Here is a 144,179-nt window from a genome sequence, read left to right on the forward strand (position 1 = left end):
AATGGTCAACAAAGATGGTTATGCTTATCACCTACATTTAATTCATTTTGTTGTGGGGTTGAGAAGCTCGGAAGGGGGTACTGTATTCATGCCTGGGGCAGCAACCCCGCCCCCCCCCTTTCCCTCACGTCTGTTATGATACAGTTAAAACGTTTAATTTAAGTAGTTTCTAGAAGGAAGTCAACATGGTACAACCTGGAGGAATTGGCGATTCATACACATCATAAATCATATATTAACTTTCTTTAACTCTGTAAAAATTTCTTTAAAATACAAATATTCCTGTTCAATTTTTTGGTTATATTTTTGAATCGGATGAAAGATATGAGCATCCAAACCTGCTTATTGATCTTCAAGGAAAATGATTAATCACAGTGTAGGAAGTCTGATCTCTGCTCTTTGTGCACATTTGTCTCAGTGACAAATAGTCTGTAAGCGAATTAGGAACAGGAAGAAAAACGCTCACGTTGAAAAGACAACAAATACAGAATGATAGAGTTGATTTTGAATGTCCACACTTCCTACATGGGAAAGAGAACATACAGTAATATTATGGATGAAACACTGCCACTACAAACTCCAGGGGTTCCATAATACACTAAAGTGCACTATACAAGTGAACACTTGTTAAATGTTAACACTATGGTACCTGCCAATATCATAACATTTGAAACTACATTTTCCCCAGGTCAATTTTGAGTTGTTCATAATTGGGAGAACTTGTATGTACACAATTACACTTCCTTTTAGGTTGAATAATCACTCTAGATATGGCAACTTATGATATTTGAGGTTTGCCTATGATGCTACTGGACAGGGGATCAACAACCCTCCACCACCCCCCCCCCCTCTCTCCCAATCAATAATAGGAGTGATGGGGGTGCTGTGGGTCCACAGCTGGTAACCTTTGAGATCACTTTGGTCTGACTCTTGAAACTCCCCCTCCCCAAATGCCGCAATTTGATATATATAGCCATATATACCCGGGGGGGGGGGGGCTAAACTAATACTGTGTAGGAAAAATTGTTAAGAACTCTTTCTGGTTGTCCCATGTACAAACAGGTCTTACCATGTTGGTGGTTGTAAAGGATATTTGGTTGTCCAAACATACAGTATGTGACAAAATAAGTTAGTATGATCAATATATACATTGTAGGAGAGATGTGCAAGTTTGGTGAATAGGACACCAGCTTTGGACCAGTAGTATTAGTATACAAGGAGTTAGCTTATTCCAAATTATTTTAGAGGGGATCAAAAGCTTAAAGGAATTGCGAAGTGTTTTTTTGAAACTTTTAGACATTTTTAAGCATATATACCATATGTTGGAGGTGGCATGTATGACCTAGCCACTAGCTGTAACACTTGACAAATATATACTTCACAATAGCGGCTTTGAGTTTAATTAATTAGATTTTAATCCTTCATATATAGTGATTAATAGATTGTGGTGCCTACAGTATATTGCCCTCTTTATCCTTTTAATTATCAATCAAGGAAAATTAGCTCATATTGTCTGCTCGGCTAGGTTTAATATTGCGGTACCATATAGTTTCCAGATGCTGTTAACCAGAAGTTTCAAACGTACTGGATAATGCCAACGATGGTCTCAATAATTTTACATAACTAAATTACGGTTTTGTCTACTTCCTCATCGTCTGTTCCATGATTAATTTTGTCTCTGTGTTTTACTTAATTAGCTAGCTGATCAGCCATCCTAGATACAAGGACATTTACTTTGTCATGGTAGGCCTGTGCATCAAGAATCCTAAGTCCCTGGATTGTACATTATTGCTTCCTGTCAGTAATGGTCACATGTACACATTCATCCTGTCAAATAAGATATATTATTGTTTTGAAGTATTTATTAATGCATTCTTGTAACAAGTTTGTTTTAGCGTGCCAACTAACATAGGCGTAGGAGGTCGGGGGCTGGGGGGCTCCAGCCTCCCCAACCAAAAGTGTTCGTGAAAATGCGGGCAATATGCTGAGAATTTTTCGGGCACCTACTGAAAGAAAAATAATTTGCAATGTGTTTTTCAATATTTAAACTGATATTATTATGATCATTATTATTGTAACGACTTCCCCAATAATTATGACCAATATGGAAGGGTAATAACACGGCAAATGATGGTATGTTATTGGCAAGCGATGTAATAACCCATGCATGCCTATATGATATGCACTTCAACATGCTGAACACGCGCGAAAAATTTTGGTTATATTTACAGCCCTCCAAATCAAATTGGGCTCTTACGCCTATGCCAACTAATATAGATAACCTTTAAATATGTAAATCACAATATCAATTTTAAATCTGAATGCAATTACCTATGAATACAGTACTAATTAAGGAGGTTGGGGTTGGAGGGGTGGGGGTGGGGGTCGGTGGTTGGGTGGGTCAGGAGTAATGTACTCTTATAATTCTCTTTGGAAAGGAAGACAATTTTTAGAACAATTAATGTTGGGCTTGAAAATTACTTCTAGAGAATAACTTGTAATTTCTGAAATGCTGCCCCCAAATCCCAACCGTCACCTCTTCCACTTTGCAAGCTCCTTACTCTCCTAAAACACCTGCTAGTAACAAAAACTGTTAACGTTTTGTAGCCCTGAAGGCCTCTATATACTGATTGTATGGATACAGTCACATTATCAGCAGTTTGTTATCATAATTACTAGTAGAAATAATGCTATAATACTGTAAAGAGAAATTTGACAGAATTATAAAGAGATAAAAAAAATGGTCTAAACCAAATATAACCCACGATCCATTTTCCCTGTTCAAGACTTGCGACAGGTGGGCTTGTGGGACATATCCTCCTTGAAATAAGTTGCTGAGTTGTCAGGAAAAAATCACTCAAACAGCTGGTAATATTCATTGGTATGGTATTAATAATTATCACAGATTATTTTGTTTTTGTGTGTTCAAAGTGATTATTTAACCTCTCTGAAACATTTGTCTTCAATTGTAAAACTCCACCGAAGTCTGGTGAATGGTGGTATCTCTCACAAACTTATCCTACGATTTAAGTGATAACATACACATGTCCAGGAAATCATCAATCCTGCTCTCTCCTAAATGCACTTTTTGGCAATTGTTTCCATATATAAGGATTCATTATTAATTTTTTTTAAATATATATTTGTTTTGTCCTCTCCTAAATCGTAGTGGTGTGGCGCTCTCTCAACTTATTTCACCTGTGTGAGGGGGGCGTATCTTACGACAGCTAAGGGGAAAACAGGTTCAGCTGCTGATATCAAAAGGTGAGCAATTTCATTTTGAAATTTAAATTTTGGGGTGTAAATTTTTTGTGGGTTCAGTAAATTATTAGTGCATGCACTCTTTCCGACTGCACATAGTGTTAAAGGCTTTGAAGACTCGCCCCAATACGTGTGTAGCCATCTGAAAAAGTTTACTTTCCGTTGCTTGCAAGTGACGTTTTGTTCGTGTCGCTTGACACAATGCAGACAGTAATGAAAAGTGATACCTTGTTATCTTTAGCCGGACCTGAGATGTCCATCGCTGTACCGTACGTTTGTTCACTGTGCTGTGGGTAATGACCACAGCTGTATGTACTGACTGTACACCAGTGTCTAATTACCGACGGTAGCAAGCTGTGTGTATTTTCTGGGATCCATGGTGGTGTCTAACACTTCTGTTACACCTCATTCGAAACTTATAGGTCAGATTACCGGCATTAGACGTTTCTTTTTGCGCGAGTCTTCACACCCTTTAACAATCTCAAGCTAGTCGCATTTTCCGTGGCACATTCAGCAGCACATATTGGCTGGAATGTTTGGCTGAATGTTTGGCCGGCTACAGATTGGTCAAATACAGTGTGTCGGTTTACCATAATTTGGATGCAAGAACAACAACTTGGTATAACACGAAATGCAACACCGTGGAGTGTAAGCTCAGTGGTTATCGCCGGTGCCTTCCAATCATAAGGTCCCCAGTTCGAGTCACTCCAAGATCTATATATGTCGTCCAGTTACAGAGTTGTTGACAATTAACAATTCATAATCATGGACGTTAAAATATGAATGTAAGAGACTGACTTCGGTCAGCTTGCGGCTTTGATAAGCCAACGAGGCTTCTTCGCGAGTTCCTGCTTGCAGGAGGATCTAAAATACATACAAACATACAATACATTATGCAGACTTTACATCTGCTGGATCTCAATTACCACGAGTAAAGGAAGCGTTTAATAAACAAAGGAGATCGTCTCGGGTGAAATAACTTCCTCTCGAGTCTATTTTGGAGCATCTTTAGGTTGTGGATACTTCCAGTATATATATATTAAACAAGATAGTAAAACAAACTATATCGCTATATTACAAACATTCAAAAATTTGAAACGCTTACTAATGCATGTGAGTCATTCCGATATATATTCGGCCCATGTTTATTTTGTCTCTGTTTTTTTTTAATTCGCAGACGGAGGTCAAAGGTCAAACCATGTCTACCCGTCTTAAAGTTAAAGGTAGGTACATGAAGGGGCGAAGCAAATTACCCCCAACCGTCATCTTTATATTCCTTTGTGATAGAAAAACACTCCTCCAAAGTTTTGACCTAATTTTCTCAAAACAAGAGGGAGAAAAAAAGAACCTAACGAGGCCAAAAGCATGGATGATACGCCAGGATTTTACCAAGTAACCTGGTAACTTATCTGACTTCGGCTCTTAGTTTTATTGTAAGCTAGGCGTAGGTGTAAGCCTCCTGTCGTGTCTGTAGTGTGGTTAACATCAGATCTGTCTCGTTAATGGGTAATGTAAGAAAACCGGAAGATGGCTGTTAAGATGAAGAGACATATTTTAAGTTGACATGTTGCAGTCATCTGCTCTGGATTTAAAGGGGAGGTACACAGTATAAACAGATAATCTAATAGATGGATGGCATTGGGTAGGGATCAGGGGGGGGGAGGGTTACAGCTGCTTCGAATACTCTGCCTCTTATCTCTGGAACAAGTTACCAGATCACATTCGTACTTACTCTAAACTTTCTACATTCAAAAGTCTTCTTAAGTCCCATCTTTTCACTTGTTCTTTTGTAAATTAATCTGCTTTCTCTGTATAGTGTCTTGAGCAGTGACTTTTGTCTACTGATTTGGCACTATATAAGTCTCATTTATTATTATTATTATTATTATTGTGGGGTTGTTCACAAATGTATATGTGCTGATAATGAATGAACATTTCTGAAAGAAATTACAGTTAAAAGGGTTTATACCCTAAATTTTGGTTCACCTTTTTGGCATTTTTTGGTATACTTGGGCCCATTGTATTTCTGAAACTGTGAATCATTACACCTCCCCCCCCACCCGTCCCTACATTGTGAAGGGGTGGGAGAAACAAGGCAGGTAGTATGGCCCTGCAGTAATTCCAATAGCATTGATTATTCTTGTTGATTTGGTCCCACTTACACGCTGTTAATTCAATACCAGTTATAAACATTGGTCTGACTCGTAACCGTTCCCGATCTCAAAGACATGTTGTAAGTTGACATGGATGTTGCATTCATCTTCACTGGACTTGAAGGGGACATATATACAGTAAGAGAAACTCTACCGATCTCAAAGACATGTTGTAAGTTAACATGGATGTTGCAGTCATGTTCACTGGACTTGAAGGGGACATATATACAGTAAGAGAAACTCTACCGATCTATAAGACATGTTGTAAGTTAACATGGATGTTGCAGTCATGTTCACTGGACTTGAAGGGGACATATATACAGTAAGAGAAACTCTACCGATCTCAAAGACATGTTGTAAGTGAACATGGATGTTGCAGTCATGTTCACTGGACTTGAAGGGGACATATATACAGTAAGAGAAACTCTACCGATCTCAAAGACATGTTGTAAGTGAACATGCATGTTGCATTCATCTTCACTGGACTTGAAGGGGACATATATACAGTAAGAGAAACTCTACCGATCTCAAAGACATGTTGTAAGTGAACATGCATGTTGCATTCATCTTCACTGGACTTGAAGGGGACATATATTCAGTAAGAGAAACTCTACCGATCTCAAAGACATGTTGTAAGTTAACATGGATGTTGCAGTCATGTTCACTGGACTTGAAGGGGACATATATTCAGTAAGAGAAACTCTACCGATCTCTAAGACATGTTGTAAGTTAACATGCATGTTGCAGTCATGTTCACTGGACTTGAAGGGGACATATATACAGTAAGAGAAACTCTACCGATCTCTAAGACATGTTGTAAGTTAACATGGATGTTGCAGTCATGTTCACTGGACTTGAAGGGGACATCTATACAGTAAGAGAAACTCTACCGATCTCAAAGACATGTTGTAATTGAACATGCATGTTGCATTCATCTTCACTGGACTTGAAGGGGACATAAATACAGTAAGAGAAACTCTACCGATCTCAAAGACATGTTGTAAGTTAACATGCATGTTGCAGTCATCTTCACTGGACTTGAAGGGGACATATATACAGTAAGAGAAACTCTACCGATTTCAAAGACATGTTGTAAGTTAACATGCATGTTGCAGTCATCTTCACTGGACCTGAAGGGGACATTGATACAGTAAGAGAAACTCTACCGATCTCAAAGACATATTGTAAGTTTCGTTTCGTTTCGTTTCGTTTATTTCACTTTTTTTCTTTTTTACAATTACATTTACAATAATGAATAATACCAATGTCAAAGAAAGAAAAAACGCATGGAAAATCTGAAAAAGCTACGCTTATACACTCATAGAGTGCAGATTCACCATGAAAAAATTAAATACAATACGCTAACTACACCCCCCCCCCTCCCCCACTTCCCAAACGGGAAGCACATATCTGGATAGTCTTTATATCAATGTATATCTGGTTTTATATGTCCATATGAAGGCGTGATATGGCCAGATTAAACCGGATATAAAGCCAGATCTGGGACTCAGGTAAGAGGCAAGCTAAATAGTGTGATTCTTGTGTTGTTGAGCTCAACACAATTATACTGCATCTGTTTAATAAAAACACAACTCTGTGTGTTAACTCTAGTCCAAAAAGTAAAAGTTTGTTTCACTAGATCTGCTATAAATAAAGTAGGGTATTCCTCATCATCTGTGTTGTGATTTGGTCACAGCAAAGTACCATGATGGTGGGACACTATAGCGTTCCACTTTCCCAGTGTCATAATGTACGCACTTCATAACTTCAAATCATTGTGACTGAGGATTTCAAATAAACTGTCTGGTTCATGGACAAATTATATGCAAATATATATATATATTTTTTTTAAAGTGTTTGGATTAGTTTCAGTATGAATACCCAGTCTCGTTTTCCCACTTCGTCACCATGGCGATACCCTTACCTGTGTGTCATTCCCATAATTAAGCTACATTCAATATTGCAACCATATGGTATATGAAATCATATAGGTCCTCCAAATTTAGTTAACTAGATGGTAGCAAAAACTATTTTACCAAAATATATATATATTTTTTTTAAATGCATTTGGGCTGAAGGTTCAACCAATTATTCATTGGGGAACCATAACTTGGAGATTAAACTTTCTCAGTGTTTGAAAATATCAAATTATATAGGTCGTGACCCCAATGAGTTGCAGGAGCTTTAATGGTGTGAAGTGAGTCTGTTGGAAGGGATAAAAAAAAGATCAAAAGAAAATTTCCTCCTTCACTTGTGTGAGGGAATGTGATTTTATCTTGGTAAGGTACCCCAAGTAACCGATCTGGGTGGGGATGGGGGGGGGGGCATATCAATGCAGGAGGATCGTCATCCTGGGCAGAGGTCTAAGGATAGGGGTGCCCCTTTGAGAAGTTGTGAAATTTTAGCTTATCTTCTGGGGGCTTAGATGCCACATGGTGCAATCTTTTCCATCTTTTTCCTTACATTTGTATTCCATTTGGCTGTTGTACACAACATTACCTTGTTTTGATCGAGCTGGAATTTAAAAAAAAAATATATATATATATATATATATATATATATTTTGGAGCTATGTCTCTGGTAGGCTAAGTTATTTCAATTATATTCAATTTCAGTTACAGTGTGAGACAGTGTAGATGTTTTATGATTTCTTTGGCTGTGGGAGGGGTGGTGGGGGTGGGGGATCAATCCCACAGCCTTGAGAATTCAGTCTCTCTTTGGAACTGATTTTCATTTTTATTATGAGACTAAGTAATTATAACCTCAGTAAATAAAATAATTTCATCAAGCCATGTTTAGGTTTTGCTTGCCTGTAGTTGCGTGGCAAGAAATCACACACAGTCTATATGCACAGACTTTGCGCACAGTGCTGTTAGAATGGGATTTGCTATTCAAAACTCGATCCCACTTGTAGCATTAAAAAATCTAACATTGGTTCATCAAGGAGCACTTAGAGAATATTTTTCCGGTGTCAAAATCCCAAAAAGCTGGATAACTGTCAAGACGTAAGACGCCCTAATTTTCTTTTATTTCGTTTAAATATACAACATATTTATATCGAGAATAAACTTTCGGTCTGCATTTAAAGTGACTGAAAAGCGAGACTAGCACGCATACCATTCACATGACAGACCTTTCAGAAGCACCATAGCGATTATCGATAGAAAAAAACACATTTGATCTGTTTATAGTGATCTAGAATAGGATCGTTTGACTACTCCTGGCTTATGAGTTTGTCAAGGACAAAATGGTGTGGAATTCCATCCAATGTTGTAGTTTCTGTTATTAGTGTGGAGGAAGAAGGAAAATGTTTTTGATAGATTTGCAGGAAATCAATAAAAAGATGTACTGTATTATTACATTAACTGCAGGATGAAATATATTGTGTGCGATTCATGCAATCAAAGATATTTCACATGATTGGGGAGTGGGGGGATAGGGGGGTACACTGTTCCTGGCTGGGGCCACAGGTGGCCCCGGAGGGTAAAGAGCCCTGGTGAGAATTCAGTTTGTGAAACCCCTAGGAATTAGCTGTGATATAAATATGACAAATACATGACAGGAAAAGAAGGGCACAAAATTAACTTTTCGATATGTTTGAAGCCTGTTACCACCGATATCAGTCAAGTGTGTATTTCTTCATACCCTAAACATTTCAATATTTTTTTTTGTGAACAACGATCTTTTAATTAAATCAGGGCCTCATCGAGAAGATCTAACTCAAAGCTCAGCAGAAAAATAAAATAAAATAAGACTTTTTAGCCACAAATAACATGTCTGACAAAGGTTGATCCAAATATGGATGGTGCATGCTTGAGGTTAAAAAATAATTTTTGAATTTGAATTCAAATAAAAAGTAGATTAATATTAAGAATATGTATTGAAGAGTCTTTTAATGGAGCACTTGAGAAATTTGTATATTTTACGAATCAGAACCTATTCAGAAAAAAACAAAAAATAAATAAATCAATGAAAAAAAAGTAATAATAATTAAAAAAAAAAATTAAAAAATATATTACGGCCACTCAGTTTTTTGATGACATATATATAATTAATATGTTGCCAAAGGTCATCATTCGAAAGTAAAATGTCGAGTCTGGGAATTAGTCGTAGGTCATATGATTGCATAAATTGACATCCTTATTGCATGAAGAAGATTGTCCAGGTATCTATATATTAAACTTACAGTGTAATAACAGGAAGTCGACAATAATCATGATAATATTTAGGGCGTCAATTGATGTAAGTTCATGATCTTCCCCCCACCCCCCATGTCAAGAATAAAAAAAAAGGAATAAAAAAAAACGTGTTGCGCATATTTGTGACTTGCGGTCGTCACTGCGGAGAAAGAAAACGAGTTAATTAGTGGGGGGATGTTTGAAACAGTATGCACCTCGATGCGAGTCTACTGGAATGGGAATTCCAGCCAGGAATGGTACCCCGCAGAGCCTGTTGAGAACCCTGAGGAAAGAGAACGATTCCGATAGCTGACAGCGTCGTCAGGCAAACTCCTAATGTCAGTATTACAGAGATCAGGTTTACATTCAAGTGTTATGATAGAGGGGGAGAGATCATGCAGGACAAGAAGCAAGAATGATCAGACGACACACAACTAGAAAACATCACATCCACGTCTCGCTTTTAACGCTCAGCAAGACGGAAGTCTTGCCTTTCTCTCTCGGTGGAGAGAAAAGAAGGAAAAGAAAGAAGTCATTTGGCAGTTTTACTTTACGGTGAATTAAATCAAAGTAGTAGTAGTAGTAAGTCGAGTCTGGTCTATCCTCCGACATGCTCAGTGATTAACCTCCGCCACGTATCACGATCTTGCGCAATATAGGTACCGAAAGATAGGTACCAAAAAATTAAAGAAGGAAAGATAAAACATAGGAAAGACGAGTTGTGTGTTTTATTTTGTCGTCGACGTCGTCGTGGAAACAAGATACATTATATCAGACAATGTGTAAAAAATTTGCATAATAATCTTCTGAAAATATTCATATTGGAAGTTTTGTAAAAGTAGAGCACATTTTGAGCTGTCTTGGATATTGTTACAGTAAGGACTATTTTCTCCTGTTGTTTTCAACCTTTCCTTCCCAAGATTTTTGGGGCTTTCTTTTGATACTACTTACTGTGCAAACTAAGTAAAATATGTGCTGCAATGTGCTTTGTATTAATTCTCAATTTTACTGTGTGTATGGATGGAGATCATTGCTGATCATTCCTGTTGGATCAAATGACAACAGAACGTTTTCCGTTGGACACATTTCCTTCTTCAAAGAAAATCTAACGATTGGAAATTAAATATCTCTGTATATATTGAATTTTCTGTTTCCAACTTTTTGGACAAGTATCTCTTACCTTGTTCTTTCCCTACTAATCATTCATGAAATTGCATTATGGGATAGCGCGGATTTGATTCCGATCTAATGAATCCATTTCTTTGACATCGCATCTTCTTCTATGGAATATCCATTTTGTGTAATCAATGGCTGCAATAATTCTCAAACCGAAAGTGAAGTCCACTGAGATTTTGTGAGCAATTTATTTGACCTTGCATGTGGGAAAACAAGCAAGCCATACTTGTGTCAGTGACATTGTATAGAGGAATGTATTGACCATGTTATATAGTATAAAGACTGCTGTGCACGGCATAGGATTAAGTAATATGTACATCAACTCATTCATTGGTTCAAGAATGGTATCGTGTGGTTTGTAACTAGAACACAGTCGGAACCTTCAGTTTCTAAATCAAATGTGGAGAAATTTTCAGATTTTTGCTGATAAAAAAAAAAAAAAAGTTTCGCTCTATATATACCCCACCTGGGCAGATATTTAAGGTATGTCCAATAAAAAGGAAAAAAGTACAAAACTGAATCAATATCTTGTCAGATTTACAATAACATCATAACAGATGAGATGACAATATTTAAATGTTATATACTTTACATTTGGACACCGGTCGTTGAGGGAATAGCCGAAAGTATAGCCATTTTCATGTATGCAGATCTGGCCTGTTTAACTGTCCAATAAGTACAATCACTTCACCGTTGGACTTCATATCTGCGATTATTCAATGCAGGACCTTTTTGCAAAGAAGTGCTAAATATGTAGAAAGTGTTTGTAATTTTTGCAAAGTTTGCCTGTCGTTGAGTAGTTTCAGTATAAACATTTGATTTAGTTTTCTCAGTGAATATTTAAGCAAAAGGAAAATGTTCTGACCATTAAATTTGCTTTCAAGAAAAAAATAACAGGATATGACTGAATAATGTCAAAGTGACCATGAATTTAACTGTCCCATTTTCAATCATGCAAACTACATTACTATTAATATGTAATTTACAAGTATAAACAGCACATCTGTCATAACGTTAAACCATCATATGCAAAAGCGAGACAAACTAAATAGTGTTTTTTTTTTCTTTCTTCCTTCTTTTATACCCCTCACTTACACTTTCATTTCATTTCATGAAGATGATGTTTGTCTTTTCTAAAAAACTGCAAAACATTTCTTCAACTTCGCTGAGTACATCGACATTTTTAAAGTCCACAGAGCCTACATATATTCTACTATAACAATTGACACTGTTTTTTTTTTTTTTTCTCTTTAATCTTTGTTAATAATCGACCGAAGGTTTCTAATTGATTCGGAACCTTTCAATTTAGTTCAGAGACGATCAAGCCCGGCTGTATTCAGTGCCTTTCTGGATGATTAAACTCTGTTGACACCTCGTCATTGATCAAACCGGACAAGCTCGAAGCAACACGTGTGAACAACTTTTGCTATTGCATTGTGATGACTGGGAATAGAGATAATACCTAATAGAGATTTCCATTCTTATTCACTATTTTTTTTTTTTTTTTTCAGTCTATGATTTTGTCATACAATGCAAAGTTTAGATTAGTCTTTGTACAGGAATAGTTATGGATATTAATGTCGTCAAAACTGTACAGAGTTGAGGATACGTGCATCGGTCTATACTGGAGAGAGAAAACTGGGAAAGTTTCTCAGACTGAACGACTAAGTTGTTTGCTCAATAAACATTGTTGGATTAAAATAAGTACTCGAGAGAGGTTTTTTGGATTGATTGTTTGTCTAAGTTTTGAAATGTGGAGATCGCTGCTGCATTGTTAATTAGCATTACATATGCATCATTCGTTTGTGGTAATTATTATTGCATTGTCTCTGTACATGCATAGAGTACAGTGTTATGTGTAAGAGAGCTATAATCCATGTCGTGGCATTTATAACACTCCGAACAGCAGTTTGCTTCACAATGGTGTGAAGAAACATTAGTTTTTTTTCCTTTGATGTTCTAGAGATATACCTCCGTAATGACAACGTTTTGGATTTCGATTTCATTTTTCGATTGGATGTGGATTTTATAGTTCACTCTGTGTCGCGTTCTTCATTTAAATCTCTTTGAGTTGTGTAATAATTGCAAAGATTAAAAGATTTAGTAAACATTCATTTCTCATAAATGTTTCAAAACAAAGTTTTGTAACAATTTATGCATAAGAGCAGAAAAAAAGATCATCATATATACTTGAAATAAGTTGTGACTTTGGGGGGTAGTTAAATCTTTGGTAAAACAGTGACACAGATTGAGTGCTCTGGTTTTTTTAACTTCCAAAAAGTGGTTTCCTCTTCGAAGGAATTGTCCACTGTTTTGCAAGCATAGGCTTAGCGTGGGGGGAGAATTGACTCGAAAACTCGACCCGAGAACTTGACACGTTACTGCGACAGTCAGCTTCGGCTCACGTCTGTACCGGTCGTGTCTTGACAGTTGTCAGACGATGACATCAATGTACGGCGAACATTTCTCCGGCGATTTGTATTCAAGCGTGACTATGGCCGAGCCAACCACACCGCAGAGAGCAAAAGGCTGTAAACAGAATGTTTCCCGACACGTGACGGTCAGACACACGATACAATATTCGACCATGGATTGGTTTGCTTCTACTCAAATTGGCAGTCTTTGTTTCTATTATCTAGGAAGAGTCCAAGACATGGGTCACTCGTTGACGGGCCGTCGTCCAGCAGTGTCCTTCCACTCTAGCCTCCTGCGTACGAGTTCCTTCGCTGGTTTCAGAAGCGATGAAACGCCACTGGTGGTGAGTTGTATATTTATTTCCATTTCTTTGATTTTTTATTTTTTTATATTTGAAATCTATTGAGAGGTGATATATGTGTGATTTGGAGGTGCATGGAAAACTTGCTTGAAAAAGAATACACATTTAGAATTGAAGGATAGGGGGAAAAAAATCATGATTTTGATCTCAAGTTTATTAGTATATATAGTACTGCAGATCTGCTGTGCAATAAGAAACAGACTACATTTTACCTGACCCCTGGTGTGGGGGGTGTGGAAGAAAGGGAAAGATTAGGAACGTGCCCAGAAAAAGGAGCACAGCGGACTTTATCGTTCCCCTTACAAACCTCCTCACCACTAGAAACTGATACGCTGCAAGTTGATGCAAATGAATAAAATGAAATTTAATGATTAAAAGAGTATATATACAGCGTTCAAATTACGGATCACACACCTCGGCCACATCTGGTTTAGTAAGCAGTAAAACATTATGTTGATCAATCTTGAAACTTCTGTAGACTCATAGCTTGGTTTCAGGTTCTTTAACTCGAGATCTACGAACTTATTGTTTTAAAATGTTTGACAGAAGAAAAAGATTGCGAATTGCAGTGCTGCCATTAATTTATGCCGTACCGTTATTATATTAAATTATGCGCATAACAAACAGCAACGGAACTTGAAGGTCATGTGTGGCGATCCCGGATCAAGCTGCAGGGTTGCGTTAACACCCAGCACACGGTACGACACTTCTTCCATTTTGGTCTATCGCTCTGCTCTGTCAAGGGTCTGATAATCCGCGTTCACCACACATCAGGACCCCAGTTTGGGAGTCACCATGCAGTGCACTTGTTCTCAAGTGTAAAGCAGGGGGCCTGTTACTGCGCATGCTGTAAAGGAAAGGTCTTTCCCCACACGTACACTACAGCTCTGCAGCACATCATTGTGTGTTGTTGACTCATGAGCTACAGGAAGTCTCAGTATACATTCTTAAAGGCATTGAAGACTCGCCCCAATCCGCGTGCGGCCATCTGAAAAAGCTAACTTTCCGTTGCTTGCAAGTGACGTTTTGTTCGTGTCGCTACAAAATGCAGACAGTAATGAAACGTGATACCTTGTTATCTTTAGTTGGACCTGAGATGTCCATCGCTGTATTGCTTGTATACTGTGCTGTGGGTATTGACCGCAGCTGTATATACTGTCTGTACACTAGTGTCTAATTACCGATGGTAGCAAGCTGTGGGTGTGAATTTTTCTGGGGATCGATGGTGGTGTCTAACACTTCTGTTACACCTCATTTGAAACTAGGTCAGATTAATACCGGCATTAGACGTTTCTTTTTGCGCGAGTCTTCACACCCTTTAATACTGTAGTTTGTATCACTAGTGGATGGTATCCTCTAAGATCAAGTAACCAGGGCTAACATTTGCACCCATCAATCACAATGGGCCCTGATGAGGGGGAAAGAACCTTCATTATCATACTTTGCTATGATATATATACTTCATATTTCAATGACAAGATACTGTATGGCACACATGATGATGTGCAATAATGTCAAATCGAGGCGATGTGCATGAATGTGATTCATAGCATCTTGTTACATCTACAAGCATCATTACCTGACTACTGATGTCAAATATTGTTAAGGCAGAAATTTGATCTTAAAAGGAGAAACTGCCTAAGTTGTCATTTTTATTCTAAATACATTAATATTGGAATGAGTGAGTCCTGAGCGACCCTCCCAAACGAAGTATTAAAGACGTTTATTTTTTACCGCACGGTTTTTGGGATGTAACAGGCGGTGCTGTGTATATTTTATGGATGTGCTTAATTGTTTCATATTCATGGGAAAATCCATCGGGTACTTTGGAAATTAATTTCTGATTGCTTCCTGTATTTAAACTGGGAATTGCTTTTATAATAGAATTATTTTTTTAAGGACATAAAGTTAAGTGCTTCTAGTCTACTCCACCCAACTTAAAAATGAAATTAAAATTACAAGGTTAATCAAAATAAACTCACCCAACTGGGGGCGTTGTGGTCAAGTGGTTAAGGCAGTGGGGTTGTGATCTAAGGATTACAGGTTCGAGTCCTGGCCAGATCATGAATGTGTCCTTGGGCAAGGCACTTTATCTCCATTGCCTCTCTTCACCCAGGTGCATAAATGGGGTAACTTGTAAATATAGTTACGTGCACCGGTATGGCTGCACCGTATGTCCCCCGGGGCACATGTGGTTGTGGTACACTGTGGTACCCCAGGAGAGATTGAATTGTGCACACTTTGGTGTGTAGGTTTGACAAGTTACCAATGACCAGGGCTAAGTTGTACATGCTATGGTACACTCTTTGGGGTGTGAATAGCATTCTAAATGCTGATTAATAATAATAATAACACCCACAGGTCTCTTAAAAGACTAGAGCTATATAGTCAGCAATGTGTTGTAAACCTGTATCATTCTGTTCAAGTCAGTTTGATCTCCCCCTCTCTATTTCTTTCCCCTTCCTTCTACCCCTCTTTCCCCTTCTACCCCACTCCTTCCTTGTACCCCACCCCCCCCCTGGACTCGCCCAAATTCTAGTAAAAGATCTAAGTTAAGATGACCATATTTTTTAAATAGGAATCTGTGGCTAAATGTTGAAGGTGGCCTGGGGAAGGGGTCTATGGCCCTCCCCTTTGAGAAAAACTTGCTAGCTAGTCTGGTAGAGCACAGACATGACATATTCATGAGCAGAAAGTTTATTCTTGGCCGATAAAATAGGAACAGTATTCTAAGCATCCTGGTGAAACGTCCAATGGATTTCTATTTAGCATGTTTTTTTTTTTTTAATTTTAAAATGTTTTGTACCATTATAAGTAAACTTGAAGCAAACAGGCGTGATGTCATAGCTGGGCCCGTAGCCATAGGGGAGGCATTCTGGGACAATTTATTCCCCCCCAAATTTTTTTTGTGGTTTATTCCCCCCCCCATGTTCTTTTTCTTCAAATTTATGGTTTCAGTAATGGACCCCTATGATGGATCCATGCAAATTCCCCCCCCCCCCCTTCCGCCCTTCAAACATAAAATTCTACCCCTTTCAAACAAACACTCTGCTCCTCAAATTGGACAAGCTGTCTACAGGCCTGTTCATAGCTGTACACTCCTATTCTTATTATAATTACCATGATGGTTATCCTTATTGTTTCTGCTATCAGTATCACTGTCATTAATATGTGGCATCACAAACTGCAGCATAGTTTTTAATAGCTTACACCTGTTTTGTACCTATCAATTCCCCCCCCCCCCCCCCTTTCGCTCTTTGTCAATCATTTAATTCATAAACAGTTATTTTGCTTAAACATTTACTCACTTTTTACAAAACACAAAAAAAAAAAAAATTTAAATAAAAAAATGAAATGAAAGTGAATCTTGGAGAATATGTCAGGTTTGACAACAAAATTTCTATTTTCAGATCAGCATGTGTTAGATCAGATATCGGTATAAGCCTAGACAAACAGACAAGTTAAAAAAGAAAAAAAAAAATCACCAAAAAAAAAAAAATCACCAAAAAACTTTCTATCACCTCTCCGCTGACTGACGGGCACCTCTCTCATTCCTCCTGACAGTTTGAAACCACATTTATTTTGTTACGTTAAAAAAAAAAAAAAAAAATCTACCCTTTAAGCAATTCAACTGAATAGCTGGATGCCATGCAAACAGCGAGCGTTCTGACGTAATCGGATACTAACATGACGGATTCGAAACCCATTGTCTAATGGATAAATAAGGGATGTCAGACTTGTGCCCCATACTGGGAAGAAATTGCGGTTAAGAGCAAAAACCAGAGTCCTACATCGGACCACAGATGATAAGTTTTCAAAGATTTTTTTTCTCTCCAGGCTGCTGTGGATTGCGCGGAATCCCGAACGTAGGGTGGACGAATTAGCCACAAATTACGGTGGCCCGCAGACCGAGCACTGCTCTGCCTTGTAAACATAATCGATGCTGGGTTAATAACATCATGTCAGTTATAATATGAAAATGAAATTACTTAAAATTGTTAACTATATTTATACATGTCTGGACATATCTTGAATTCCAGAAATTTTGTCGAAGATCCCGAGAATCCATTTTGTCCCATAGACAGTGCTTCCAAATGATTTCGTCAAACCTGGAAGAGAGAAAAGAGAAAAAATAAATATTACCTCATAGAGCTATTTCATATTTTTATTTCGACAAATTTAATGATTTTCAAATCAATATTCAATCTTTCTTTCCTAAAATTGCCATCTGATTTGATATTAAAAAAATTGTCTTTTTCCTCTTTACCTTCCAAACATCCTGTTACCAGGAACTCATGGATGAAAACAATTTCTCCTACTTTTAACATCCCCCTTCTACCCCCCTCCCTAACCCCCTCCCCATCCCCACACACTCACAAGGTGGTTCTAAAATGTCAAGTCCTATATGTCCTTCCTGTTTTTTCTTTATTTTTATCACTGTGAAAAACCTGTCCTTACAGTGTATACTGTGTACAAGAGACTTACATAATGTTAAAAAGCAACCATATTTCATTCAGTTACCTTTAACATGAAAAACACTTTTGATGTAAAAGAAAAAAATCACTTTCACTTCTTTTCAAGTGGCCAGTTTGCATACATCTTACAGAATAATTACAAAGAAAGCTTTTATGAGTTCACATTTTCATTTTTCATTTTCATTTAATTGTTTCCACATTCAAAATATATTACACAATAATAGAAGAAAATGTATGTGACAAGTGGAGGAGGTCTGAGAACGTAAGCCGAGGCTCTTACGAAGCAGACCCCCCCCCCCCCCGTACAAAGACATAATGATCTGTGATAACAAGAGTTCTAAGAAGTCTATTCATTGAGAGAATGAACAGTTCACAAGAGTACAGTTACAATTAATGAAGAAGATCTAATCAACTATAAACAAAAGCAGGAAATCACTGAAGTAAATGGTGATACAGTTTAACATACATTAAGGTGACCATATTGTCCTGACTGGAATCAGGGACATTTATTGCGTGACTGATATGGGGGAGGAAAAATTTTGAGAGCCTAAGGTGCTTAGATGTAAAATGGTGATACTTAGAAGCACTTTTTAAATCAATTTTATTTTCAAAAATGTAGCTTTTCCTTAGATGAAATGTACTTACTTTACGAAAGAGTGCTAGGCTAGATCGATGTAGCATATTTTAACAGTGTTTCACTTTCCACTTTACACTGGCCCACCTGAAATACTGGTTAGTTCCGTTCTGCGACTACACACTTGACTAAATTTTGTTTTTACAATTATTTTACTAATAATGTGGGATAATTTCGAAATTCCTGAACATTTTGACAAATCAGGGACATTTTCGGGGACACTTGTTCATCGGGGACAGCACACTATAATCGGGGACTGTCCCCGAAAATCGGGGACGTCTGGTCACCTTAACATACATGTCTTAATTCTATAGGATATTTTGGGGACAAGCTGAATTTGTATGTATATATTAGATCCTCCTGCAAGCAGGAACTCGCGAAGAAGCCTCGTTGGCTTATCAAAGCCACAAGCTGACCGAAGTCAGTCTCTTACATTCATATTTAACGTCCATGATTATGAATTGTTAATTGTCAACAACTCTGTAACTGGACGACATACATTAATCTGGGAGTGACTCGAACCGGGGACCTTATGATTGAAAGGCACCAGCGTTAACCACTGAGCTAACACTCCGGAATTTAAAAACCTTTCTATCTTAAATGGAAATAAATTTCACTCTGTTAACTGAAATACCCTGACTCAATATCTTGTGCCCCACTCTAGATATGGTCGACTGAATAAAACGCATTTTGACTGAATAAACTCTCCCTCACTAGAGAAAGTGGATCACAGTGGGTGGTCTATAATGTCATCAAGGTAACAGTTCATCAAGAGCATCAATTTTCTATGAGGATTGATCTGTATTTTGTTTTTAAAGATGTGGGAAAATTTCAAGCAATTCTGTTCAACAATCGATTTTGGCCAGAGACGTATCCTTTCAAGTTACTGACTGTGCCTTTAACATATGAATGCATACAACTTGACTAACAACACATTGTAACCTGCATATGGTCACTGTTCCACAGAGAATATATATGCTTGTTTTAAATGTTGCACACCTTTTAAACAGTAACAGCTCCCTCTATTTTGTGTTTAATTTGCTCTTTGCTTCCTCGAGTTGAAGGTCAATGACACTGCTTGTATCGATATTAATATAATGTATCGTCATAGTTAAGCCTATGATGAAGCATGTAGGAAGATGTGGTTGGCCACTTTGTCCACAGGAAGAATATCACTTACTTGATAAATAATGAATTTCCTAGAAATGGTTTACCTGTTTTCATAAATACAAATGTTGGCCCTAGGTTGCCTACTACATCCCCCAGCAGCTGGGGAAGGAATAGAAATCCACCCATAAGGAGGAGACTTAAATAAGAAGGATATATATATCCTTTGTGTGAGTAATTTGTTTCTAACTAATGAAAGAGGAACAATACATCATCAGTTACTTCCCAGTGAAATTTTCATGTTTTACCTACATTGCATTTTTCTAGATGTTGATTAAATCGAAATATTCACATGTTGTTGTATTTAAGTGAACTGGTATCAAACAGGTTTGATAACATTATAGTTATACTCTGATAGCAATAATGTTTTTGTTTTGCTTCCTGTTCAATATTGTCTTTGTTTGTTTTTGACCTTGGATTGGTTTCCTTTTGTTACATTAATGATGTGAACGACATTAATATCCCAATGCAAACACTCCCGCATCGACAGTGACCCGAGATATCTGGTGACCTCATTACGTCACATGCATTCTTGCGTGAAATTGCAGTCCTGGACGTATCATGCATATATGTGCTAATTCCTATGTAGATTGAGTGCAAGTGGGGCGTACATTGGGTAGCATTGTCACCCTAAGGCTGTACAAAATGACAACGGAACTTTCAGAGTATACGTATTACGTACTACGCGATCCGCGGCTGCGCATGACACATTTCCAATCCAATCCAACTTTTTTACCAATTTCGGATGAATATCGGGGTAGGATCAGAGTACGACTCAAGTGTAACTGCGCGCGGATCAATGCATAAGTTTACCCCATGGAGAGATGATCTTCTGATAACATCAGGGGATCTGAACTGGATCTAGTGTAAAAGCACCCTTAGATATATAGTGTAAAAGCACCCTTAAGATCTGGCCAGGACTCGAACTGTATGCAAACTTAAGATCACAAGTCCACTGCCTTTAATAACCACTTGATCACAACAATTCAACCATTAATTATGGGAAGTCATTAATATCCCAATGACTGAAACAAAGGGTATTCAATGTGCAGTTATGACATAACACCAGTTTGCTTCAAGTTCACTTTTGTAAAAAAGCTGTAAACTACAAATGTTGTTATCGCAGAAACAATAAGTAGGAATTTATTGGAAGCAAATTTCACCAACATCCATGGAATATTTTCCTTGTTTCAATCAAAATATAAATCTTCAACCAGACTATGTTTTTAAGGGTTAAACTGTTCACAAATTATTCCTTTCCTATAAGTCTTAATGCCACCATAGCTAGCTACTGAGATATCAAAAGTTAAGCAGACATATTGATGATGTCATAAATAGATTTTTAAATTTTTTATGCATTAGTTTTTATCCTATCTCATGTCCTCCCTCACAAGTAAAAGGATTAATAATATAAAAATACTGTAAATTCATCAAGAATATGATGACCGTAGACATTTTTAGCCAAAGAAATTCTTACACCAAATATAAATTAATTTATCAATTTCAGGAATATTTACTTCAGCACTTTGTAGCTACAGACTACATGTACATAAATTTACAGTAAACCTACACTTGTGAGTGAACTTGTTTGGTGTACATTATTTAATATTAGACAGTATATATATAATTGTGTTCTTTAAATGATATCCGGTAATGACCACAAATTTTATTTTGCTAAAAAACAAATTAAAAAAAAAAATTTGCTATTTTACATATGTAGTGATTTAATCCTTTCTTATTATTAGGTTTATCTCTGGCACCAAGGATTGTTAACTTTGAGAATACTAAACTAAATTCCTCACTCATTGACTAAATAACATACTTCTTATCTAGGTAGCTTCATTGACCATGATACACTAGTAGGTAAAGTTGCTGTGTACTTTTCCCTTTGAAGGTATACACAGAGTTCTGTGGTACAATATGACCTGAAGTATTGGCCATTGTCATTTGATCCCGGTATCTTACATACTACACTGCAGTTCAGTATTTGGTTGCTTACATTTACGTCATCACAAAGTTTTCACAACATATACATGTACCAGGAAATCTGTCAGGTGTGTGATATTGGGGAGGCTTGTAATTGCAGGAATCAAAACCAATGTTCAGTGACCATGTAGAAAGTGCCACCAATCGCAGCAGTGCAAATTTTGAAGAAGCATTAATAGTGCGGTTTTCCGAGACGGACCAAATTTCTGTTCGGACAACCAAGTTGTCCAGCGAACAAACAGTTGTTTGTTTCCGATTCAGATTGCATCGTTTGTGAATACCTCCAAGTTTTAAAAATGATAAATTGGTTTTGATATTCCCAAGGCTTGTGTGCTATTCACCAACATAGGCGTGGGAGGCGGGGGGGGGGGGGCTGGGGCCTGCAGTCCCCCAACCAAAACTTTTGGTGAAAATTTGGGCAGTATGCTGAGAATTTTTGGGCACCTACTGGAAGAAGAAAAATTTGCAATGTGTTTTGCAATAGTTAAACTGATATTATTATTATCGTTATTATTGTAACAACTTCCCCAATAATTATAACCAATATGGAATGGTAATAACACGGAAAATATAACCAAAATTTTTTGCGCGCTCCGCGTGTGTTCAACATCTTAATGTGCATATCATATAGTATTCATCGGTTAGTGGCATGTGATGTAATAACCGATGAATGCCTATATGATATGCACATTAACATGTTCAACCCGCGTGGAGTGCGCGAAAAATTTGGTTATATTTTTCGGGCAAGTCGTTACAGCCCCCCCAAACAAGTTAGTATCCTACGCCTATGTTCACCAACCTACACATCTCTCTCCAACAGTGAATACATATTGGTCATAGTTAACTTTTCGGACCACCAAATTTACTGTTCGTAACAACCAGAATGTATGGCTAGTTGCGTATTCCTCAGGGACAACCAGAAAATCCTTGAAAATTTGCCGTGGGTAGCATGTACCATGTCTGTATAAAAATCATTTATTTAGAATTGTATTGGGAGGGAGAGGGTGTCCTAGTTTCAACCCATCTCATAGTGCCAGTGTCCTGATATATTCACAATAACCTTCTATAAACATTTGTAACTGATTTATGACAATAATTTTCAGTGCATGTCAAACCTTCCCAGCTAAATACGATATGCCAGACAAAAAAAAAAATCTTTGATTTTTCAGCAAGAATATGATACATAATCGTCATTAGAGCTCAGCAATTGTGTACGGTACTTAAGTAATTGAAAGAAAACGATGGTTTTTCACTATCCAGCAAGATCAAGTAGGCTACTCACGACTCTTCACATTTCAAGAAGAGAATACCTTATGACTAATAAACGAAAGAATCTGCTCTTTTCAGCTAAAATATTACGGTACTTGAGTATTGTAATTAGCCAATGGGATTGGGTAATCAGCACGAGTAGAATATTAACTAACCTTTCCAAACGTTGACGCTCTAACATACGCTTATTTGTGAGTCATGCAGAAATCGAGATAATAGATGTACAGTACACAATTTGCTAGAGAGTCTCATAAATGGTCACACACATTCATATCTCAACAATTTACTTTAACTTAATTAGGACTTCTTGTTTCCATTAATGTTACGTTAATGATGTGAAGACATTAATATCCCAAACACTGAGCAAAGTTGAGACACATTCCAAATTTTTAAGTAGAATAGCTGAAAAACGATTTTCTTTAGCTCTCCGAGGCAATTACTTTCTAGGGTGAGATCGCTCAGTGTCTAATAAGATTTGGACTTCCAACCAAAAAAATGAAGTAGCCGAATTTTTAGAAATTTTAGTACAATTTTCAACGTGCCTAAATTTACTTGAATCGATGATTCAAACAAGACAGATATATATATGTCACATTGACAGTGGCAGTTTTGTGATATATATTGTATCATGTCTTAACTCAATAGTTAGGTCCTAAAATGGAAACATGTATTAAATTTGTGAATACCCCCAAGTTTTGAAATGATAAATTTGTATTGGTGTTCCCAAAGCTTATATGCTATTCACCAACCTACACATCTCTCTCCTACAGTGTATGTTACCTACCTATTGGTCATAGTTAACTTTTCGGACCACCAAATTAACAGTCAGTACAACCAGAATGTATGGCTAGCTGGTTGTCCCTGGGACAACCAGAATTAAATCCTTGAAAATTAGCCCTGGGTAGCATGTACCATGTCTGTATAAAAATCATTATTTAGAATTATATTGGGAGGGAGAGGGTGTCCTGGATTCAGCCCATCTCTTGGTACCAGTGTCCTCATATGTTCACAATAAATAACCTTCTATAAACTTTGGTTAAGTGATTTATGATAAGAATTTTCAGTGCATGTGGAATCTTCCCAGCTATATACGAATATGCCAGCCCCCCCCCTCCAAAAAAAATCTTTCATTTTCAGCAAGAATATGATATTTAATCGCCATTAGTGCTCAGCAATTTTGTACGATACTTAAGTAATTGAAAAAACAATGGTTTTTCACTTTCCAGCAAGATCATGTAGGTTATTAGTCTGGAACTAGTTAGCCTGTGTGTTACATAATCAATTCGCCAAGCCTAGCATAGCAAACGAGTGTGGAAAAGTCACTTCATCAGCTCAAATACCCCCCCCCCCCCGATCTACTGTGAGAGCCTATTAAAATGCCAGAGGCAGGTAAACTGTTTTGGCAGTGGTGCATTTTCAAATGAGACGTGTAAATTTTAGATACTCTGAAATTGTAAAATTATGAAGTCAAATTATGGAACTAAAAGGGCATGTAGGATAATGAACTGAGATTCACCCTCGAACATAACCGCAATAACGATACATGTGTGAATATAACTTGTAAAATTAAAAACAATTTTAGTGGTGAGGTGGATATATATGCTATAGTTATGAATGTTATTAAATATACAGGCCTGAAGGAGTACAATGCTTTATAGCATACATGTATGTTTAACCTAGCAGAGAGGCAGCCAAATCAAACATTCTCTTTTCAAGAAATATTTGCTCAGAGCAGGGAAAGTAATTAACACAAAGCACCCTCTCTCTACTGTAACTTAGTGCCAACGGAAAACAGTATACACTGTAGCTGATTAATATCTCGTTTGGTTTTCTTAATGAGAATATTGTACTACTGTAGAATTCAACACAATAGGTCATGGCTACCCTGTAACCATGTAGCATCATCATCGAGCAAAGTTCCCCGAATTAAGTTCTTAACTGTGATATTGTGTGTGGATTCGCAAGTTAAAACTGGGGAACAGAATAACAAAGATAAACACAGGAGAAATAATAGTCTCCAACTTGTATTATAGAGCACAGGCGTTGGGTCTCTGGCGAGGGGTATCTGGGGAGGGGTATCAGGCGAGGCGTATCTGGGGAGGGGTATCTGGGGAGGGGTATCTGGGGAGGGGTATCTGGGGAGGGGTATCAGGCGATGGGTATCTGGCGAGGGGTATCTGGGGAGGGGTATCTGGGGAGGGGTATCAGGCGAGGCGTATCAGGCGAGGGGTTTCTGGCGAGGGGTATGTGGTGAGGGGTATCAGGCGAGGGTGTACGGCGAGGGGTATCTGAAGAGGGGTATCAGGCGAGGGGTATCTGGCGAGGGGTTTCTGGCGAGGGGTATCTGGGGAGGGGTATCTGACTCCTGCGTAAAACAAAGTGAAGACGAAAAGGAATTGCGAAGATAACTGAGGATACTCTAATGAATAACTTTTTTACATAACAAAATAGAAAGAAATATTTACAGCTGTATCTGAGAATTCCTCTTACAAATTACATGGATGGGCGAACGATAAGGTTTAACATCAATTGGTAAAACACTGTATACTTAAAGTAAGTAGGATCTGACAAAATTGAAGGTACCTTTCACCTCACAATGCATTCCATGTGATCCACACGCACCTTTCATCCGCCCCCCCTCCTGCCCCCATCACCTCCCCCTCCCATTCCCCACCCTCCCTTCCCAATTTCAAAGTCTTGACATTACAGTTCTTAAAGCAATGAAACGCCTGATATTGGACTGGCCGATCCGATCATTTTTTGACGCGCAAGCTGCTTGCAATGGTCAAGCTGACCGTGTGTCATATATTACACAGAACTCGATTTAAGGTGAAATGTGTACTATTTTATTATTTTATTATTTTACCAAATTTATATAGCGCTCTTTTCATGCTTAAGCATGTTCAAGAGCGTTTACAATGACAACAAAATGACAAAACCCTTAAAATATGAATATGAAGAATAAAATTGACACAGCTTAAATGTTAATATATATATATATATATATATATAAACGAAGGAATAATTTTAAAAATAATATAGATTTACAGTGAAATTCCTAAAAAGAAAAAAGGGAGTTTTATGTAAATTTAAGTATGTATACATGTGTGTACATGTGTTTACATACTGTACCTAGCCTACTGTACATATATGTCAGGTCTTGCAATGGTTGCCGTTAGCTTACCACTATAGGCTAACTTTGTGATATATATACATTAACATAATTTGTTGCTTTAAATTGTATTTGTAGGTAATGATCAAAAATGAGATTACATGGTACGTATCAACAGAACAGATGTTCTTTTGGCTTTCATACTGTAGTTTAAATATATTGATACTATGCACTATTAATGTTTACTGTCATTACAAGAATCGTGGAACTTTGCTAATTATGGTTTCATATCGAAAATGCTACCAGATACTCTGAATGCCTTCTTCACACAAAACTCAAACATCCACGCTCACAATACTAGGCAAGGTGATTACCTGCACCCAAGACAATGTCACAACAATTTCTCTAAAAATAGCTTACATCATCGGGCCATCGCACTTTTAGAAAAAGGTTACAAAAGCACTTCATCAACATGTACTAGAACTGCGAAATGAAACTGAGGGGGGGGGGGGTGAAAGAAGGGAGAGGAAGGGGTGGTTCTGTTTGTTTTCTTCTTTTGGTTCTCTTTTCTATTTGAAAAGTTCTGTATTTTTTCAGGGAGTGTCACTACCCGACAAGCCCTATAGGGTTTTTTAGTACACTTAATTCCTTTCACAAGTTTTGTTTCTTATCTCCTTCTATGTCATATGTCATACTTATGTTGTGATAGAACGAAATAAATAAATGAAATGAAGTATACCATAAAGGTCAAGGAAGAGTGTGTTTTGTTCAAGAATGGGCCCAAAAATCGTAATGTTAGCCCAATCGTAGCAAATTCCTGAGTGCTCAGCAAAAACATTGGCCTTTAACCTGAACAAGATTTAGTTACCATTCTTGTCTGACAAATGACAAAGCTGTGCAACAATAGCCTGTAATTTAACAGAATAATGATACATACATGTGTAAAAACTAGTTTATATCATAAAATCTGCAGTATTTTCAGCTGTTTATATATATTTGATCGCTTGGGTTGAAGGGTGCAGTCAGGGTCCGGCGTCCGATCATTAACACATTCCATAACATCAATGCTTTTCTTGACCTATTGAATGGTCATCCCATTCAGAAGCAATCTCTATTGTCCTGCCCAATCACAACCCATTGATGCAATACTCACTTAATCCCATTGTGTCAATACCCTTGCTGAGGGGGGCAGAGGGGTCCACTATGGGCCACTGATAATGATTATCTCGTTGAACAATAGGAAGTTGGAGGTATCGCAAACAAGGTCTATAATTCACAGTTGTGTAGTAATGTTGGGACCACTGAAGGTAGGCTATTTGAGTTTCAAAAAGTGCACAGAAAAGAAGGGGGTGGGTGTATAGTAGGATGCACGAAGGCGTTAAGTTCTATATTGTCCTGTGCTGTGTTGTGTAAGCAAGGATTCCTACTGGGCTTGCTGGTTCACTGGTGGTAGTATGTCAATAGGTGAGGTGTAAGGACATCGTTTGGAATGTTAATGTAAATTATCTCTCTAATGTTTGTCATTTATTCATTGCCGAGAGGAAGAGTTATAATTCACACACACTCTTTTTTTGGATGCTTTTATGATCAGGTGATTTGCCGATGTCGACACCTGAGTTGGATTCTTTTGAATATATTCACACTGAAAATGAGACCTAATTCATGGGATCATATACTGTAAGTAGTCTATTAGGATGATGATTTTTTGATGGAAGTAGAATCTTAAATGCATGGACTATTGCTAGGAGTCGTACTCGGTAACCGTCGAACCAAGTCAAACCGTTTCTTGTCGTGAGATCTCAGTCGTGGGAAACATTAACAATTCATCTTTTTCTTTCATCGGGATGTGATGTTTCAAAATTTATTCAAGAATTTATTTTGAAACTCAGCGTTTGTTGGGGTTACAAGTATTTTAGTCTGGCTTGTTTTAAGGAATGTGAAAGACCAAACGTTGATAAATCTTTAGGGTTGGATTGAGCTTATTGCTGTGTTACCGAAACTGGATGGAAATTAACTCTCTCTCTCTCTCAAAAAATAAAATGGAATTATGAGAGATTTTGTTGACACAACTTCCGCAATTATCTTTGTTTTAAATTAATGATCTTTGGAAAATTATTGTTAAATTTAATGTACTTGCCACAAAAAGAGAGTATTTGATGGAGTCGTGTGAGCGGTCATACAGATATGAAATGAATACAGCCGGATGCTGTTTCTTTGGAAGGGTATAATTATTCAAACTCACTTTTGAGGTGAATTTATCTTTATCCAATGTGGCCTGGTTTATATACTGCGTAATATACTATACACACGGTGCACGTCATGCAACATGGATGTAATATCCAGAAAATGATTCTGATCGCTCGACTTAACGGAAGAAAAAAGAAATCGATTTCTCTCGGATGTGGACTGACGTGGCAGCCATTTTGATTAATAGGGTGAGTTATTGCATTTGATATTCTTTTTTCTTTTTCAATATTATTTTATATTTGTTGACCATGACCCTTCTGTTATTACAAGTGCTTCCCACTGATAAAAAAAAAATACAATACAAAACAATATTCATATATGCTAATCAATATTTGATAGAATGTAGAGTATATAGCTGTTATTTTGTGATAAGTTTTATTTTATCTTGTTTTTGTATCATCTTTTCATCGTTGGTAATTATCATTATTGTAACTATAGTAACTGTACATAACTAATATTGAGTGGTGAAGCCTAGTGACCACAACAAGTTTGAAAAAAAAAATCAAAATCATAATGCAATTTATGAAAAAAGGAACAATAAATTCACTATGAAATACCATTTAAAATCAGCAAAACTGACTCTATGAGTTGTGCTCTTGCTGATTTCAGTAAGGCGGCATTTCAGTGAGGTAACCCTATTTCTATGATTATATCGTAAATGTAATTCCCTAAGTTCTCAGTAAAGGTTTTAGTAAGGCATCAGTAAACCTGATACAGTAAGGTTTCAGTGAGGTAACCCTGTATTCATTATTATATATCATAAAATGTAATTCACTAAGGTCTCAGTAAAGGTTTTAGTAAGGCATCAGTAGACCTTAATTATAGTAAGGTTTCAGTGAGGTTACCCTATATTCATTATTAGATATCGTAAAATGTAATTCACTCAGTTCTCAGTTAGGGTTTTAGTAAGACATTAGTAAACCTGATACAGTAAGGTTTCAGTGAGGTACTATATTCATAATTAGATATCATAAAACGAAGACATTTAATAAGGTGTCAATGAACCTTATTTGGTGATAGTTGTTCAATGCAGCTATTACACAATTCTGTATCAAACACTCATACGCACCCACACACATACACACATACATTGAAAATAAAGGAAAGAATTCACAATGTATGAACACAATACAATATTTGTACAAAATATGACAAAAATGTGCAAAAAAATCATGAAAAAGAACCAAAAATCAAGCATAGGATATTCAAATTTAGCAGCATCATCAAGGTCTCCCCCCTCCCCCAGCCCCCAAAGGCATAGAAAAGTATGTTTGAATTTATGTTTCAGAATTTTCAGATCTATACCAAATTAAAGTGCACTTGATACTTCCATCATATGTGAGGGGGTATGTGTATAAGGACTGGCAAATACTTGTATTCAAACATTCATATTGATAAAATTTTATGAGATCAAATTCACAACAACATTAATCTTTTAAAGCTTTGCAGAACTTGCTCTGTTTTCTACCTGTGAAGCTGTACAATAATTGACCATATACACAGTATGAAATGATATCTTCCAAATAGCTGTCATAAAATATCATATACTCTCTAGTTGCTATGGTAATGACCCAAACTGTTATAGGGGTCAACTAGAGTCTATGGGGTTGTTTGTGGCGTCCATAGTGACTGGGTGAGTCCCAAGTATGCACTATAACATTAATTTATGTAAGCCTGTACACTGTGTTTTTCTAAGGCCTGGGACAATATTAATAACCACACTCTTTCCTTTGGTGCTCACTGCTTAAGTTATCGTAGTTAATAAAAAAATCTGGCACTTTTTACATGTTTGTCCTGGAAGAGTCTTTAAGAAGAATATGAGCGATTCAATATTATAATTTCTTTCAAGGTTTGAGCTGAGGGAAACGAGAATATAGAAATGGATATTTATTTCTGCTGGAAAGTTTATGGATATCGTTTTGATATATGACTAAGGTATATCATCCATTTGGATTCTGTACTGTCGAGGGTCTTATATGGCATATATATGTGTGATGTGTGGTGACGAACTGTTAAATATGTATGCATGGTCTTGAATTGTGTTATATATTTGCTGTTGTGGTTAAAAAAGTTGGCATATTGGACATATTTGTGATTTTTTTCTTCTTCTGGGAAATGGATAAATATTGAAGACACTTTCATGAGGATATAACGTAGTTATTGCTTGACATGATTTAATGGTAAATTTTTAAAAATCTGATGAATGATTCCTGGATAAAATCTCTTTGACAGAAGTTCTACTGTGCAGGTATTTTCCAATCTTAAACATATTTTTATGCAACAAACGTGCAATAAATATGCAATAGTATGTAGTGAACCTGCAATAAACGTGCAATAGTATCTATAGGAAACATGCAATGTCTGGTCCTGAGGTAAATTCAGCATGGTCTTTTATATGTGTTAGAAATTGTGGTTATAAATGTAAAAATCTGGTCATTTTGATAATTTTCTTTTTTTGTCTGTGGTTTTTTACGGAAGTTGACTCTTATTTTGAAACTTGGGAACAAGTTTGTGTTCACATTTTGTGTTGGCTGTTTCAGATGTTTGTGAATTTTAGATTTTCCTGGAATATTGAAAATATAGTACTATATATGACTCAAGAGTCGAACACTAACAGTGACTGCTTGAACATATTAGCTTAAAATTGTGTACCTGTTTGCCCATTTTGCATTTTGTAATTTTGGTAATCGATATCAGATAAATTATTCACTGTTCAAGATTTCATTCCATTTTACTAGTTGACGTTAGCATGAACTAATTTAAGCCGTTTCTCTATGGTAGAAGTTTTTTGTTTATATCCTCATAATTAACATGTCGAAAAGTTCAAGGAAGTGTAGGCTTGTAGTAGTTTTTACCTTCTTGTTTCTCGTTAGTTGGATTTAGACAAATGGATGGTACTAAATGTTTAGAAAAGCAACTTTTAAATTTGGTCTTGAGTTGCGATAAAATTTGAGTGAATTGTTACGGTCAGTTTTAATGTAACTTTCTTTGATGCATAATGCATGCTTGCGATTTTACTGTAGGGTAACAGCTCACTAAAACAATAGAGATATGACTTGATGTTATTAAGACAAAGATTTGTGTGGTGCTCCGAGAAAACTTTGTCAGTACAATAACCTTGGCGTAAACCTGTAACAATAAAGTGTCTATCTATGCCCTATACCCAGACATTATGAAATTAAATTTGACCTAGACAGTAATTTCTCCTATGTACGTCATATAGGCATTACAGCCTAAGGCTGTATCTTGATAAAGCTCCTACAGTTTGTTCCAGGTCAAATTTGCAAAGGGTCAAAAAGCAAGACAGAATTGCAACCACGAAAATAATGCAGACAGAAAGAAAAAGCTACTCTCGATTATCCTTCCTCACCCGTCCTTTAACCTCTTCGTTCTTTATTCTTTCCTATTCTTTTCCCCTTCTTTATTTGCCCTCCCCTCTCCTCTTGTCACCCCCCCATCCCATCCTTTCCTTACCCTTTCCCTTTTTCTCCTTTCTGTTTTCTCCCCTTATCCTTCTTCTTCTCCTCACATCTCCCCTGCAAAGGACAGAAGTGAAACATACTGTACAGTCCTGACAGCTTTGGAATAGAACCATTAGTTCTGTAGCTTGCTAGAACATGTTGACCCATTAACTGTCTGACGGGAGCTCCTCCCCTAACGTACCTCACCCATCCTTCCTTGTTCCTTTCTTTGTTCCTGAATTCACCCTCTTTCCCCCTTCTTCATATCCCCATTCCTTACCCTTTCCCTCCATTTTCATCTCATCCTTTCCTTCTCTTCCATGTTCCTCTCCTTCCCCTTTCTCCTATCCTTCTCCACCCCCCCCCCTCCCGTAAAAATGTGGTAATAGATCAGACATTATAGAGGACAGTGCTAGGGTACTACAGTTAGCATTCTATTAGTTCTGAAGCTCTCTACTATACAGACTCGTTTAAATAGTTAACCATCTGACCGAGAGCACATACCACTGCAGGGTCATGTCATGATCAAATTCATTACCTTAATAACTTAATCTCCTTACAATGTCATCTTTGCTTTAAATCACATGATGCAACTTTAAAGGGGAACTCTCTAGTGGCATGATCAACATTTATATAGATGATGAGTCCAGTTCCCATATCAAGTCTGTAGTAACCCAAGATTCCAGTGAGGAGAGAGGAGGGTGGGTGAGAGAGGGGGTTGGGGGGCGGGGTGAGAGTAAGGGAGTAAGGTAGAGAGGGGGTGGATGAGTGAGTGTGAGGAGTGGAAAGGGAAGAGTGAGGGAGAGAGGGGGGTGTGGGTGAGGGAGAGAAGGGGTGGATGAGGTGGAGTGAGTGTGAGGAAGGGAGAGGGTATGGGTGAGAAAGTGAGGGAGCGAGGCGATGGATTAGAGAGGGGATGGATGAGAGAGGGAGAGTGGGGGTGGGTGAGAGAATGAGGGAGAGAGGTGGTGGGTATGAGAGTATGGGAAGGGCAAGTGAGAATGAGTGGGAAAGGGAGGGACTAGGAAGAGTGAGGGATGGGAAAGAGAGAAATGAAAAAAGAAGGGGAAGAGAATGAGTGGGAAGAGGAGAGGCAAGGGAGAGCGATCGGGATGGGAGAGAGAAATAAAATAGAGGAGACAATGTTAGGGTGGAGTCCAAGGATATTTAAGTATTAGTACACATACATGTATATATTACTGAATATTTGTCTATGTTGATGTAGAGGTATCCAGTTATGTTAGAAGGTATACAGGGATAATGTTAATGTGGCACAATTTTAAATACCTAAGTTATGAACTGCAATGCATAGTCAGTTGGGATGATAGGTATGAAGTACAGCTACCGGCAGTGCATGTGCTCAAGCTAATGCACAATTGCAAAGGGTACCATAGCTTAGATTAAGTGACCGAGTCGTCTAGTTAAGTATACTATAAACTATATATATATCCTCTTTAACTGCCCTCATTAAACTTGATTTCCTGTTGCCAGTCAGCATCCAGACATTTGAATAGCTGAGTGCTCATTCTTACCATTCCATTTAAACTCCTAGCTAGCATTGATTGATGTTGGAATGCCCTCTATTTATATCATTCTGTCTGCGTCTTCGCCCGCCCCGGTGCATTAGATGGGTGACGAAGGAGGAAATGTTCTTTGTCCAGAGGAATGTTAACATCTCGGCAGCTTTATGTAGTGCACATGGGTACTGCAGCTCCCCTCCTACACGGCATCAATTAAAGTCATAAATGTGTGACACAGAAAACAGATGAAGAAACAATGGGTGTTACCAGCTGGAACGCTAATAGTCTTCAAATCGAATGATAAAGTAAACTTAGAGCTAAACTATTTGAGTTGAATGTAATAGTGCATCTAGGAGGAATGTAGACCTAATTTTGATACAAACTTTAAACAAAGGTATGATATGAAAAGCCTATAGTGTCCTTAACGTATAATATATATAGATGTACCATTGATATATATACATTAGGGGAAGGGAAATTTAGAAGGAAGGTGGTGGGGGGGGGGGGGGTGGGCAGAGGAAGGATACATAGGGTCATTGATGGAGTTGTCAAAAAGATAGTGGAACATATGATCTATAGGTCACTAGTAAAAGCTGAATGTACAAGAGGAGGATGGGGGGGGGGAGGGGACAATTAGGGAGGATGTGGAGTTGATGAGGAGACATGGAGAGGTAGCTGTAAGGAGAAGGGTAAGTAGGGGTGGGTTGGCAGAAAGAAAGTGGAAGGAATAATACTGTATACAGGTCAATACAAGGGGAGGTGGGGGAGGGCATAATTAGAGAGGATGGGGATTATATGAGACAAGGAGAGGTAGCTGTGAGGGTATGGGGTTAGTAGAGGTGGGGGTTGGCAAAAAAAAAAGTGGTATGCATAATCTATAGTTCAGCTGAATATACGGAGGGGCAGAGGAGGAGGGGGATTGGAGAGGGAGAGGGGGATTGGAGAGGAGGAGGTGGAGGGGGAAGGAGTCACAGGGAGTAGTGCGTAAGGTTTTATTCTAAATGTTCATCAATTAGTTAGTCAATCAATTTAGATACTTTTAGTGAATAAATATCATTGAGACTGATAACTTACCTCAATAAGTAAATGGTCTATCAGATTGCATGTATGGTCACTTGTTTCATCAGGGTACTGAGTACTGACAGTAATTGACTGGTTTTATAGTTTAGAATATTCAGAACTACATACTTTCTTTGTCAAACGATTGTTCCAATATGGACGGTCAAAAAACATATGATGTGCTTGAGAGAATAAGAATGGATTGAGTTCTGTCCATCCCAGACATCACTTTACAATATAAATTAAAGTCTCAGTTGCAATGGTTTTTAGTCCTGGATTCCACGCATTTTCTTGAACTTCTTAGGAAGTCGTTGAGGGTCATTGCCAATAATTTTAGACAAGAGGGTGACACCTCTCTTTCATCCACCTTTAGACTGAACTGTCAAATTTCTCATCAGTTAGCTGTTGCTCTTTTGACATCAAGGACTTAAGTTTCTTTTGTTTGTTCATTCATGCAAACCATGGTCTGATGTATTTAACAATTACAGTATTTCCATCTTTTATAACCAACAAGTGCCATTAACCTTCAAACTGTCCGGTGTAGTTTAGGCCTGAAAGTTTCACTCTTTAAGAAATTAAGTTCCTAAGCAAGCAGTCAGAGAGAAAGGTTCTAAGGCCAGAAATCTTTCTTTTTTTTTTTGGATGCTTAATATTTGTTTGGAGTACAGTTCATGTGAAGCAGAGATACAGTTTGTCCATCAGTATGTTATCCAGAATTCTTGTGATCCACTTTAGGATGTGTAAGTTTAACATGTGGATTATGAACACAGATATATTCTTACAAGATTGGAAGTTTCACCTGGAATTATTTTCTCACCTGTTTTTACATGTGCTCATGTTTTACAATCATTCATGAAAACTATCATAGTTTGTCCATCAGTATGTTTTCCAGAATTCTTGTGATCTGCTGTAGGATCTGCTAGTTTAACATGTGGATTATGAACAGATAATTTCTTGCAAGATTGGAAGTTTCACCTGGAGCTATGTTCTCGCCTGTTTTTACTTGTGTTCACGTTTTACAATCATTCATGAAACTATCATCAATTTTAACTCTGTTGGTCCATCTGTGCCGAGAATTTTTCATCTTTGGTACTGAGATTATGTACAAGGCTCTGTATGTTGCTAGAACACCTGAAAATGGTCACCTGATGCTGTACACTTCTCCATATCTGTGTGTTGTCTTCACATACATGTTTTTCTGCATGGTGTGGAATGTAAGTTTTTATATGTTATTTTGTTGCGCAGATACTCATTATTAATTAAACTATATATTTATATTATTTTACCAAATTTATATAAACCCTTAAAATATGAATATAAAGAATAAAATTGACACAGCTTAAATATTAATATAAAAAAATATAAATATATCTATATAATCGAAGGAATAATTTTAAAAATAATACAGATTTACAGTGAAATTCCTAAAAAGAGAAAAGTGAGTTTTAAGTAAATTTAAGTAACAAAATGACTAAACCCCTTAAAATATGAATACGAAAAATAAAATGGACGCAGCTTGAAAATTAATATAAATATATATATGTATCTATAAGGATTTTTTTTTTTAAACAATATATATATTATGTTTGTATCATGGTCAGTTTGTGCACCCTAGTGCACAGTTAGTACAGTACTGATAGGAACATGAAGATATATGTTGTAAAGATCACACCCACCCAAACCCCCCTCTAATCTATTACAGTATATATACCTCTTTTACATTACATTTTCATTTCATTTATTTCTTCTATACATGTATGTATAATACATTAGTATAGATTAGTGTAGAATAGTATAAACAGGACACTAGAAAAAACCAGGGAAAGTTTATCGCGTTTAGTGACCAAATGAAAAAACAAAGAAAGAAAGTGAAAATAATGTAGGAAGTTATACTTCCACCTCCCACTAACAAAGGCATTGGGTATATGGCATAATATGTTTTCATTGTTTTAATGTTTGTTAGTTTTTTGCCTAGTCGGATAAATATTTTAGCTCCATAATGGTCTGAGTCATATTGTTTCCTGACATCAGTAAAGGATAGTTTGTTAGATCTGTACCCATGCTAGTGTAATTATAAGTTTTATGTACCAAGAGCTTAATGTCATGTGACAATTTGCAATCTAGTGTATTCTTATAGCGTATTTATTATAATATCCTGGTTTGATATGTTAAGTTCAACAACGTATATAATAATAATAATAATAATAATCAGCAGTTATTGTTACAACGCTGAAGTGACCAAAAATGTGGGAGAAACCCAAAGGGCTTATGGATTACATCTTAAATATCGGGAGGCTCCAATTTAACATTTTAACTCAAATTTGTATAACTCAAATTTGTATATAAAAACTAAGTTCCTTAATTTAAGGGATTCATGCTTAAAGATTAATAGAAGTGTCATAACAATTAGTACTTTTACCATGATATATGTAATCACAACTTTTAGATAACATATATATGAAATTGTTTAACGTTTAAAAAAAAATAACATGTGACAGTAAATTACTATTCAGATAAGCTTCATGTGAAATATTTTACCTAAGGTGACCACCTTGATCTCTGTGAAGTAGACATAGTATAATGGCTCCATGTTTTGGCTCATAATTTTTTGCTCTAAATTTTTTCTTGCTAGTTAATTTCCATTTTTTTCACGTTTCATAATCTTCAAAACGTAGAATCGATTGAGTTTACCTTCAGAACAATGTAGAAAGCTTCAAACCCCAACTTTTTTAGACCTAGTTCTACTTGAACTAACTTGTTTAAAGGTCATCAGTATTGGCCCCAAAATATGCTAGAAAGTAAAAATAATGGTCACCCACTCTCCATCTTCAACAACCAAGTTGCTACCACCCCTCAAAGTATTATCCCTCACTAAACGAAATTAAGTATCAAACTGAACACCCAAGAGGGCAATCAATGGAGTTGCATATATATCTCATCGCCACCAAACACTGACTATAAATGAACAAATTTATTATTAGCTATTATTCCATCTGGCAATCGGAGGAAATTACTATTCGTCATTTCCATTATACCTGTACAGGTTCAATGTCAATTCAATGTTTCCACTTGGATTTATAGCAACTAATTGTTTTAATTCAATTTGACCTTTCTGGAAGTAAATAGAAGATGCAAAAATCAACAGGAAGGTAATTTTGAATACTTGTAGCAAATTTTAGCAAGCTTACCATTGGGGCCGGTTCTGATGTAGCCTACTTTAATTCCTACAGTTTTGCAAAACTACTGTAGGTGAGAAAATATCTCCTTGTTATATTATATTGTAGCCTAAATGTCCAGATGTCTCCAGACAAACTGTTTTCAAGGTTATATCTCTATGTTCCGACGTCTCTATGTTCCGACAATACCAAAGAATATTTGGTCTCGTAATTTTTTTCACCAACATTTTTTTCACCAACCATTTTTTCGGACCCAATTTTTTTGGACCAACATTTTTTGGGACCAAAATGTTTTTCGACCAACAATTTTTCGGACCAAATTTTTTCGGACCAACATGTTTTCGGACAAAATTTTTTTGGACCAAATTTATTTGAGTACAAACAACTAAAAAAATTTGGGTCCGAAAAAATGTTGGTCCGAAAAAATTGGGTCCGAAAAATTGTTGGTCAAAAAAAATTATGAGTCCAAAAATGATTTGGTATTGGCGGAACATAGAGACATCGGAACATATATAGACGTCCGAACATAGAGACGTCAAAACATAGAGTCGTCGGAACATAGGGATGTCACCGTTTTCTATATAGCAGGGAATAATTTAGTATCAAAATTTTGCATAGCAGTTTTGAAGGCTACTGTATGAGCTTTGTCTTTAAGAAAATGGGTCCTGTGTAGAAAAAAAAAACAAACTGCTATGAATCTTTGCACTTGTATAGTAACCTGTCCATTTTGCATAGCAACTTGCTATGCCATACTGAATAAGACATTCACTGTATAGTGACCACTAATTACTACCTAAACTGTTGACACCTGAAGAACAACTCCTTCTGTTGTTAACCTCTGTAATTATCAGGCTATTATCAACCTTCTTTTATCACTCTCTAACTAACTGCTCAGATCGTCTGCATCATGTTGAGAAGCAAGCCTACTGTATACTCCTGTGGAAAAATGTGTTAACTTCATTCCTAACGACCTTTAACATAAAGTAAATTAAAGTACCCTCATTCTATTCTTAGACTATCAAGAGTTATTTATCCAAAGATAATAAAACTCTCTTTTTTTATTTTTCTTTCCTCAGGTCAATCCCAACCCTACAACAAAAAAAGTCTGATGGTAATCTCTTCAGTTTAACTACTACACAAGCTCCTCCACCATCATACAATAGTATTCCTTTGTTAACACTCCCTCCCACGGTTTTCTAATCTCTTCTGGGGCTTGCTTCATTACAATACAGTATATACTGCAGGCTGAGAGGATTTTAATTCTTGACTGGGTAAGTGTGACTCATCTGGTAATTCTATTCGTGGAAAGAAGCCTCAAGGTGCTGAGGAAAATATATGCGGAAACATGCAGAGATCTGCCGCCGCTGCTCAGTTGAAAGGCAGAAGTGCAACAGACAACAACAACACTGGCAGTGTGGACAAAGTAGGAGGAGTAGACGTTATTGTTAATACAGGACACAGTGAACGTTTAGAGGAATTTTCAGTCCTGAATAAGAAGGCTGGCGTTTGGCGAACTGACGAATACGGCAAAGTCAAGTTCAGGGAGATAAGTCCTGTTAGGAGACAGAGAATCAGACAAGGAGGGGAACAGTTAGGGGAAGAGAAAACCAAGCTGCCAGCAGGAAAAAAATATCCAAGTAGCAAAAGATCCAGATCGAATCCGGAAGTGGAGTTTGTTTTTGCCGCTTTGGAGGAGGACAATCAGAGGATAAGAGGCGAGTGGTCGAGAGGAGAGAAGAGACCGAATCAGAGGAGGAGCGATAAACAGAGGAAGCAGGAATTAGGGCAACCGAAAGAAATTGTCGGAGATCAAAGGAGAAGCACATCGGGATCGAAGGTCACAAAGTCCGGAAAGACCAGAGTGTTCGACGGTGAAAAGCTCTACCAGCAGGTCCAACAGAAGAGAGCTCAGCTCAACGAACCAGAACACCAAAGAACTACTCAGTGGGGGAAACCCAAAAGTGATAGTAGTGGTTACCATAACAACAACCCACAGATAGCCAATCAAGGGGAGGATTTGACTGCATTAATAGCTAAAGGAAGAGTTGAAGGAGGGAATGGGCACCCCAGGAAGGAAACAAGGTCAGAGAGGTCACCTGTAAGTGATTTGAATCAGTCTGACACAGCTGGTGGTAGGCATGGGAAGGCAGTAATCAAACAGGATAACAGTACTGGTTTCAATAGTGTAAGGACAGGTACCAATGTCAGTAATACAACAGGCAGTAGTAGTACTAGTGGTATAGGCAGCGATAATAGAAGCCGGGGTAGTGCAGTCACCGATAGAGTACAATCTCAGGACACACTAGAGGTACTCACCCATCAGAAGGCTGGCATTAATCAACGTGGAGTCAACAGTCTCAAGGAACGGCACCGCACACTCGATACAAGCCTCAAGAGAGGACGTCGATTAGCAAGGAAAGACTTCCAGAGACGAGCGGAAAGGGACAGTAGGTTCCTACCAAAGGAGAGATCACATTCGCCTAGGATCAGAAGGTCGGTTAAAGAAAGGAAATCAGGGGAATTATTAGAAGGCCACGTAACATCGGGGAGAATTAGTCCGAAGGAGAGTGGCAGTAGAGGAGAAACAGTTGGAGACCAGAAGAGTGGTCAGCAGGGTGACGTGAATCACCACGACGACCCTTCTCGTAGTCATACACCAGACTCTGGCAGACAGGTTGACCGTGATCATTCTAAAGAGAGTCACTCTAAGGTTGAGGTTAGCAGAGAGAACAAAGGAAACTTGGACGGTGTAGGAGAGGAGGTAAGAATTCTAGAAGCTGGTGAGAGAAGGAAACATGATCCTGGGTTTATACAAAGGACCAGACCGTCATCGATAACTAGCCAGAACGGATCGGATTTTAAGAGAGAGCCAGCCAGACCGGAGACCAAACCGAGGTTTAACATTCCAATAATCAGAACTCCACAGTCTTCAGAGACTGCGAAAGATAATACTTCATCTCAGGAAACTCGTAACTTGGAAAATTCCAAAACAAGAGGGAATGAAGGTAACGGACACCACGGTAAAGAAGTACTTGATAATGGAACTGAATTGAAGGAATCGTATATAAGACATCAGAGTGGATCATATGTGAATAGACTTAAATCGGGAGAAGGTCACGGGAAGAACGCTCTGAGTGCAATTCCGGAAGGAGAGAAGAGTAATAACAGCACGCCGGGTCTACGAGTCAAGACCCAACCGAGATTCCAGAAGAATCGACAGGGTGGGAAGAGGGAAGGAGGATCGTCTCCGGTTCCCTCTCGTGCCTTACATAGGCAGCAGCATTACCGCAGGGCGACAGGGAGACAACAGGACAGGGAACAGGGGAACAGCACAGGGGAACAGCACGACCTAGAGAAGGGTAACAGATGGGTAGCGAAAGTGAACAATTTCAAAGAGCAGAAAAAGAGTTCAACATTAGATAGAGAGAGAAGGGTATCGCCAGAATATAATCCAGAGAGAAACACATTCGGTCTCCCTAGGAGAGCCGTTAGCTGTTCTTCTTTGTTGGAATCTCAGAATACTTCGTCCGAGCGAGGAGGTGTAAGAGGAGGATCGACTAGTCCGTCGTCCAGTAAGGGCGGCTTTGAGAGCGAATCGGAAACTAGCCGTCTGTACGATAAACCGAACCAGCCTAAGATATATAAGTACCATCAAAAGACAAATTTGAAACTGCAAAAGAAATTCAGCCAGAGCCAGACGAATTTGTCCAAACTAGGATCGTCCAGTCCGAACAAGGAGAGTTCTTTCTTCCGTAAACTCGGATCCCAGTTGGACTTGAGGATATTGAAAGTTTTGAGTCCAAGGAAAGGGAGCAAGTCCAAAGCGGAAACGAGTACAATTTCCACCGATTCGTCGACGGAGGTTTCGAGCGACCACAGACCGCAGATAAGGTCACCCAGATACCAACCTCCCTCGCCATCGAGTTCCCCGACCAGACCAGAGCGATCTCAAATCGACGAGTCGATCGCTCCATCGCAAGATCCAAATACCTCGACAGATTCATCCGAGATGTATCGGAGGGTCACTACAAGCTACCATAGAGAGTTCGACGATGTCCGACTCAGGCGGTCATTTGACCTGGGTCGCGACCTTCCAGATCGTCCTCAGAGCGCCATGTTTTTTTCCCAAGGAGATCTTCCCGATTTTCTGGACGGAGCGGGGGAAACCCACTTTCGACCGAGGAGCGAGTCCGACGTGGACATTTCTAAATTGGCAACTATAAACAGAAGCCGCAGCGGTGATCGGATCGTCAAAATGGAGAGGTCGTCGAGTCCGGTAAGACATCAAATTTTGTGCATTTTGTGTTTTTGTTTGTTGTTAGTTTGTTTATGGCTGTTTGTTTGTATCGTCGTTTTTTTTTTTTTGAAGATCTATGGGATGGGAAGAAATGTGTAGGCTTAATAAACCATGGATTGAATATATGAGGGGGAAAGATGAAAATGAAAAATTCAAATTTATTTGATGTCTAGACATGGGTCAGAGTCTATATCTTTCCATTGTCAAATTCATTCATTTGATAACAAAATTAAAATGAAAAGTATCCAGTTCTGGTTCCAGCTGGATCTACAGACAAAATATCGCTGCAGGATTTCCCCCACCCCCTTCATCCCCACCAATATCTGCCCCATAATTATCTGTTAAAAAGATGTTGATCTTATTAAGTTAAATTTGTGGTCATAATTGAGTTGAGTAACATTTTCCAAGAAATATTAACTATCAATGTAAACAATTAAATTTATATCTAAATTTCCTCCTTTTAACTACATTGCATATTTTTTCACAAGTTGTGATATGAGAAATGAACTATTCTTCAGATTTATTATTGTTTTCTCTGATTCAGAAATATCGTGAAATTCTTGTTAACAAAAATCCAAATATGACATGTTTCGAAAGTCAGTAACTTTCAATCTTCAGGTTACAAACTAATAATGAACGAGTATAGGTAACATATGGCTAGTAGCAATAACACAAGCCATAATATTTGTTCAAAATGAGATCACTGGAATGTGTAAACTACAGTATTGCACACAATAATGGATAAGTTTGACCACAAATATAATTACCTGTTTGCAGCACAAAGTTTGCCATAGGTATTAAATTAATGATGTTACTTATGAGTGTGCATTTAGAAAGGCGTTGAACAATGAAGAAAATTGACATACAGATATTACAGAATGTTTTCACTGGAAGATTAAACTGTGGCACTGTACTTAATGATAAACCCAATTGTTTCATTCTTTTACAAAAGAGGAAAAAAATTTTTTAAAAATATATAAATAATAAAAAATTAATAAATAAATTTGCAATTTTTTTTTCCTTTTTTTCTTAAACTTTCTTTATCATTTGATAAAATCGGCTGAACAGGTTTTCCTTAGAAATTATTCCAAACAAAATTATCCTTTGTTTTTATGTCCTCATTCGATAGATTTGTATTCTCATTAGTCTACTTAAGACCCACCCATCTTTTCACTTGTTCTTTTGTAAATTAATCTGCTTTCTTTGTAAAGCGCCTTGAGCAGTGACTTTTTTCTACTGATTTGGCGCTATATAAGTCTCATAATTTATTATTATTATGATTATTATTATATACTTCCTATAAATTTTTTGTGTATGTACATTAAGACACAGTCACTTACCAGTTCATAGTGTTTTCATACAGTGTGAAGCCTCTATATGCCTGTCTAAGCATGGCTTCCTACAGGTAATATCTACATTCAAACTGAAGGCAGGCAGACTCCCATATTATGTATATAATACCTGCTTTCTCACCCTGTTTTATATGCTGTACAGTCATTGTACACCCCCTCAGTATTGACGCATTCAAAACCGAATTATTCATGTGACGATACAATTACAGTGTAAGCACCTCCGTGCTGCTGGGAATGCCTTTATTATTAACTAGAGGATATTCCATGTGGGGGCGCTAATTCTCGTGCAGGAAAATTACCGTCAAGACCGTAAGGAGGGAAATTTCCTGGTTAGTTAACCAGGCTTGGATGATTGTGTGTCATGTGCCTGAGATAGTTAGCGATCGCCCTGTACAGAGACTAATTGCAACGATTGGATGGGGGTGTCCTTGATTGTCAAATTAAATCAATATCTAAGTAAATTGTAGAAAATGGAAAGAAAATTGCAAACTGTCATAACAAATTACTCATTTCTCAAGACTTGAGGTATATAATGGGATTTGGCCTCTCATGTACTTGGTAAAGATACTTAACGTATGTATGACTGGATCTGAATATTATTTTGCCAGCTTTGTCAGTTGGGATGTGTGGCTGACCATAAAATTCTGACGAAAAACAAAACAAAATATAAAACCTAAAGGAACAAATGTGGAAAACTGACAGGTGAAATTATAAACAAACCTGAAAATAGAAGAAGAAGAAGACTGAATTATAGTACATATCTACTGTATATTTCAAGCAGTTTCTGTTTTCATTGAATGGTATAAAACATGCATATAATTTTGATTGGCTGCAATTTACATAAAATATCTGAATAACAATGAAATTCTACAGAGGATGAATGTATGGTTGGACCGTGGTACGACTTGATGTGAATATTATTTATGAAATTACATGAGATTGTACAGTATTTAGCCCCTAACTGGTACTGGCTGCAATTTACATAAAATATCTGAATACCCATGAAATTCTACAGAGGATGAATGTATGGTTGGACCATGGGACGACTTGATGTGAATATTATTATGAAATTAAATGAGGTTGTACAGTATTTGGCCCCTAACTGGTACTGGCTGCAATTTACATAAAATATCTGAATAACAATGAAATTCTACAAAGGATGAATGTATGGTTGGACCGTGGTATGACTTGATGTGAATATTATTTATGAAATTAAATGAGGTTGTACAGTATTTGGCCCCTAACTGGTACTGGCTGCAATTTACATAAAATATCTGAATAACCATGAAATTCTACAGAGGATGAATGTTTGGTTGGACCGTGGGACGACTTGATGTGAATATTATTTATGAAATTAAATGAGATTGTACAGTATTTGGCCCCTAACTGGTACTGGCTGCAATTTACATAAAATATCTGAATAACCATGAATGTATTGCTGGACTGTGGTACGACTTGATGGGAATATTATTTATGAAATTAAATGAGATTGTACAGTATTTGGCCCCTAACTGGTACTGGCTGCAATTTACATAAAATATCTGAATAACCATGAATGTATGGTTAGACCGTGGTACGACTTGATGTGAATATTATTTTTGAAATTAAATGAGATTGTACAGTATTTGGCCCCTTACTGAATGTTAAACCAGGGAGCTGCTACTCTAACGTTAGAGTAGCAGCTCCCTGGTTAAACGTACTGGCACGCATATATAAGGAAAACTTGGGTGCTACACTTACAGCACTTGTGACAAGTCTCTGGACAATGGTATTGGTCTGTACAAGAAGTATTTGCATATCCTTGGAAACCCTATACTGTGTTATAAATGAGAAGATATCGTACATTGTGGCTTGATAGTGCTGTTAGAACACAGAATGGTGGTAGAAAAATTTACAAAAATGTCATGCTGAGCTAGATCAATAACAGCCTGAAGAAATAACCATAGCACAATGACCTATGGTTGACCTGTTGGCAGGGAAAGGGCTGTACACTCAAATAAGGCAGTACATGAGATGGTATAATGTGTGACCAGGGTTAGAGTAGCAGCTCCCTGGTGTGACCAGGAAGAGAAAAGTGAACCTACAGGTACATGTTGTTATGACCGTGAACAGGAGGGGAGCTGGAGGAGTTAGGGTGGGGATGAGGCAGGGGAAGAGGGTGAAGACTGAGGGAGGGGTTGATAATAGCTGCCTCAGAGTTTAAAAATGAGTAAAATGTTTTAATTCACATTGGCCCATATTTTTCACACTTGCATGATCCCATTCCAGTCTTCCCCTTGTCTACACTTCCTCCTGCTCCTCCCCCCCTCCTTTTCCACTGTCCAGTTAAGCCTCTACCAAATTTGAATAATTGACCATTTTTTGGATTATGGGTAGGGAGTGATGAAAACTGTTAAAATCTTACAATTACCTTTCACTGAAAGTCTGAAACCCTTTTTTTCTGTCACTTATTACAATTATATATATATAGATAAGAACTTGAGAACTTGTCCAAAGGTTGTTTTACATCAGAATCGGAAGTGCAGCAGATCTCCATTGGGTGAACTATCAGGCAAGGATCACAAAGATCATACTTTTGAAAATTTGTTGGGATTATGAGTTGAACCGTAAAAAAAAATTAAAAAAAAAAAATTGGAAAATAAGCTACATTAGAGCAACTTATTTAAACTTGATATGTCCTCATTGTAAAATGACGCATAATTTAATAGCCCGTTCATTTTGAATTCATTTGTCTCACTTCCTGTTTCATACAAAGTTTCCCAATTATTTTCATGTTAATAGCACTATTAATAATTGTATTCCCTGAACTTATAAATATTTAACCTGATCTTGGCAGAACTTGTCGCAACGTTTTTGTTTTGTTTCTCGCCTTCTCTCTTTTAAGCAAACAAAGTTTGAAATGAAGTGTTACCGACATTGAATAAGGAAGTAATTTAAGAAAAATTCAATAGCTGACTGGATCCATACATATGTGTTCATAGAATAAAGTTCCCACGTTAAATCGTACTGTATCTTGATAATCAAGAATTCTTATCCACACTTTTGCTGTAGATATATAGCAAGCCTAGCAAGGATATACAGTATATATATATATATATATATATATATATATATATATATATATATATATATATATATATATATATATATACATATATATAATTGAAAACAAAATATATTATATATTTTTATTTCATTTATTACTTTTTTTTTCTGATGTCATGCTGCTTTAAATGCAATATGTATGATTATATATATTTATTTTTAATTTTCCTACAGAGTGGTTTAAGGTTTAATTTTCCTACAGAGAGTGGTTTCAAGTTTAGTGAGAGGCAAACTGAACCAAAACAGTCATTATTGATCTATGTGATAGAGATAACAATCATAAACAACTTCCTCAACTAGCAAAAAAAAAAAAGCAATCTTTATCTATTTGGCAGATATCTTACAGATTTGTCTTTCTTTCACAGTACACATATCACCTAACCAAATACTGTACATATGGTTTCATTTTTTCCCCTGTTTTTCTTTTTTACAATTTTGTTATGATTATTCTGTTTTGTTGCTGTAAGCGACTTACGTTTTACACATGCTGAATTTAAATATCGAACATTGGTTTCCTGGTTGTCGGCAACTGTTCTACCCTGAAGATATTGAAAAGAGAAAAGGAAAGTAAAAAGTTTCAGATCATAGTACTAGCACTTTATAATCGCTTAAAACCTAGATATTCTACAAAATGACAGCTACCAGACTATAGTAATATTCGTTTCTCAAATTCTCATGCATATACATGACGGCCTACGCGGTAATGGTTTGCACGATTGAGGAGGGCGCTCATCCGTTGAATTTTATTGGTGCCTCAATGTACACAGAGTTATAAGATACATATATGCCTCAAGTATATGTCCGTTGCGAGGACGCTGGTCTGTTGAATTTTTATCGGTGCCTCAAATTGTTCACAGAGTTACATGCCTCGAGTATATGTCCGTTGCGAGGGCGCTGGTCTGTTGAATTTTATCGGTGCCTCAATGAACACAGAGTTATAAATGGCTCGATTAAATGTCCGTTGCGTGGGTTTTTCCGGTGCCTCAATGTACACAGAGTTATACATGCCTAGAGTATATGTCCGTTGCGAGGGAGCCAGTCCACTGAATTATGCATGCCTCGAGGATCTGTCCGTTACATCCAATAGAATGCGTGGAGGATTGGGGGCACACTCTGAGCAAATACAACAATCAGCTGTGTGCAAAGAAGGAAGGTGCTGAAGACTTGACAAGACTATACCCAGACTACCCTTTACAATAAGATATCTCCCAAAACAGAACAGGATTATTCTGAGCCATTTTGGATTGGGGATATCTATCTACTGTATGTCGTATACATGTACAGTTTACTGTTGAATTCTATATCTGAGATAAAGTATTGTAAGTCCATCAAGTGGCCCGTGGATGTGCGTAGTTCCTTCTAAAAGGCCTGTAAACAAACTCTGGCTGCATTTTGCAAAAAGTGACACAGCCCCAGCTTTGTCCTTGAAATGTCACCCCCCCCCCCACCCCTGGATAATGTGTACAGTACATGCAAATTTGGTAGCATTTGAGAATTTTGTGAACCTGTAAATTTGGAAACAACTGCTTTTGGAATTGTGATTTTTTTCATACAGTAGTTGCAATGGACTACTCTTTATTGAAACCGGTTAAAGAAAAGTAAACAAGTGGTCCGGGGGGGGGGGGGGTCCAAACAAACCTAAAATCATTGAACTGTATATGTACTGTATGTATAGTACAGTACAAATACAGTAGATTCCTCTAGCTTTGGGCTCGAGTGATGAAAGACTAAAGACCTGCGTATATTGTTGACATCATTTGCTTACTTATAATTTATATTGTTAGCGGAAGATATTATCACGTGACGGTACATATATGGAAAATAAATCCTTTGTCGTTTCTTTGTCAGAAGCTAGTACGAGGAATGCAAAACGAAAAAGAGAAACGGTTTGCAATGGGGTGCCGAAGAAAGAATTCGTAGACTATATATATATGACACCATTATTTGTTTGTTTTTTGGGTTCTTAAAGGAACTGTCTATTGGCAGACATGAGACAACTTATCTTAAAACCGTTTTTCGATAAGAAAATTGACTTCCATTTCATATTAAGTCTCGAAGTAATCGAGAATTAATTTTTCCGTGTAATCTGGAAAGTCACGTTCACGATGGAATTATTTTGGAATGCTACGATTGTGGATCCTGGATCTGTGGTTATACATAGTATTATAATATGTCATTGTTTTATATATTTATTCCATAAATAAGTTAAAATTTGTGAAATCCGGTTGCAAAATGTCTATACTGTCATTCTTTCATACTGCTATTCAGAACTCATCAAGTGTAACATAAAAAAAATCCGGTCTGGCATCCTGTTCGATGGCGCAGCGTTTATTCACTTTGCAGCCCGGCTCATTTGAATGGTTCCATACATTGCATATACTGTCGTCAGTGGTGACTTGGCTAATTCCTCTGAATAGCACATAATAATAATAATAATTTATTCTTATATATCGCTTTACATTTAAGAAGGATCTCAAAGCAGCTTCACAGAAACGCATAAAATAATACAACTTGAAAAATATTACAGCTGAAAAAATATTACAGTCTAAAAATATTGCATCCTAAGAATTACAGAAAAAAATAACTTAACAATAATTATTAGAAAACAATAAAATTCAGAAATTAAAGACAAAAGCAATAAAATATGACAGCATACAATAAAACTAAAATACTAAACTGTTACAGCCGAAAATTAGCAACAATAAGACTATCAAAACATAAATAGAAAATAAATTTCAAAATTAAACAATCAAAAGATGGCAAGATGGTAACAAAAACAATATGACTGGAGGTTTAAAAAGAATATGTTTATATTTAGGCAAACTATAGACATGTGACCAATATATGAATATATTATTTTAACAATAATGCATCAGGTTTTTTCTTTTACTAATAGGGTTGTGAATGAGTGGAATGGTTTGCCTGAGAAAGTTGTACAGTTTGCAAGTAGTGTGAATGGGTTTAAGAATACTTTGGACTTGTAAGCACTTTAAGATGTAATCGGATCTGAGTGTTTGTGTCTTCAGTTTTTTTTCCTCTCCTATAGGGTCTTTGATGGGGACTTGAGTGGTCCCTCCTGTCCTATTTTTCTACTAAACTAAACTAGGTTTGGCTAGTTGTAAAATTACATTTGGCTTTTCTTATTTATCTATACAGTTCTTGATATTTGGGGGCTTTTTGTATCGATTAAGTACTTATAAATAATAAAATTCACCAAGAATTCACTTTTGTAAAGTATCCAGCCTATTCTGGTGATAATCTTTCTCTCGATTGGAATCAAGTATTTTGGAAACATTCTGGTGCTTTTGTAAGCAATCAACTTCAGCCTGCAGTTATACTGAACTACAGTATGCTGTATGTCTCTTTACATACTGTATATACTGTACTATGCTGTATGTCCCTTTACATATATACTGTTCTATGCTGTATGTCCCTTTACAGATATGTTACTATGCTGTATGTCCCTTTAACCTTTACAGATGTTACTATGCTGTATTTATGTCCCTTGACATTTAACACTGTACTATGCTGTATGTCCCTTTAACCTTTACAGATGTTACTATGCTGTATTTATGTCCCTTGACATAATACACTGTACTATGCTGTATGTTCCTTTAGCCTTTACAGATGTTACTATGCTGTATTTATGTCCCTTGACATACTTCATGGTTACTACAGTATGCAGTATTTATGTCCCTTTACATACATATACTGAACTATGCTGTATGTCCCTTTACAGATATATACTGTTACCATATGCTGTACATCCCTTTAAAGTTTAAACTGTTTGTATTTTAAAATTAACCTTTACAAGTTATTTTCAAAGTGTTAACTTGACTATAGATAACAAATGCGTCCAGGTTTGGTTGTGGAATTTTTCCCCTTTTGATTTTTCTGTTTTCGGCCATATTTGAAAATTGGGTGATTCACGAATTGTGAGGAGGTACCGATGCGTATCGTTCCTATTGTTTGCCTTGCAAAAGTTGGTCTGGGTGTTGATATTGGCTCAGGGTTAGTCAGCTAAATCTTTTCCACACAATTATAATTGTTCAGTTTTATAATACAGCCCATGCAGGCTGCTCAAGTACATGTTTCTAACTGGAATGATATATCACCTCACTGGCACACGCTTTGCCATACACAACGCGACTTTGGAAAGCTCGCCAGTTCCTTTTTATGTCATTCGGAAAAGATTCATTTACGGATATTATACCCTCCTTGTGTTTGTGCTTTGTGCTTTGTTTTTTCAGCAGTCCAATCACTGCCGTCGTGGATTATATTTCTACTTTTTTATCTGGAATCGAAAAAATGAACCAACAACAAAGTATAGCAATGAAGAATGGTTTGACCAACATTTTGCTGAATTGATTGGTTATCAATTGCAGAGCAATTCTATCTTGTTTGTTTGGTAGTTTGTTTGTTTGTTGATAATAAATAAAATCCTCTCGGTGTCTTTGGATTTGTTTAAGTAGTCCATTTTGCAACGACAGGTGCCAGACAGAAAAGGGATTAGAGATCATCAGTTTGGGGATTAATTTATCCTGTGATTTTCTCATCGACTCGCATCTATGGCCCTGAGTTGTCATCATCGATGGTTTGATAGATGTCTTATAAAGAAGTCTGATTAACAATTTTCTAGAGGAAATAGAGCGTTTAAGTCGTTGTTGGCTTTGGAGAAGATTTTTTTTATTTGAAAGTGGAAGGAAATAACTGTTACAATTAAGGGCCTGTACCAGTGGATAACTTCCTGGTGTTATGTACGAGGCCTAAGCTGTATGTACTGTATATAATGCTACAATTAGTATAGCCCAAATATGCTGATCTAGCAGATTTTGTGACCAGTGCTGGATTATTGCTATCTAAAGTCTCAATGCCCTCAACTAAGTACAACAGTCAGTAAAATATTCCCAAAGGAAATTTATCCAACAAAGTATATAAAGATACTGTAAGGATAAAATACGATATTCGCTTTTCGCGGCTTCCCGTTCAAAATAAACTCCAAACCTGATTTTGCAGTCTGGAAGAAAAGTCCTTCCCAATTGAATTACTACTGCTTCAAGACACTATAGCCATTCCCATCCCACATACAACAGAAGTAGAAGAGAAAATTTGAAGAAACCACATTTACCATAGAGGTTGGATTACAAACACTGTACCAAAAAGAATTTCCTCTGAGTTGTAATTATGCCTGCCATCATTTTCTAAAGCTCTGCTTTGATATTTATTCCGATATTTTGGCCCTGGATGAGATATGACTAATAGTTGTGTAATCTCACCCTCCGGCAGTTTTGGTTGTGTTTTCGTGAATTGATATTCTGAAATACATATATCTATATACATATGTTTTATGGTGCCTGCAGGCCTGTTTCAATACGATCCTGTTTCATAATCGGCCAGGTTAGATCTTGGATATATTTATACAGGGTGACAAAGGAGGATAAATTTTTACCTTGTATTGAAAGTGATAAAAGAAAGTAGTATTTGTAAGGATTCAAATATATATCGCAATCGAGTTGTTGCAAAATTTGGGACATATTCGTGCCAATTGGTAAGGATCGAATGAGCTTTTTCCCACCTCTCTCATTTGGTCTCTCTTTATTGTCCTGTGAGAGGCAAAAAAAAGACCAGATTTTAGAATTTTAAAAATCTCTGAAATTTGATCGTACAAAAAAACCAAGAATATTTTTTGGGGGGGGACGATTAAACTGTGTACAGCTGCCATCCATAATCTTACAAGTTACGTTTTTTTGATGAACCTGTAACAATGAATCTGAACACTAAAGCCAGCTTTAAATTCTCCCCTCCTGAAAATCCATACGATAACAGGACCCTGCAAGGGGGCACAGAGCCCCCTCGCTTCTCGCACGAGGGCGTGGAATCGTTCCCAGTCAATCTGTTGAACGCTACGCCGAGAAACGACGGAAGTAAGTCGACGGCGAATAATCAAATTAATTTAAATATTAAACGAGCGGAGAGCTCGGCCGACAACAACAGCGAGAAATACCACTACTACGACAAGTGGAATTCAAATGCGGTGACGACTCCCGGAGCATCGACGGAGGAGAGTTTCCCGTCTAATCAGCCAAAGGTCTATCGCCCTAGCAGAGATGAGGTCAAACATATCCCTCCTCAGGCTGCTGAGAGGACTAACATCAATATTAATCGGAATTCAGGGGAGATTCTTGCCCCTGCCAGGGTGGCTCCCGTCCGACCGGCTGTGCAGGTCGCCAGGGGCGAGCAGCAGAATGCCCCCTCTCGTCCTAAATCTTTAGCCGTCAGCCCGTTTCCAGAAGACGGCTACAGCCCGTTTGAACGGCTGCCGTCGAAGCCGTTGCATATGGTCCAGCAGGCGAAGGATGGCCTCAGGAACGAAGGGAAGCGAATGAAGTCACCGTCAGAGCAGAGAGGGGTACCGGTGGGGCAGAAGGTCAACAGTAGCATTAATAAGAAGCAAGGAAAGTACCAAGCCAAGCTAGGGCAGGTACCGCCACTCCCCGTGAGGAATGCACCCAAGGACAAACCCACCGCCACCGATTCACAGCCGCCTTTCACCGACGGTGATGGTCCAACTAGGGCAAAGGAATTCGACGACAGTGAACCCTCGGACTCCCCTCCCCCTCAGCCGAAGGTCCAGTACGCCCACATTGACCCGAGGAAGGTGTACAACCTCTCCGAAGTGGACAGCGATTACTACCTGCAGCCGATGACCCTGTCCGAGATGGATAGGTCCAAGAAGAGGTCCATCAAGACTTGGGAATACAGTAGTGACAGCAGCTCCAGCAAAGGCATGTATCCGAGTGACAGCGACGACAGCAGTGACCTAGACTGTGTCAAGCCGATCGGATCGGGTCATAGGTCAAAGGAAGCCAACGGCGGTCATCAGACGCCGGTCCGTAAGGCACCTCCGTTGCCGAAGAGGAAGGAGGAGCGGATGCGGGAAGACGAGGAAAGGAGAAAGTCAGCCGAGGTACAGAAGAGAGAGAAACGGCGTCACTTTCAGCAGAGAGACGGTGGTGGTGGTCAACAGGTCAAAGGCCGTCAGATAGGTGAAAACCGGAATACCAGGCAGACACCAGCGAGGGTGCAGAGCGAGTTCATCTTGCGGACACGATCGGCAGACCAGCAGCCTGCGCAAAAGGAAGCAGGGAGACGGATCAGTGATTGGCAGGCAGTCCACAAGCAGAAAGCTGCACCGCCACTCTACGGGGGATCCCTCCCAAGACCAGCAGGACACAAGGGAAAGGAACACAAGAGGGATGCAAGTCTGGATTTCAGCTTTTCCCAAGATTTTTTTGAGGAAGATGTAAGTTAATTTCGGTTACTTCAATGTTCATACTGTAAGCAAGATAGAATTCTAACATTTATATACATGACATTACATTGTACAATGTTTAAGGTAGTCGCCATTGTCCAGTCTGTAATGGTTGTTGTTGTACTAGTTACTGAAGTTTAATTCACTCTCGACATTGCTGCATAAAATCATAAAGCTTAAATAGAAAGTTTTGAAAACAGATTCAGCAGAATGAGATGCTAAACTGATTACTGCTCCAAGCCAAAATATTAAAACATGAAGTAATAATAAAATAATCTGATTAATAATAATTATGTGAGAGTCATGGATGAGATGGGAATGAATCAAAGTTCAGAGATGAAACATAATAAACTAGGGTGTTTAATTTGCATTCTTCTTTTGAGTAAAACAGTTGCCAAACAATTTGTTAAATTTGCAATAAAATTGACATTAACCCTCCCCCCCTCCCCATGTTGGGATATAATTGACCAGTGGAGTTGAGATGTATGCAATGTGTTATTAAACATATTTATAGCTATCATGCTCTGTTGAGGACAGCTCAAGGACAGAGAAATTCAACAGGTTGCAGTGATTATAAACATGGAGATCTGATACAGTCAGTATAACCATGCACATAGAGATGTACATAGTACTCACCATATATCAGTACTAGATATATAAAGATATATACCTTTATAGATATATATATATATCTATGTATAAATATATAATAATAATCAGTATTAAAGTATGTCCTCTATGACATACTTTAATACTGATTTGAATTAGAATGCAAACATGCATTCTTACAAAGCAGTTAGAGAGTTACACTGTATTACCTTCTCCGAAGAAGCTCTTACTCGAAACGACACGTTCCCACAGCTGTTTATTTGAAGTAGGCCTATACTTATTATAGTCTGAGAGCAGAAAGTACATTAAAGTACAAAAGATGCATTGAAGTGTTTGTACACAGAACCAGAGTATTTTATACGAGACAAATTTCATTTGAAAATGCTATTCAAATTTTCTACACTATTTGTTATTCACTGTGCAGGGCAAGGCACAGTATGTTTCATATTGGTAATTGTAGTAAGGTAAAAAGTAAAAGCAAAGTAAGCAGGCCTGTGGTGGGATTAAAGACTGTTTTGCTTAGAGTGCTATACAGTTTCACTAACTATAGTCCATGACCAACACTATGAACATTCGTTAGTAGATTATCTATTTTACACTAAATACATATTAACTCAGATACCTGCTGAGTAAGATCATCCAATACAATAATATTATTATTAAAGTCAATATTAATGAGAATTGTAAACTTATGAGTCACATTCGATCACTACAGCTGACACAGTATGTTTCATATTGGTAATTGTAGCAAATTAAGCAGGTTGTTGGAATTAAAACTGTTTTGCTTAGAGTGCTATACAGTTACACAACTATAGTCATGAATATACCATCATCACCAACATCATGAATATTCATTAGTAGATAAACTATTATACACTATTACATATTCACTCAGACACCTGCTGATTAAAGATCACCCAATACAATAATATTATTATTAAAAGTCAATATTAATGAGAATTGTAAACATATGAGTCACATTCGATCACTACAGCTGACACAGTAAGTTTTCTATTGGTAATTGTAGCAAATTAAGCAGGTGGTGGGATTAAAAACTGTTTTGCTTAAAGTGTTATACACTAGTTACAGTAACGATAGTCATGAATATATACCATCATCACCAACATCATGAATATTCATTAGTAGATAAACTATTTTACACTATTACATATTAACTCAGACACCTGCTGATTAAAGATCACCCAATACAATAATATTATTATTTAAAGTCAATCATGAGAATTGTAAACTTATGAGTCACAATTAGATCACTACTGAAGCAAATCTCCAAATTTGCTGAATCAGGCAAATTTTCAACCGCAGTGGGTGAACACTTTACCTGCCATTAGCTTGATGACTTGGCTAAAAAAGATATGTCTCTATTAATCACTACATGTATGAGGTAATAATACAAGTAGCTTTAAAAATTTTTAAAACTAATTCAAGTAGCTTTCAAACTTGGAGTAGCTCAGGCAGTTTGGATGAGCTCTGAATTTTGTGCCTCATAATAGTTTATACCATGCTTTCATTCTGTGTACAAAATATACTATAGATCTCTGCACGTGTATACTGTATATCAAGTTATCGATTTGACGTTGATGCATTTGCACTGTGGTACCCATTAAAGTATTCCCAGAGTATGAATGAAAATAAAAATAATATAGTAAATGGCAAAAGTGGCCATTTTTTTAATCAAATGGGGGGGGGGTAGGAGGGAAGGGGAAAAATGATGTTTAGTGATCAGTTATGAATTCAACTTTTTAGTCTGATCAGCATCTTTTGTTCTGTGATATAAGATTTGCAAATTTGCAAATCTAATTAAGACACCATCCTAGTTGTCTTTATCAAATAGAAACTACATTTTTGTCTGCGGAAAAGTTCATTGAAGGAATTTGAAGATGAACCAAATGCCTTCTTAAAAGAAAAAAGAAGCTTTATGCCGCGATGTCTAGATATACACATCTGTGACATCTTACATCTTACCTGAACAAAAGTGTTATACTTTTAATCTTTGCATTCATGTGCCAAGTTTCAGCATATAGTTTTAAAAACAAAACTTGTTAAATTTTGTCAAATATTAAGAAATGACCCAAATGACCAGTAGTAAAGTAATATGACTATGGTATTTTCCCCCAATGTTTCATCAGCATTTTTCCTCCTAGTTTGGGACCTGAAATGTTGAATACTACTAGATTTCTGGTAAGTTTTGACTTAATTGGCAATAAACTATTAAGTTTGGACTTTGTAAGCCTTGGATAAACAAATCTGTCTGTGTGAATCAGTGTGATATATGTTACAAGGCCGAGTCAAACAAAATGGGTTGTATATATCACATTTCTTCTCCTGTTGTGGATACTTATAATAATCAAGCAGTTACTTTTACGACCCTAACGTGACCATGAATGTGGGAGAAGCCAGCGAGGGTTTATGGGTTACAACTTTCACATCGGGTGGCGTCCAATTCAACATTTTAACTCAAAATTTGAAATCTTTAAGAAAGTCATTTCAGATGTGAACACCATAGATTGCTTCTTGGATGAAAAACACAACTTACAATATGTTTCCCCGCAGGGAATCAAACCCAGTACCTCCTGATCATAGCACTGTACATGTATGATAAGAAACATTTCCTTTGAGGTCAAGCAATATAAGTCCCTTACTACAGTGTGCTCTCACAAGATTCATCCTCAATTGAGTCAATTTTCTAGGATGACAACTACTACTATAAATAACAGTGTGTGGTTGTAATTACACCATAACTCGGTAGTGGGTGGTTGTAATTACACAATACCCGCTCAGTGGATGAACACAGCACCACAGGTGTTTCTATTTTGAGTAATTGTCAGGATGTGATGTCATCGTGGCTTAGCTGTAGTATTGCATACGACTGTAACCATTTATGAGAAAGACTTGTTTTTGCCAGTTCTAGGAGTTATTCCACTTTCCACCCCACCCCCCCCCCAAAAAAAAAGGCCCTTGACTGAACAATTTGAGAAGGTTTAGTTTTGCGAAGTGATAAAGGGACCTTGCCCCTCCCCTTCCATGAATGGCTAAAGAGAGTTACACCATTCCCCTCCAATCCCTCCAAAAAATTGTGCTGGACAGACCATTTGAAAACCTCAACAGATAGCCATGGGGTTTCCCTTTGCATTTGCAATATGTTGTCAAATGTAGTTTTTGGTTAAAAGCAACCAAAACTTTTGGTGAGAAGGCCTCCCTGTTACAAGTGACAACACCTAATCGGTAGGCAGTACTTAGCTTTTTCATACTAGGTTTGTTTTATACAATACACAAACGTGTTATATTCAGTTCTTGGATTCATGTTATTTCAGAAAGACGCCCTCAGTTTTGTTCCGAAGTTCTCGCGAATGTAATATATTCCATAACCCCCTCATTTTGATGTACTAGTAAAATATGATTGGACAACACACCTAACGTAAATATCAATAATTCATGCGAAACGATGATATGTTTATTCATCGTTTCTGAGTACTCTCGACGGTTGATTCATATGAAGCGACTGAGTGACTCATGCATCAATAACATGATGTCAACAGGGGTTACCTGGTGCCGCACGCAATACTGTTATCCGAGAGTTGTGAAAGTGGTTTAGCGAACAAATAACCAAGTAGAAATACAATGGTCATTGACAACAATAAAACGATCTCGGATGCGGAGTAGTTAGAAAGTGCAAAAGAGGGATAAAATCATAACTTCTTGTTTTGGATCGCTGTTTGATTGAGGAGACATTCACAATTGTCTAACCTTTTTTCTCAGCTAAGTTCTAACCGTAAGTAATTAACAGAATGTTTCAGGAGGCTGCATTGAGGGTTTCGTCGTGAATGAATGTTTGCACCAAGCAACAGGATATAAGTCATGATTAACGTTAGGCGTAGTTAGGCCTTTTACTTTTGGAGCAGGTAGCCACGTTCAAGTGCAGTTCTTAACTTTCCCCTCAGTTTTGCAAGCTTAGTCATGCGTAATATTTACTAAACAAGCGTTACGACTTAAGTGAAAGTTAGTGGCGCGGAACGAAGGTAGGCCTAAAGCTTACTACCATTGAGCAACGTTCGGATTCAGTCTAGGCCTATAACCCCAGAGGCAAGCAGGCCAGCTGGTTTCAGCCCTAATGTAGGCCTACACTTACCCTAACATAGGCCCTAACAGAGCAATGTTTGTGACCTAGCATACAATAGGCCTACTTTGTAGATTTAGGCCTAACAAGCAGCAGCCTAACTTTTAAAGTTTTTAAGTGGTTATAAGGCCATTACTAGCCACACTTTTGGCTACGCTAAAACTATTCCGGTATTTACCATTGGTTAAGCCAACATTTGCATTATTTCACTATATTTATGCTAGTTTGTTTACTAGTGCTGATAGGTGTAATCGATAAATCGCCAGTAGTCGGGATTACACTTTGGAAGTTTGATTAATCGCGCTCAAAACCTAAGTTGGGATTGCTCGACGACAGACTAGCACTTCACATAAACTCCTTTTGAATAATAGCCTAACCTATCAAAAACAACAGTCAAGCAGTCTGTCAGCAAATATCGCAAAAGTACAGGTTCTCACAATGCTAAACTAGCACTGTGCTGTGTTAAAAACCGGCAAGCACCTGCTCCGGTCAGATTCATGCATTTACTTGACAGTAATGCACTTGTTCTGCAATGCAACATTCAGTCCTAGCAATGTTTAATCATTGCGCGCACAGACGCAAATTTGTTAAAAACGTTATAAATCTTTTACGATTGCCAAAGTATTTGTCATTTCTTCAAATATGTTTACAATTACTTCATTACTGGCCTGGATCACATTTATCGGATTCCTGATCAAGTGTGTCGATTGCGGTGTAGTTTAATTTCAATGTACCTACCTTCGAGGTAGGCTAGAGCCTAGCCTAGAACGACCTACTACAGAAAGCTCTTGCATACTAATCATCACACCGCTACAAGGTGTTAGATCTATTCAATGTTTGCACATTTGCTTTTATTATTGCTAGTAGTTGTAGCAGCCTCGTAGATTCATTCGAAAGTTTTTGATTTACTATGAACGATTTTAAGGAATGTCATACATTGAAAGTTGTTCACAGCATTTGTTTGGTAGATGTTTTAACATGATTTAGACACCACACGTTAAGACATGAAAGAACAAATAAAAACCATGGAGTAAGATTTGCTTTGACTGTGTTTCTGCAATGTGAAAATGACATTGATGACGTAATAACTGTAACCGAGTAATTGCGATTACTTGACTACAAAAAGAGTGGACTATCAGCACTATTGTTTTACCAGTGACATTGACAAGGCTATTCTAACGTTTGGCCAGTGTATAAGTATAAGTGCTACCTAGGTCAGAAAGTAATGCTAAGTTAATTAAGTTATATGTCTTAAGCTACTGTATGTGCCTGTTATCACAGTGTGGGTGTCATCTCTGTCAATCTGACTCAATTTCCTACAGGCCTTATTTTAGTTTCCTCTGAGTGATATGAGAACAAATTATGCAATAACAACAAGTAGACACTAGACATGTACATTATTTAAGTAGGTTACTTTTTTGAGATTTGTAGATAGATAGTCCGGGTATATAATACTGTATATCAATCATGTGTGTACCCATACCAGCAGATAACTACATAATTACTAACTTTTGATGTAAGTTTTAACATATGGTAGGTTGTTAGGCTACTAGCCTATATATTCTGAATAGTTGTAGAGGAACAATACATGTTGTAGACTGGAATGATAGCAATAGGCCTAATAGAACAAAATAACGATCATGTGGCAAGAAAAAGGAACAGTTGTAGCGATAAAAAAGGGAAAAAAAAATCATTAAAAATCTAGAATGAAAATAAAAAGTTGCACTCTGCAGTCAGAAGGTATTGGAAACGGCTAACTGAGGAAAATATTACAGGCTAATAATTTCACAAGAACTTTTAGCCTCTTGCTAAAAGATATATAACTTGCTTGAAATGTGTACAGTTTGCTAAAACCAAGTTTGCACTTTCAAAATATCAGTTACTCCACTGTATTGACTTTGCTTTCCTAATGTCTACGGGCAGAAAGATCCAAGTGAGTTTTTTTTTTCTACTGGCAAACAGCAATATTTTTTCCTCATGCATTTTTGCCAGTAAAATAGCCTGAAAATGTCAAAGCATGATATTCCAGTACAGTAACTGTTAAAGACGCAAATAACTTCTCTTTGTCATTCCGTGTGAGTCTTAGGGACGAACACATTCCCTTTCTTCATTTGTCATTCAGTGTTTATATCCATAATACATCTGTTCAAAGCATCCAGCTGTCACACATTAACAGTGCTGTGACATATATACATGCATGGTGCCATTGTAATGAATGCTGTGCGTTTCACTTTCTGTTTATGTAAGAAGAACTTAGATAATCTTTTTTTCATATTCAGCCGGCGTAGAATTACAATTTTACAACTTAGCTCTGCACTGAACATAGGGCCAACGGTACTTACATAGGAAAAGCATGAATTGTCTCCATTTAAATACTTTGTATAATACATGTTAGTTTCTAGATATCTGTAAGGGGGAGGGGGAGGGGAGGAACAGGGAGGGGTGGGGAAAGATTGCCAGGAGGAGATGAGTTATTGCTGTTGCCCTTCTGTTAACAACATTGATAATTATGAGACATGTTTTTACAACATTAGCTAGTATACACATCACACTTATCTATGAAGAAACTGCAATCTTAGGTGATGGAGCTCTGTATGGCAATGATCGGTTCCTTAAACTTTTGCGAGAGTTTTTTTTTTTGTAATTGGCAGTTTTGTGAATATGTAAATGAGGAGCATCAATATTTAAGATTCTTGTATTATGTGACATTCATTCAAAGTCTTAAGGAAGCTATTGGCCCAAATTTTTTAGAATGCAAAAAAAAAAAAAAATGAAACAAAGACATTTTTTTCCTCAGGGGTGTTCTCACTTTTCCACATCTTGACCAAGTTAATTGAGTAAAGATTTTTAAGACGTTTGTTTGCTTGAAGAGTTTGAACACAAGTGACCATTAGTAGACTTTCTAGCATATTTACAGGCAGTGCTTAATTATCTGCCCCTTCAAATCCTTCCATGTCAAGGTTTTGAAAGGTACCATGCAGGATTATCTAGCAGATTGAGTGAGTTAATTATGCACCATCAAATGTGAACAATTTGAATATTCATAGCCTAATTAGCAAAATTTGTTAAATGCTCAGTTGGAAATACCCTCAGGCAGTTACAGACCAAACAATCAAGAAGAATTTCCAGCATATATTAAAATATTTTTAATTTTTAATATTCATGATCAAGGAAGGTTGGTTACAAGTTAAGAAAAAAAATTAGATATTATATTATTGGAAGTACAGTACACAGATTACTTTCAAGAGTGTAAAAGTAAGTTGGCCTGACATTTTTTCTCCACACCTTTCTGTCTTTGTCCTTCTCCAGTTTATTCCCTACCCCCTTCCCTTAATCCTCTCTTTGTCCCTCCACTGTTTATATCTCCTACCTCTCCTCTTCCCCTGTTGGTTTCTTTCTTTCTTCTCTCCATCCCTTGTCTACTAATTCCCTTACATCTATCTCTTTGTGTTCACCATGCTCATTAACCTGTCTGTATTCTGTGTGTGTTTTTGCCCCTTCTGTTACTGTTACTTGTCATTTAGCCTTTGAAGAAGATCAGGCCAACTTACTTTTACACATTCTCTTACACAGGCTCTCTAGTAGATAAGCAGTTTGCTAACAGTTTTATTTTATTTTACTTTGAAGAGTGACTAAACTACTGTATCAAATAATTGTAATTTGAATGCTGATCATTAAACAAGAAAGGATGGTTAAGTAAATACAAAGTTAGATATTACCCTTGTCAGTTTAGACCAAACCGAATTAGACACATTGTTCACCACTGTCTCCATCACCGCTATTTCAACCTACTAATTGACCTCATTTTTCATGCTCTCGTTTTCTGGCCTATTAGCTGTCGGTGGTTAATACAATTAACAATCACTGTTTTTCATAGTTCATAAAACCACTTGACTTCTCAATAACAAGTTCATCTGACTCCATATCTCTCTTCCATACAGACCTACTTTTTCTACCTTTTTTTGGTTTCTTATGAGCCATATTTTCTTCCCTCTCACTATCCAATTTTGTCTTAAAAGTTGCCGGTATTGTCTGTGGTTGTCCTTTATCTCCTCTCCCTTTTCAATGGAAATATATTTTTAGGAGTTACTGACAAATATAATACTCGGAAACAGTTCCAAGCAAAGTGCAAGTTCTATTAGTATATGTAACTGTGGTTTTTGTTAAACCCTAAAAACCATGGCTTGCCCTTTTAGTTAAGGTTCAACAGCTGTTGTCAATAAATATAGATAGATTCTATGAGGATTATATTCTCCATTTTATACCTCAAGTGGCTGTTGTCTCTCAGGCCAATGCACTTTTCATCGCAAGTAGTATATATATTTAAAGTTTCTTTTCAAGCCAGATTTGGCTTTGAGAGTGTGTGCATTACAGCTCTGCAATTAGAGTCCCTATTTCATTGTCAAACTGCCTTGACCTTGTGTACGGTTCATGTGAGGAAGTTAATAGCATTGTAATATATATTGCAGAGTTGATCAAGTATTTACAGTAGATATTTATATATTAAACAGTAATATCACTTGTTTGTTGGCCTTGACAAGCAATATATATTGATCTTGAGCCATGTACAAGCATGTACTTGGAATATTAATTAAAGTCAGTAATCAGTATTCTATTAATTGTACAACAGAAAAGCTGTGAAGGAACTAGCAGGTTACCAGGATTCAAGGTTTATATTTTCAGTCTTGTTACATGTATGTGAACTGTACGCAGTTTACTATATAATGTAGTGTACAGTTGAATCTCTTCATTTTTATATTTTTCAGTACAGATTTGAGACAAAATAGTTCAATGTTGTGTACAATACACTGTATCAACGGTATAGTTGGTTCATTTTGTAAAAAAAAAGACACACAAAAAGGCGACAGTCAGCCCCAACAGTCAGAGTTCAAGCCTAGACCTTTTGCTTAGTTGAATCAGTAAACTGTAAAAATACCTGCCGGTTTAAAAGATGTTAATTCATGTGAAATAAGGTGAGTTACCAGTTTATCCATATATTTATAAGCAAGTACTGTGTATAGACTGAGTACATCATATAGTATGGGTACCGTATCTCTGATGATACTCCTTGTAGACTGTTTTAATTTTGTTGGGAAAACTATTATTTTCGTCAGTTTTGTTCAAGTCCATGTGGAGGAATTTAATAGAAATTTGCTTAACATTTATCAAATGTTATATGATTGGATAATCTTTAGAAGGGAGCAAGCAGTAGTGTAACAGCTCTCCCCCCCCCCCCTTATTTCTTTCTTATTTTTTTCATTTTTTTTTTTTAATTCAACTATGATTTCACATTGACAGAGCTGTTTTGATCTTGAATCACTCTGTACCGTATATAGTTTAGCTATTTAATACAACATTTTTTTTTTTTTTTTTCCCTGCTCATTTAACGTGTACATTGACACACTGTGTATAGTACAGGATTACAGGGGATGCTGTTGGTTAATAAGAAACCCTGAGCTGAATGTTATAGTTTCAGAGGTTTAAGTATGTAGCCTGTTCAAGGAGCAAGTGATTTCATTTTCTATGCCACTTAGACTTAGTTTATATTGGTCCATCAATGCAGCATAAAACAGGATCACAAAGAAACAAGTGTTTTAAAGCTAAATTTAAAGAGTAGCAATCCAACCATTCTCTCCAAGCTCATAACTTTTATATAAAACATCTTTGTAATGAACGACTGCACACAAATATCTATGGAAACTCTTGCATGCTAGAGCTGTTTGTAAGATATTTATCAGGGTTCCAAGTCCATTTTGTCAACTTTGAAATGTTATTGCCCAATAAGTACCCTTTTGTTTCTCTATTCATACTACTGTTTTTTTAGATATATTTTTTTTTTATAGTATATACCTACGGAAGACTAATGCCGCCATGACAACAACAAAATTTAAAAAAACATGGATATATACAAGACAAAATTTTTACTACGAAAAACTAAATTTTTAAAACGAAAAAACTAAATTTTGTTTTTCGTTTTAAAAATTTTGTTTTTCATTTAAATGTTTTTTTTCTTCTATATATATCCGTGTAATTTTGTTTGTTTTTGCCATGGCAGCATTAGTCTTTTGTTTACCAGAGTCATTGGTGGTGAAAATGAAAAGTGGGTAGATGATCTCAGCGAAAAGTTTTCTTAAGTAGTGTACATACACACACACATGTATATTAATTTGTTTAGTACTAACTAACTGCACTGTCACCAAGTATGAAAATATGATTAATAGAGTAGAGGTCAGAACAAGTACTTGAAAATTGGCTCAAAATTTTGACATATTTTCCATACTGTAGTTACCTCAACATTTCCTGGACATTACACAATGACATTTATAATTGTTAATTCTAACTTCTAAGGACAATATTTATTTCTTACAGTATGGCACTAAATAAAGTTTTGTTAATTGGATGTCACCAATTACTGTAATATATGTAACCTTCTGTACATTGTAGTCCTGGAATAATTAGGTGTTCAAATTGTGTGACTGGCAGTTTTGAAATCTCAGAATTTTGTCTATCATAGTAATAAATGCTATGGTTCCTTCTTCATACAAAACATACTTTTTTTGGCAATTTGTATCTAAATTGCTCGTATCTTAGCAATTTGCTCATATTTTGCGATGCTGGATAAATTATTCCCTGGTCTTTACCCAAGTCATAAATATGACAAAGTCTGGTTGAAAGAGAAAGTTGGATATTATAACCCCTCCCCCCCCCCCCCCCATTCCTTCCAGTGTGAATCTATCCTGCCAATCACTGGGTTGACAGATTTGTGGTAAGTTCACTGTATTTTAACAAGTGCGGTTAGATGATAGATCTATAAAAGTCTGTCAATTTTAACTTGATTTTGTTGACGGTGTAATGTTATGATATTATTTTGTCATTTCCTGCATCCAATATCATATCAATAATTGCTTGATTGGCAGATCGTGATTGGGTGGTCCTGTTTAGGGGTAAAGGTGTGTTTCAGCTATGTACAGTAAGGTAAGTCAGCCATATTGTGATCAAAGTGGGTGGTCCTTTCATCACATAATATAACAGTCTGTTCTCCAAATTGGAAAAAGCGCGTTCTAATTTATTTATTTCTTTTTTTAAATATCAGATTCCATGATGAGTGTGGGATCATTGGCTGACTAGTGGTGACCAATAGGTCCCTTAGGGATTGTGCTAGATGAACTTCATTAAGATCATCTGTACCATTACTAAAATTTAAAAACAAAAACCAAAGATTTGTTTTGCTATTTTTGGCTATCTGGCATTATTCAGAAAGGTAAACTTGTGACATTGGTTTAAATACAATTTCCCAGTAAGGAAAAGGTTGCCAATCAAAAATGGCTACATTATAATAATGAAATGAAAATGGTGGAAATTGACAGAAGACCGCAAAGCACGCAATTTAAACAGGAAAAACGTAGAGACAGAAGAATGAAAGAAAACAAAGGCAAATATCCCCCCCCCCCCCAACAAAAAAGAAATTAAATCAAAAATGAATATGGTAACAAGGAAGTGATTGATCATTCCATTTGGTTCTCAATATTTTTTCACCCCGAGAATGTTTCATGATGTTTAATAATTAAATATTTCAGTCGTATACATATGTACTTGTATAAATAGCAAACTGGACAGTTTTTTCAAAACTTTCACTTCGTTGTTTGGGTTGGAGCTAACTTGACTAATCATCAATCAAGCTAACGACTTCCATTAAATCGTCATGGGAGTTTAATAAGGCATCATAACAAAAAGGCAGAGAAAGAGGGGGAAATCCCAAAATGTTACTGGTATTGATCCTAAATGCAATATGTCTAGTTGGGATAAATGTCGATATGACGGTGAACTTGGTGAAGTGAGTTTTAGTTTCAAATCGCAATATAGCTAGCCAAATCCAATAACATAATAACATAAATGTAATTTATCAAAGAGTGACATACATGATTCCTCAATATTCCCTGGAGATATCTGAATATTTGTTATATAAATATGTACATTGAAAAATGAATATATATAGATGTCTGTATCATTGGATGGTGAGAATGAACCAAATAAACTGAAAAAATAATTTTTTTTTTAAAAGAGACAGTTCTCAATGCCGAAGAATTCTGGCATCCATTGGTTGTTTGCATGCTACAAGTTCTTAATGCAGCTATACAGAATATCCATCCTTGAGACCATGTAGGGAAGTAATTGGTCGCAGTTATCAGGGAATATCGTATCCCGTACAAGGTACTATGCAAAATGGCAAAACTGCTATACAAGTGCAAAACTTACATGTAGGTCTATAGCATTTTTTTTTTTATGATTTGTTTTACACAGAGTATACATAGTGGGTACTGCATTCATGTAGAGTGCATTTAGTCTTAAAGACCATTGCTACAGTGTAGTAGGCTCCAGATAATCAGTGAGACCTAGTTTCAATACCATATATCTGTATCTGTCAAATGTGCAGAATAGAAGTATTATACTATATACAGTACAGTAGTATAGATGGCTGCAACTTGCAATAATAGGTTGCAGCAACCAGGTATATAAGTATTCAAATTAATGCTACTGTACATTATATCCTATCAATGGGTGGGAACAGTGGGCCTACTGTACATGTGTGGGTTTCAAAGACAGACTGCAGGTACAACAGTACTGCATGCATCAGTGAGAATTATAATGATGTATTATATGTAGGGTAAACTTAGGCCACTAGTACTGTACACTATATGTTACTGGAAGTAGACCAAGTACATCACTCTATATCTTAAGTTTAACATCTCAGATGACATTATTTTATAGTAACCATACTCCAATGAGGAATGTCATAACTGTTCATTGACATAGCCTATTAATGATCAAGGTTTTAGAAACCATATCGGCTTCTTCCAAATCGGCTGGTATGTAGATCTACTGTAGTGTGCCACGCTAGTCTGGCATTGGCCTGCAGTATGAAGCATTACATATAAGGCCTAGTTTACATTGATAACCGCTATGGTATTGTATGTCTGTGTCTATGATGACACTCTATACTATACCTTGGTTAATATTGTGTGAAATATGTGGCAGCACTTTGGTAAAATGAACCCAATTCAATTTAGATCTTTATGTAGAATCATACTAAGACATCCTTGTTGTCAATTATAGGTCTACCCAGGGGGAAGATGTGACCTTTGACCTACAGGTGACCTTGTGGATTTTTTGTTGTACATGACTGTCTAGATATAGGCCTAGTGTACATGCTAGAGGGATGGTCATATATATTACAGACTTAGGGAAATATACAGTAGTTGGATTTGTTGGAAAAATTGCAAGCTAGGTAATCCCTCAGATAACCTGGAGTTTATCGTTTAATCTGCAGTTTAACATAAATATCAATATAAATAATGATGGTAGATCATGCAGTAAAATCTGTTAATTATTGCACTTTTTACAAGGAATGCCCCTCAACATTTGAGTCACCTGACTGGTATTTTCGGTCATCTCAGACCATTGGACATGAGCCTTGCAATGCATATTATAAAAGATTGAAATCATCATCATAGTATGTGCTGACCATGTCCCAGGATCTCCTAGCTTGTGGATTACAAATTTTGTATAAATTTGTACTCATACTGGTACTCGATCTTCTGTACTCAGCCATTACGGAAGTATATACTGGTCATGTACTCCTGCTTAGTGCCTTTTACTCACTCTTATGAGTGCCAAGGAAACTTCTACTTGTGTACTCATACTCATGCTGGACAATATACTCATTCTAACAATCCAGTACAGGTACAGTACCGAACTGCAAGATTCTAAAGTACACATTCACATTGGTAATGTACTACTACTTAGTGTCTGGTACTCACACTTATGAGTACCAAGGAAATGATATTGTGTACTCATACTCATGCTGGACAATATTGTACTCATGCTAATAATTCTGATGATGTTTAAATGTTGCCACTGGTACTCTATTTTTAAAGACATTTAAGTCTTCATACCACAACATGTCTGAGTTAGTCAGGAAAACAAACTTTTTATTCTTTTGGTAAAATAAAAAAAAAATAAAATGATTTGATCCATCAACCATACAGACTCCACCCTGTAGAAACTATCGAAAGTCTCCCTACAGGGTTCAAACTAATTTTCCCTTCGGAATGTCTTGGGCCAAAATTGAGCTCTCTGTTTACCCGATGTGCACAGTCTAGTGCAAAAATCTATATATAGCTGATTTCACAACATCTGTTGTGAAGATCTGTTTGTGAGTCAGACAGTTTCATCTTCTTCTTCTGTGATTTGCTTAGTCTGTTGGTGAGCTACCTTCCATCATTTTGTCATGTTACAGACCACGTATCACTTTCACTGGTTGTTGGTGCACTGCCTTGCCTTTATTGTAAGCATACATATATCCTTAAACTAAAAGGATACATCGTTTTGTCTCCATGTCACTGAGAATGTATTTATGAATATTCATCGCAAAGTTTTCAAAAGTATTTTTTGTGGCGATCTTACTCAACTTTACTGCACATGTTGTCTCTTACTGTACCTGTCCCGACTAGAGCTAATCAAATTGTACTTTCCCAGCGATCTGTAACCTTTTAGACTGGTTAACATTTTAGCACTGTGCTCCCCCCCCTCCTACCTCCCCTCTCCCATCCTGGTCACTGCCAGCCCCCTTTCCATCCCGAATCTACAGTTTGTGAAGTAAAGAAGCCTCACATTGGTGACAAATCCCATAGTTGAAAGGAATAAGGAAGGCAGGGAACAAAGAAAATTTATTTTAGTCAGTAACCTAGAAACTCTTATAATTGATTAATTGAAAATTGATTAACCGATGTGTGTGGTGCATATCCTCTGCAGGGTGTCTGCATCATAACCTATTAGAAGCATATATTACTTACACGGGATGGAAGATTTACAAGTTAATGTCAATTAACAGGATGGAAATTATAACTTGATTTTATTGGCTCATCATCTCCGCTGAAAGCTAAAAACTGCTGGAGTAAAAAAAGGACAAATTGGTTTCTATGGTAACAACCTCCTGTTTAGTACTTTGTCTAATTTACACCTGTGCCATTCATATCAAACTGTTAATGTTCTTCAGTTGCCCATTTTATTCAAAGGAAGCGCTGATAATCATCTTCATGTGTCCAGAGTTTACATATTATTAAAATGCAGCCTATGCACATTATATTCATGATGATCAGCACTAATCGTTGCAACTTTTAGTGAAGAGTTCACTGGAACTTTTTTCTTCATTTCTAGATCTATAGTGTATTGAAAAGACAACAATTTCACAGAACTAAGTTCTGTATAAATTCATTAAATCCACCACCACCGCACCTCTCTGCCCAGGTAAGGTCGTGTCGTTGAGAAATATAAATATTCATGATGCAGTGTAAACCTGCTTGCAACAAGTCTCGGTCGTGGGATGGTATAGACCAGCAGTTCCAATGGCACAGTAAGGGATCAGTTTTATAGACAGCACTGGAAATGTGGCAGTTGGTGCCTTTGATTGTACCAAGTACATCACAGGAGGAGGCTTTTCCATAGCTAGAAATGTCACAAGTTTCATACTTCCTAAGTTCCTGGCCAATGTTCTTTTTTTTTCGTCTATTCAATCCTTCCACACATTTGATTTCAAGCCGTCAGTATTTAGGCTTGAAAGAGCCTGGGTGTACTGACTACACACGTCTCCCGTGTTATCCAAATATTTTGGTTTGAATTAAACCAACCACACATGTGTAACTGTATACTGAGTGGGATAGCAGCTTTTATGCATATTCATTAGCCTAACAGTGCCCTGTCTATTCATCCTGATTAACAAGGAAACTAAGAACATCTTTTATTGTTTACACTGCAGTAAGTTTCACCTTACACACTGTTCTGTGCAACATTGATTTTAAAGTGTTCAGTGTTTGATTTCATATAACATTGATGAATGTTTCATAATATAATTGATTAATGTTGCACAGTGCAGTATTTGCACAGTTTGTGGTTCAGCGTTTGACTTCTTTACCAAATCTTTTGTTGGAAGAGAGGGAATTAAAGAGGGAGAAAATTATAAGAACCACCTCATGAGTTAAGCGCTGTCCAATTAAGAAATTAAGAAAAATTAAGTAAAAAATAAGTCCAGTGTTAAAATGGCATTATTAAATGCAACAGATGACAGACTTGAGAATGGTCAAGATGAAATTATCAAAATGGCAGTTTTCCATGCAGATTATTCAAATTTGTGTCTAATAATCTGTTCCATCTACATTGTTTTCTATGAGTATATCATGGTACATAGTAGTGTAGCTGCATGTTGTTCACCTAATGGAAGATTTCATGTGATGTACTGCTATGTACCTGAGTCTAATGCTGCGGAGACCTTCAACAGGATATTGGCATCAGTCATCTGTGCTTTGCACTGTACTGTTAGAGATCATGCAGGCTCAGGATTGTTATGTTTGGCAGTCATGGGTTTATATTTTAGATTATCATGTAGCACTGTTCCAGGACTATAGTAACTGGGTATTACATGCACCCTGCAACACTGACACGAGAGAAAGAACCATTTATGTGTCAACTTTACAGTTAGCTTCCACTTCTTCGTTAGTGTTCACACTCCCACATAACGGTAGTGTTCACACTCCGATATAACGGTAGTGTTCACACTCCGACATAAAAGTAGTGTTCACAAGTCTCCGACATAACGGTAGTCCGACATATGGTAGTGTTCATACTCTGACATACAGCAGTGTTCACACTCTGACCTACAGGCAGTGTTCCTACTCATACGTACGGTAGTGTTCATACTGCCACATACGGTAGTGTTCACACTCCGACCTACAGCAGTGTTCCTACTCAGACCTACGTACGGTAGTGTTCATACTGCCACTTTACAGCAGTGGTCTTACTCCGACCTACAGCAGTATTCCTACTCAGACCTACACCAGTGTTTATACTGCCACATACGGTAGTGTTCACACTCACGCCTACAGTAATGTTCACATTTTGTCATCCGGTAGTGTTCATACTCCGACATACGATAGTGTTCACACTCCAACATAACGTAGTGTTCATATTTAGACCTACGGTAGTGTCCATACTCAGATCTACATGGTAGTGTTCGAGCAGGGAATCTGATCCAGATCTGACCCTCTACTTGAGATCAAATTCCTAGTGTAAATGCTGCCACCCTCAAGATATGACCCCCCCCCTCAAGATCATAGTCCTCCTTTGGGGGGAGGGATAGAGGGTGGTCTGAGGATCTAGTGTCTCCTGATAAGCCCAGTCATTTAGTAAATCAAGTGATATTGCCATGGTGACTCAATTTCAAAAGCCCTTGAATTTAAAAGTCAACTAAATTCCACAACCTAACACACACACGGTACCTTGCATAATTTGAGAAAAAATTTCACCAGCCGTTCAAGGTCTTCTTTGCAAACTGTTATAAACCAAATACTGTATACTTTTATTCAAAGATATTCATTTTTTTTTTCAAGTCAACCCTGTTGACAAGTATATGTACATGTACATAAATTTCTGCTGGTAGGAGAAATCTCACAGAACTGTACATATAAGTATTGTAGGAAAATATGTAACCTGATGCAAAACAAAGTACCATATTAAAATAATGACTTTGGGTAGAAGATTAGGTCTTGATATGTCACATGCATAGGTGTAGGAGCCCAGTTTGATTGGGGGGGGGGGGAGGGGGAGGGGGCTGTAACGACTTGCCCAAAAAATATAACCAACATTTATTGCGCGCTTCGTGCGCGTTCAACATCTTAATGTACATATCATATAGGCATGCATCGGTTATTACATCGCATGCCAAATACATCGAATCATTTGCCCTGTTATTACCTTTCTATATTGGTTAGAATTTTTCGGGAAGTCGTTACAATAATAATGATAATAGTAATATAAGTTTAACCATTGAAAAACACATTGTAATTTATTATTTTCAGTAGGTGCCCGAAAAATTCTCCTCATATTGCCCGAATTTTCCCCAATATATTTGCTTGGGGGGGCTGCAGCCCCTGCCTCCTACGCCTATGGTCACATGTGTAGTCCATGTCAGAGAATAAAAACCATTGAGTTCTGGTTATAAATATTTCTACAGCCTGTAGTCTGGCTTGAAGATAATTCAGCTCGAAATTGAAAATTAACTAAATCTTCCCTTAGGGCCAAATTTGTGGGGAGATTTGCTCCTTTAGTGCACCCACTAAAAGTTAATGTTAATCTATAGATTTACAACATTGTAATAAGCACAAACTAAGCCTTGTTCTTTTTTGGCTTTCTGAATCACAGTCAACAATAACTGTCCAGGTTGCCAACTTTTTTAATGCAAATTTGAAACATTTTATTTGAGGTCATATAAATTCTATTTTTTCTCCCCAAATATTGAGAGTTTTACTTTTTTGTTGCATCTGAGAAACTGACCTTATTATGATCTCTGTATAAGACTACATAATCCAGCCAAGCGGCGACTGCTCAAAACATAAAATTGGTAATAAAAATACGAAAAATAGTCTACAACATACAATATACATCAAAGTTAATTTTGTGCCTAAATTCATGATATCCTATAGAGGGCGTTGTGGTCAAGTGGTTAAGGCATTGTACTTACAGTGATCTAAGGATTACAGTTTTGAGCCCTGGCCAGATCATTGCGTTGTGTCCTTGGGCAAGGCACTTTATCTCCATTGCCTCTCTTCACCCAGGTGTATAAATGGGGACTTGCGAGGTGACTTGTAAATATAGTTGCGTGCGCCGGTTTGTGGCTGCACCCTATGGGAAGTCCCCCAGGGGACACGTGGCTGTGGTGCACTGTGGTGCCCAGGAGAGATTGTTTGAATTGTGCACACTTTGGTGTGTAGGTGCGACAAGTTACCAATGATCAGGGTTAAGTACAGCGTGGCGAGACTTTATTGTAAGTTGCGCTATATAAGAACTGTTAATTATTATTATACATTCCTGATATATATAATAGTATCATGTTGCTTATCGTTTTTTTTTTCATTTTTTTTCAATTTTTGCTTTCAGGGATTCCGAGGTGTGGGATCACCGTCCAGCGGGCGTGCGGGGCGAGACAGGAGGAAACAGAAGATGCTCTCTGCTGGTGGTAACATGGTGAAGATGCCACGGCAACCAAGACCTAAACGGATGAAGATCATCTTAGATTACCTCAAGAAAGGGGTCGTGTAAGTACCCTTTATATATTTGAAAGGTAGGATGGTGTTAGTACCCTTTATATATGAACGGGTTGGTGTAAGTATCCTTTATATATATGAAAGGGGTAGTGTAGGTACCCTTTATAAATGATAGGGGTGGTGTAAGTACCCTTCATATGAAAGCCTGGGTGGTGTAAGTACCCTTTATATATATGAAAGGGGTGGTGTAAGTACCCTTTGTATATGAATGGATTGGAATGGTGTGGGAGGAGTGGGGGGGGGGAGAGAATAGTAGGTGTGGGAAAGGAGAATGGGTAGGTGGAGGAAAGGATGGCCCTGTTGGGGAATAGGGTGGCATTGTTGGGATCGGTAGAGGTACAGTAGGATAACCTGGTGCCCCACTGGTGGGAATCATAGGTGTACAGTAAAACTCAGCTTTCATTGGATATTTCTACCCATTGGATCATTTATGACTAATTCTGGAAGGAAATGTGAGCGTGTCTGACAGACGTAACGTCAACTTGTACGTGATTTAATCTCAGGAAACAATTTTGATGACAATTAATTGTTTTATTGCAAACATTGTTAAAAATGTGGCTCAGGGATGGAATTGCCTGACTCAAGGAAGTGGAATAACTTTTAAGTGTTCCTAACAGGATATCATGTATTCTTGGAAACTGGATATGGTCGTCTTTTAAAATTCTCACTGCAAAGGAAGCTCAGTTAAAAGTCATGGGAGAATAAACATTCGATTTTAAGAGCCATTCCCAATCCCACATGTGGCAAAGTGGGTCCTGATATGGTGAAATTAGAGTTCAGAACTATTTCAGCACTTTACTAAGTTTTTTTTATTTTCAAAGACAAAGCATAAAGGGAAATTACTTTAATTTCTGTTGCACTTTTGTTGAGTTTAAATCATTCTCAAGTTTTAAAATGTTTTTACAGACACACACCTTAAATATTTAGGGCAAGTCCAAGCACTGTCCCCTGTGAACCTAAGATTTCAAAATCCTTAAAATATTGAATCGTTGGACATTGGTATCCTTGTACAGGTAAAGAGTCTGAATTTTTTTCATCAATTGACCGCCATCCTTTAGCTTGTGACAAAATTTGCTTAAAGATTGTGAATTAATTTAATTATACTAATTAAATCTCATTTCCAATTGATGCTAAATGTCCCACACGTCACATTTTGTTTGTAGTAGGTGTTGTTAAGTTTTGATAAGGATGTAATTGATATATTTATTTAAAGATATTATGTAAAGAACATCAATTGAAGGTTATCAATACAAATACAATTTGTTTTGCAATTATGATTTCATACTAATTCATAATTAATTTCAAAAATTGACGTACATGGTGACGTATGGGATCATATATATCGTCTCTTAATCCTTCTCTGCCTTTTGGCTAAGATCATGTGTAGTATCTGTTCCCTTTAGAGGGATAGTTACGTCAAACATTAATTTTCATGGAAAACTTCCTTATATTTCAAAACTGTCCCATGCGTCCCATGTCCGATATATACATCACAGTTTTTTTTTTTTTTATATATTTCATGAAATTTACGTAGCAAGAACTAAATAATGATTTTTTGTTGATACTGTGCCAAATGATGGCATGATAGTGTTATTTAGCTAGAAATATGAGATTGGTTGGCTAATCTCTTCTTATTTTTTTTTTTTAAAGAGAAACATACAACGTTACGGGCAAAATATTCATTTTTTGTCCATTTATTGCACTAAAAACATGCACACCTTTAATCTCAATGATCCATAAATGCACTAAAGTAATTACATTGTGTTTCTTTACACAAAACATTCTTATTTGACAAAAAAATTTAGACAAAAACATTACTTTCCAAGGCAAATATGCTTGTGGAAGAAATGTCCCATATTTCACATGTCTCATACATCCTTTTTTTTATATTTCATAACAACTAATATTTTGTTGATACTGTGCCACATGATAGGTATGTATGTAGTATGTTCTGCTGCATATGTATTCAGAGAGGTTTTTTTGCACAATGTATTTTTTTCTTAATTTTAGCATCTTATCTGGTCCCATGTAAGTCAGTGTATATTAATAAGGATACTAACTCATTAATAAAAGTGGCAAAATTTTTATCTGCATACAATACAGTGTTACCTGTAACAATTACAAAAAGCAAAGAAGATTCATCAACTTTGTATTTCTTGTCATTGGGAGAATCAATTAAAACCTCTGAAATGACCCATTACATCACAATACCAACACCGATGATCCCAAGGGGCGGGAGGGGGGGGTAAGGGTGGAGAGAACATGCATGTAGTGGGTCAGAATTTAGAATTTAGTCATTTGGAATACTTTTTAATAATAATAATAATAATAATTTTTGTCTTTGAGCTAATATTTTTTTCTATTGTTATAAAGTTGAGGCGAATGGGGGGGGGGGGGGGGGAGAGGAAAGGAGGGGGAGTGGATGGGGAAGATTAGTATCTGTTTTAGGCCAAAACTATGGAAGCCTTAGATCTCATTATCTACTTGAATTAAAATTAAACAGGTTAAAGAAAATGCCTCCTAGCATATAAGGTGTAAATGATCATATTTTTTGCCCTTGTTCTACATCTTAAATTTGCAATCATTTCATTTGTTTTGTCTCTTACAGAAACTGCATAGAACTGCAAAAACAGAAACTTGAGGCTATGAAGCAACAGCTAATGGATGGTCATGCACATGGTCGATCAAGTCAGGTGAGATAAAGACTCAGTAATCACGGTAGAATCAAGTTCCAACCCTCCCAGCCAACCTCACCCCTACCCCTCCCCAGGCCACACACCATACCATACTACATATTTGTTTGAGTCAGACACCTCTGGATTCTATGGGTCACTTATATACTCATTTCATTTATAGTTCTTGGAGCAAGTCTATAATTTTCCCAGTTACAGTAGATAGTTCCATTTATTTAGTAGGATTGTACATCAATCAAATTTGTGGCCCCTTTGGCATATCACCTGGCTACTGTAAATAATTAAAACTCAGATTACTAAAATTAATTCAAGACTCTCTTACTATACATTAATTCATATTAATAAAAATCAGCAGAGAATGTGGAAGTGCTGTTTCTCCAAATGATCTAAGAAAGTCTAACAAGTCTTTTTTTTTTTGCTGTAAAATACCTCTGATAAATAATGGAACAATCCAACCTGGGAAATAAAGAGACATGATCCAACATATCGTCTTCTACTTTTGGTCCATCAAAAGTCATGATTGGAATCTTACATTAACTGCAAAGGGTTGGTAGATAAAAGGAAGAAAAAAATGTCACAACTAAAATTGTGACATGAAAGTGGATGAAACAGTTTAATGGCTTTAACATACATTGTTGCAAAATTTTAGGAACATTCAAGGGATTATAAGTATGTATCAATCTTTCATTTATCAAATCTATGAAGATTTTTCTTACTCCCATTGTGAGTTGACTGCTCCGTTACTTGTCTAACGGAGTCATTTTGACGCTATGAACCGTCCAGGTGTACTTTGGAATATTGTCTCAGTAATCCAGGAACTCATGGCTCCTAGGCCCCTGAGCTCTCTTCTCCACCATTTACTGGAGATGCCAAAGTCTACAAATTGTATTTTATGTGTGTTACATTAAAGTAAAAAAATTTAAATTTGACCATTTCTATAGGAAGAATCTTCTCTTTTAGGGTTGGTTGAGACTTTAGTACAAGTACAAGAATTGAAATGCGCATAAATCCTAGAATTCTCCTTGTGGTGTTTTAATTTGGAAACAATGTACCTCTTTGAGATCTTGTCATTGTGATGTAATTTACCTGTGTGTATATGTATATTACACCGAGACATTAAAAATGTAATTTATTTTTGATTTCCCCGCAGGGTCTGCAGTATAACCTAGAAAAGGTAAGTGGGGAGCACTTCCTGAACAGTTTATTTCTTGACCAAAAACGACCATTCACATTTTACCGCTTTTTCAAACTCGAAAACATCCTAATTCGAGCAAAACGTCTCAAACATATATATGCTGTGATAGCTCTTCGAAGTCTCAAAATACATCATAACATAATTGTTAATATGTAAAACTAAACAACATTCCCCTTGTTGGTAGTTATATTGAATTCACAAAGTCATTGTCCGCAGGGGAGGAAATATGAATTTAGTCTGATGCATGTTATCTGTGGACAGCAGCAGTGCATGACAGGCTCAACAGATGTTCAAATGTTCAAATCATGGTTGTCTGTGATCTCTAGAATAAACAGTCAAACTGTAATACCTGTGTGTGTGTGGGGGGGTAAATGATAACTGATCTATATATATATCTGTACGTAGTACACAACAAACTGGCACATTTCAACACATTCCAGCTGGTGTAATGTGCATATTTTGAGAAAGAATATTACGTGATTCGTGGAGGGTTAATTTTAGTTTGTTTAAGCCCACCCAGAAGACGCACCACATTTGGGAGGTGGTTTAACAGCAGCAGACGGCATTCCCACGTATCGTAGACCGACTCGTTAAATCGAGATCTCTACCTGTCATGTGACAGCCATCACATGACAGCCATTTTGTAGTGTTATAATACAGTGTTATATTTGTAGTGTTGACTTGTCATTTAGCCTCTGAAGAAGATCCTGCTAGGAACGAAACGTCAGGCCAACTTACTTTTACACATGTATGTTATATTACAGAAGGAATGACATTACTATCTGCACAACATGTTTTTCATAATTTATTATCCAAATGGCTTTCCATAAAATCGTTCTTTATGGGATATTAATACATTGCAAGATATATATAAATTGGTCATTATCTATCCGTTCATTGAAATCTAGATCAAATTACGACCCAAAAAAAGACTATTATTCTGTTTTCTTCTTTTCCTCTTGCAGCACATGAAAACAACAGAGAGACTGTTGAGGTGAGTGCACTTTATTCTAGCTGCATAAACAGAGAGGACGAAGAAATCGGGGTTATTTTAAATGAAGGTTGGATTGTCACCTGACAGACAGCAGGCTTGTATTTCCTGCATAATTGCAAGCATCGATATTAGACTCACCTTGAATGTCGGGGAATAATTTAGCGTTTGGATTTTGTATAGCTGTTTTGAAGGCAAATACTATGGTTCCTGTGTAACAAAACACTGCTATATGTATACAACTTTGCACAGTTTGTATAGCAGTTTGCCAGTTTTACATAGCATTGTGTGATACCTTACGGCAGGGGTGGGCAACCTTTTTGAATGAATGGGCCAGATATTAGGAGTGAAAAATTGACTGGGCCGCACCTTACCAACGACCTGCTGTTGATTTCAAACCTTTGATTCTGAGGACTTTCAAGCAATAGGTGTGTGTACTTAATCTGTATTCACAAAAACATAATGTCAATACAGTACAGTTGATAATTAACAGGATAGTAGGCCTAACTGACAGCATCATTAGTGCCGATAAATTCTAAGCAGCTAGCTCGTTTTTTGTGATAATGTAAAATAGATTGATTTTTTTTTTCTTTTTCTTGAGACATCCTACGGGTCGTAAAAAATTCACAGAGGGGCCGCATGTGGCCCGCGGGCAGTAGGTTACCCACCCCTGCCTTACGGGATATATTATTCCCTGCCGATGGATTTGCACTAGTTCTTGGGGTATTGTGAAAGTCTAATGTAGACAGAGTGGTGGGGCAAGGGTTAGTCTGGCTTAGGAAGAGAGAAAGATTGGGTGGCAATTCTCAAGAAGGACCTCAAAATCAGATCTGTTTCAAGTTAAGTGATGATGTAGAGGGGGGGGGGGGGCGGGGGAGTGTCAGAATATATGAATCAAGACAGCCAATATCCTATTGAAACAGCCTGCTACGTTACAAAAAGACAGACCCTGGGGGAAAGCTGGCATGGTCCTGGCACTCTCAGTTTTGCTATGACCATGTGTTTGATGGATGCGCTACAAGCAAAGGATATTTGAGCAATAGAATTCCTATAGATGTGCACATCATGTCACTGTCAAAATCTCTGATACGTGCATTCCTGTGAAGGTGTAAAAATATCATCGGTTTGAAAGCCGGTGGTGCAACATAGGTGAGATAGTTGACAGGGCTGTTTGCCTTTATTATGAGAGTCAGAGTGAAACAAGAAGAATGAGAGTTTATGTATGAGTATTGTCTGTGAGTTTACTAAATGTTTGGACAAATTGAGACAAGTGATGGTCGTGTGTTTGTGTTTTAGGCAGTATGGTGAGGTATGTGATGTTGGATGTTGTATCCTCATACAACCTATAGAAGATAGTCAAAAGTAGTCAGCCACAGAATGAGTTGAGTAAGGGGGGAGGGATGGGAGGGGTAAGAGGGTGGGTTGGGGAGGTGATGGATACTTCATGATTTAGAGCAGGAATCATCAGAAGTTTTCACTCATCTTGAAGAATAAAGGCAAACAAATTTGCATTATCAGTGTTAGCGTAAACAGTGTTAGCATAATCAGTGTTAGCAGTATCGTACAGGGATGTATAGCTAATGACATACATTTTACAGAGCAAGTGCATCATGGCACAGATCATCAGTGTTAGAGGGTTCTGTTACATTTATTAAGGGATCCACAGGCTCAGAATGACTTCAAACTCCTCCTTAGTAAGCTATACATGTAATGATATTATACAGTATGCGCAGTTGCACAAGGCTGTAACCGAGTGCAAAAAGCCACTGCTGCTCCACTTCCACAGTAACCATTCATCATATTCTGTGTGTTTTTATAAATCTGCCATAATTAGCTGTATGTTTTGACTTTAATTTAACATTACACTTCCTTAATATTTCAGACCACCCAGAAAGATAATCTCTTTCTATTTGCCCTTGTAAAAATAATTTTGAAATGAATTTTGAGCAAATTTTATTAGCGACCAAAAGACAGAACGTCATTCCCCTTTCATATTTTCCTCTAAAACTGGTGACCGAATCTTGTATCGTTCCCTGACAATGGTCTTTGTATATATTAGACAGTGCAATGTTTTATATCTGTTGTTCTTTCGACACTTGGAAACCTTCATATTTTTTTGTTATCAAATTAATCATTAACCTGTTAAATATTGATTTACGCCTTTTTTGTGACATGGTTTTTCGTAGGTGCTGCTTAGGTTAGTTATAACTTTCACTTTCCATGTTAGGGGATGACCTGTTATTACCAAATTTTAATGTTTTATCGCGCTCATAAAGTCAGAAGGAGTTTAGGCACGAAATGTACATGTGCAATAGTCCGAGTACTGTTTAAATAACTTTTCAATATCTTACATGTTGTTGACAATTTTGTATTCTCTTAGAATTAATAATAAATAATACAGCGTTTCAAAGCGCTTTACAAAGTAGGAAAGAGACAAAGGAAACCGAGGAAGAACAAAAAGAAACTATAGGAATCAAACAGAAATGTTTTAAGTTGTCTCTTGAAAATACAAAGGGAGGGAGAGTCACAAACTTGAAATGGGAGTTCGTTCCAAAGAGAAGGCGCAGCGACAGAAAAGGCACAATTGCCATAGCGAGTGCGGGTATGTGGACTAGAATTCTTGTTATCACCCAATTTTCATGATTGTCCAGTGTCTATCCATATGCAAAACTCAAAATGGAAATAGTTGAACAAAATTTTTGTTTTAACCAGTCAAGCGAGTGAAGTGCATTTTAGAAATTTTTACTTCAGACTATAAAGTAAATACTTGAAAAATTAAACAAAGGCTGCTGAAATATTATACTAAATAAAGTATAATATTAGCAACAGTACTAAATTTAACCTCGAAAATAATACTGCAGTGAACAGTATTTTCATTGTGGTTTTTTCATGTTTATATTTCAAGGAAGTATAAAACACCGAGTTCAACAGCAGGATGATTTGAAACATGATAATAGTGAAACAGCAAAATCCATTTAAAATTGTGCCGTTCCATTCTCACAAAATTGCTACCGGTGCCAGAAGAAAAAAGACAAATTGCTTGTAAAATATACGATAACGACCCGACTGGGTAAAATTACCTGTCGGAAGTAAATGTGACCTTTCAAAATTAGGTAAAGGCGTAAACTAATATAGCACTGTTTGGTATAATTTCCTGTATCATAATTGTGGGTTTGCAATTTCCAACGGACGATGTGAGTTTGAAAAGTGGGTTATACAATTTAGAACTGCCATTGGCACGGATCTGTTTGGACGCTTAATCTATATAAGTCGCAATAACAAGTCATTTCCTTCTCAATCTACCGGAGTGACTTCCTTCCATGTCGTAGGAGGTCAAAGGTCATCGCATGACAGTCATTTCCATCGATTAATCCCGATTCTGACTCCTGTGTTTTAACTTTTGCCAATACTGAGTGCTGGTACAGAAATTTATACTGTAAGAACATATATGCTTATATGTCATATGTATGGGTTGCCTCCATTTCTGCCCAATGTTTCAGCCGGCCCTAATAGCGTCCTCCTCACCCCTCTCACACCCCATCCAAACACACAAACACCCTCCCCAACAAGTATGGTGTTGCTGGTGCCCCTTCAGTTGTTGATTTTTAACATGTTGTGCACAAAGCTGCATGCATTCCTAATGTGATATTTTTTATTGTAATTTCACAATCATGTGTAATGTCACATGCACTTTAGTGGTATTGATTCAGTCTTGAATGTGTCCTGCACATACTACACATACATACACATGTACTACATATGTACTGAATCTTGACTCTCGTACCCGTCCTCAAGACAATTTGAACAAACCATAGCCTACGCAAAGAACAATATCTTCCAAGTGCTGTAAGCTACAATGACTCTGTGTCTATGTACATGTCCCTAGATTGCTAATTCTGTTACCATGGTTACAGTAACCGCTTCAAAATTAGTATTTGTGTTTGTTCAAACGGTTACCGAAGGCAACCATGTGGGATCCCTTGGTAAACAGTATAATATATATATATATATATGTACTGTAGTTATTGATCTCGTTGGATATATATGACTCCTTCAGTTGCTTATGCTGGTTCTGATGCTGGTATTATGTTTCTTCCAAGTTCCGACCCACTTTGGGGGAATTCAGCTGTCACAAGTGTCCAACTGGTATCATTCAATAACTAATAACAGATTTAATAGTATGCAACAGCTGCAATAATTGTAAAAAAGGGACCGATGTATGAAAAGGAAAGAAACTCAGGGGAAAAAAAAGAAAACAAAATGTGAAAAAGAAATTCTGGCCTAAATATTTCATTTAACTACCTATGAATTTGAAAAATATTTTTAGAAAGGAGTTTAAAAAAGCTTAACAGAACGATAAAGGAAAAGAAGAGTTAAACATATGATGTAACTGGTAAAAGGTTTGATAATTTTAAAGCTTACTAGTTACAATACAAGTCGCCGCATCTTTGGATTTTTGACCCTTATTTTATTGTTCCTGGAGAGAGAGCTTGGTGGACAAAAGTAAGAGATTATGTCTTCATTACTGATAACTTTTTCTGTTTTGGTGGAGAATATAGTGTTGTTCATCCAACTCTAACCTTGTAGGAAATTCCAAGACAGGAATGAAAGCTTTTAAGAGACATCATGATTGTCCCTCAAATGTTAGCATGTTAAGAATTCTTAAAAGATTAAAAAAAAAAAAGGGGGAACTTTCTGATAGGATCTGACCTTTGAAGTTATCACCAGACATTGAGTCATGTTCAATAACACAATTAAAAGTCTCCTTCCGGAAGAATGTTCAGCTTCAGTGGCAGTCAAAAGCTTGTAGAAATGTTTTAGCATGATCAACTGACCATTATTGTACTTTCTAGCATATTTTGGGGTGGGGGTGTGGGGGGGGGTGACCATACTCATGATAATTTAGATACTAGGATTATAACAAAATACAATGTTTTGGTGGAAGGCAGAGAGAAAGAATAACAACAGTAGATATGCTGGCTGGGTTTTTGTTCACTTCCTTAATAGATGTTTTCTTACTCTGGAGATAAATTAATTCCTGTTTGAACTGAAATAACCCCGCTGTGACAGGAAACACAGACTTCCCCTATGATGTCACCAGATATCAAAGAGTCAAATAACTGGCTTTGATTTAAAGCAGCATTTTGCATCCTTTTCTATGATTTTTCTCAACCTCACTGACTCCACTATGCCATAACGACATACATAACTAGCTTATCTATTTAAATCTTACTTCAAATGGTGGCATAAAAGTCTAAAAATGTGCAACTTTCAACTTTGTTGTTCTCCAAGATATTTTCTGTTGGGATCCCAATAAACATCGCCCATAATATGAATATTTAAACACTACAAACGTCATTGACCAATACGTAATACAACACCATGCTTGATTTGTGTATAGTCTATATGGCAGTTGTACCGGGGAGTTCCATAACAACTCCCTGGTTGTACCAATGCAAAGTCTTGGATCTATTTTTAGTAACAGCCCATAACTAAACCTGCATCTCTGATTGGTTGAATTCAAACTAGTGGGTTTGGGGGAACTGTATGCGATTAATTTTAAATGTGGAATTTGTCATGGACACTTTACTCGCCAATTAACGTTTCTGGCAGGGAAAAAAACTTGGCTAATATCTTAGTTTGCTGTTTTGTGATTGATGTAAAACACTTGATGGACATGTCAAAAAAGTAGAAAACGGCGACCAAATGCAAAATGCTGCTTTAAAAGACTCATTCCAGAGGTTTCTGTCAATAATCTCTGTGTTAGAATGCTCCCTCCCCCTTTGAATCAAAATATTACCTTACTGTATATGAGACATTGGTCAAAAACATGGTTACATAAATTTGATTAACAACTTGATTTATTGTGTCTTCATGTTAGGTTACCTTTGTTTTTGTTTAACTGTTTCATTGTTTCTGTTTTTTTTTTTCTATGGGGGGGGGTGATTTAATTATCAATTAGGTCAAATGTGTTCGCAACAAAGTTGAACTTGATATAGAAATATATTGTTAGGTGCAAAGTGGTTTAAATAATTTTGACAAACTGTGTGAACTGCTCTCCTTGTTTTTCAATGAGTGGTTGTTGCAGAGGGTGGTAAAGGGAGGAGGGGGATGGGGGGCAAGGGGAGTCAGATTTTTCAAACAGATTTTAACATTGTTATGTGATTTCTTTACTTTAACTCCTGGCCCATTTCCAAGTTGATTGGATGAAAGTGAAATAGCTTCTAGAGGTGGTGAAGTTCATGATGTTTGTTTCCATTGTTTCAAACTAAGTAGACAAGAGGTGAAACTGTGATAGGTTTGATCAACTAACTGATTTGAACCATCCACACAATAACACAGTAACTTTAAGGTCATGTAGAAGGTTAGTGTTTTTGTTATTTGTTTATTATTGTAAAGATAGAGAATTGAAACCCTACCTGAGTAGGAAACATGTTATGGTTACCATGTGATCTGGAGAGCAAATTGAAAAATAGAAGAAGAACCTTGTGTAGGTTTTCAGTCTAAGTCATGTTTCATTAGCATATAGTTATATTAGACATTGATAAGTGAAGATTGAGAATGAGGAAAGGGGTGGGGGAGGGTTGGGTGAGGGTTATTGCAAAGGGAGGGAAGAACTGGGTTTAATATATATATAAATAATTGAAAATCGTAATGAGTTGGAAAGTCAAGAACAGTGAAAAAACTTCCAGCCTCCACCGGGATTCGAACCCGGGCCTCCCGCTCTGTACGCGGACACCCTAACCACTAGGCTATGGACGCTGATTGTATGTCCAGAGGTTTGAAACCGGTAAGGAAGGACATAATTCCACTGTAGGCGTTTGTCACCTGTATCGAACAATACTAGTTCTGTTTTTGGTGACATATTTTGCCTTACTCTAGAGATCAAACCTGATGCTAACCAACACAAATATATACTGTATCAGTGCCTCTCCCTTTCCCTTGTGGCCTACTGAGTCATCACTACGGTGATATCCTGTTAGAAATCAAAAGTGAAAATACATTCTTGTAATTACAGCTGAACAAACAAATAACAGCTAAACAAACAAATAACTGTTGCATGTAAATGAATGTCTTCCCCTCCCACGTTAGTTTCTTATTTAGGAGGGGAGAGGGGGGTTGGGGGGGTCAACTGACATGGTTATATTATCTCATTTGCCATTTTATCTGTTCATCTCTTCTTTCCTTGCTTGGTTGTTTTCCTCACTTTAGGATGTAAACTTTGGCCTTTTGTAATTTAGCACTACTAATTACTTGTGCCAAGAACAGTTTTTTTTAAATTTTTTTTTAGCTGAATTGCAGGTAGTAAATGATGTGAGTCAGCTCTGTTTATTTAGTTATCGTTGATGTAAGGATGTTATTTAAGGAATCATCTCTTTGATGTAGAGTTCTTTTCTCATCCACTGTTTGTTTATTCTACATTCGTCTCACTCCCTGTTTTACCCCTTCCTTCCGTTCTGCTTCTTATTTTGCAGGAAGCTCGAGTTTCATTTAGCTAAAGTCGAGGAGCTCCAGGAACAGTATGACAAGGAACTGAAAGTTAGAGACGGTAAGGTCTTACTCATTTCTTCTGTCGGTGCCAAACGTTGACGTAAAAAGGTGTAAAGGGTAGACCAGCCGGGGGGGGGGGGGGGCTGGGGCTCGCTTTTCTGTAATTTTGTAGCTGTAGTGAATCTCTGTTTGAACCAGTGTGACGTGTTTCAAAGTGAAGCATTGAACAGTTAACCAGACTTAATGTAGGCTTCTGATATGAGCATGTTGACGTAAAAAGGTGTAAAGGGTAGAGCAACCAGGGGGGGGGGGATGGGGGGGTCGCTAGGGCTCGCTTTCTGTAGTTGTGTAGCTGCAGTAAATGTCTGTTTGAACCAGTGTGACGTGTTTCAAGTGAAGCATTGAACACAGTTAACCAGACTTAATGTAGGCTTCTGATATGAGCTTGCACAGAGCATTAAGAGGAATAATTATAATATATATATATATAATTTTTAAATTATTTAATTTTTTTTTTTTTTTTTTTAATTTATGATAATTTTTAATCAGGGAATAATTTAGTATTTAACTACAGTTAACTAAAGTAGCTTTGAATTCTGATTTCTGTTGTCTCCTATAAACTAATATAGTTCCCATGTTAAAAAAGAAAGGGGGGGGGGGGGGAGGAAGCTGCCTTCTGATCAATTTTCATTATTGTTGCAATTGCTGCCTGTTGTGGCACCAAACCTGCTTGAAAATAACTCAGGGATTTTCTAGAAAACGAGTATTTCATGACAGATATAACCTAAGATATGACCTTTATCAGAATTAATATTTTTATTGTTTATTTTTTTCCATTTTTTACCCATTTTTCTAAGCGTCCGCCATATAGGTTACTGTACTTATTGTACCTGTACTGGTGTGATGTTGTTACTTGTGTACAAACTTATATGAGAAATAAATTTAAGTTGTCTGTGAATATTCTTACAGCTAACTATCCCCATTTTCTTGATCATATGCCAAAATCATCTCCTGAGCTCTCCTTGGGTGTGGTAGATTCGCTTTATTTGCAGACTTCCCCCTTAACAGCTCATAATGGCTTCTTGGTTAATATTCAGAGGAAGGCCAAAAAACATCAGAAATTTGTAAACTGTCTCCAACTTCCTGTAGCGTTAAAAACAATGATCATCCTTACAAAAGTTGTTTCATAAACTCTCTCCCTCGGTAGGTTGTTATTCTGCCCGTAAAGTCGGATAACGGGTAGTACTTCTGATGGATTAAACGTTAATTAGAACACAGATAGCTTCCTAGAGGATGTTTGATGAGATATTTTGTTAAATTTTAATATCACTTTGTATCATCCCATTATACTGCAGAGAGAAAGCGACCACCTAAACAATCGGTCAGGGAGAAAAAGAAAAAGTAACGATATTCTTATTCCAAAATGTGAAAGCATTATTACGATATTAGTAGTACACCCATTTTCAGTGTTCAATTTTTTTTTTTTTCAGGTGCTGAGAACATTTTACGGGCCTTCTCGGAAGCCAATTCTTCCAAGGCCAAGGGTTCAGTGAGTGAAGCGAAGCAACAGGTCAAAGACTGTACGCAAAATATGTGTCATTTAGAGGCGGAGCTTGAGGTTAATCTGGGGGTGTTTATAATGAAGATAGAAGGTGATGATTATTGATGCATTTGATGTTTACTATATACACCCAGTTGGATTTTTTTTTTTGTGTAGCAGGTACTTGCAAGTTACCATTCTGTGTAGAAAGAGTCAAGTTTGAGCTTCTAGATGACAATAAACATACACAGGTGCATGGCTTATATGCTTAGTAATTACAACAATATGAATATCAATACTCTCATTTGTAAAAGGAACAGTCATATATTGTTAGTACCTCTACTCCTCTAGGTATATCTTTGTGATTAAAATGGCCTGTTGAATATTCATATTAACAAAAGTGTGTACAGATTAAGTAGAATCAGTGTGTCTGTGTAGTTTCATTGTGTTTATCAGGCATGAGCTTTTTCCGCGAATTCGCGGAATATCTGTGATTTCTTTTCTACCACGGGGACAAAAATTATTATCCTAACACACTGTAGCATACGCAAACTGGAGCCTATATCGCAATTTTTGCAAAATTCTGTGAGTTTTTGTTTACCCATGCAGGCTCATCCTTGGTTTATGAGGGTGCTTGTTGTCTAAGTTTGTATTGCTTGCTCACGTCGGATTGATAAGTTGCATGCACCCTGACTGTATAGGGCAGTATGTAGTAGTATTTAGTAAGTCTTTGCTAGGGACATGATTACTTGCTGAGATTTCCAGAGTGAACAGGAAGCTTAGAATAACAAGATGTGAATATTGTGGGTTTGCTTAGATAAGATTCCTATCTGTGGTAACATTGATGTCTCATTGTTCTTATAAACAGGTACTGAATATTCATGGCAAAGTATAGGAAATCTCTCATTGTTATTATAAACAGAACTGAATATTCATGGCAAAGTATAGGAAATCTAGTGATAAGTTGTATGATGTAATGTCTCATGATAAAACATCCTAAAGATTATACCTATGAGTCATCTGTTTGTAGTAATCCCGATGACATTATGAAACCAGCAATCGCTGAATGTTCTCAACTTTGTCGTGACCAAACCAGTTGCAGTGTATATATATCAGTTGATCGGTTTTTTTGTGGTTCCAAATATGTCCCAGTGAAAGGGATATGTTTCATACACCTAGTTTGGGAAATGCTTTAATATTATTATAGAATTTAAGGTGATGGATCAATTGTCTAAAATTTCTTCTTTCTCCCTTTAAATTGTTACAGGTATCGCTGGATTTGCGAGGGTATGTCGAGGAGACGTCTTTGAAGTAAGTCCAAGATCTGATTTCTGTAACATTTGTCACTTCCCCCGAACCCTTCGAAGAAGCATCCATCCCTGCTTCTTTCCTTCCTTCCAAGATCTTGAAATTATCAAGTGGCTCTTCATTTGTCATCTGTACCATTACGAACCGTGGTGACGGAATGGCCGAGATTTGATCAAATTGGTCAGAAATAGCTCGCTAAAGATTATTGAGGTGAAAGCATTAAAGCTTTGCTTTGGTCATTTTGGTCTTCGAGTCATACTTGTGGTATAATTTTTAGCAGAGTTTGTTGAGAGACTCACAAAGAGCTGATGTAAATCCTTTAACTTGTAAAAATAATTCATTTTGGTTTCATCTCTTTTGTCTTCTGTTGCAGATTTCTTTCAAGTATGGTTTCCAGAAGTGGAAGTCTAAGTGTAAAGTTGAGAAAGACCTCAGTCAGACCTGGGAGAATGCAGAAGTTATGTTCTATCCAATGTTAGCAGACTATCTTCAAATCAAGGTAAGGTCACTGGTGTTTACACAGGTCAACATGGTAGCCTAACACCACACTAAGTCAATGGGGTAATCTAGCCTAACCATCTGTTTATTAGCTGAAATCGTGACGCAGTTATAAGATATCCATGGCATACTTTCGTTATTGCTGTTATCTTTGACCACATGGTAGCCTAACACCACACTAAGTCAATGGGGTAAGCTAGCCTAACCATCTGTTTATTAGCTGAATTGTGACGCAGTTATAAGATATCCATGGAATACTTTCGTTATTGCTGTTATCTTCGACCACATGGTAGCCTAACACCACACTAAGTCAATGGGAAATCTACCTAACCAGCGGTTTGCAAAAATTTGTTTAAATCACACTTTGCGTAGGGTTCGGGTAATAAATTAGGAACCGGGTAGTATCACTTAGGGCGGGTCCCAGGATACCCCGTGCAAACACTGAAGGTCACATTTCAGGTTGACATTTTTCGAAATTTTCACCCCCTATGCACGAACGGCTTGTTACGGCTACTTACTCTTCACGTTGGATGGCTATATCCACTTAAATTATTTAGATTTTTTTTCCAATTTAGAAGACCCATTTCAGATGGGGAAGACCATGGATTTCTCCTGCATGACAAATTCATGTTGGGAGGGGGGGGGGGTTTAAAATAAAGGATATCTTGAATGACTGGATTTGATACAACTCAAACTGGCAATACCCAGAAACATCTTGAGATTTCTTGGTATTATTCAAGAAAACCAGGAAGTTTTTGACTAACCAACAAAACTGAAGAATACCCAAGAATATTAAAGTTACAGAGTTCTTTCTAAAGAATTTTTACATGTCCAAGTCGGTTCTTTGTAGAGGAGTGTCAAACCTAGCTTAAATATGTCTTTAGTGACTTTTATTGATTGACTGTATTCGAGTGTTTTTCTTCGATTTCATTTGTCGTAGGTCACAGAAATTCGAGGCATCGCCAGATCGAATATCATCATCGGTAGTTTGGAGTTTGATTCGTCGGACTTCTACCAAGCAGAACCGCAGAATCTCACCATCGATGTAAATGAGGCTGGAACTATTAAACTCAATGTTGTCGTTTCATGGAGGTAAGGTTCCCTCCCCTCCAACTCCCCACCCCCCCCCACCGTCCCACCTGTCCCAAGGCATCCTCAGGGATATGCCTGTTGTGTTTCTTACTACTTACTCCAAGTGGCATTCACCCACACAGTACCATTAGCTGTGGGATTGGAATGAATCCCTTATATATCATGAGAGCAGCCTGTGGCATTTTGACAGAAGGTCCAGCTGCCCGAGGATTACTTTTAATTTGATATTACTACTTGGACAGCTTCAGTTTTTCTTGAAAACATTGAAAGGAATCAACAGGACGTTGTTGCCGTCCTTGTACTTTGAAAATATAAATTTGTGATACCTTGCCCATAATTTTACTTATATTGTGTCATCTGTGACCTCTCCCACCCTGCTCCCTCCCCACACCCCCCTTTCCTGAAATTGCTAGACACCTGGGATATTTCAGAGGTACACTCTTTGCCCTTTGAAAATATAAGTTTGTGACACCGTGCTCTTTAATGTTACTTATATAGTGCCATCAGTGTCTCCCACCTCCCCTCCCCCTCTCCCACTCAAATTGCTATACAACGGGCAGAGATGCCAACCAGTACGATTTTATTGTATTTAGTACTATAAAACAAGTGAAATACGATAATACGATATTGCCTCTTGAAAAATACGATTTTTCATCTTTCCAAAAAAAACAAAAAAACAACAACATTTTTTTTTTTTTAAAGGAAGCGGAATCGCATAGAAACATGTACAAGTAACCCCTCAAACCCCGACAAACACGTTGAACAACGAGCCTACATGGGCGGGAAATACACCGAATCGGCAGCTTTACAATTTTCTCATTAAATGTTAATGAAAAAGCAAACATTTTACCTGCCCGTTCTTACCAGTAAAACATTTTACTGGCCCGGGGCCAACGGGCCAGTGGTAGTGTCGAGTTTTCGTGAAAATCTGATTTTTCTCTCCAAAATCTGATTTTTAGGATATTCAGTCTGTTTTTTTGTGTCAAGAGGTTGGCATCTCTGAATGGGGTTATTTCAAAGCAACATATAGCCCTGAAATGCTATCTCAATTCTTCTCTTCGTTGTCTCAGCTATCCTTAGGCCTTGGTAAACAAAAACTGGGGGTTATTGTGATTATGCAAGGGTTCATAGCTTTGTCGGTATCAGGTATCCACCCGGACAACAGAACCGAAGACCTTGTAAACAAGGGCTGCCTCATGGATCTAAAATGCCTTACCTCAAAAACTTTGCCTTCCTCTTTCAGTGTCTACTTTTATACACTTGAATCCTCTTACTTGACAAATGCCTTTTGCTGTCTCAAAACATTTTCTGGATAGATTTATATAAATATAATCTTCTGTCCTTCTTCTCATCGCAGTCCATTCCAAATCGTTGAAGAAGACCTGAAAGCTTTCAACAAGAATTCCTACGGCCGAAGAGAGAGGTCCTTCACCGAATCATCCGTTCCAAATTATGTAAGATATTGATTCTTGTCTGTTTTCTACAGCTAGATCTACGTCAAAACATACATACATAGGTTTTGTCAAAACATACATACAAACATACATAATACATACATACATACAAAATGGACAAAACTTGTAAAATCTCTTTGAAACAAACTAATAACTATTCCCAGGTAGGCTACGTTATATATTTCACTAAAAAAAAAATGTAAATTGTTAACAAAACTAGTACTTGTGTATGTGCTTAAAAAGCTACACAAGTGCCAGCATTTGGCATCTGAGCACCTTCAAAGATCAAAAAATTTCTCAAAGGGGAGGGGGACACCCCTCTCCCTCTTAGACCCCTCCCCAAGGACGGTGATCAGTATACCCGGCACACAGGAAATCCTGGGCACATCCCTGTGATATTTAAGGTTATTGTTTCAGTATTCAATAATGGATATAAACAGTTAGTGGGTATTTCCATATTTAAAGGCAAGAATCAAAGTTCAATGCAATTTAAGGAGTCCGACGTAAGGAAACTTGTCGCAATATTAAAAATGTTAAACATAACAAAACATAAACAGTCAGGGGTATTTCCATATTTAAAGGCAAGAATAAAAATTAATTGCAATTTAAGGAGTCATACCTTAGTGAAAACTTGTCGCAATTTAATGAAAGTGTTAAACATAACAAAACATAATGAAAACGAAACTACAGGTAATAAAAGTGAATGAACAGTCTTAACATCCTTGACAAAATCTTTTGATGATACAAAGGAAAATTATAAGAAATTGACAAGTATACTTTATGTTTTGCAAGAAAAATGATATTGTACTGTTTTGAAGTAAGTCTATTGTCAGTTCACAATATGTATAAAACAGAATCAGTTGAAAAAAAAAAGGTTGTGTTTTATTGTTTTGGTACTTTGTGACTGACTACACCTAATATTTTACGATATAAGTTAGTGTTAATATAGTGTTAATGATGTATATGACAGTGATATTAATAATCTATATGATAGTGTTAATGGAATCTATATGGCAGTGTTAATAATAATCTATATGATAGTGTTAATATTAATCTATATCATAGTGTTTATGCAATCTATATGATAGTGTTAATGGAATCTATATGATATTGTTAATAATAATATGTATGATTGTGTTAATGGAATCTATCTGAAAGTGTTAATGATGTATATGATAGTGTTAATAATAATCTATATGATAGTGTTAATGGAATCTATCTGAAAGTGTTAATGATGTATATGATAGTGTTAATAATAATCTATATGATAGTGTTAATGGAATCTATCTGATAGTGTTAATGATGTATATGATAGTGTTAATAATAATCTATATGATAGTGTTAATGGAATATATATGATAGTGTTAATGATGTATATGATAGTGTTAATAATAATCTATATGATAGTGTTAATGGAATCTATCTGATAGTGTTAATAATGCATATGATAGTGTTAATAATAATCTATATGATAGTGTTAAGAAAAATCTAAATGATAGTGTTTATGGAATCTATTTGATAGTGTTAATGGACTATATGATAGTGTTAATAATAATCTTTATGATAGTGTTATTAATAATCAATATCATAGTGTTAATATATGACAGTGTTTATGGAATCTATATGATAACTAGTGTTAATGGAATCTATATCATAGTGTTAATAATAATCTATATCATAATAATCTATATCATGTTAATGATAGTGTTAATGAAAGTGTTAATGTTAAGTTTTATATTTGATAACATGTATTACGCTCTTGTCCCTTTTTTTCGCTCTTTTATCTTTCCCTCTTTCGTTTTTACAAGTTTTTGCCTTCATTTTACCTCAAGTCTACCTAACATATTAAGTAGATTTTGGGTCATCCAAATAGTATCTGCAACATTTTCATTTTATCATTTTCTATGATCTTTGTTTTTTTTTCTTCTACAGAGACCACAATCCATGGTTTCACCTCCAATAAGCAGCAAACCTGATCCCCCTCCTAGCGTCACCATGTTACCATCGTCGGGCTCTCTGGACCTGGACGACGTACCCATGCTGACCCTAGCCGAGTCCCTCCACAACGTCAACAGGTTATTAGAAATACTCCACGGTCAGTACGTAGAGCTCAGGACGCTAGAGAAACAGGTCAGCAGCTTAGAGAATTACTTGAGGGTGAGTTTATTTATTCGTTCTTTTTACTCATGATTCAAATCTCTTTAAATATTGACTCTTATTTTTTGGGGAGGTTCATTTCAAGTCCTCTGTGATGTTGTGACCCACAAACGGGTCAACAGCAAATTTGATCCGAGTGAAAAATCAAGTCAGTTGAACCAGGGACCTTATGATTGGAAGGCACCAGAGTTAACCACTGAGCTAACACTCCTTGTAAACTACCACTTGTACGATAAATTGCTATTTATTGTAAAAGCTTTTAGGACAATCGACAAACTATAATAGAATACTGAACAAACCCAACTTATAAAAGGCAAATATTCATATATTTTGTCATTTTTTGCAGAAAAAGTCCAACATGGACCGAGACGTCTCCACGTCTAGTCTTTCCATAAAGAATGCCCTCGATAGTTTTAACTTCCTCGACGAAGTCGACGAAGGCCTTAGCGATGACGGAGGCGACGGTACAGAAGAGTAAGTGACCTCATCATCTCTGGCTTTACGTGTGTTTCTGTCTGTTAATATATTTTTATATAAACTAACACTTGTAAGAGTGTTAATCCTCTCTTTCCTTCCCTTAATCCTCTCTTTGTCCCTCCACTGTTTATCTCCTACCTCTCCTCTTCCCCTGTTGGTTTCTTTCTTTCTTCTCTCCATCCCTTGTCTACTAATCCTCTTACATCTATCTCTTTGTGTTCACTATGCTCATTAACCTGTCTGTATTCTGTGCGTGTTTTTGTCCCTTCTGTTACTATTACTTGTCATTTAGCCTTTGAAGAAGATCCTGCTAGGATCGAGACGTCAGGCCAACTTACTTTTACACATTCTCCTACACAGGCTCTCTAGTGGATAAGCAGTTTGCTAACAGTTTTATTTTATTTTTATTTCATTTTGTTAATATATTTATGGAAATCAATAACCAAAAACTGACTGGCAAAATGAAAGAAAAATATTTGTTTTTGGTTGTTAATTTTGTGATTTCATTCTGCTTGTATTAACTCATCTAACAGTACAGAAAAAGTAAGTGACATCATTTTTGTCTATCAATTTGTCTGTCGGTGAATATATTTAAGTAAATCTAGATTGTGATGGATGGCTCCTTGCCATATCTTTACAGAGAGAACCAAACAATTAATCTACTGCCAAAGCATATGTAGGTCTTTTGTATGTTAAACGTTTCTTGATTACTTTCACAAACACAGGTTACATTGAACCCTTTCATATTAGCAAATGTCTTCTTCATTACTTGACAAACTTAGTGTGTACTCAACCATTTTAATGTTTACTCAACCCTCTTAATGTTTACTCAACCCTCTCAGAGTGAACTCAGCCCTGTTATGTGTATACTAAACCCACTTAATATGTACTTAGCCCTCTTAATGTGTACTATACCCTCTTAGTTTGTACTCAACCTTCTCAATGTGTACTCAACCCTACTAGTGTGCACTCAACCCTCCTAGGGTAAACTCAACCCTCCGAGGGTGTACTTAACCTTCTTAATGTCTACTCAACCCTCTTAGTGTGCACTCAGCCCTCTTAGTGTATACTCAACCCCTCTTAATGTGTACTCAACCCTCATAGGAGGTACTCAACCCTCTTAGTGTTCACTCAGCCTGTTTGTGTGTACTCAACCCTCTTAATGTGTACTCAACCCTCTTAGTGTATACTCAACCCTCCCAATCTGTACTCAACCCTCCCAATCTGTACTCAACCCTCCCAATCTGTACTCAACCACTCCTAGGGTGTACTCAATCCTCTAAATACTCAACCCTCTTAGTGTGCACTCTACCCTCTTAGTGTGCACTCAACCCTCTTAGTGTATGCTCAACCCCTTTTGTATTATAGAACATGCTCTCAATATCCTGCACCAAAGTCAGTCCTAATTGAATTGTGAACCCTCTCATATTTACAGAACCAACAAACAGAATCTCGCCGAGAAGAGTACCTCAGTCCCAAAATCAAAATCATTAGACCACCTTCAAATCGCAGCTTCCAAAGTCGAAAAGGACGGCAGCATCTCGGCATCCAGACCGGACCTAAGGCTAGCCAACAGGCAGGACAGGCCCTCTGCTAAGAGGAGCAGTCGTTTCTTAGACCTCAGCGAGAAACGGGAGAGCCGAATGTTGGAGGTCAACGAACAGAGAAGCAGTGGAATCCTGGACTCTCCCACGGTGGATAGTTCCTTCGGCAGTCTGGGGAGGTCAAGCATAGAGTCCGAATCAGAGCCACTGTCCACGGGGTCAGAACCTATAGACATGGTCTTAGTGCAACATTTGATGTACACAGAGTATCAGCTTAGTGTAAGTAGATGGTTAGACCTCTTACCCTCTATGGTATGCAGTGACATTGGGGGAATGGGTGATGCTGGTTAACTTTCAGACTTCTTTTAAAGCAGCATTTTGCATTTTGTCGCCGTTTTCCACTTTTTTGACAAGTCCATCAAGTTTTTACATATATAAAACCAGTAAACTAAGATATCAGCCAAGTTTTTTCCCTGCCAAAAGCATTAATTGGCGAGTAATTAAGGACATTTGCAGATAATGAGAAAAGTGTCCTCCGACAAATTACACATTTAATATTAATCGCATACAATTCCCCCAACCCACTAGTTTGAATTCGACCAATCAGAGATGCAGGTTTAGTTTTGAGCCGTTGCTAAAATTCAAGGCTTCTTTTAAAATTACACTGTGTTGGTAAGGTCAGGAAGCTATAGATGTGGTCTTAGGGCAACACCGATGTACACAAAGACATAGACATTTAGCGTTTTAATTGATGTTTCTTTGTGTGATAATCGTATAATGCAACAGAAAATCTCTCAACCTCTTATAATATTTGTCTTCTTTTTCATCGGACAGCATTTGGGCGCATTCGGTCCTCTTAAACTGAAGGAGACGTTAGCTCTTGATAAACTACAGAAGCAAGCAGTCATCATCGAACAGCTGGTGGTGCTGTCCTCGTCGGGCGAAGAAAACTTCAGAGCAGATGATAGTGAGTACAGAGGATTAGTTGTAGCCGTTGGAGTACACAAATGTCTGAGGGGAGGGGGAGGGGAGAAATGGGGCGGGGGAAGTCCTGGCAGTCTTCAAAATCAATTAGTTCATGAGATTGAAGATTAGGTGAAGATACTTTTCATATTAGGTCACTTTTTCACCGGCCTGATTAACGAAACCTGATAACCTACTAAGCAATACTCAAAATGAAATTACTGGTGGACGGACTGAAATGCCTGCGTGGCTTTTTGGACATAGATTTTATAGTTATTAGTGTTTAATAAATATGCTTGATCCTTAAACAAATGTGTCAATCAAACAGACATTTCTTCATATGTCAAAAAGCAAAGCTGAAAATCCCCATCAGCAAGGCTGAAACAGTAGAGATTATCTTGCTTATCTAGAGATTAGCTGGGCTGCATTGCGCTGCAGCCCATTCAGCTTTCTACATTTGACAAGATTGCCTGAAAGAATTTCAAAATTTCAAATTCATTTCATTTATGTTTTTTGATAATTGGAAAGAAGTATTGATAAGTCAAGCAAAACTGTAGTATTATGGGATTCAAACAAATGAGTTTCAATTAGTTTAAACAATTGAACAGAAATCAGCTCAAATAATTTCTAATATCATATTTGAAAGTTCAAGAGTACCATTTTAACCCCAGCAACCCTGAAACAAAAGTGTGTTGAAGTGTTTCTGATGCTTCCACACTTAAGTCAGTTAAGGGGTTTCTGACACTTCCACACTAAAGTGTACCCCTTCACTACGCAAGGAACACTTCTTCTTGGTATTCCATTTTGCTCTGTAACAACAGAAACTGTTGCATTTATCATAATGCTTAGAACTTTAATTCTTGCCTTCTTTTTATGTTCAAGCAGTTAAAGGCATTGAAGACTCGCCCCAAACTGTGTGCCGCCCTCTGAAAAAGTTAACTTTCCGTTGCTTGCAAGTGAAGTTTTCTGCTTGTCGCTACAAAATGCAAACAGTAATGAAACATGATACCTTGTTATCTTTAGCTGAACCTGAGATGTCCATTGCTGTATCGTTTGTACACTGTGCTGTGGGTATTGACCCCAGCTGTACGTACTGACTGTACACTAGTGTCTAATTACCGAAGGTAGCAAGCTGTGTGCGTATTTTATGGGATCGATGGTGGTGTCTAACACTTCTGTTACACCTCATTGGAAACTAGGTCAGATTACCGGCATTAGACGTTTCTTTTTGCGCGAGTCTTCACACCCTTTAAATGAACCCTGTGCAGTATAACCTGCCCCTGTGTAGACTTTTGACAGAACAGAAAACTACTTATGTGACATTGTTTTTATATAATACCTTTTGTTTACTATCCTGTTCTTCATTTACCTCCCATTGCAGTACTACCAGAGTTGAAGCTAAACCCAACACTTTTGGAGTTTTGGCAACAATGTTCAGAGAAGCACGCCCTCTATGTGAGCGCAGACTTATTCCTTCTGCAGCTGGACGTAAAGTTTGGAGTGAAATTACGCACGAACCACCCCGATATAGCAGACGATGGTAGGGAACAAAATAATAAAAAAAAAAAAATTAAAAGAATGTTGTGATCATTTGGACACATGACTTTTGGGGGGGGTGTGGAGTGGGGGTGGAGGGGGGGCAGACAGCGAAACAGCTTTCAGGTTGCTTAGATCATAACTTTGCTACACGGTCATTGCTTCACTGGTTTGAACTCTGTCCTCACCAAAGTGTACTTTGCTAGTTGTAAAAAACCAGAAAGTCACACCAGAAGAGAGTGATCCTAAGGTAAACACTGGTTCGTAGTTGAACATATTTTAGTGATAATTTTGACCCGAAGTTTGGAACCATTGAGAGTATGTAGTCTACCGTTTAATGGGATTTAGATGTGTTTATCCAATATCCAGTTTAACACAGATCTTGGTATAGTGCAGGGCTTTAATCCTCTCAAATGCACTTTGTTCTCAAATTCTATTCAAAGACTAAAAACTTGGCTTTTTGCTCTATTGGTAATTAAAGTAAGAGCAATGTATCCATAATGGCTCTACATTATGTATTTTAGTTAATTATAAACAGTTGATGCTATTGTTTTAGTCTGTAAGATATCAGATTTCCTCATTTATGGAAGTCTTGTTTTGTTTTGTCCTCTCGTAAGCAGCAAAAATTCATTCCATTTATATCGGTCATTGAGCTCAGTCTAAGCTGTAGTAGAACAATATTAATATTATTCAACCGTTTATGGACTTCAGGCTACCTACTGTACAATGCAGTGGTTTTAACCAAGAGTTTGTTAATAGTAAGAAACTAAAAGACTTTAATCGCGGTATCACTTTCACACATGTAAACATATTGTTTACTATTTCACTTCTGCTGTCGGTTAAATTCACAGGAATTGGTTAATAAATTTTGTCCACGTTTGATTTTGTAGTTTTCCAGAGTCTCGGACACCGAATTATAGAGCGACCGATTGATCTGCTGGACCCCAAGGCAATAATAACACTCTTCCAGTACATAACCTTCTTTGCTCATGAAGATCGCAAGAATCCAGAGAGATTTATCAACGACCTCACCAACGAATGTAAGTGAAATGTTTTGACATCCTCACGTCTCCAGGACTTTTATTCTCTTCTCCCCTTGGACACTGTACGATTAGATCTTGTTTTAGATTTCCAACAAAGAAGTGGTTCTAAAGAGATTACCACCAACTACAAACCCTGGGTAGCTCAGTTAGAAGTTGTGACCATGATGTCACTGGATCAAACCTCTCAAATTCCTCTGCACATTGATTTTCCTGCCATTGAGTCAGGAAGGAGTTAACTTTTGAAAAGCTTCAAATTACATCGCTAGGCTGGATTGTAGTGTTTCATCCAGCATTTACGCTGAGGACGATATTGTATTTCTGCACCATACCGTCCCTGGTTTTACATGTCAATCATACTTGGGACACTATTGTTATCCCTTTATACTCACCAGAATTATAATTGGGACACTATTTTTAGCCTTTATACTCTGCAGTATCATACTTGGGACACTATTGTTATCCCTTTATGCTCAGTAGTATCATACTTGGGACACTATTGTTATCCCTTTATACTCACCAGAATTATAATTGGGACACTATTTTTAGCCTTTATACTCTGCAGTATCATACTTGGGACACTATTGTTATCCCTTTATGCTCAGTTGTATCATACTTGGGACACTATTGTTATCCCTTTATACTCAGCAGTATCATACTTGGGACACTATTGTTATCCTCTATACTCAGTAGTTTAACAAGGAGCTTTGTACAGGTTTTATTTTCAGGTTTTGCATATTTCACTTATTCATCTGCCATATTTAAAGAAGTAATTTTTCCAAAAAAGAAAAAAAAAGGGAGAAGAATAAGAAGACATTACCCTCACCTCACCACCATAATTTCTTTAGTTGTTTTATTTTCTGATTTTGCTTCTAAATTTTATCCAAATTTTTATCAACTCAGTGATTCCTGTCTTTCTTGAACTTCATTTCAAATTGATTTTGTTCCTTCAGTTGAGCTCACTGCCAGCCTTGAGCCAGGAGACGTAGACTTGCCAAAGATAGTGAAGAAGCTGCCGAGAGGTGTGTTGCTTCCGACGGGTAACCTGAGGGCGCTGGGCCTGTTACTGTTGGAGGAGTCGGATACCATCAAGAACGGTGTCAGGAGTTACTTAGAATCAATATGTAACAACCCAAAAACAAGGCAAAAGGTAAATTGGTGTAGTGGTTGATGAAGTCTTGGTCAATAGGTGTCTGCAATAGTGGTAAATGTACCCTGCTGCAGATTGCAATACGATGTATTACAATGCTAAGACTACAGTGTAAGTCAGTGTCCAGGACAGGACAGGGACATGATAGGACAGAATAGGACAAAGCTGGACTGAATTGGAAGTTTACGAGAGAGGACAATACTGGACTGGACAATGCGTGGCTGTATGGTGTTGACCTGAACAGAACTGACATGGACAGGATTGGACTGTAGCAGACAGGATTGGACTGATGCGAACAGGATTGGACTGTAGCGGACAGGATTGGACTGTAGAGGACAGGATTGGACTGTAGAGGACAGGATTGGACCGTAGAGGACAGGATTGGACCGTAGAGGACAGGATTGGACCGTAGCGGACAGGATTGGACTGTAGCGGACAGGATTGGACCGTAGCAGACAGGATTGGGCTGAAGAGGACAGGATTGGACTTTAGAGGACAGGATTGGACTACAGAGGACAGCATTGGACTGTAGAGGACAGCATTGGACTGTAGAGGACAGGACAGGATTGGACTTGAAAGGAAAGGATTGGACTTGAAAGAAAAAGAAAGGATGGACATAACAGGACAGGAAAGGATTGGACTGCAGAGGACAGGACAGGTTGGACTACAGATATGCTAAAACAACTGTTCCTTTGTAGTCATATTTTGTGAACATTAGAAGTCTTGTTAGCTAATTCTTCTTGTAATCTTTTTGGTATGGCCGTTTTCAGTAATTATTTAGTTGTCTTGTCTATTTGTTTCAATCTTTTGTTCATTACATTTAATTACAGTCAAATAAGTTCAGGACTTGATTATTTTCTCTGCCATCTCTCCTGTAGGCAATCCACGTGTATGCAGAATGTCTCGAGGAAAGAGATCTTTCCCTGAGGCAGGCAGGGTGCGTCGCTCTGGCCGCTATGAAGGTAAGTTCCAGAAGGGGCTGAGGCAAGAAAACCTCTTTGGCTTCATTCTTTTAAGATCTTTAAAATAGAACACCCTACTAATATCCAACCTCACAGCAATCACCTATGGTACCCTGGTTTAGTTTCTCTGGATGGTCATGTTACCCATTTCTATGCCTAACTTAAGAATAATTTTTGTCAAATACTTTGTTTTTATCACACACACATTCAATCACTCATAAAACTCATACCAAATATTTGTGCAAAACCTGTGTGTAATATTTTGAGAATATAGAAAAATTAGAAGAAATAGCTTGAAGCTTTGTGATTTGCTTGTTACTGTCGCTGCTTGCCTCCACGTGATCAAAGACTGCTCCCTAGTGTCACGGCCATTCACCCTAATTTTCAGCAGTGATTCTTTTGAAGTTGGGGCGGTAAAGAAGTCTTCCAGAATCGCATTCCTATGATTAAAAATACTGGACATGCTTGCATTCTTTCATTAAGGATCTCATTCCTTACTTACATACTTGAAACGATTCACACCTTACAGAACTGCAGGGATGTGCCCACTATTTTCATCTAAAGTCCCGACATTCCTAACAATATATTTAACATAAATTGGACCAAAATCATACAGACTAATAATGCATCAGTTACGCATGCGAGAAACATTACTTACGGCTCTCAATCGGTCCTTTGTAAAATTTCTTTGAAACAAACTAATAACTTTTACCAGGTACGTTATATATTTCACTAAAAAAAAATTTAAAAATGTAAATTGTTAGCAAAACTAGTACTTGTGTATGTGCTTAAAAAGCTACATAAGTGCCAGCATTTGGCATCTGAGGACCTTCAAACATCAAAAAATTTCTCAAAGGGGAGGGGACACCCCCTCCCCCTTAGCCCCTTCCCCCATGACAGCAATCAGTATACCCAGCACTCAGGAAATCCTGGGCACATCCCTGGAACTGTCCAACAAATATGTAAGGAAAAGAAATGCTTACCCCGTGAGTCATAACGAGTTGCTCTCTCTTTGTTATTCTTCAGGCGAGAGAAACTTTAGATCAGTTGGTCTACCTCCTACGATGTGACATGGACGACGTCAAGCAAACGGTGAAGGAAGCTCTGATGACTTTCGGTAAGTCCAGATGTGTTTTGATGCCATTTTTTGTAGTGGCAGAATTTCTAGTGGCAGAAGGAAGGACAGTTGTAAAATGTCAGTATGTCTTTACTTCAATTATCTTAAAGGAGACGCAATGTAACTGCCATGGTTAGCTTATGTAAGCTAACCATGGCAGTTGTATTGCGTCTCCTTTAAGCAGGGACGAGCCTGGGGTAAAAAAAAAAAATCACAGAACTTTGCAAAAATTGCGGTATAGGCTCCAGTTTGTTTTATTTAATATTAATATATTTTTATTTTTTTTTTTATTTATATTTAATATTTAATTAAAATATTAAAATATTTCATCTCCACTTGAGAAAAATTAAATACGACTTTTTATTTTGCGTTTTCGTTTCGCAGGAGAAGAAGGCAGGCAGGCCTACCAGTCATTGTCAATACAGCCGTACACATACAGCTACACACAACAGAAAAGTGATGGCCCACTGTTGACGACAGAGCTGTAACCCCTTGCCCCCACCCCCTTCAGAGGCTGATCGTCACCTGACACCCCCTTATCCCCTCATGGGGCAGGGGGTGGTACCAAAATGTGCAAAGAACCCAAGTGCTGCTTTCTATTGTTTTAAATCCTTCGTTAATTTTTCATGCTGATCCCAGCTGTCTTGACAGCTACGGCTAGACCTAGCTACGACAGTCATGCTAAGAGTAACAAATTCTGTGGAAACACTACCTACCCAAAGATCGGTACAAATTATCACCAAAGCTGTGTTTGTTTTGACGTTGTGAGGTTGAGTTATAAATGCCATGATGTCGAGTTAAATGTCATGATGTGGTGTTAAATGCCACAGTGTTGTGTTAAATGCCATGATGTGGTGTTAAGTCTCATGATGTTGTGTTATGGCTTGTGATGTTGTGTTAAGGTTCATGATTTGTTGGCGATATCATGGTGTGAAGTGCTACCTCACAGTTTCTACATATATGTTTACCATCTCTCTGGTAACTCACAACATACCGAAGGGCTTAGAAATTATCTTCTTGAAGTAGAGCTGGATAACAGATATGGGCATTTGTAAAAGGTTGGAGTTGAAAAGGATTCACCAAAGTGTGTTTGCTTTTGCTGTCTTGCTATCTTTAGCCGTATATCGTCGGTAATCTTATCAACACATGTCAGTGACAATTTAATGGGAACACAATAATTTTGAATTGCTGCTCTGGGCTGTTTCGAGCCCTTACAAAAGTATGATCTGAAGTAGGTCTATATTGTAGTGTGTTGTTAATACTGGGCATTTCTTACTGAAAGGACAACTTAATTTCAGGATTACATCTACAAGATGCTACAAAATAGCAAGTTTTTTGTGTTGTAAATTGATTAAGTTAATCTGAAAAGGGGAAAGAGTTCTTACAAATCAGTAGCAATTGAAGGAAGAAAAATCTGAACAAAGTTTGAGAAATAAGTAAAGTTGAATAAATTATTAATGAAGATAGAAGTGGATTGGTTAGTCAATGACAATATCAGTGCTAGTCAATATGATGGTACTCCAGGCATTGTGCTGGTACTCAGGGCTCCATAATGGTACTCAAGGTTAAGTACTTGTACTCCATGCTTCGCACTGGTAGTACGGCTTCCTACTGGTGGTCTGGGCTTCCTACTGGTAATCGGGGCTTCGTACTGGAATGCCGGGCTTCGTAATGGTACTCCGGGCTGGTACTACGGCTTCGTACTGGTGGTCTGGGCTTTGTACTGGAACTTGGGGCTTCGTACTGGTGGTCCGGGCTTCGCACTGGTACTCCAGTCTTCTCATGGTACACCGGGCTCCCTACTGGTATTGCGGGGCTTCGTACTGGTACTCAGGGCTTCGTACTGGTAGTCCAGGCTGGTTCTCATAGCTTTGTACTGGTGGTCTTGGCTTCCTACTGGTTAGCCGGGCTTCCAACTGGTACTTTGTACTTGTACTCTGGGCTTTGTACACTCACTACCAGTCTGGCTGTTGGTAACATGTTACTGCAGCCTTAGATTTGATCAAAATGCATTGTCAAGAATTGTTGCCCATTTTGCTCGGAGGTATTGTAATAATAGAGAATAAATTATTCTTTGAAGTCGTCGTGTTATAATTTGTGTCCAAAGTGTCAGGTAAACGATGTGTCAAACGAGCTGCATTTTTATTTTTATCATTTTTGAAAGGCTTTAAATCTAATTATGCAAGAATTTTTACGAGCTGGGCTCATACTGTAGCAAAACCTATTTGTAAAACGTTCGTTGTAATTGTATCGTTTTTCTTGTACATGATGTGATATAATAAATACACATAGACTTATTAAAAGCAAACTCTACATGTTTTGCAATGATGAACTCGTATTAGATGATATTCCAGTATGTTTCACGGTGTGTGTGTTGTAAATGTTATCCTCTTCTTGTAAATTCAGCCTGAATTAAAATGTTAATAAGGAACAGAAATAGACTCTACGATGATATAATTAACTTCACCAGGAATTAATCATTAAATTCCTGTGAGATTTATTTTAATTAGTAATTAGGCTAGGCTCAATAACCACTTGATATTTCAATGTGTTGCTGTTGACTGTAAAATAACAATAATAATAGAATGTGTATTAACAACTGTTGCCTGCCAAGTTTTAGTCTTAAAACAAATATGATTTCAAAAGTATTTCAAAAAATGTTGTCATAGGATACTAGATAAAAACGATAAGGACAAGTTTTCTCAGAAAACGGGTGAATTTGAAGACAAATTTTGTCATAAGATCTGACCAAAAGTGGATGTTGCCAGGTGACTATTATATCAGGACAGAAAAACCTGAAGTCTACTGTGATGAACAATAATATAAAATAAGATGGCTTTTCAGTTTATAAAGCTTAAGAAAGATTTGTTTATTTAATCATGAATGTTTCACAGGGTATTATTGAAACCAAATTGTGACCTTTTGCAGATTGGCTTCACCTTCCAATGGGTATCAAGAAATTGTTCGTTGAATGTTCTTATATTAATGGTGGCATTATTTTCTGCACTCTATTTTTGTATGATGTTAAAGTAGCCAAATCGGGAATAATTTGTGATATTGCATAGCAAAATGGCTGCATCACAAAATTCCAAATGTGATCATATGAAGCTGGGGGGGGGGGATGGTAGGATCACTGGTGCAATGTCTTGTCCTCCTAGTTCAGTTTAAATATGAAAGCTTATTATGAAAAAATAATAAATAACAAGTTAGCAAAAACAGAAATTATACAAATTTCAAGTATGTTTGTGTGACTCGAGAGGGAAAACTTGAGTAGCAAGGAAGATTGACTAATAGCCTTAAAAGCTAGTTAACTTCAAAGAGTAATTTCTGTATCTATATTTACAGGGGGTTTGGGGGGGGGGCAGATCCAGGATTTTGAAAATGAGGGGTTATGACTTTCATGTAGTGGGATATTGGAGTCATGCCTCAGAGAAAATTTCAGATGTGAAAAGGTGCAATGTGAGGCATATCATGTAGGCTATCAATAAGGTCTTTAATTAGGTTTATGCTCAAGGTTATGTTAATAACTACTTTCACTTCTTTGTGTGGGGTTGGAATCTTACAACCCCCTCCCCTGCCCCCATTTGCCTCCCCCTGCCCCCATTTGATACGCACCTGAACTTACTCAGGAATCGATTTCAGCTTTGATATAAATCTTAAATTGTCGATGTGTATGCAGCAATTTTCTTTACATTGCTGGAAAATTTGAGGGTTAAAATCATACTTTTACTCTCTGTGTCGTTTTGTTGCATTTTTCCGGTCATGTAAAACAATCTATGATTCAAGGTTTAATAATTCCATTAACTGAACAACTAATCAGGAGAAATTAAGTTATGAACACTTTATGGTGTTTTTGTTCTTTTTTGTTCATATGGAAGAGTATATAAATGAAGAAATAAAAGGCATAAAAGTAGTTTATTAGGATGGATTGGGAAGAAGAAACAATTCCAGAGTTTACAGAGGGCAGTCTGAGGAGAAATAATAAGAAACTTATTGTCTTAATTAATAGGAACAATTAAAACTAAGAGGATTGAGCCAAGTCTAGCCCTTGATATTCTTATGTCACCTAGCTAGCCATGTTTGCACTTTCCTCAAGTATATCATGAAAAGGAGAATGCAGTTCTTTATCCCGTATTTTTGTGGACCACTTCATTGACTCAAGGCCTGTATCCCGCACCCCTTTCACACCCCCCCCCCCTCGTCGGGGGCGAGCGGGGATGGTGTGTGTGGAAGTAGACCTATTGTGTTATATTTATTACGATATGAGCCTTTTTGCTTCGTTCTTTATTTTTGTACCCTATACACATCACATGCCTTATCTTATTTTCATATAGGACGTTTCGATATCAGAGGTGAGGCAGTCGTTTACGAGACAGGACGGCCGTATCCTATACTGTACAACGTCTCTGAGCTTTAACTCGTTTTTATTCAATTTATCTCGGCTTTCTTATCAAAACAATGTGTAAAGTTGTGTTTTTCTCCTTTTTTTTTTAGTTTGTAAAGAATTATGAAAGTTTAATGTACAGAAAAAGATTAAGATTCGTCTATTAACCCACAGAACTAAGGTGCTTTTAAATGTAAGCTAAGTCATTACATGTCAATAAAATCCAAGTGATTACATGTTTAAAACTTGACATCTTTCTCTAAGTTTTTTTATTTCTTCCATCCCTTTGCCCGGGTCGAGGTATTTTATATACAGCAATACCCAACAGAAACAAACTTTGGCCTTTGTTTAGTTCATTCAGAGTACTCAGATGTCATAAAATCTGAAGCTCTTTGGAATTATCAGCATATGATTCCCCCCCCCCTCCCAACCCACTCTTCCCAACCCACTCTTCCCAACCCACTCTTCCAAATTTGGCCAGTGGTATGTAATAGCGTGGACACCACAAAGAGACCCAAAATTGCTAGTTATTCTGTAATGGTTGCAGTGGATTTATAACCTCGGACATCAGTATTACAAACCCTGTGCTCTGCCCACTGATATCAGTATTACAAACCCTGGGCTCAGCCCACTGATATCAGTATTACAAACCCTGTGCTCTGCCCACTGATATCAGTATTACAAACCCTGGGCTCAGCCCACTGATATCAGTATTACAAACCCTGGGCTCAGCCCACTGATATCAGTATTACAAACCCTGGGCTCTGCCCACTGATATCAGTATTACAAACCCTGTGCTCTGCCCACTGATATCAGTATTACAAACCCTGTGCTCTGCCCACTGATATCAGTATTACAAACCCTGGGCTCAGCCCACTGATATCAGTATAACAAGCCCTGGGCTCTGCCCACTGATATCAGTATTACAAACCCTGTGCTCTGCCCACTGATATCAGTATTACAAACCCTGGGCTCAGCCCACTGATATCAGTATTACAAACCCTGTGCTCTGCCCACTGATATCAGTATTACAAACCCTGTGCTCTGCCCACTGATATCAGTATTACAAACCCTGGGCTCAGCCCACTGATATCAGTATAACAAGCCCTGGGCTCTGCCCACTGATATCAGTATTACAAACCCTGGGCTCAGCCCACTGATATCAGTATTACAAACCCTGGGCTCAGCCCACTGATATCAGTATTACAAACCCTGTGCTCTGCCCACTGATATCAGTATTACAAACCCTGTGCTCTGCCCACTGATATCAGTATTACAAACCCTGGGCTCAGCCCACTGATATCAGTATAACAAGCCCTGGGCTCTGCCCACTGATATCAGTATTACAAACCCTGGGCTCAGCCCACTGATATCAGTATTACAAACCCTGGGCTCAGCCCACTGATATCAGTATTACAAACCCTGGGCTCAGCCCACTGATATCAGTATCACAAACCCTGGGCTCAGCCCACTGATATCAGTATCACAAACCCTGGGCTCTGCCCACTGATATCAGTATTACAAACCATGGCCTCTGTCCACTGATATCAGTATACCAAACCCTGGGCTCTGTCCACTGATATCAGTATCACAAACCCTGGGCTCTGCCCACTGATATCAGTATAACAAGCCCTGGGCTCAGCCCACTGATATCAGTATCACAAACCCTGGGCTCTGCCCACTGATATCAGTATTACAAACCATGGCCTCTGTCCACTGATATCAGTATACCAAACCCTGGGCTCTGTCCACTGATATCAGTATCACAAACCCTGTGCTCTGCCCACTGATATCAGTATTACAAACCCCGGGCTCTGCCCACTGATATCAGTATACCAAACCCTGGGCTCTGTCCACTGACATCAGTATTACAAACCCTGGGCTCTGCCCACTGATATTAGTATTATAAACCCTGGACTCTGCCTACTGATATCAGTATAACAAATCCTGGGCCCTGCCCTACTGAGCCATCCAGTCCCTAATTGATGGTGAACGAATCATCAGGGCTGGGTTTCAAGAGAAAGTCGCACACACAAAAGAAGAAGAGACATCGTTTTATTTGCTTTTCTTGTATTAAAATTCTTTTGTCAAGTGATATATTAACAGGAGTGTTTTAATAAATTGCTGTCTAAAATTTGTAATCACCACTGAAAATTATAACAGGTTGGAGGGGGCAAACCAATACACCTGTAAACATAACCCTACTTCAACAGCAGAAACTTTAAATAAATTGAAGCAAATCGGAGTCTCGTCAGGAAGCTGGCAAAATTCCTCCCATGCAGGACAACCATGACCACCTCTCCCCTCCTCCCCCCTCATTTCCCCGACAAACCATGCCTATAAACCCTGTGCAATTCACCTTTAAAATAATCAGCACCAACAGCATGGGAGAAATGAGCAAAAGTGTGCCCCGTGGTTAATCTTAATTCCTGACTACCTCTTCTGTTACCCTACCAATTCTCATCTTTGCAGAGAAGATAAAAAGTTTGGAGCTATTACAAAGTAAAATATACAAAAACAGCGCATGCAGAGATGGCACCATCCCAACTTAAACTGCTTCCAATGAAGAAATATATACAACTTAATCTATATCATCTTACATAATATATACAAATGTATTATGCAATGTTTGAAAATGCATAGGTGCTGGGGAAGGATGCAAAATTGGTGACTGGGTGAACTACATTTTGGCATTTTGACAGGCTGGATCCTGTCTGTGTTTACAACATTTGCATCAATTTCCTAGTACTTACTCAAACACATGCTGGACCAGATGATTATCAAAATGCATTAAGCCTATTGCAAGGTGAATGAGGTATCTAAACCATACATCCCCTGCAAGCATAAAGCCTATTGTGAGGTGGATGAGGTATCTAGACCACACTTCCTCTGCATGCCTAAAGCCTATTGCAAGGTAGATGAGGTATCTACACTACACATCCTCTGCATGCATAAAGCCTATTGCGAGGTGGATGAGGTATCTACACCACAAATCCTCTGCACACCCATGAGACCAGAAACAATGTAGGACGTGTTTGATCGGAACAAGACCTACACCAAACCTTTTGTGTGATTCTAACTTAGCATAAAAGTTGAAAGTTTTTTCATTAATTATCTTTTGACAAACAAAATCAGGAGCCAAAACCAAATATCCAAAGACCAGCTATCATCGTTTTCATTATTTGTGTCACGAGGAATCAAACTCCTTTCATGTTAGTTCCCGGTCGTCGGGATCTTTCCGGTAAATCTCGCTCCTGACAGCCACTTCAGAATGGATTTAGTTCACGTATGATCTTCATGTCTATGAAGAACGACAAGTATTTCTCCGCATGATCCCTAACGTTGGTAACCTTCCACAGCTCCTCTTCAATTGCCAGGGTCAGGAGTCACCTGATGACGACTTTCAAGATATGATGGGAGAAAAAGATATCGCTAAGCTTGTGGCTACAGCAGACCCAAAATGGATTCAAATATCTCCCCAACTCCAGGTCAGGCTTGGTTCGAACCTTCCCACACCCATTCAGCTAAGGATTGATTCAAACCTCCTCATACTACTTTCAGCTAAGGTTGATTTGAACCATCCCACACCCCTTTCAACTAAGGGTTGATTTAAACCTTCCCACAACCCTTCAGCTAAGGGTTCATTTGAACCTTCCCACACCCCTTTAGCTAAGGATTGATTCAACCTCCCCATACCCCTTTCAACTAAGGGTTGATTTGAACATTCCCACACCCCTTCACCTAAGGATTGATTTGTACCTTCCCCTGCACCCTTCAGCTAAGGGTTGATTTGAACCATACCACACCCCTCAGCTAAGGGTTGTTTTGAAACCTTCCCACATCCACCAGCTCAGGATTTGAGTCCAACCTCCCATTAAGGAAATCACATTCCAGAGAGTCTGAAATGCTGCTCGTTTACAGTACATTCGAATCACATGGAACAGGATTTGTTGCATATTAAACACTGTTGTGTCAAAGACTATACACTAACATTGATATGATTGCCCAATATCAAAGATAAACATCGACAGCTTTATGTTACTTTTTTCTTCAAAGTAACTGACCAGTCCCAAACTAGATATCAATGTCATCACTTTGCTTAATAATGATACCTGATATATTGTATCACCATGTAACCCAAAAATGATACCCGATATATTCTACCACCATATGACCCACAAATGATACCCGATATATTGTACCACCATGTAACCCACAAATGATACCCTATATTGTACCGCCATGTAACCCACAAATGATACCCGATATATTGTACCGCCATGTAACCCAAAAATGATACCCTATATATTGTACCCCCATGTAACCCACAAATGATACCCGATATATTGTACCGCCATGTAACCCACAAATGATACCCTATATATTGTACCGCCATGTAACCCACAAATGATACCCTATTGTACCACCATGTAACCCACAAATGATACCCCATATATTGTACCGCCTACGATCCTTGCTTTCTAAGCTTCCAATCAAATCTATTCATGACTTCTCGGTACTTTCTTTCTTTAAGAATGTTTAGTTCTTAACTATTTCCTTAATTGTGTCTTGAAGAAAAATTGGTCCTTTGAATGCACATACTTAAAAGTCCCACCCCTTCCTCCTCCCCCCCCCCCCCCACCATCAGCAGTATAGAGGATATTTATTATACCTGTAGGCCAGCAGCAGCACTCCTCAGTTCACGGATAACGGATGCCAGAGCCTCTGGGTTCACTCCAAGTTCACAGAGCTGAACTACAGTAGTCAGCACCTCTGGCGTCAGTCCAGTGTTAAGGAGTTCGGAAATCTGTTGTAGAGCTAATAATAAAACACACCAAAAATATAGATGAAAGTTTAGAGACTAGTCTAGATATAGGACTATCACAAACTTGTTTACGTTTTTTAGCCTTCTTCCGATAAGAAAACAAACATGTGGTGAAGCCATGTAATAGATTGAATGTTAACAACCATTAGGTTCCCAGATCAAACATCCCATCAGGTACCACAATCCCCCGATATTCAAATTACTGCTCTGCATTGTTATTCCACAGCGTGTTTTGTGGATGACGGGATGTAGGCTTCTGCCAAAATTGTGCGTTTCTACCATGGTGGAAAGCACCCTACAGTAGTTGTGTACGTCGGAGACTACCAATTAATCAAAGGCAGATAATAATGGAACACTACGGCGGATTTGACATTTAGTGAATTTTGATATTGGGTGTGGTTCTCCTTTCGATGGTTTAGGAAGAACTGTTTATATCTATTTAATATGTGATGTGATCATGACTAGAATACCAATTGAGATCCTTCACAGCCACGAGTTGAGGATGTGACCAGATGCTGGGGGTACACTCTCATCCATTAGAAGTGGATATTTAGTTGGTACTTTTGGCAGGAAATTAGGAATGTAGGATTGTGTTGTGACATGATTGCCTATAAACCCAACCTGTAGAGACACCTACAGTAACAGGACATAGACACTCTGATGGTCGGTGCTCTAACCATCTGGTCATTCTCTCTAATTTAATTCTAGATATTTACATGGCACCACTGGTCACATGACCCATTGGCAGTAGGCCTACCATATTACAATTAAAATGACTGGCGCGGTGTGTGAGCTACACATCCCTTCAATATAAGTTTGCTAACCAGATTAGAATTTACAGATTATAGCTGCACAATACACTTAGGCCTAGAAATTACATACAGAATTTACACAGCCTTCCAACATTAAATAGAATTACACATTTAACTACGTCTAGGCTAGGCTGTATATTGGTAATAATACTAGGCCTAGCCCTTCAAACTTAACCCTAGGCTACGCTGCTGTTCATCCATGATCATCACATGAAGAGAGTTTCACATGGGCTTCGTCTGGATTTCTACCCCTCAAGCTTGGGTAATATTTGACCGAACTAGGCTAGTCGCTGGCCATGTCTGCAGTAGAGTTAGGCTACCTAAACTTATGAGTAGGCATAACGTTAGTCCAAAACATTCTAGCCTAACCTGTGTGTAACTGTAAGTAATGTAAGGCCAGCAAACTTTAATTTTGTTAGGCTTAGGCCTTGGACCCCTAAGCTATCTTCAAAACTTTATTCTATGGCATTCAAATAATTGACACATACTGTCCATAACCTCCCGTGTTTCAGCTACCGACATATTCTGTTGGTTGCCTTTGGCGCCCATTACGACAAGTTTGTGTTATCAATTACGGTCAAATGCAGTCCTTTTTAAAGAGGCCCTACTACTATTTTGGTCCGCTGGAAAAGTTGTTAAACGAACACTACAACCTGTCTGTATGCTATAAGTTGGTACGAAATTTACATAAAAATATCATTAGATATGATTGGTAAATTAAAACAGTTTTTATGTAAAATTAGTCTATATTGTAATGAACTTTTCTTATGTATATTTTTTCTTGTTTGATATTCTTTTTCTTCACGAAGATTCATTTGAATTGTTAGACAGTCTGGCAAATTGCTAGGCCTGTCTAACACTGGCGGAAATTTCGAAGTTATGCTGATCACCCTCCCACCGTCCCAGCTGAAGATGAATGAATGACCACTGTTGAAAAGCCCAGGTAGGCCGCCTACATGATCCCAAGCTGGTTCATATTATTATCGATGTAAATATAAGCCGTTATTTGCAAAGTTAATCTCGCAGGAATATGTAATTATGTTGTAGGAATGTCGCTTAGACCTAGTAAAGCTGTACTGGCAGTAGGCCTAACGTTAGTCTAACTTTGGCAATAATGACATACAGTGTCAGTAGTGGAGGAAAAGTAGGTAGACCATTTACCAGTTTGGCTGTTCCAAACGATATATCATAATGTAAAGTCTGCAATGTAAGTTAGATAAAAGGACAAGTGCCTATGATAATAAATCAGGACTAGACTAGGCCTACAGGTTATGAGCAACTCTACCATTAACTTTAGTCCTATCACACATTCACAGTAGCAGTTACACTAGCACAGTGCAGTAGCATTTGTGTTAGATGTCATGTCGGTCTTGCATGAAAGAAAAAAAAGTCTGATGTGACAATAATTTTATGGCTCTATCATTTTCAAAACTTGAGAGGAGTCATATAGATCTATGATATCTTGTTTAAAGATCTATCTGGACCAGTAGTACAAAGAGATGGCCAGATAATTAGCTATGCATAGTATATACTTAGTAGTAACATACTTAAATTACCATACACACAACTAAAGCAGCGTGTAGCCGTGGCCAACCTTGGGATAAAAAGCATAGAAATGTGCTCAACCATGTGGTATACTTTGTGTTTGGGTTGACCTAGGGCTATACGATAGTTCTCATGTTGAGTTAAAAAACAAAGCTTGACTGAATTTATGGTACCATCAAGTGATGCAGGTCTGTTCGGATCCCTATAGTTGTCTGTGATTACTTGACGTACAGGCGCAGCCATTTTTATGTTCCCTATTAATGAGCAATACTTGTAGATAGAGCAAACAAGCCAGAAGAACCTTGTGGATCATGCACATGTATCTTCTTAGTCACACAAAACTGAGCATTTATAATCGTATTTGCCAACATCACACTGAACGTGTAAGAAACTTCTTCGTTTCATGTGAACATTTCTTGAATTTTATTTTAGTAGCTTTGAGTTCATTGACTTACCAGGATGGAAGATGAAACGCCCTCCTCGTCAAACATCACCTTTAATCCGTTTGAAGCAGAAAGTTTGGACAGTCTTCATCTACCGACATTCAGTCCTTCGGTATTCTCCACCAAAGTTGGGACACCGTCTAATGCCAAGAAGGTAAAATATAGCTTGCCCAGGAAGCCCTCCATCATTAGCTATAAAGCCAACTTCTACTACTTACTGTGATTTTGCATAGATCTGTGTTAAACCCATGTATTAAGCACAAGAAGTTTACAGGATATAATCTGAATAAAGTCACCATCTAATTTGGTACATGCCTTGCTCATGAAGCCATCCATGATTAATTACAAGCCCATAAATACTGTAGAAAAATTACTCTTTTTGTCAGACTGTCAAATTATGTTTGTCTATTTATTCTGCAGAAGCCCCCTGAATTCCGCTGGTCCATCGACCAACTGGCTTCCCTTTATCCAGCAGACATTGACGAGAATGTAGAGCAGGTAGAAGTCCCGCTGGATCATGAAATGGAAGCTAAAGTACAGAGCACCATCAGTAGGGTAAGACAGTCACTTAAACTATTAGTCACTATTGAAATTACTATTTTTGTCATTGGCTGATTTTGTTGCTTGTATGCTCTATACCAGGGTTTCCCTAACTTTATCCCCCCCCCTCCCACGAACCCCCTGTGGATGTCAGAGTTGTCCACGAATCCCCCAACTTTTTGAGACACGATCTGAGTCATTATTATTATACGCATAATAACCTGAGTCTGTTTCATAATTCAGTTATTATAAATCACATGCACAGTACTGTACTACTATGGCAACGTATGCGTATGGAACGCGAAAAGAGTTTGTCTATAGGTACTTTTGTGCATCACTTTTGTACATTACTAAATTATAGGATATTTCAGATTTTAGTTCAACAAAAAGTACTCTAGTATTGACTTTCAGAAACAGCTCACGAACCCCCTGGGATGGACTCACACACCCTCTTGGGGTTCATGCATCCCAGTTAGGGAACCCCTGCTCTATACTATAGCATTGAGAAACACGATTGAAAAGTGATGATCTAGACCTAGGGGACACCAAACTGCATTGAGTTTCAACGCCTTTTTTTAATTCTTAATCATGCATTGATCCCCCATCCCCCCCCCTCCCACCCACGTTTCTTGCTCTATACTTTGACGATCAAAATTCTTGGGAGTCATGAAACATGAATTAAAAGTTGACAGCGCGTACATATTCGGATATAAACGTAAGTCGTGGAAATCATTTTTTAATTCAGTGTGACAATTATCTACTTTTTATGTTTATTGAATTGAATTTAAGCTTATTGAATCCCTGTCAATCTGTTGGATTGTCTTACGGGGAATGGGGAGGAGGGGTGGGGGGGCTAATATCAACCACTTTGAGGACCCCTAATCTGGTCTCATTGTCTCTCAATAGCGTGATTATTGATACAGAGTATGTTGGAGAAACTCCATAAATTAAGGTTCTATATTGATTGTTAAATCCAAATGAGAATAAGTTGTCTTCAAACTGTTTATTTCTTTGTTCACACTGATTCGTCTTTCTGTTCAACAGTTTTTTGAGGAAAATCTTCACGTGCCATCTCCCTGGTCCAATCCTAGTCAGGCTGCAAAGAAAAAATTCAATTCCTCAGGTCTTTCATGTAAGTTGTCAGTTGATTTTCTTTCATTTCTTTCTTTCTCAAAACGGTACATGTAGGAACACCAAATAAATTAGTGAATGGACTAAAACATCACCTCACGGCAGTCCAACTTTCAGTCTGAGAAACGTCCGTTGTAATGAGATACAGACTGACTGAAAGTGACACAGGAGCATGTCGACTTCATTTATTTATTTATTGATTTGAAGATCATCCTGCTCACATATAAAGCCCTGCATGGATTAGCACCAGAATAAATGAGTACCGTGATCAGTCGGAAGACCACCACCCGATCTCTCAGATCCACAAATCAGCTACTGCTCCACGTACCTAAGTGGAAGCTCAAGTCATTTGGTCAACGATCGTTTTCTAATGCCGCTCCTACTCTTTGGAACTCACTTCCACTGCACATCAAGTCGGCACCCAACGTTAACATTTTCAAAAACAGACTCAAAACTTCTCTATTTTTGACTGCCTTCCCTGAGCACTAGCGCCACTGAGCATTGGTTTTCCTCTGGATATTGGCACTATATAAATTTGCATTTATTATTATTATTATTATATTATTTTCTGATGTCGTGATTCGCACAATCCTTCAACAGGCTTCCTCCTCGTGTGTACATCTGCTTGGCATGTTCGAGTCTGTTCGAGAATTAATCGTAACCTATCGAGTAGTTTTCAAAACAACAAATGTTTTAATCGAAGACACTCTCCTAGATTTCTTGACCGAATGAAAATTAATGAGCCAAAAAGTAACGAGTTATCCATTTATTAATTTTTTGCACTTAAGTGTAATTAGCGTAAAAGGCAAGAGAAAATAATAGAAAAATAACTTAGGCATGGAAGGAGTACAGCGAGACCCCAAATTTCACCTTGATATAAATGTACCGTAACTGTGAGCTCACGGAAAGAAATAATAAGAATGGAACTACATAAAGTCAATTTTTTACCCTCAGAGCAATATCTAACCCTCATAATTAACCCCTCCTCCACCACCCTCCACCCACCTGTTATCCAACCCTGTAATTCCTTATACAATTCAGGTAGAAAATTTATAGCTAATGGGAACACAATAAAGACAACGTGCGTCAGAAGGAAGTAAGCAATGTTGTCACCTGGGTTCTCTCTTTTCATAGTTTTGCATCACACACGACTATTACAATCGCCAAGAAAATTGACAAATGCGTGACTTATACTTCATCTGAACCTGAACTGAAAGTTGACTAGTCAAGGGAATTTATGTCCTACAAATCTAATTTAAAAAACAAATATATGCAAAATAGCATCAATGTCAGTGTTGCAATCAACTTTTAAAAACTGCATTGATGATTCTGGTCTCCTTTGACATAACTTTATTACACTTCCCATCTGATTGATGATTCTCGTCCCCTTTGACGCAACTATATTACACTTCCTAAACTATTTTACACTTCCCATAACTATATTACACTTCTCATAACTATATTACACTTCCCATAACTATATTACACTTCTCATAACTATATTACGCTTCCCATAACTATATTACACTTCCTAAACTATTTTACACTTCCCATAACTATATTACACTTCTCATAACTATATTACACTTCCCATAACTATATTACACTTCCCATCTGATTAGCTCATCCATTCACATCATTGTGGGCACGCTCATTGTGTGGCTGGCCTTATAAATATATATCATCTGCACAACCTTCTTGTTGGTTTTTCAAATTGTAGTGTCCCAAAAGTTGTACAGCACCGAACAATCTTCTACGAAAGACAATAGCCCACAGGACCCACCATCTCGAGGGGTTGATGGTGAGTAACTCTGCCTTGTGACATATTTATTTTTGCCTCTCTCTTTTTTTCATTTAAAGAGCTGGGAATTAAACACCTCAATTTTTATTCAACCCAGAAAGCCACATGTATTTCAAGACAAGTTTGTTATGTGATATAGACATACAATCAGCGTCCATAGCCTAGTCGGTTAGGGTGCCCGCATATGAAGCGGGAGGCCCCGGTTCGAATCCCGGTAGAGACAGGAATTTGTTCACTGATCTGGATTTTCCAAGGTTAAATTATTCCCTGATTAATTTGATCAAATTACATGTTTAACGATCTTATAATTACTGCATTGTTTTTCCACCAGCTGTATGCCAAACAGCCATTACTCTGCCTGTCAACTTTGACTTGATAGCATTGCTAGGTAAGCAGTTTTTCTTTCTTCTTTTGGCTTTTATCAGTTATTTTCATCTTAAGCTGCCATTTTTTTATGAATTTTTTCTTTGAACCATGAATGGTAAAAGGCTGTTGGTTTCTAAAATCATCCAGACCACTTTAACAACATACATGAAAAAGAGGTTCGGTAATACATGACCTATTTTTGAGCACCCATATGGACTAAATCAGCAACTTATTTGGTCTATGCAAATTCCAATTTTAGATGCCTATGCAAATTCCAATTTTAGATGCCTGCATTATGTATAATAGGACATCTCACAAATCTTGCTTGATTTAGCATGAAATGACCCAACTGTAAAGTCTGTTGCCTTAGTGTCTCAATTTATAATTACAGAATTACAGTTGTTCTCTGCATTATTTTTAAGTTTTGTTTCATCTGGAGGTGTCATTCAGATGTTTCTTTTGTATCAAACTGAGGAGGTGAAAATAAATGAAGTTTATGGTAACCCTACAATTTGACTATCTATCCTTACAATGTGTAGCAATAGTGACATATATAGCAATCCTTACCTCCTGAAATTCTTACTTTCTCCAGTTTCCATCATTGCAATATGAAAAATTGAACCATGTTGTCTTCTCAAATTTTCACTTCTCTTTAAAATTTGTAAGAAATTGAACCAGCTTTTTCTTTGATTTCTTTGCATGTTAAGTATGTATCCCCTTGTAATTCTTATTCTATTACCAAAGTTTACTAGTAAAGTCATCAGAAGAAACTCATTAATGTGGCGCCTTGTTTTATCAGTGAATACGGGGAAACAATTTTCTGTCAAACTTTAATATGAAGTTACATGACTGCGTGTCATCAATTTGAAACTTTTTCAGACTTGAGTGATATCTCTTAATCAGGTGATATCACAGACAATCACCACCATGTCATTCAAACTGGGTCTTATATTGGAAAACACCAGTCTTATGTTCTAGTTGGAATTGTTATCCCCCTCTCTCCCTGGTGATTTTAATACCTACAGACGATAAATGCAAACTCTACTCTGAGCCAGAGGAAGACCCGAACATTCTGTCCACGTCGCTGAGAAGGAAACTATTTTCTCACAGCGATAACAGCCACTTCCTCTCCACCCCTGGTGCCGGTGGTAGCCTACTCAGAAACGGTACCCCTGCCTCTAACCAAGGTCTACCTTCCCCTCACCTCTCCCCTGTGGAAAAGGACGAGGATTGCCATGGAGAATCGTCGAAACCAAAAACACCAAACTCTGGTGGGGTAAGTAAAACACAAAATAATTTGCCATGCAAGTGCTTTTTTTTTTTTTTTTTTTTTTCACAGGAAAACATAGCACTTTAATAAGAGATAAAGTTCACAGCCTTGAAAGCTGCTTCGGTACTCGAATATATGAATACTAAATTAGTCCCTATACTAGTACTCCAGACAATTTGGAGATCTAACCATATATACATCTAACTATAGTGCTGAGAGCTTTGTACTCATGAATACCAAGATGATTGTCAAGTTTGTACTCAATCTGTTGTACTCATACATCAAAGTCTAGTAGTAACCATAAACATAACTATATACGCAGATCCTGTCTATGAGATCTGATGTAACAGAAGTTCATTTGTGGTTGATTGTACTTCAATTTGTGTTTGAGTAACATCAACAGGGATTGTCACATTGAAATGTTCAATCTTGTGTTGTCGTTATAATAGTTCAGGAAAATGTATATATGGATGAATGAATTATGTTATTTTTATTTAAACTTTATTTTAAGAGGGAAGCTCGTTTAGCAATAGCTAATCTTCCACGAGGCCCTCTAATAAGACATATAATAATATAAAATGTATGAAAATTTAAGAAAAAACAATGAAAATAAATGAAAGGAAGATGAATAAATGAATGGATAAATTACTACAATGATAGCAGACTTTTTCTGTTGTCCTTCTATTCAAGTTGTTTTCATCTCTTCTCAACTTACAGAGCCAGTTTTCTTCTAGTCCTCTTGTACGGCTGCATGGACCCAGAGTCTGTACTCCATTCACCCCTAGAGGTCCTTCTCCTCTCACTAAAAACCTTGGCACGCCTCTTCTTTCGCCGATTTGTAAGGATTCAGAAACGCCAAGAACAGGTCGGTACAGCCAATCGTTTCTTTGTAATTGGAAGACGAAGATGAAAATTATGTTTGTATTCTCTGTAATAAAATGTATGTTCCTGTGCTTTTGAAATCACACAGAGGGAGGCAAACCTTGAGTGAACACTAACAGATATTCTGCAACATTAGTTAGAGGGCGTTGTGGTTAAGGCAGTGGACTTGTGATCTAAGGATTACAGGTTCGAGTCCTGGCCAGATCATTGCGTTGTGTCCTTGGGCAAGGCACTTTATCTCCATTGCCTCCTCTCTTCACCCAGGTGTATAAATGGGGACTTGCGAGATGACTGTAAATATAGTTGTGTGCGCCAGTTCGTGGCTGCACCCTATGGGAAGTCCCCCAGGGGACATGTGGCTGTGGTGCCCCAGGAGAGATTGTTTGAATTGTGCACACTTTGGTGTGTAGGTGTGACAAGTTACCAATAGGGATGCACCGGATCCAAATTTTTGGATTCGGCCGGAACCGGATTTTGCCGGATAGTACATGAAATCCGGCTGGATAAAATCTGGCCGGAACCGGATTTATTCATTATACAAAAGAAAATCATTAATAAGAAGTAGAAGTATGAAACAAGGAGCAAATCTTAGGTGAGGTATTCGCAAACAATCAGACCATTGAGAAAATTACATTAAACATGTTAAACCTAATTTTTCCTTACTTTGAATGTTTTTATTAACATTTGGAAATACAGTAGTTTACATTGATTTAAGTTAATACCAACACCTTTTTAAGGAATAATTCAGGCCAGATTTTGAAAGAGATCCGGCCAGATTTTTGAAAAACATCTGGCCGGATTTTGAAAAATATCCGGCCGGAACCGGATAATTGCTCACTATCCGGCCGGATAGTCCGGCCGGACCGGATATCTGGTGCATGCCTAGTTACCAATGACCAGGGTTAAGTACAGCGCTATATAAGAACTGTTAATTATTATGATTATTAGACAGGAAGACAGGAAAGGGGAAGAGGTGCCCATGTGTATTTAGGACTGTGTAACACTGTCTGTATGTAATACCAAAGTATGATATGTGTAAAAGTAAGTTGGCCTGACGTTTCGATCCTAGCAGGATCTTCTTCAGAGGCTAAATGACAAGTAACAGTAACAGAAGGGACAAAAACACGCACAGAATGCAGACGGGTTAATGAGCATGGTGAACACAAAGAGATAGATGTAAGGGGATTAGTAGACAAGGGATGGAGAGAAGAAAGAAAGAAACCAACAGGGGAAGAGGAGAGGTGGGAGATAAACAGTGGAGGGACAAAGAGATGATTAAGGGAAGGGTGTAGGGAATAAACTGGTGAAGGACAAAGACAGAAAGGTAAGGAGAAAAAATGGTGGAAGAGAGCTATGAGATTACTACTTGTCATTTAGCCTTTGAGGAAGATCCTGCTAGGAACGAAACGTCAGGCCAACTTACTTTTACACATTCTCTTACACAGGCTCTCTAGTGGATAAGCAGTTTGCTATTAACAGTTTTATTTTATTTTGAAATGCAGCTTCAATCAAATCTTTCTTCTGTCATCATTGCAGGTAAACCTGATAAAAGAAACCACATCTCGAGTTTTGCCTCCAAGCTTTCATTCAGTTCCGACGTATCCAGCTCCTCTTCGCCCAGTCCCCTTCAGATCAGATCGTGGCAGCCCTCTTGTCAGAAGTCTTCCCCGGTCTCTGAACCCGTCATGGACGAAGACAATAGCAATGTCTCCATGGAAGTCAGCGCCCTGGCTGCCGAGAGCGAAACTCGCGGACCCGCCGCGGCAAAGAACGGCGTCAGAGGTCGTTCAGAACTCAATGACGATAAGCGTCCCTGCTCCCGCTTGGACTTTACTTCCTGTCTGTTTCCGGAGGGCGACAGAAACTACGAGAACGACAAGCTCACCTCTACGCAGCTGGTGGAGGGAAATTCCGGTCATGATCTGACCTTTGACCTGACAATGAACGACGATGGCAATTTGACAGCGATGGAGATAAGTTCCGTGCATTCCACGGGGAATTCGATCCTGCCAACAGGCTCAGAACACAAACTGGTCCCGAACGGTGATCGTCCGGGGGAGTTAACCGGACACGAACGGAGAGGGTTGGAGCGGGAAGGACCGGTACAGATGGGTGATATGGCACAGTCTGTATTAGTGAAGCACAACATTCAGGGTAGATTAGACAGCGGTTATGGTACACATAGTCTACCTACCAGCACTGTAGGTACATTGGCTACGGTCTCTACCAGCAGCAGTGAAAGTACAGAGAGCTTGCCCGCACTGACCCTCTCAAGTACGGGTAGTCCGACCTCGCTGAGTTTATAGTCTATGAAAATATTACGAAAATAGCTGGTGGTGTTTTGTAGAAGAATACAGAAAGTCTCGGCTCTCACAAATGTATGAGTGAAAGTTTGTGTAGAGGAACAAGAGAAGGGTTAGATATGGAAAGGCTGTAATTATTCAAGACAAGAATTAATTCCAGACAAGAATTAATTCAAGACAAGAAAAGCAAAATTCAAAAGTCAGTCTAAAAAAAGTCTGCAGCACCTCAAGGAAAATACACAATTATGGTAAAGCCTCATTTGCATAAAAGAATTGGGGCATAAAATGTTCACAACATACTTTGTTATTAGAAGTAGAAAAGGAGCTTTTGGACAATTTCAAGTGCTGCATTTCACATCATGAAACAAAATGTACTCTTATATAGACCGTGGCAGTGGCAAACTACAGTAAAGTATACAAAACTTTGTCGCACAGCAACTTGGTGATAATGCACTAAAAGTCACACCTAATTTGCATAAAAAGAACTGAGGCAGAAAAGCTTCTCCAGTACTGCATTTCACATCACTAAAGAAATAGACCTGTATGATTATTATTATTATTAGTACTATGATATAAAATTACAATGTAAAACTACACTAGAGCAGGGACGTAGCCAGAAATTTGAAAAGGGGGGGGGGGGAGCAGAACTTTAAAAGGGGCGCTTCTCACAAAAGGGAGCATTATTACACTGAATAATGTAAAAATAAAATTTTCACCAAGAATGCCTCACACGTTGCAGGTAATGAACAATAATAAGAGTATTGTATTACGTAGCAGACAAACTTTCAGGGGAAAGATTGAGAAAGGTCTCTTAGCTTCCTTCAACCTGTAAAGAGAGCTATCATGATATTTCCTGCTCTTATTTAAATTTGATTTTTCAGGGTACTTAAAGGAGGTGGGGGGGGGAGTGATCGCTCCCATTGCTCCCCCTCCCCCGGCTACATCCCTGCACTAGTGTATGCAGTATTATTAGGTTGGTTTCATATCCAAAGTAAACTCCTGTCTCAAGAAGATCAAATCACTCAGATTTGACTGTACTATGGTTTTTTGTTTTATGGCATAGCAAAAACACCAGTGTGTATTTCAAGTATTAAAATCAATTTAATGTAGCAATTTTTGTCACCCTGGGGAGGAGAAGGGGGAGAGGCCAGGCACCACCACCTGTGGTTGTGAGACAGGACTTCAAAATGATATGTATGTTTTCTTGAGTACCAGTTTCAAGAAGACGTGGATTTAAGTTAATGCAGGTTGTCACGTTTGGTCACTATAATTTCACAAAAAAAAAACCACCGAATTTTGACTTAAAAATACAGATCGCCTTTTGATCAATCTAGGACAAACTGATAGATTTCTTGCACAAAACTTGAAAATATTTCGATGCTTTAAGAATAAAAATTTAATGACAGTAAGAATCACATGCAAAATGCAAATTTTGAAACTTGAAGGTTTTCCAACCCTCGCCTCATTATCTGAACTAAACTTACAGTGATCGAGCCACATTAGTTTTTAGTATCGAAAACAATCAAGACTTTTATCAAAATCTACACAAACACAAAAAAACAAAGCTGCATTGAATTTGCATGTGAAGCAATAGATGACACAACGTTTTGGTATGTTGTCATGACGACGTTATCGTATACTGATATGATGATAACACATATTTTTATGTCTCTTATCATGAATAGTGGAATTTATTTACCCGCATATTCAGTAATTATATAGATGTAAGTTATAATGCCATTCTTGTTTGTCGTAGATAAGCAGCCTCAGTTTCCAATTTTTGGTTATCCTCATTTTGTTCATTTTCATACAATATATAGTATTTTTCAGTATAAATTTAGTTTTAATCTGAGCTATTTTTTTTTTCTTTCAATTTTACAGATATATTATTATTATTTCTGTTTTTCTTACCTTTCACTGTCATAAAGATATACTCTTGCTATATTATATTCATGTCAGAACCACCTGCAGGAGTAGAGACATTGAATGGTGGAGGCAGGACGTGGGGAAGGGGGTGGGGGGTGGGGAGGAGTTGCCGCGAGGAGGATTTGGTGGCTACGAGAATGAGAGAGTAAAGTTTAGGTGGTTTGTTTCGACAAAGGAGAGTAGGATAATTCCTCTATACAGAGTTTCTTCTCTCTTGGCCTTCCTGTAATCTCGAACAATTTTGTCTTCTAAGTGGGGGGGGGGGGGATGGGTACGGGATTGGGGTGGAGACCGAGGTACTGACTTTATCTTTGTATTTATGAGTAGGACATTAAAGGCATTGAAGACTCGCCCCAAACCGCGTGCGGCCATCTGAAAAAGTTAACTTTCTGTTGCTTGCTAGTGACGCTTTGTTATGTCGCTACAAAATGCAGACAGTAATGAAACGTGATACCTTGTTATCTTTAGCTGGACCTGAGATGTCCATCGCTGTATCGTTTGTTCACTGTGCTGTGGGTATTGACCGCAGCTGTATGTACTGACTGTACACTAGTGTCTAATTGCCGACGGTAGCAAGCTGTGTGTATTATCTGGGATCGATGGTGGTGTCTAACACTTCTGTTACACCTCATTCGAAACTAGATTAGATTACCGGCATTAGACGTTTCCTTTTTGCGCGAGTCTTCACAACCCTTTAATGCACACGTATCAAACTCCTGTTCATTACCTTTCGGGTCAGTCTGGTTATCTCACAGGTTGTTGTAAACAAACAAGACAACCTTCCCTTTAGCGAATATTAACTGACATGAAGTCTCACCTTGATACTATATACTATATGAATGCGATATTTTCATATAAATTTAGTAGAAAAAATATTCCGATAAATTTGTTTATGTTAATTTTTATGTCAGTAAGTTGTAAGACGTAAGATTGGAAGTGGTTTTCTGCAGCACTACCGCTAGGGTTGACATTGACTAGGTAATCAAACTTTTCATGAATTGTGCAAATTCGGATGCACGTGTTCCTCTACCCCTTCCTACCCACCCCCCTTACCTCACACTTCCCCCGCCCCTCTTCTCCCAAGAAATTGAAAACTTGTACTACACAAATGTAGGTAAAATGATAGAAATATTAGCACCTTTTTGCATCTAATCGCCTCTACCCTAACAATTTTTTTTTGATAGAAATAGAACTCCATCTGGCATCAGTGTGAATACAATGCCCCATGGTTGGTGAGAGTGATTAATCTTGCAGTATAATATTATACTCAGAGTGCGAGTATTAGGGAGAGAGTACGCTGCTGGGGAATGTTTTATTCTCGGCCTCTTGGCTAAGATCATACTTCGTAGTATGTTCCCCATTCGAGGGGAATCTTGATATACACACATGACGATTATCACACTGTCGCAAACTCTATACAAGGACTGGGGTGGGGGAGGGGGTTGTGAGCGGATCAGTCGTTCGGATGTGTTTTTTTTTATTCGTGCCCAGATTCTTTCTTGGATGACTCTTCTTATAATGTAATTATGTTTAATTACATCAATAAGAGGACGGACTTTGTTGACAACCAAATTCAAAAGGCAACTTTCAGTATTTGCATGGTGGATTGCAAAGCAGCACATCACTACTTACTGCATGCAATAATCATGGAACATAATTCGATAAATATGGAAAATTTAAGATCCATGCGCGAATAGTCGTAGAAGTATAACTAAGTTTCCTGGGATGCGTGTAGCAGCCGGACCCGTAGGCGGGGGGGGGGGGGGTGAAGAGGCACGGTCCATGTGCCCGGCCTGACTACGGGCGAGGAGCAACTGGGCCCGTAACTAGCATTTTTGAGTTTGAAGGGTATCATCGAGAAGAGGCACCAACAATTTAAGGAGGAACAGAATAGGTTACCCGTGTTCTTAGCCTGTGACGTTTTCGTACACGTGATGATGCCCCTTACAAAAGGGGGAGAGGTTGGAGATGCAGTAAATTAGATGAGGGAGGGGTGGAAGGGGAGTGTGCAGAGGCACGACCACTGTGCCTCGGCCTGAATACGGGCCTGGTAGCAGCATGGGCTCGATACAAATCTGACTGCCGATGCACAATGTAGGCTACATTATGGCCGATACAAATATTACTGAGTACAGCTGACTGTTGAACGGTAGCTGATAATTAAAACAAACACTATCACAGCTATCGGACTAGACATCTTAAATCTAACAGTTCTTTTTTAAATTTAATTATGCTTAGCTTGATGTTCATTATTAATTGGGTACCGACCTTTGAGCTTTGTATTCATTTATTAATCAACTGTACATATACTACTGGTTACTTGTGTGCGGTGCATAGGCTATGTCTCAGTAGTATTTGAATCCACGTATTCGTTAGTGCACTATATACCGTGTTAGTCCAGAATTCAAAGAGTCTGTTCGTTCCGCACAAAACCGTCAAAATATCCTTATTATGGAAGGCCATAAATAGCATCTACTGCTAGATAAAGTATTAGACTTTAGATATCATCTTACTGTTACAAACGGTCATCGCAGGTAAGTTACTCGTTTAGGTTTATATAGTACATTACAGTAGATTGAACAGAGTAAGTAAATCACTAACGGATTATATTATTCAACGTAGTAGTTTTACATCAGTTTATTTTTAATGATATAAAAGGAATAAAGACAGAAACTTTTCCTTTTCTTTGCATCAGCTTTCATACAAATTAAAGTATTATACAAAAGTGGGAAATATCAGGCAACATTCGTGCCCCCCTCCTCCCCCACCCACAAGAATATGACTTCCAAACAGCTTAAATTTTTATTAAATACACACAAAGTCATACACACTGGTAACATTCATCTTTGATTACTCAATGAATGATAAAACCATTTTGCATCTATGCCCCCCCCCCCCCTTGAAACCAACAAAATAAAATTTTCAACGGGAGGGAACAACACTGAGGACGGACATCGGCCTATTAATGTGCCCCTCACCCCCACCCCCCGCCCCCCAATCTCCCGACTCTCCAACAATGTTCGGACTCGGGTTAGGAGCCTCATTCCATATAGGTTTGATAAAATATTGACCAGAGTTACGCCGAAACCCATAGGCGTACGAGGCGGGGGGGGGGGCAGACTGCCCCCCCCCCCAAATTTCCAGAGGACAAGAAATTCGGGCAAAAGTCCTGAAAAATTCGGGCGGCCTAAGAGGAGAAAAAAAATATATATATATATATATATTTTTTCTCCTCTTAGGCTGCCCGAATTTTTCAGGACTTTTGCCCGAATTTCTTGTCCTATATATATATATATATATATATATATATATATATATATATATATATATATATATATATATTTAATATATATATAAATATGCAGTAGCTTGCCCGAATCTTTTTCAAATTTTTGCCCGACAATTCCATGATTTTCTTTATTTAGCATCATGATGCCCGAAAATTTCCGTGTAACACCACCGTAAGCGCAGTTCATCTGGGCTTCCACGCTTTTTGCACGATCAATTTTTTTTCTAACTAGTCAATTGTTTACCTGGACCAAGGGCGGCGGAACCGGGGGGCCCAGGGGGCACGTGCCCCTCCCCACTTTTCCTCAGGTTAAAAATGTGCCTTTTTTCTACATAAAAATTGAGGTGCCTCAAGTTAGCAAGAGGCCAGGGAACCAGAATGAACACTCGGGAAGGGCCGTTTCCGGCCATCTGAGGGGTTTGTAAAACCAAAAATTTTCTAGTACGCTCCGCGCCAACCGATGGTGGCGCTCCGCTCAGATAGTCGTGCATACAACTTTGCAAATCCTGGCTAAGCCCATGAATTTCAATGAATTTCTGTGGGTCAAACTCAAAGCTATTTCGAATAGAAAAAATTTGTTAAGATATTAACAAGAAAAAAAACTCTAATTCGGAAGATTCCTACATTAGCAACTAGCATGATTTCACCTCATTTTGTCTCAAAAGAAAACTTGTTCCTTGTTTCCCAATTTGCGCATTGGATATTGCAGTGCTAGTAGTATGCATATTTTCCTTGAAGGGGGGGGGGGGCGTTGATGGAGTAATGTGTTATTGTGTATACACAAATAAGATAATACAATAAGAGTTATAAAGGGTACTAAATATAAGGCTGCATCAGTCCAATCGAATTTCTGCAAAGTGCCCTTTGATGTCGGTGCCCCCCCCCCCCAGCTTGAAAGTGCTTCCGCCGCCCTTGACCTGGACATCCCCGACATGAGTGTATAAAAGAAACATTTTCTTTTTCATGGATGGTGGGGGGGGGGGAGTGCCTACAAGCCTAGAAGTACAGGTTTATCATATTCTTTGTTATATTTTATACTTTTTTGTGAGACAAATTGCAGTCTCACCCGACACAGCGACATTATCCCGCCTACGTATCGTTGAACAATGTATGTTTTTGCGAGAGAGTATTCTCGAGCTTAGATGTTGGTCTCAGCTCTGTAGGGGGACAGAATTCCACGCCGTTTCGTTTATCTGTACATTATGTCACAATGTCGAATTTACTGAATCCTAAGAGCAGTGTCAAAAAATGAAGTTTAATAACGTATAAACTTCAGTTTTACGTATATATTATACTCCAGATAATAAGTATTTGTCGTAATTGGATCTACATGTAAAGAAAATGACTGCAGTTTACATCATTTTTGGGCTAAGACTACGAGTTGTAGAAAAATGATGACGTCAAACCAAAAAGTTTGGCACGGAGCCATGGCCACAGAAAACGCTTCTGTGCGTATGCGCATCACGTATAATTCATTGCCGAGTTGACTTTGTTGTGTACGTAATGTCGTATGTCATATACGAACCATCAACAGACACCAATAGTACTGCATCAACGGTACTATACATACTATACCTTTCGATATTCGGTAAAACTACTTGATGTAAACTCTCACTAATATTTCTTATACATTCTTGAAGTATTTCGCTTGAATGTTAGGCGTAGGTTAAGAAAAGAAGTGGCTCTGCGGGACGAAAGCAGTTTTGCTTAAATCACGATATCTTGGCCTATCGGGGTCTGGAATTTAAGGCACAAGTTGTTCTCAATACCGTGCGAGATTCACGAAAGTAGCCTAGCCGTAGCGTTACGTACTAAGACATAACGTTAACCTTACATTGCAATGTGACATAGGCTAAGCTACATGGCAACCAGTTCGTCTCCTAAAATGTTTTGGGCGGAACTGAGACAATTGCTCTGACCAGAATCTCCATATAAAAATGTTGTTTGTCACCCCATTTGAAAACATTGGGTTATGAATGAATATAAATGGACCACTGTCACAATTTATGCTAGGCACGTAGGCCTACCCCAGTAACTAATTCTTGGTCATAGGCCTACTCAGCATGTTACTTGTACCTGTTAGTGTTACTGCCTAGGCTATGAACAGTAAGTTCTAACTCTAAAACTTAAAAGTAATAAGCTCAGTGGCAGTTACGCAAAACCTAGCTAAGATTGGTTTGGGGTGCATCGTGTACACCTAGCAAAATAGCCTAATGTTAGGTAGCCTACAAATATATATGTGTATAACCTTTTTTTTTTAATTGCATGATTTGAATCTTGATTACGGCAGTGGTAAACCTGATGTAGACTATGACTAACAATATAGTTTAGTTTAGTAGAAAAAAGGGATCAGGAGGGACACTCAAGTCCCCATCAAGGACCCTATAGGAGAGAGAAAGACACAAACCCTCAGACCCGATTACAATGCAAAAAGTGCTTGTCCAAAGCATTCTTAAACCCATTGAAATTACTTGCAAGTACAACTTTCGCAGGCAAACGGTTCCACTCATTCACAACCCTATTAGAAAAAAAGTTATGCCGAATATTAATCCTACTTTGTGACTTTTGGAGTTTAAGACAATGACCTCTGGTACAACTACTATTAGCAAACATGAAAAAGTCGGTAAAGGATAAATTGTCAAAACCATACACTATCTTGAAAACCTGAATCAATTCCCCACGTAACCTCCTAAGCTCCAGTGTGGTGAGATTCAACAATTGTAACCGCCTATAATAAGGAACACTCTTTAAGGAACTAATCATTCTAGTAGCTCTCCTCTGGACCTTTTCAAGTACTTCCTTATCCTTAACAAAATATGGGTTCCAAGCCTGCACAGCATATTTCAGATGAGGCCTAATCAACTGCTATATAAAGCCTAACTACGATGTCCTCTTTCAGAAAACTGAAGTTCCTCTTGATCACTTAAACCCTATTACCTCTTTTAGCAGCTTCAAGACAATGTTTAGAAGGTTGCAGAGATGAGTCAATGTAGATACCTAGGTCTCTTTCAACAGAGACCTCCTGTTATGTTAGGCCTAATAAAATTGAGGTGGCACTGAAGAAGTCATGGGACATTTAAAGTTGGGAAGGGACTTTCTCTAATACTTTCCCAGATTATTTTCTTCATCTCGGATTTGGTTTCCTAAAATTGCAGACGAACATACAATGTACATGTTTACAGGTGAAAAATAAAAGTTATTTCTGCACCTGATATTTGTGTGCAGAAAGTGATCAGCGAAAAGTATGGGATGCCGAGAGTAACAGAAACTGCCTAGGCCTACCGTGTAGATTCAAATCGTAGTAAAAATACTACTAAAGACTTAAATTGAATTAGGGTAATAGCGTATGAAATCAGTCTCACAAGTAAACTAATTCTGGCAGCAGCTGTACTCCCCAAACATAATGATGCATTACAGGATTAGCCTAATGAGTAATGGATGTTGCATTTTTTGTAAGTTACACCAATGAATTATTCATGAGCAGCAAAACAATTTCTCTCACTGGGATTAGTGAAAATAAAGGTAGCCACCCACCTACTACATTTTCCAAATTCTGTCCTGTATACATTGGTTAATTGAGATTTTGCCATCACCCCATGTTAGAGGCCCACCAGAATATAGCCCAGGCTAGGCCTTAAACAGCCACTGGTCCAATTTTGTATGTAGTATGTAATGTTGGTTCAATTTTACCTACTATGTGTACTGTATCACACAGTACTCTGCACCTGTACAATGCAGAATAAACCACACGCTATGCCATAAACAGCCACTGGTCCAATTTTTATTTTGGTATGTAATTAATATTGGTTCGCTATTACCTACTGTGTTTACTGTATCAAACAGTACTCTGCATCTATACACTGTGTACAGACACAATGCAATTAGCACATTGTATACATTTGGATGGGTTTTATGGGAGGGCATCTTTCGTACGCAGTTGCCATAATTGACGTAAATCATCACAGTAGCACCGTAGTGGAACTCATATGATTATACGAACGAGTGGGAGGACGTAGTCTTCTGGTTCTGGAGGTAGCTGAGTACTGTGTTAAAATAATAAATAAGGTAACTAAATATAGGAGCTTAAAAAATATACTGTCCCATTTTTCCCCTTCAAAGTGATGTTACCATTTTTTCTTCTTCTAATTTACCAAATTTTGGGGGAAGTGTAAATTTCTAAAACGTGAGATTATAAAATAAAGAATGTTTAGATGCAACTTGCAAGGCCTCAGAATTGCCGTTTCCGGCAATCTGAGAGGCATTGTGTGCCAAAAATTTTCTTGTGCGCTACGCGCCAACTGATGGTGGTGCTCCGCTTAGATAGTGTCACGGGAACTTTCGGGCACAAAAAGTTCTGCCCCCCCAAACTGAAACGGTCCCGTACGCGAAATTATTTTTCCCACTTCGACGCGGCCATATTAGCATAATGGGCGTGGACTATCGGTCGTTGTTACGGCTTATTGGTCCACGTCACAGACTATGCAGTGATATCTCTCGGGTGTTTGTTTGGGTGCTGAAAGTTCTCAATTAAGTTACATGTCAGCGATTCTAGTACACGTACCAGTATAATAAATAGTATAGTACAGAGGGACATTGCTATTTAGGCATAGTTATAGCAGGGAGCTGCTACTCTAACAGTAACAGCTCCCTGGTTATAGTTAATACAGACGCAAGTGACAACTGTTTAATAAAATGGGTAGAATATTTCAAGTCCGTAACAATACGAACTAATGATGAAAGCACGTAGGCTCCTTATTGCCGTTTAAAAGGGGGTTCATTTATAAATGAACAAATAATTTAGAATGATGGATAAAACAATATGGGGCACAATACAATACATGTATCTTTGTAGGTTTCTAGCATTGAAAGGTCAGTGGGCCTACCTGGTGTAATATGATGTGTAATAATCAATACCACGGGAGGTTCATTTATAACTTTTCCAGACCCTGCTGTCACGGGAGGTTCTTTTCCAAACTTTTCCAGACACGGGAGGTTCATAACACATCTAATAAACAAACACAGTTTGATTTTGTGGTGGAATTTACCTCAAGAGCTCCATAAGACCCGATTGACTGGGAGGAGCAGTCGCACATCATCATGGATCTCATGAAGTCATGTCATAGGCCTGAGTATATTAGGCCTGAGTATATTAGCTGAGTATATTATTAAAGAGCTATACGTAAGAGCTCGAAGTCGAAGTCACAAACTTGCCGGCCTGTGACGTTTTCATAAGCCACGCCCATGTGGCCGCGTCGAAGTGGGAAAAATAATTTCGCGTCCCGTACGCCTTTGCCGAAACCTGGTTTAAGTTCCAAAGTTTCAATGGAACATTTGCAGTATAGTTGTTAACCAGTGACTGCACAGCTTAAAAGTATTGCAACAAGTTAGTGGATGATTGTTTTAAGGTTTTTTTAATTTAAGTAATAAAAATGTATCCGGGATAAGTACTACATCTCATGCTCTTTAAACACTCAGTACTTAAATGTTTGTTTCATCTCTACATCAAACCATAGATATGATTTATCTTGAAACTGTGTAGACTTGTAGATTTACTTTCAGAGTTTCAAAAGTAAAATCTTGTAGATAAACCAAAGATGGATAGCCCTATCAATACTATAGTCGCCATCTTGGAGGTTTGCCAGACACTAGGCGATTGCTTGGTGGATCTTCGGGAGGATGTGTTTGGTCCACTAAAAACTCAATGTCGACGACTTTTGGAAGAAGTAGAACGGGCGAAGCGACTCCACGCAGCGCTGACTAAACAGATGATTAGAAACGAGAGTTATACAGGTAAATGTAACACAGTGAAAGACGACTTGAATGTTTCAGTGTATCTGGTATGAATGAATGAATCGATGTATGAATGAATGAAGGGATTATGCAATATCATATCTAGCAGACATCACTGTGCTGTGATGAAACCAAGATATAAATAAGGATAGAGGAAAAGTTACATATATATATATGTATGTGCATATATATATATATATATATATATATATATATATATATATATATATATTGCTTCTGCTATACTTACGACGTGGTAACGTACGAACATGGTGGTTGCGGTACTGGTAAGTTAACATGACACCATGAAGTAAATAAAGAAAAACTTGAGTAACGATATAGTTGCTGACCACAATGGATATCATATCTCTTATTTGCATTGACAATTCGATGATTCTTATAAATACTAGAAATATAGAATAAGATCAATGTTGACATTTTTAAAGAACTTTTTATTAAGGATATATCCATGGTATATTTACCATTATTTAATAACCCTTTTTTTCTCTTTTCAATTTAGGATTGCAAGAACATCTGGAGAAAGAAAAGGCCATACTAGAAACAGTCCTTGAAAGATTACAATCGAGCACACCTCGGCGAGCGCAATTGCATAAACGGACGCAATTGAGACAATTTGTAATGGAAAAAACAAAACAACTCAAGAAAGAGATGACAAGTTTGATAGATTCTCTGAAGGTGAGTTATCTTGTTTTTAGAAAAATGAAATGAATATCCAAGTTCATATTGTTTCTTGTTTTCTAATAGTCCAAATAAATGTTAAGAGAGATAAAAAAGAACATCTAAATACTTTTGTCACGGTCACAGTTCCATTGTTATTGCAGAGAAATGTTTATGTTTACATGTTGGAGAACACAGTATTACACTGTAATGGCTAGACATATTTTTTTCTCACCAAGGGTTGGGGTGGGCGTGTGGGGCGGGGTCGGGGGGGGGGGGGGGTTGGGCGATGTTGGGCTCGGCGAAAGAGATCATCGTAATAATAAAACGAATCTATTCGTAAAGTGAATATACCATGGGGTCGTAGCTGTATCATTACATTTATGATGTAGATCGGATTCGTTCGTTAAAGTGGATGTGCTTATACTGGTTGGTGTGGTTGGTGTGGTTGGTGGTTGGTGTGGTTGTCATATGCATATAGATATATGAAACAAACACATGTATTTGCTACGTGAATATGATTTTATATTTTTTGGTTGCCATCAGTGGCGTAGGAAGGTACTTTTGAGTGGGGGGCTGAAGACCTGGGGGAGGGGTCTAAGGGGAGGGGGACACCCCCCGGAATTTTTTTGCATTTCCAGGTGGCCTCAGATGCAATTTGGTGCAATATAGCACACTTCAACACCCACTCCATTTTGTAAACTTAATTTTGTATTTTCACCTGGCCTTAGATGCAATTTGGTGCTCCAAATGAGATTTTTTTTCTCATTTGGAAATGAAAAAGGGGTTTTCTGACTTGCGAAGCGGGGGGGCGGAATGATACTTCCGCCACCCCCCCATATTTTTCACTTGGGGGCTGGCGCCACCCAACCCCCCGGTTCCTACGCCCTTGGTTGCCATATTCTAGACATTTATAATATGTGAAGAGAGAATGTATTTGTAAAGTTAATCTGCCTATAGGATGGCGTGTTTGCTTTGTAAAGTTTAGACAATAACTACTCCAAAGTGGTTCACATTTTAGGAATTTTAGATCGCTTTTTTTGCATTATTCTTATTTAAACTAATATCCGGACCAGATTAGATATACAAGGTATAGATCTATAGCCCCATTTTCTCTTTATAACCTCACATTACAGTTTCCACGATCATCTCAAACCGTAAGCATGAGAAAATCGTTAAAAATGTCTCGGCATAACTAATTGATTTGAGGTTTAAACTCCCCAGACTGTTTTGTCAGATATTGTGGTTAAGGTTTAAGTACGACAGTTAAACCATTCAGGCGTTAAACAGCTTTGAAATAGGCTTTCTATCTATTACCGGTTAACAGTTTTCTATAGCCTATATCTGCAGGGTAGACTGAAGAGTTGCATTATGGGGGAGTTGTCAGTAATTATCAGGTTTACTGTATATTTGAGTCGCTTTTGTATCGCTTTTTTATATTGTATCAATTGCTTGCCTCATGCCAAGCGTGAAATTCTCTCAATATTGATAATTGAAAATATTATGATTATGATTATGACTATTTTCAATTCAAATATAAAATTCTATTCAATTTTGATAATATGAATTTTTTCATAAATCGTTGTTGCATATTCCACGCTTGGTGAGCAAAGGAAACAAAGGTATCATAGCAACCAATTGGAAGGCTGTGTTGAACTTTTAATGGCATTTACTGTAACTATAGAAAGAAAAAAAACGCTTCGTCACACCTGGTATATTTGCCTTTGAGGCAGACATATTGTTAGACTATCCCACCACCAAATATTTTGATATACTGATATATATATATATATATATATATATATATATATATATATATATATATATATATATATATATATATATATATATATATATATATATATATATATATATATATATATATATATATATATATATATATATATATCAGTATATCAATATATTCGGTGGTGGGATAGTCTAACAATAAGTAATATTATAATACATATTATTCTTTTCCACCCTGCAGGACTATAATTTTATTTCCGTTGAGAAAATATACAATTACCAGTTATTACCAGATGAAGCAGGTATGGAGAAAAATTAATTTGTAAAGGTCAATAAGTATTTAAACTGATGTCGTTGTGGTTTTTAATTCTATCACACTTTTTAATTAAGAAAAGGCACCTTTCAAATAACTAAGGGTTTTTCCCTTTAAACTACTTTGTAGGTTATGTTGATGGCACTTTTAAGATTTTTCACAACACTTAGAGGCACGTTCCCCTGTACTCTAAGGGTCCGTAGCACCTGCGTGATTTCACATAGTATTTTGTAAAGATGACGCATCCTTTTGAAGCTTTCTGCTACAATCTTGAGCGTTTCTTCTAGTTAGTGGGTCGATTTGTTATAGCATTTTTTAGGACTGAAAGATAAAAGGATACTGGTTAAGTTTTTTCTGCAAGTTTAGAGTATAAGCCAGCTATATACCCAATCACGGTTTGATTCCAAACATCCAGCAGCCATCCCACCGCTTCACAAAAATATTGCTTTTGGAGTAACAAATTTTCTTTTCATTGATATATCTGATATAAATATAATATATGATTTTTTTTATCTTTAGAATACGAACCAGATTATTCCGCATGTGACGGAAATACCAGTGAATGATTTGTCGTAAGAAATGTTCCAGACTCGGCGTACATGGTGTCCTACAATTGCTGTTCAAGACAAACGTTAAACAGATCACAAAATTGACGCATCACTCTGGAAAATGAAATATTTCTCTTCATACGAATATTCGGTAACGGTACTGGTACCAGTAAATGAATTGTCGTTAGAAATACTACGGACTCGTCCTATTGGTGTCTTTCAAGTGTTGTTCAAGACAATCTTTCAAACTTCAGAGAGATTACAAGATTGACGCATTTTGGTGACGTCATCAATATGGAAAATGAAATATTTCTCTTCAAGTCAATATTCCGCAGACAGACAAATGTAGCACTTCCATGATAGAAAAAACATATTTTGGCGCTGTTAATTTGAAAACTTTATCTGAATGTCTTGTTCCTAACTCAAGATATGGTTGATCGAGTGTAACCTAAAATTTTGATTGGCTAGCCTGTTCCCCAATACACCAGGAAGTGGATCGAAGTGTGTGGACTGTTATGACGTCATCGTGGTCATTCGGCTTGCCTTACTTTTCTTTGCTTAACTTTTTATAATCTTCTTGTTGAATTATCCTTGAAATGCGATGAATTGCTGTCATTTTTCTCGGAATTAAGGACTTTAAAATCATTATACAATAGAATTATAACATTAATCTGCCATTGGCCAAAACCTTTAAAAGGAGCTTTATGGATTTGGACAACCGATTCTCATGGCTTTATCAGTTAAAACTGGTAAAGGTGAATATCCGTTAATCAGTTATAACTGATGTGTGTTATAATTTCTTAACATAAGTTGCATGTGTGACACGTTGCTACTGAGAAGGACTTACAAACAGAAAACACATAAAACACAATCTTACATGGACATAATGATTGACTGGAATAACCAGACTACTCCAAAGGTCTCGCCAATAATGTCGTCAACATTTTAATACAAATTGGATGACACTTTAACGCAAAACGCTTCAAATCTGCAATTTGAACCATCCTTCCAAGGTATACTTACTAGTCAAACATAGGGACAGTTGTTTAGACTCCTAACCAGTCATTAGTTGAAACAGCCTTTGAGTATAATGAATTCGTCTGTTAGCAATTTTTCCATAGTAGCATCTGCTGACAGGTCTAACATGTGTTACGGTGTTATAACACACTTCAGTTTATACTGATTAAAGGTTGTCTCTTATTCCCAGTATAAACTGATCGAGCAATGCACAGTGGGTGGTTTGGAAAGTATAGTTTATCGATTCTTAAAAACTGAACAATCTTGGATTTTATGATAACTAAAGAAGGTTAATAAGCAGGTAATTAATTCATTCGTATATTAGCAATTAGTGATATGCAAACCAAACAACGAAGGTTATCAACTTTTCCATTGATGTAGGCTTATCATTCTTTTAAGTAAATCCTGACAATTATAGTCTAGCTATCTTTCTAGATTTTTATGAAACATGTTGCAAAATCAATTCAAATGGCTGTTTTAAACTCAGTTTACGTTTATCATAACTACAACTAATTATATGTTATGCAAAATGAGCTGTTTTGAAGTTTATTCACGTGACCGTTTTGTAAGGACATTATTCAGCTAAATACATGTATAACAGAGAGTTCAACTCAATATAATCGACCCAAGAAACATCTTCATATCATTTACCTTTATTCAAATTAACTACTGTCAATGTATTTATTTGATTAAACAATATGCATGTATTCCATGGGATAAGTTACAGTCATGTATGATTTGAGAAGGACACACACATATATATATATATATATATATATATATATATATATATATATATATATATATATATATATATATATATATATATAGATATATATATATATATATATATATATATATATATATATATATATATATATATATATAATCTTCTCTTACCTGATCCGCTTGCAGTATTTTTTATTGAGACATGAAGCTTCTTCTTTCCTTTTTGTCAACCTGAAGACTCACTCTATGGTTCTCTATAGAGATGGTTAACAGACATGATTCGTTCAGTTATCGAACTGTAACGTTACGATGGTGTGTTATTCATATATTTAATAATATTGCTTTTTATATAGCGCTTTATACCAGCGATAGGTTTCAAAGCGCTCTACAGATGTTATATTACCCCTGGTCAATGATAACCTGTCCCAGAGACAATCCCTCCAGTCGGCAGCAGTTATATACTGCGCCCAATGACAAGTTACCTCACATGTACCCATTTAACCCCTGGGTGGAGAGAGGCAAGTGAGATAAAGCATCTTGCCCAAGGACACAACGTAATGAACTAGGCAGGAATTGAACGACGCCCCAATTGGCCACCAGGCTCATGGTTATTAATCAAGTATGGTATATACTACACTCCATATGTAAGACGGTTATTAGCACTTAGCCAATAGGCCCATGACCGTACTATCATTCATAACAAAGGACCAGCAATATTAATTAATATATGCTTATGATGGGTTGCAATTAATGATAATTGATCAAGTTATGAAAGTATCCATATTTGTTGAAATTATTCATTAGTTGTGAGACATAATGTTACATATGATGGATTCTTGAAGGTATTTTTCATTTCACATTGCTGAATACAACACAACATATATACGTATACCAATATTTCAACAAATCTGTAACATTAGAAATATCCCCAAATGTTAAGCTGTATCAGGCGCGTATCCAGGATTTTCTAACCCGGGGGGCGCGAATTACTATCTAAGCGGAGCGCCACCATCGGTTGGCGCGGAGCGTACAAGAAAATTTTTGGTTTTGATACCCCCCAGATCACCGGAAATGGCACTTCTCGGGCTTGAAAATGAGCAACCAGATGTACACTTTTGCCTGAGAACCAAGTATTTCCCAAAAGTTTTTTTTCCATCCATAACCTTTTTGAAGATTGTCACCAGTCACACATCATGTTCGACCTCATTGCATGTCCTATGGATCATTGCTTTTGTAGGTGATTCTACGTCACTGCCCACAATATCCGAGAGCCCCACTTTTGAAGGTTTTAAGCCCATTATTTGTTGAGAATTTGAAAATTCACATTTCTCGTGAATAAAATCACTTCAAAACATACCCATAATGTTGCACAAAATTCAATCTATGGATAACCAATATAGAAAAACCTCCTTCAACCCTAACTGACAGGTCAAAATTGCACGAGTAGAGGAAAGTATGATGAATAATGTTGGTGAGGAAATTTTCGAAAATTCAGACAGAGTTAATTTATTGGTGTAGAAATATTGCAACCTCTTATAATGGCTATTGTAAAACTTGGTTGAAGGAACAGAAAAATAGCAGATATTTCCGATATCAGGTATATCGAAACCGAACACTACACACATAGGGGTAGGTCCCGTAGGAGGCGGGGGCTGCAGCCCCCCCCCCCGGCAACCAAAGTTTTTCCAATTTTTTTCGGACACCTACTGAAAGAAAAATAAATAGCAATAAATAGCTTAAAAATGATCTCCGTGGTAATTAAAATAAAGTTCTAAGCTTGGCCGACATTACTACTGTAAAAGAGAGTTTTGTCATAAATGGATCTGTATGCTTTTCTCCATCTACATAAGATATTTGGTTGTTTACATTAGCATTTGGCGGTATACTGTGCAACTTTGACGGACCGTGCGGTACACGATGCCATGCAATATAATGACCGATGTTTGCTTATATGATATTGGCATCGATATGTTGAACGCGCGCTTCTTGCGCGAAAAATTTTGGCTTTTTTTTCGGGCAAGTCATTACAGCCCCCAAATCCAATTGGGCTCCTACGCCTTTGACTACACACATAGACAGTTTTTGAGGCTGTTCATCGTGGAAAATGCATTTCAATGCTCACTGATATGATGTTATATCTGCTCTTTGCTTTACAAATTCGAACAGGCGTGTAGCGAGTAATTGCCTGTAGGCAAACTATCTAAGCGAAGCGCCACCATGGGTTGGCGCGAAGCGTACAAACAAAATTTTGGCCGAAAATGCCTCCCAGATCGCTGGAAATGACACTTCCCAGGCCTTGTAAGTTGCATCTAAGCATTGTCTATTTTTAAATTACTAGCGATGTCATAAAGAAAATTTGCTCGGGGGGGGGGGGGCAGTCGCCCCCTTCCCGAAATGTTCCCCGACGACTCGGTCGAGTTCAAGACCAGCCACAGTTGGTTCCATAAAGCACAATTCTACAATTGTTTAAGGCGTCCATACACACACACGCGTTATGATAGACCATATATAGTATTTATATAGATACATTAGTGAGAGAGGAAAAATGGAAACGTCAAAAATGGAGTTGTCGATGTAAGGGGTAGGGTGAGGCGCACACCCCTTCCGTAATCCTTGATCTGTCACTGGCTACCTGTGTATATAATAGGGATCAGCGCTTTAACTATGACTGTTCCTCTTTCTCTTCCCGAGGTCTTAGCTATCTTCTACTCCCTCCTTTCTCCTTTTTCCCTCTTTTTTTCTTTTTCTTTTCCCTTCCTTCCTCTCCTCCTTTTCTTTTTTTCCCCCTCCTTTTCCCTTTTTTCTTCTCTTTTTTTCTCTCCTCTTTTCCTTACCCGGGGGGCGCGCGCCCCCAACGCCCCCCCCCTGGATACGCACCTGTGTATCTCCAACTGAAGGTGTATATCATCTTATGGTAATGTACGTTATGTTGCATAATATGCAGCATTACAAATTGTAACAGTATGTACCAGAGTCCATACGATATAAAATTACGTCTCACACTTAAGTTCCATTACTAATTGTTTTGTCAACAAATCGCTACATAATGATATAACATTAAAAAAAATATCCCATGATGTAGGTATATCTTATATGATACTGTGTTTTATCAAACTCCCATGAATTTGATTACACTCAAGAATTGGTGTATACCTTTAATTGCAAAATTGAATGGAAACATGGACAAATCAGATTTGTGTAGCTTGTGTAGTGAAAACTCTTAGTACTGACCACAGTTGTTTTCCTTTGCAGGTTAACACATAATATCTGAGTCCAATTTGTTCTCTCGCCTCCCGTCTACCCACGGCCTCCCCAGAAATCAGTTCTCTGACATATATTGCAGTAAGGGTTCCCCGTGTAAAACTACTTTTTGTTGTAAACACTGCTCGACCAATCAGCAAATAGCCAAAGAGGAAATTGGTATGATTCAGAAATTTACAGAAATTATACATCAATGCAACGATGCCTGAGAAACGCTTTAGTAAATCACTTACACTTCACATGAGGTTGATAAAGTTGGTGGATCGTATGTATAAGCAAGCATTTCATGAAGGGATGGGGGTATGTTGCAGACCACATAACGGACATGAAGGTAAGCCCTCCAGTGAAAAAAAAGACAAAAAAAAAGGAAAGAGAGATAGGGTGGGTGGGGGACCAACACACAAATAACATGACCTCTATCTGCAATTAATGACTTTTACACACGTATATTCGGAATTGATCAAACAACGTTCAACACTTCCCATACCTTTTTCTTGTAGTTACTTCACCATAAACCCCGGAGGGAGGGGGAGAAACCCCGGAGGGAGGGGGGATCTGTTTTACAGGCAGATACTTCTCATAAGGCAGCAGGCGTGAACTTACCTATAATGGAAGTAAATGTAGAACGCATACATTACAAGAGCTGTCTTAAACTGTAACGGAACAATGAGGTTTTTTTTTACAGATATATGTAAATCAGAGAAAACAAAGCCAAGACTTACTTACTTGTTTGTTACTGTTATGGGCATGCTTCACCTCTTGTATATTCACAACTACTTTTACTGATGACGTCATATCTACGTCATCGCCCTCGTTGCAGTCCACGCTAGCACCGCGTCCAGATACCAGTCAGAGATCTATACACCGTTGTTGGGGAATCATCGCCTGTCAGCCCGTTCCAATAGCACGGTTCTTTATTGTTTTGCCGTAACACTGCGTGACCAGTCTTATTCCTATAATTACTACATTCCGTTCTGACTTTCTGAAGGATCTTCAAGTCTTTAGTGACTTTCTTTTATATAATTATCTTCACTTCTACTACGGAATGGACTTACCCTTTTCAATACCATATCCAGTGAATTGAAGCGGATCCCTTTATAATTATTATAACTGTCCTTGGATGAACTTTCAATCATTTATTAATTCCGCGCCGCGCCTTTCGACGAAGTACCGCACTCTTTATCGCTGATCATCGCAAAGGCCCAGCTCTACGACACCATCAAGTTCATCGACTTCAGACCCAGTCGTAATAGATAAGTTATTTCTTTCTATCTGTCGCCTTAAGTTAACTGTATCTTTGTTAATCACTTATTTGTAACATTCACCATTATTATCCATATTATTTGTAGAATATAGACACATTGCTATTCAAAATACCATTCGAAATCTCGTCCATCTTTTCTTTTATGCGTTAACACCCTTGGAAACTCTTTCTGACGGATACGAATTCTTTACATGTCGTTTCCGTAACAGTTACTCTGTTGCATAAATGTTATTTTTATCATTAACTTAATAGTGAGGAAAGAAATCAAACATTTCATGATTACAATATGATTTATCGTTAAAAGTACAAAGCAGAAAGATTAAAATGTTCATTGGAGAAAACCTTGACCTTGACAATCAAGGGGTTGTTAACTGACTAAATTGTAAAGGCCTACCATCAAGACTCCAGAAAAGCTAGAAATGGGGGGGGGGGGGGGGTTAGGGGTTTTAATGATGTGGGGGCAAAAGGAAGTGTCAGTTAGGGGGTGCTT

At 37.7% G+C, this 144,179-nt stretch overlaps 4 protein-coding genes and 1 pseudogene across 10 annotated transcripts; 4 read left to right on the top strand and 1 right to left on the bottom strand.

Annotated features, from left to right (window-relative positions):
• Positions 1-38,726: 38,726 nt before the first annotated feature.
• On the top strand, positions 38,727-107,457 carry LOC139983689 (rho family-interacting cell polarization regulator 2-like). 2 transcript variants are annotated; one of them, XM_071997421.1, is made up of 21 exons: positions 38,727-41,926; positions 73,449-73,606; positions 76,224-76,308; positions 77,459-77,482; positions 78,469-78,497; positions 85,970-86,043; positions 87,476-87,637; positions 88,793-88,836; positions 89,207-89,332; positions 90,272-90,423; positions 91,781-91,877; positions 93,810-94,034; positions 94,381-94,508; positions 95,947-96,334; positions 96,890-97,022; positions 98,400-98,558; positions 99,445-99,594; positions 100,548-100,744; positions 101,623-101,706; positions 102,733-102,823; positions 103,208-107,457. In XM_071997421.1, the coding sequence occupies exons 1-21, from the start codon at positions 38,996-38,998 to the stop codon at positions 103,309-103,311; spliced, it is 5,541 nt and encodes a 1,846-aa protein (XP_071853522.1). In that variant the 5' UTR covers positions 38,727-38,995; the 3' UTR covers positions 103,312-107,457. The 2 variants fall into 2 exon arrangements, with proteins under 2 accessions (XP_071853522.1, XP_071853523.1); XM_071997422.1 differs by lacking the exon at positions 38,727-41,926 and adding an exon at positions 50,321-53,707.
• On the top strand, positions 74,967-75,061 carry LOC139983904 (U2 spliceosomal RNA; annotated as a pseudogene).
• A 1,812-nt stretch (positions 107,458-109,269) lies between the features above and the next one.
• LOC139982851 (uncharacterized) lies at positions 109,270-113,495 on the bottom strand. Its single transcript, XM_071995975.1, has 3 exons — positions 113,333-113,495; positions 111,880-112,025; positions 109,270-110,607 (listed from the first exon to the last, which is right to left on the bottom strand). Exons 1-3 carry the CDS (start codon positions 113,391-113,393, stop codon positions 110,587-110,589), a joined length of 228 nt encoding a protein of 75 aa, XP_071852076.1. The 5' UTR covers positions 113,394-113,495; the 3' UTR covers positions 109,270-110,586.
• A 158-nt stretch (positions 113,496-113,653) lies between these two features.
• Positions 113,654-125,926, top strand: LOC139982849 (uncharacterized). 3 transcript variants are annotated; one of them, XM_071995968.1, is made up of 9 exons: positions 113,654-113,787; positions 114,822-114,986; positions 115,253-115,387; positions 116,417-116,504; positions 118,224-118,304; positions 118,636-118,692; positions 119,696-119,946; positions 120,658-120,805; positions 122,359-125,926. In XM_071995968.1, the coding sequence occupies exons 2-9, from the start codon at positions 114,849-114,851 to the stop codon at positions 123,126-123,128; spliced, it is 1,668 nt and encodes a 555-aa protein (XP_071852069.1). In that variant the 5' UTR covers positions 113,654-113,787; positions 114,822-114,848; the 3' UTR covers positions 123,129-125,926. The 3 variants fall into 3 exon arrangements, with proteins under 3 accessions (XP_071852069.1, XP_071852070.1, XP_071852071.1); XM_071995969.1 differs by having other exon boundaries at positions 114,825-114,986; XM_071995970.1 differs by having other exon boundaries at positions 113,696-113,832.
• Positions 125,927-126,810: 884 nt separating this feature from the next.
• On the top strand, positions 126,811-139,070 carry LOC139982850 (uncharacterized). 4 transcript variants are annotated; one of them, XM_071995974.1, is made up of 5 exons: positions 126,811-127,585; positions 133,900-134,130; positions 134,651-134,826; positions 136,799-136,859; positions 137,390-139,070. In XM_071995974.1, exons 2-5 carry the CDS (start codon positions 133,935-133,937, stop codon positions 137,434-137,436), a joined length of 480 nt encoding a protein of 159 aa, XP_071852075.1. In that variant the 5' UTR covers positions 126,811-127,585; positions 133,900-133,934; the 3' UTR covers positions 137,437-139,070. The 4 variants fall into 4 exon arrangements, with proteins under 4 accessions (XP_071852075.1, XP_071852074.1, XP_071852073.1 ...); XM_071995973.1 differs by having other exon boundaries at positions 126,812-127,585; positions 133,854-134,130; XM_071995972.1 differs by having other exon boundaries at positions 126,812-127,585; positions 133,880-134,130.
• Positions 139,071-144,179: the final 5,109 nt, after the last annotated feature.

The sequence above is a fragment of the Apostichopus japonicus genome, chromosome 16 (genome assembly GCF_037975245.1).
Source record: "Apostichopus japonicus isolate 1M-3 chromosome 16, ASM3797524v1, whole genome shotgun sequence".
Taxonomy (NCBI): Eukaryota; Metazoa; Echinodermata; class Holothuroidea; order Aspidochirotida; family Stichopodidae; genus Apostichopus; species Apostichopus japonicus.

What these genes read in the sequence shown, in the direction of transcription:
- LOC139983689 (XM_071997421.1), top strand. Translation starts at nt 38,996, where the DNA reads ATGCAGAGATCTGCCGCCGCTGCTCAGTTGAAAGGCAGAAGTGCAACA. An exon ending in ACAACAGAGAGACTGTTGAG is followed by an intron (nt 78,498 to 85,969) that starts GTGAGTGCACTT and finishes CTTATTTTGCAG; the next exon opens with GAAGCTCGAGTTTCATTTAG. An exon ending in GGAACTGAAAGTTAGAGACG is followed by an intron (nt 86,044 to 87,475) that starts GTAAGGTCTTAC and finishes TTTTTTTTTCAG; the next exon opens with GTGCTGAGAACATTTTACGG.
- LOC139982851 (XM_071995975.1), bottom strand. Translation starts at nt 113,393, where the DNA reads ATGGGCGCCAAAGGCAACCAACAGAATATGTCGGTAGCTGAAACACGG. An exon ending in AACACGGGAGGTTATGGACA is followed by an intron (nt 112,026 to 113,332) that starts GTATGTGTCAAT and finishes TTTTATTATTAG; the next exon opens with CTCTACAACAGATTTCCGAA. An exon ending in GTGCTGCTGCTGGCCTACAG is followed by an intron (nt 110,608 to 111,879) that starts GTATAATAAATA and finishes ATATCTTGAAAG; the next exon opens with TCGTCATCAGGTGACTCCTG.
- LOC139982849 (XM_071995968.1), top strand. Translation starts at nt 114,849, where the DNA reads ATGGAAGATGAAACGCCCTCCTCGTCAAACATCACCTTTAATCCGTTT. An exon ending in CACCGTCTAATGCCAAGAAG is followed by an intron (nt 114,987 to 115,252) that starts GTAAAATATAGC and finishes TTTATTCTGCAG; the next exon opens with AAGCCCCCTGAATTCCGCTG. An exon ending in TTCAGAAACGCCAAGAACAG is followed by an intron (nt 120,806 to 122,358) that starts GTCGGTACAGCC and finishes TCATCATTGCAG; the next exon opens with GTAAACCTGATAAAAGAAAC.
- LOC139982850 (XM_071995974.1), top strand. Translation starts at nt 133,935, where the DNA reads ATGGATAGCCCTATCAATACTATAGTCGCCATCTTGGAGGTTTGCCAG. An exon ending in TAGAAACGAGAGTTATACAG is followed by an intron (nt 134,131 to 134,650) that starts GTAAATGTAACA and finishes TTTTCAATTTAG; the next exon opens with GATTGCAAGAACATCTGGAG. An exon ending in GTTTGATAGATTCTCTGAAG is followed by an intron (nt 134,827 to 136,798) that starts GTGAGTTATCTT and finishes TCCACCCTGCAG; the next exon opens with GACTATAATTTTATTTCCGT.